The sequence below is a fragment of the Saccopteryx bilineata genome, chromosome 4 (assembly GCF_036850765.1).
Source record: "Saccopteryx bilineata isolate mSacBil1 chromosome 4, mSacBil1_pri_phased_curated, whole genome shotgun sequence".
NCBI lineage: Eukaryota > Metazoa > Chordata > Mammalia > Chiroptera > Emballonuridae > Saccopteryx > Saccopteryx bilineata.
In genome coordinates, this window is record NC_089493.1 from 175,364,585 (window position 1) to 175,505,045 (window position 140,461).

A 140,461-nucleotide genomic window follows, 5' to 3' on the forward strand; every position below is an offset into this window, starting at 1 on the left:
TGGAGACTGAGATTGGCATCCAGCTGCACCCTTAACCCAGCGCCCTTGGGCAAGGCCCCCCTAGCAGCTCACTCCTGGTCTTAAGTGTGTTTGTCTAGAACAGCCGTTCTCAACCTGTGGGTCGCGACCCCAGCGGGGGTCGAACAACCAAAACACAGGGGTCGCCTAAAGCCATCGGAAATGGTCTAGAACACGGGGGTGTCCTGTTGGCCTTCATTGAAATGGAAACTACACTGAATATCTTGATTGTGGCTTCCTCTTGAAAAATCAAGAAATTTGGCAACAGGGGCCTCTGCTCCCTCCTGGCAGCTCTGGCTGGGGTCCTGTGTTGTTGCCATCTGTCATCACGTTTGTCTCTGCAGCAGTGGGAATGGGGGTGTGGGAAAGGGGAAGCAGGACCAAGAACTCAGGTAAGAGCCCACTTCCTGTGGTGAAACGTGGAAACAAGTGTATCTGTGCCCAAAGACCACTACAGCCCTGCCCTGCCTGGCCACAGGGGCCCGTGCCCGGCCTCCCGGGCTGTGTCCTCCTGTCCCAACTGCCGGAGGCGAGACCTCCAGTCACCTCCTGGAGGGTAAGTGAACCAGATCCCAACAGAACAGCCGGGAGCCAAGTGTTCTACTTCCTACGTTTTATTCTCCCAGAAGCCGCGTCCCTCAGGGCTGACTGACAAGCTCGCTGTGCAGAGTGAGGAGGGCCTGTGGTGGGGGGCTGGTCCTTCCTAGGAGGGGTGTTGGGGCAAGGGAAAGGGTGGCTTGGCCCCTGTTGCATAGGCTGGGAAGCCAAGGCTAAAGCCAGAAGGGGGGGACAGCAAATGTGTCCTCCCTGGGACTTAGGGGAGCAGTGTCGCCTCTCCCTGCACCCGCCCCTCGCCCATGGGTCTAGCTCTTGGAGCTCCATGCTGAAGGCTGCTGTGGTGTCAGAAATGTGGGCCAGCCTAGCTCCTGGCCACCTCCGAGGGCATCAGAGCCCTCCAAGCCTAGGCTGTTCTGTGTGGCTCATGTCTGGGCTGATGGAGAGCCACGCGCCAGTCTCATGGGATGAGGTGCAGGGTGGGAGATGGCAGGGGGTGTATGGGGCTGGGGGACGAAGAGAGCAAGGAAGCTGTGGCCATGCAGGGCAGACTGGATGCTGCTGGTGTCTTCGGCTGTGGTTTTCACATGATGGCTACGGAAAGAGCTGCAGGTTAGGGTTGGAGTCACCGGTTTTCCTTGCCCCTTCCCAGCATCCCAGGCCTCAGAGCAGTCGAGCTCTCGACCCTCCAGCGCCCCCTGCTCAGAACAGGTGCTGACTTGGGTAGCCACCCAGAAACCTGTTCCTCATCTCTGAAATAGATGTCTCCGGGAGGTTGAGAATGGACCAGGTCATGCCATGCCGGGCATTCACCCGTGAGGGAGCTGGCCCTGCTGAGGACTGGGTCCCTCTTGAGGGGACCTTACCTTGGGTCAGATCTGGCTTAGTCACGCCCAGCCCAGATGACAGATCCTCCATGTCCAGTGGCTCTGCAAAGGAGCAACAAGGCCATTTGTTACTTGCAGTCCAGATTGAGACCCACTGGTGAGGGCCTGGGGTTATTTCTTCCCAGCCTGGCCACAGGCCAGTCCTGAGAGACCAGGCACCGTGTGCAAAGGATGTTTGCTGGGGCCTGAGAGAAAGGCCCGGGCGGGGTGATGGAATGAGACGGGTGGCTCTGTAGGACTTCTGGATGCAGTGAGTGGATCACGCACTGTGGGTAAAAGTCACAATGAGAGGATTCAAGGATGAATGAATGAGATGAGCGTGGATGTAAGGAGAGAACTGACGGACAAACGGGACGGATGCACAGGTCGGTAGACAAAGGGGTGGATGCATGGCTGAATGGCTGCCCCCAGCTTCCATCTTGAGTGTCCTCGCCACGTGGGCACCAGGAGGGACCTCTTGCCCCTCAGCCTTCCTGTTCCTTCCTGCTCCTTTGACACTCCCTGGCACAGTGGCCACTGCTTACCACTGCAGTTATGGCGCCCGCGGCTCCTGGTGTTGGGGACCTCGGTGCCGTTGGGGAAGACGCACCAGCAGTAGCCGATGCTTCCATAGCACTGGAGCGGCAAATAGTTGCCGTTCTCGTCGCACTGGGGCTTGAACCTGCCCGGGTGGATGGCGGGGATGCGGCTGGCCTCCTCCAGGCAATTGGTCAGTACTGAAGCGACAGGCATTGTGAAGACAGTGAGTGAGTGGACTCGGAGCCAGGGTCTCAGCAAAACCAGAGGTCCATGTGCCACTGCCGTAAGGCCTGATGCCTTCTGCACAAGTGGCTGTGCTCGCTCTAACCCACTGCACAGATGGGGAAACTGAGGACTGGACCAACAAGGTCCAAGATCAGAGGAAGTGTATTGCTGTGTGGCCAATTCATCCTAGAATTTGATGATTTCTTCCAGCACTCTGTACTTAACAAAGTTTAGAATTGCACGCATGATCCTGATTTCTAGGGAAAAGCAATGGACACCTTGTGAAGTCTGAGCTTCTGTCCCTGGAGGTATGCAAGGAGAAATGGGGGTTTGTTTGTGGGTGTTGTAGAAGGGATTCAAACATCAGCTGGGAGTTGGCTGGGATAGTATCTAAGATGCCTTCTGAGTCTATGGTGGGAACATCTGAGGCCCACACGGAGTAGCCACTGATTTTCTTCTGAAACAGAAGCCAGAGGGAAGAGGTGCCCAAAGTTGCATGGCAGATTATAGCCAGGATTAAAACAGCATTCTGAATGGCTGTGGAGCTGAAAATTCTGGTCTGCATTGTCTATGGGAAACCCCACGGCTCTTGTGGCAGGTCTCTCTGAGGGGTGGCGAAGGTCACTGCCATGACACCTGGCATGTTTTGGGTGGTTTCTGCTGCAGGCCACTTGCCCAGTGCCACCCTGCACAAGCCAGATCACGTCTAGACCTCTGTACCCTGTGGGGGCTCAGAGGGGATCGGGGCTGGGGGCAGCCAGGCCCAGAAGGAACAGACAGGAGAGACAGGAGTGAAAGTTGAGCGGCCGGCAGTCCGGCTGGCCCAGCAGCCCTAGTGCCCAAGGCTCCCAACTCCCTGTACCTTTTGGTGAACCTTCAGTGAGGCTCTCCTCCAGTGAGTTCTTGCTCAGTTCAAACAAGAGCCACTGATGCATCCAGTTCTCAAACACCTAATGGGGACAGAGGCAGGGGCTCAGACTCAGTAGCCCTCTCCAGCCCGGCCTGGCCTTGCCCCTGGAGGCAGAGACATGGAGGGCCAGGCAGGGCCCCTGCCCCCCGGTCCAGCTGCAGCCTCACTCCTTAGACACCCGCAGGACTTGGTCAGGTTGGTTCCTTAGCACCAAGCCGTTTTCCGTGTCTGTGGCTTTTAAGTTCTGGGAAGCCTCCAGCTTGCTGAGGGTGGCCTTGCTGGCCTGCCTCTCACCTCACCCCCCCCCCCAGCCCTTCCCTGGCCATCGGCAGAGGGCGCCAGGGCCGGGCAGCCTGCTGACCTTCCAGTCCAGGCCCTCCATGGTGCCCCTCAGGTGTTTCAGGTTCTCTGGGAAGCTCCCCTTCAGCTGTGGGTACACCTTCAGGGGGTCAGCTCTCTGCAGGGCAGGAAGGAAAGTTAAAAAGAGCTCCCTGGCAGGGACGGTGAAATGTGCGGCCCACGTTCCCCTGGCCTTCCATTCTGAGGGGTGAAGCCAGGCGTCAGCAAGCTTGGAGCCTAGCCCGCAGCCAGGACGGGGCCATGGCGAGGGGAGGCAGTAAGAGAAGACCAGCGGCACAGCTGCAAGCCCCCACGGCTGGGAGGCGGGAGGCCCAGGCTCCAGGTTGTAGACCAGTAACCCCAGTCCTCTACTCCTTGCAGAAGGCTACTCATCTTCCAAGTTGCACCTCGTCCAGGAAGACTCTGTGGACCTCCCCCCAGCTGGGTCGGGTCCTCTGCGTCTTTCCTCACAAAGCCCCCTGCACATCCCTCGTCACCTGGTCGCTTGCCTGTTTCCCATGCTGCCCTGGGGTCCCCATGGAATTGGGACCTGGGTCTGACTGCTCCCCTTTGGGGCCCAGAGCCATGCCCAGTGCTTGGCCCAGAGTAGATGTGCAGTAAAAACTTAGAAGGAAAAAGTGGGCACCTCAGTGTCTCCGTCTCAAACACTCAGAAAAGGGGGGAGCAGCGAGCCTGACATACGTACAACATGTAAGAGCCACTCCTGCTCTCCTTCACTAATGGGTGAGCCCGCCTGACGGGCAGTGGGGTAAGGCATCAGCCTGGAGTGCTCAGGTCACCGGCTCAAAACCAGACTTGCCCAGTCAAGGCACATAGAAGAAACAACTGAGATACCTGCCCTATCCTTTCTTTCTCTCCTCTCCTCTCTCAAAAATCAATAAATAAAAATAAGAAAACAACAAAACTAATCTGAAGAGCCTGTAAGGAACGTCCTGGTGAGCCAGGCATGCATCGGTCCCACTCACCAGGAGGTGGTGCATCACGTGGTCCGCTGTGGTGTTGCCATACTTGGTGACGTTCGGCATGGGCTGTGGGAGGAAGGAGTGGGGGTTCTCAGCACTGGCCCCAGAGGAGGGGCCCTGGCACAGAGATAGCAGCTGGGTTCTGGGTACAAGTCTAGAGCCCCAGGTGCTCCACAGGACCAGCTCTGCCACCTCCGAATGTGCGAACTTGAGCAAATCATTTTATATTTCTGCCTCAGTGTCCTTATTGGTCAAATTTGCGTACACGTTCCCACCCAGGGCTTTATGGACAATAGCAGCATCCATACATAAGGGCTTTGAGAATGAGGGAATGGTACGATGCTCTGGGACATGAGAAGCGCCTTGTAAATGAGAGGGCAGGGCCTTCCTGTCAGGGACGGCCCCAAGGGGCTCTCCCCCAGCTCCGGGACCCCTCTTCTTCCAGGGGTGGGCCTTGTCCTCCCCCAGTAGTCAGGATCCCCTCCCCAACTGGGCTTTTCCTGGGTCAGCTGTTCTCCTGTCCCCGGCACCTGCCCTCCATCCAGGCTAGAAACATTCCCTTTCCACCACCCTGGAGCTGTCCTTACCTCCTGGAGCAGGCCTTCCATGGGCAATGCCTGCATCAGCATGGGGGTGGCCATCCGCATCTTGCTCAGAGGCTTGGCAGCTGTGGGGTCAGGAGGTACAGCGTGAGTGTAGCCCCAACGCCCAGGGAGGATGGTTCTCGGATCCCGGACCAAGATCTCAGACCCAGATGAGGAGAGGCTGGATATCCAGGCCAGAAGGAGAGGACAGAGCCCAGCTAGGTGCAGGAATGGGGTCTCTGAGGAGAGGGGCGGGGGAGGCGGGCAGGATGGAGGTGGGGCACGCACACTTGGGAAGCTTCATGCGCAGGTTCTCCAGCTCCAGGTTCTGCGAGGTGACCGTCAGCTTGTCCAGCCGGCCCTGCTGCTGGTACAGGAAGTAGGCGGTGGTGGCCTGACCAGCCAGGAGCAGAGCCACCAGGACAGAAAAGCCTGTGTACACGGCTCCACGGCTGCACTTGCTGTTGGGGGGGAGGGAGAATAAGTCAGAGGAGACTCCATGGAGGTGGCTGCCCAAGGACTGGCTGGGAGGGGGGGAATGTGTCCCCCCATTTTCATCAGCTCACCCACTTCAGTGACTCCTGACAAACTTTAAAGCACAAATAAGTGCCTTTGGACACGCAACTGAAAGACACTGCCCAGCCCCTACTTCTAACCATTGCTGGCCCTACAGTCCTCTCAGGCCGAGTCCTGGAGCTGGAAGAGCCAGAGATAAACGCCTTGTCCTCTCTCGGCTTCAGTTCCACCTCAATGAGGTCGAGGGGGAGGGTCTCCCCAGATCCCCTCTGCCAAGGGGTCTCCTAAGGATCGGGCCTGCCCTTGAGGGGAAGGATTTTTGTGGGCTTTTCATTGCTTTTTTCTAAATGTTTATTGTCTTGATTTTAGAGAGAGGAAGGGAAAGAGGGAGACAGGAACATCAATCTGCTCCTGTTCATGCCCTGACCAGGGATGGAACCTGCAACCTCTGAGCTTCAGGACGATGCGTGAACCAATCGAGCTATCTGGCCAGCGCCAGGTGCAGGGGATTTTTACCCTCCTACTCGCCCAGCCTCTGCACTGAAGTCAGAAAAGGGAAGGAGGCACGCAGAGCTTACAGGCCCACCTGAAAAAAGAGAAGTGGGCCCTGACATTAGGGAAGGCTGTGCGCACTGGCCAGCGTCGGGCGGTAGCAGGTCAGCCGCCACCCCCGCTGGCCCCGACTCTCCGTGTGTCTCTGAGCAGGTCTCTGCCATTCTCTGGGCCTGTCGTGTGGGTACTTCTCACCTCGGCAATTCTAGAATTGGGTAGTTTTCTCTGAAGAGCTGAGTGTGGGTACAGTGTTTCCGGTAATGTCCACGCAGTAGGGCTTTCTGCCCGAGTCTGGTGCCTGGGCCTGTGTGACCTGGGAGAACTCCTTGTGTTCTCTGGGCTGGCTAGCTGCACAGGGAGGGGTGGGCAGACTCAGACCTCGGAGCCCTAGCAGCTGTTGGCCTTGGATGCAGTTTGGGGGGAAAAGGCACAAGTTACAGTATGGGGGACGTAAGGATCCTGCCCCAGGCCCATGACAGTTCCTGACCTGTTTTCTCCCACCTCACCCCTGGGGTGGGACTGCTAAAACCCCACTGGAAACTGTCAGATAAGACTGGGCCCTGTTTACTTCTACAACCCAGCAAGGAAGTTTGGGGCACTCCAGGACACCCTTCTGCCCAGTAACTAATGACGTCACAAACATTGCTCATTTCACTGGCTTCCTCCTTGCCAGCCCGCTGCACTTTCTGAGCCAAGGCCCAGCCCAAGGGGTTTTTATCCTAGAAGGAGAGAGCAAAAACCTTGTGTGGGGTAAAAGGAGGAGACCAGACAGGAAGGGATAACCCCACTTCTTAGAACAGGGGTTGCCTAGCCTCTAAAGGTGGTGAAAAAAAATCATTTTTCTAAATAAAAATTTTTTTAAGTGGCAAAAACCCACCCAAACCTGGGTCTTGCCTGGGCCCTGAGCCTCCAGCTCATCATCTACACGCTCACTCCTTCTACAACCCCACAGCCAGTCTAGTCCCAGCTCTGCCTCTCAGGCTGTGAGCCCGGGAAGTCCCTTCCCTTCCCCGACTCAGTTTCTCATACGGCCTCAGAGCCTAGAGAGCCACACTAAAGGGGAGACTACACAATCTGGATCTGAGCTGCTCTGCTGCTCCACTAGCACAGGGGCCCGGGCAGGTCAGCCTCTCTGGGTAAGCTGCAGTGAGAACATCTACTCAAAGCATTGCTATATGAAGTAAGATCAGGAGGGTAGCCCTGGCTGGATAGCTCCGTTGGTTGGAGTGTCACCCCAAAGCGCAGAGGTTGCCGGTTCGATCCCCAATCAGGGCACATACAGGAACAGATCTATGTTTCTTCCTCCCTCTCTCTCTCCCCCTTCCTCTTTCTCTAAAATTAATAAAAAAAATAAATAAAAAGATGAGGGTAAAGCTCTCACCTCCATTATTAGCACATAGCCCTCCACAGGTAACACTGACTGCTATTCTCAAGGGAGTTAATAGTTAATTTTAACATCTGGCTTCCTTCCTCTTTATACTTAAATGCCTGTCCCCTGGGTTCTGGACGGGGGCCAGCTCATCACCCCTCTCTTCATTTCCTCCTTTTCACTGTGTCCTTCAATAATAAAGTAACTGGCCAAAGTCAGGAGCCAACCAGAACTAACAGGAATGATGACACAGGTGTTGCCAGGCAGAAGTGTTCACAGAAGGGTCCGAAACAGGTTCAAGTCTGGAATGGCCTGAGCACACAGAGCTGAGCCAGTTTTAGAAGCAGTAACTGAATTAAAAGGAAAATCAGACAAAGATTTGACAAGGGGGCAACCTCTCTGTACACTGAGCCCACAGTGGGTCTGCAACTCACTACGTGGCCTCAGCTCAGAGGGGCCCCAGCTCCCCTCTCTGCAAATTGTAACTCTAGAAGGGGACCAGATGGTATTCAGCCCAATCTTTGAAACCACACTAGTCCTGGGTTCAAATTCTGACTTCAACATTCATTAGCTGTAATAAGTTAGGTAAGTCACCAAAATGAGCTTCAATTTTCTCATATAAAAATAGGGATAATACAAGTTACCTGACTCATAGGGTTACTGTGAGAATTAGGATTGAATTTAGCATTTAGTTTTGTGTACATAATTACTAACAGCGGCTGAGAACTGGTAACAAGTACACAGTGAATGGGACCTATTATAACTATTGTCATTATTAGTAGTGAGACCCAGAAAGAAGCAGTGATTTTTCTAAGTCATGTATGACAGTATAGAACCTGAGCCAGAACTGAGCCATCACAAGAGAGCTGGCCCTCCCAGCCATAGGTGTCCCCAGGATTTTCAAAGGCCATTGCTCTAATGGTCTGTATCTGGTTACCTATTCCCAAGAAGGGAAGTAAGTCCTCATGACATCTCTGAGTGTCTCTCTCAAACCCCTTCGGCCTGGCAACAGCTGACATCTAGCTGTGAGGCCCAATAATTCACAAATAACTTTTTGGAGACTGAGGAGAGCAGGGGACACTGGGGTAACTGTACTCTAGCCCCCCCCCTTTTCTTCAGGAAAACACATGAATGAGACCATTTTGAGGCTGAGAGACAGGTGTGGGGGTCCTCTAGCTGGCCCCTTGCTATAATGAATAGAGGCACAGCCAGAAAACATCCCACACCAACCCTCAGCCCCTTCTAGAAATTTATCAAGAGCCCCACTCCTTGCCCTATTTTGACCCCCTTCCAACATCTCTTGATCTCTCCTGTGAAAGCCTATGCCTCCCTCTACTCTACAGACACCTGCGACAGTAATTCCCTTGACACAAACATGTATACCCACCCTGGTTATTGGGAGGGAACTCCTCTGGGATGAGCTGCTCTAACATTCTTTCAGAAACTTTGTTTCTCCATCTAGGATCTATAACATTTTCAAAATCTGGCCCCCTGAGGCTCATGGTCCAGCTTCAGGGGGGTCTGTGAAGCCTCTAAAAATAGTGTGAAACTCTAGGGAGACAGTCCAAAGCTATCTCCAGATTTTCAGAAGCAAAGTACATGATTAAAGTTAAAATCCCTGCCCTAGAGGAGCTCCCTCATTTTATAGGAGGGAGAACCGAAGCCGAGGGTCGGCCAGAGATTGGTTCAAGACCCCCCAACGTTGCCAGAGCCAGAGCCTGAGGCCGTGCCTCTGTGACCCCAGTCCCTCTGCGTGTCTGTGTGGCCCAGGCTTTGTGTGCCCTCTCCTGCTGCCCACACATACCTCTCCGGGGCACCGGGGCGCTGGCCCAGCATGGGCAGCTGCTCGTGGTTGGAGATAAGGTCACGCTGGTCTTCCATGGTTCTGGCTTCTGGTCTAACCCACTTCCTTGCTGCCTCTCCTGTCACCGCCGCTGCTGCTGCCTGCGCGTCTGAGTCCCTGAACACGTTTCACCTTTTAAAGTTGGGGCTGAGGAGAAATCTGATTCGTCCTCATAAGTGGAAGTGAAAGCCACAAGGCTGGAAATACCCTGACTTGGTAAAGCTGCCTTTGATGGAGCAGGATAGGGAGGGGGAGCCCCCCAGGCAGGTAGAAAGGCCAGCACGCTTCCTTCCATTGGCTATCCAGGGCCCTCATCACTTGTTTCTGGGCAGACCTTTGGATTCATAAGGCTCTTTGGATGTTTCCAGAAACATCAGCCCCTAGACAGAAAATCGTTTTGAAGCAGAAAATGCCTATGTTTGTCTCCCCTTCTCACTCATAGATATGTGAGTTCAGAAAGGAGCTGCTCACCCTCTGTGAGCTTAGACAAGTCCCTCTCCACCTCTCTGGCCTCAGTGATATCATCTAAAAACAGGGGAAGGAAATTGGACTTGTGTTCCCTCTGTTCTCTTCCAACTCAAGCATTTCATGAACCTGAGGGCCATGGTTCTCAGGCTCTGGTACTAATATTTACCACCATGTACAAAGCCCACTTTGTGCCAGGCCCTGTGCGACTTGGTTTACTTACTTTGTTCCATTTAATCTGTATAGTGGCTCCTTGAGGACTGCTATCGTCTCCATTTCCAGGCAGAGCCCTGGAGTCTTTGCATGGCTAGTACTGCCCCAGGATCAGGCATCCAGGAACTGGTGAAGCCCATGTTTTCTACCACTCTTCCCTTCGCCTCCTAATGCTCAAATTGTGTGGCTCAAATTCAGAAGAGGTGGGGGAAGGAGGAGGGAGGGAAAGAGAAGGGACTGGGAAAGGGTACCCGAGGGAGAGTTCACCGTGTTGGCAAAGTTTTATTCTATTATCTGTGACTTGTATACCATGTTCATTTTATTAATCTCATGCCTTTGAGTTTTTCAATTTGCATTAATAAACTTTTTAAAATTTAAAGACTGTGGTTCTAAGATTCAGTGAATCTTAGATTTGAAGAGTCAAGGGAGACAGTGTATATATATATATATATACACACACACACACACACACACACACACACACACACACACACACAGTGTGTCCGTAAAGTCATGGTGCACTTTTGACCCGTCACAGGAAAGCAACAAAAGACCATAGAAATGTGAAATCTGCACCAAATAAAAGGAAAACCCTCCCAGTTTCTGTAGGATGATGTGGCAGCATGTGCACATGCGCAGATGATGACTTAACACCATGTATACAGCGGAGCAGCCCACGGCCATGCCAGTAGAGATATGGACGGTACAGAGGAAAGTTCAGTGTGTTCTGTGGCTCGCTAAATTCGAATCCATGACCAAAGTGCAACATGCATATCGGCGCATTTATAACGAAGCGCCACCACATAGGAATAACATTACTCGATGGGATAAGCAGTTGAAGGAAACCGGCAGTTTGGTGGAGAAACCCCGTTCTGGTAGGCCATCGGTCAGTGACGAGTCTGTAGAGGCTACACGGGATAGCTACCTAAGGAGCCCTAAAAACTCTGTGCGTGAGCCCACATTGAACTGCACTGAATAGGTATGAAACTGGGAGAGTTTCCCTTTTATTTGGTGCAGATTTCACATTTCTATCATCTTTTGTTGCTTTTCTGTGACCGGTCAAAAGTGCACCATGACTTTACAGACAAACTGTATATTGGGGGTGAGGGGGAAGCATGCATGGCATTTGATGCAGCCAGACCTGAGTTCAAATCCCATGTGGGAAACATCCTAGCTGTGTGACCCTTAGCCAGTCCCTCAGCCTTTATGTATTGTTTTTCTCCTTCGTAAAGTGAGAACAATAATACTAAACTTGCAGAGTTGTTAGATTAAGTAAGCACTTTAGCACAGAGCTTGGTACAATAGGAAATGCTCAAGAAATGAAACTGTTATTTTTCAAATATTTACTCATACATTTTCTGCCCTGATTCCAAACTATACTATGAATTTATAATAATCAAAAAGAGAATGGTACTAGCACAAAGACAGACACATAAATCAATGAAACAGAATAGAGAGCACAGAAATAAACCCTCATTTTATAGTCAATTAATCTGCAACAAAGGAGGCAAGAATATACAATAAATGACAGTCTCTTTCTTCAACAAGTGGTTTTTGAAAAAACTGCACCACTCTCTTACAGCATATACAAAAATAAACTCAAAATAGATTAAAAACTTAAGTGTAAGACCTAAAACCATAAAACTCCTAGAAGAAAACAGGTAAGCCCGACCAGGCAGTGGCGCAGTGGATAGAGCATCGGACTGGGATGCGGAGGACCCAGGTTTGAGACCCTGAGGTCGCCAGCTTGAGTGCAGGCTCATCTGGTTTGAGCAAAGCTCACCAGCTTGAGCCCAAGGTCACTGGCTTGAGCAAGGGGTTACTCGGTCTACTGTAGCCTCCCAGTCAAGGCACATATGAGAAAGCAATCAATGGACAACTAAGGAACCGCAATGAAGAATTGATGCTTCTCATCTCTCTCCCTTCCTGTCTGTCTGTCCCTATCTGTCCCTCTCCCTGACTCTCTGTCTCTGCCTCACACACACACAAAAAAAAGTAAAATAAAATAAAATTTAAAAAAGTTTATTCCATTGCACAGATACACCACCTTCTGTTTACCTACTCATCAGCTGGTGAGTAATAAACTATTTACATTGGTCTTCTACTATCTTTTTGGATCTGTCCCCTCAAGCAAGGGAAACAAGCAAAAATAAGCAAATGGAAATTCATCAAAGTAAAAAGCTACTACACAGCGAAGGAACCACCAACAAAATGAAAGACAATCTAGTGAATGGGAGGAGTTATTCACAAATGACATAACTGAATAGGGGTTGAACTCCAAAAAATATGAGGACCTCATACAATTCAATAAAAAATATATGCAATCTAATCAAAAATGGGCAGAGGACATAAAAAGACATTTCTCCAAAGAAGACCCACAGATAGCTGATAGACATGAAAGATGCTCATTATCACTAATCATCAGGAAAATGCAAATCAAAGCCATGATGAGATCTCACATCACACCCACTACGATGGCCAAAATATAAAAGAGATGTTGACAAGGATGTGGAGAAGTTGGAACCCTCATATATTGCTGATGGGAGTATAAAATGGTAACTCTACTTTGGAAAACAATTTGGCAATTACTCATAAAGTTAAACATAAAGCTACTATATGACCCAGTAATTTCACTCCTAGATATTTACACAAGAGAAATGAAAACATATATCCACACCCAAACTTGTATACACATAGTCACAGCACCAACATTCATAATATCCCTAATGTACAACATCACAAATATCCACCAAGTGATGAGTAGGTAAACAGAAGGTGGTATATCTGTACAATGGAATATTATTTAGCCATAAAGAGGAATTAATGTCTCACTAAAACTTATTCTTTTAAAAGAAATGGAGTACTGCTTCATGCCACAAAATATGAAGTGAAATAAGCCAGACACAAAAGGCTACATGCTGTGATTCCATCTCTGTGAATTATCTAGACTAGGCAAATCCACAGGGACAGAGAGCAGGTTAGTGGCTGCCAGGGGCTGGGATGAGACGGGGATGGAGAGCGACTGCTAATGAGCAGGGGGTTTCCTTTGGAGGGGATGAAAACATTCTAGATTAGTGGTGATGGCTGCACAACTTTGTAAATTTACAGAAAACCATATAATTAAAAGTTTTTTTAAATTTTATTTATTTCTTTTTAAAGAGACAGAGAGTGAGTCAGAGAGAGGGATAGACAGGGACAGACAGACAGGAACAGAGAGAGATAAGAAGCATCAATCATTAGTTTTTCATTGGGCGTTGCAACACCTTAGTTGTTCATTGATTGCTTTCTCATATGTGCCCTGACCGCGGGCCTTCAGCAGACCGAGTAACCCCTTGCTGGAGCCAGCGACCTTGGGGTCAAGCTAGTGGGCTTTTGCTCAAACCAGATGAGCCCACGCTTAAGCTGGCGACCTCAGGGTCTTGAACCTGGGTCCTCTGTATCCCAGTCTGACGCTCTATCCACTGCGCCACCGCCTGGTCAGGCTAAAAGTTTTTTTATTATGTGAATTATAGCTCAATTTTTAAAAAGATTTCTTGGTAATAATGGCTAGAACTCACATATACCTTTGTTTTCTCTCTCTTTGCTTCTGTCACTAAATAGCAAAGACTTGTGGGGGTTTTGTTTGTTTTTAAAGTGTAAATCGAGCTTGACCAGGCAGTGGATAGAGCTTCGGACTGGGATGCAGAAGACCCAGGTTCAAAACCCTGAGGTCGCCAGCTTGAGTGCGAGCTCATCTGGTTTGAACAAGGCTCACCAGCTTGAGCCCAAGGTCACTGACTTGAGCAAGGGGTCACTTGCTTTGCTGTAGCCCCCAGTCAAGGCACATATGAGAAAGCAATCAATGAGCAACTAAGGTGCCGCAACGAAGAATGGATGCTTCTCATCTCTCTCCCTTCCTGTCTGTCCCTGTCTATTTTATTTTATTTTATTTATTTTAGAGAGGAGAGAGAAAGGGAGAGAGAGAGACAGAGAGGGAGAGGGACAGAGAGAGAAGGTGGGGAGGAGCAGGAGGCATCAACTCCCACATATGCCTTGACCAGGCAAGCCCAGGGTTTCGAACCGGCGACCTCAGCATTTCCAGGTCGACGCTTTATCCACTGCGCCACCACAGGTCAGGCTGTCTATCCCTGTCTATACCTCCCTCTGACTCTCTCTCGATATCTGTCAAAATAAATAAATAAATAAATAATAAAAATAAATAAAATGTAAATTGGTAAGGACAAAGAGAACAGGAGATAAAAGAGCAACAGAATTGTGGAAGCTGGAAAATGGATGGTCTAAAGGTAACTCCCTTAGCAGACCCCAGAAAGTTGAACCCTAAACCTGTAGCTAGAAAAGCCAACAAGCCACTTATTTCTGTGGCAGAACAGGTTCAGGAACTGGGGTACCAGGCACCTGAATGGAAGTAAAGGTGAGGCTAAAATGAGGAGGATTGGTTGGAAGTCTGTTTATGAAATAGTTAGATATTTATGTCCTTTCCCTCCCCTAACACCTCTCCCTTCCCCTGAGAGGAGACGGGAAACTTATCCCCTGGTACAGTACAAGGCATGAGCCTGGTACTGAAGCTGAGAACCCCACCTGCTCCCCAACCCAGTTCCCAGAATGTTATAAACTAAGCCTCCTCCCTCAGGCAATAAATGGGAGGATTCTTCTCTGGGGAGCATGATCATCCCACAAGGAATGACCTAAAGACCTGACATTGGGGGTTCCCCATTGAAACAACCCAGCCAGATAACCCTATAGGGAAGCTTCAGTGGATACGTTCTACTCACAGGCCACATCTTTCACATGGCTTTTTTTGACAATCAAGGATCATGAATCATCCAAGGAAACCTCTAACATAAATGAGAATAAACAAAGCAGATAACCAAATCCCCTAAAAGCACCATGGAGGAAACAAATAGAGATATAGAGATAAAGGACCAACTACACTCATGAAACGAGAACAGGATGTTATGAAGATAGGGGTATTATTAGAACAAAACCACAACCATTTGTTTTATTTTATTTATTCATTTTAGAGAGGAGAGAGAGAGGGAGAGAGAGAGACAGAGAGAGAGAGAGAGAGAGAGAGAGGAGAGAAGTGGGGGAGGAGCAGGAAGCATCAACTCCCATATGTGCCTTGACCAGGTAAGCCCAGGGTTTCGAACCGGCGACCTCAGTATTTCCAGGTTGACGCTTTATCCACTGCGCCACCACAGGTCAGGCCACCACAACCATTTAAAATTAAAAATACAAGGACAGATATTAAAAAATCAGTAGTGGAAGATAAAGGTTTTCTTAATCTCCCAGAAGGTAGACCATAAAAATAAAAAAGGAGAAATCAGAGAAAAAAGAGAACTGAAGACCAGCCTGGTAACACAGTGGTTAGAACATGGACCTGGGATGCTGAGGTCCTGGTTTGAAACCCCCATGTCGCTGGCTTAACCATGGGTTCATAGGTTTGAGCACAGGGACTCTAGTTTGAACATGAGATCATTGACAGGACCCTGTGGCAGCTGGGTTTAGGTTCAAGGTCGCTGGTTTGAGCAAGGAGTTGCTGGCTCTCCTTGAGCCTCCCGGTCAAGGCACATACAAGAAGCAGTCAATGAACAACTAAAGTGAAGCAACTACAAAACCAGTCCAAGAGATCTAACCGCCAAATATCAGAGTTCCAGAAATAGAGAACAGAGAAAATCAGGGGAGGGGGAAGAAAACATCGGTGATGCAATTCAGCACAATTTCCAGAACTCAGACATAAATTTCCAAACTGAAAGGGCCCAGCGAATTCTGAGGGCAAGGTATGAAAATCACTTCTCACTAAGGCAAATCATCAGGAAGTTGCAGGGAAAAAATAAGGACAAAAAGAAGATTCCACAAATTTCTAGAGCAGAAAAAACAAAACAGATACAGAGTACCAGGAATCATAATGACTTTGACTTTTTAAAACTTTTATGTATTGATTGATTTCTCTTAGAGAGAAGGAGAAAGAGAACCATGATTTGTTGTTCCACTTATTTATGCATTCATTGGTTGATTCTAGTACGCGCCCTGACTAGGGATCAAACCTGCCACTTTGGTACATCAGTACGACACTCTAACCAACTTAGCTACCTGGCCAGGGCGACTTAGGACTTTTTAATGGCAACCCTGGAAACCAGAAAATAATGAAGTAATTAATGCCTTCAGAATTTCATAGGAAAATGATTTCCACCCTAGAATCTTTACTAAGCCAAAATATCAAATAAGTGAGGGTATTGTTAAGGTATTTTCGGATATGCAGTATTTCAAAATTTTTTGCTTTCTCAGAAAGCTTCAGGAAGGTATGCTCAACCAAAATGAAGGAATTAACTAAAAATAAAAACCTGTACATGGGAAACTGAAATTTAACTCACAAGAGGAATGGGGACCCCCAGGATAACAGAAGAGAAAACCCCAGAAGTAAAGCAGCATATCCATACTGCATCAGGCCTGAGGCTCTAAAAGACATGTCCTCAGCAAGTTAAACTGCTATCTGATATGCCTGCATGTACTGAGAGGTAAGTTAGATGATTTTTGGCGAGCCTGAGGTTGAATTATGAGATAATTTCATAGAAAATTAAGCAATTTAATTGTGCACTCATCGATTGTCCCTCATATGTGCCCTGACTAGGGGTCGAACCCACAACCGCTGGCAGCCAGGTTGATGCTTTATCCATCGAGCCATCCAGCAAGGGTTGTAAATTTATACTTTTGATACACAGTAAAACTTAATTGAAAATAAAGGAGAAAATGCATGCAAGTCCATTGATTCTAAGCTGACTACGATAACAAAATGGTAGTCTAAAGCCTTTTCCTCTGAGGCAACTTTAGGTCATCCTATCCTTACCTGCAGGAAAGTAGAAACAATTCCAGCCAGAAGGGTGGGCTCCATGACTGAATTTCTCAGGATGGGCTAAACAGTGGCTCCCTACACCTATTCTATCAGGGTAAGTTGTCAGTCTCCACTGCCCAATGGAGGAGCCCCATCCCGCCCAGCCTCCCTGCTTGGGGAAGGAGGCAGAGGAACAAGAAGGGAGGCTTGGTAACTGCCACACCCTTAGGTGGGAATACAGGGTTAAGGCAGAATCCAGCTCCCTCCATTGTTCATACAGAGAAAGCCCTGCTTAGACAGGGGAAAGGAACTGGCTCAAGGTCGCACCGAGCTGGGACTGGCCCCCACATAGTACTAGATGAGTGTTAAACAAAACAGCTCTGAGGCAAACTTCCTGGATTCACACCCTAGTTCCAAAACAGCAGATCCCCATGCTGAGGAAGGGAGAATACGGTGAGCCAGAGACATCATTTTTCTAGACAGCAAAAGGCTACTGGGATTTGTAAGGACCCCAGAGCTAACTTGAAGGGGGCACTTGCCAGTCAAACATAGGACCATTCCAGCATCAATTAGAATAATAATTTACCCAGCCTCTTTAAAAATAACTAGAATCCAATCCCAGTTGATAGGGAAAAACTCTTCTTTATGAAAGAATGCAAGCTAAATAATGCAAAAGAAAAGATAGAATCCCCAGTGTAATAAGTAATTCAGGCAAAGACCACCAATCAATGCCAAAACCATGGGACAGATGTTTGGGGAGGAACAGGATAATTACATGCCCAAGTGTCATCCCAAAGGTCCCTGCTGGCTGCGCTAAGGGAAAGGCACTTTAAAGCGGTGCAGTCCTGCTGTCACAGCGTGATCAAACTTAGCATCACCAGTAGGGCACAACTAGACATTACGTGTTTCCTGTTGGGAGAAAATACTCAGCATCTGTTAAAAAGTATCTTTGCTAAAGAATCATTAACCTGAATCTGCCCTTAGACCTCAAATTCCAGTTTACAATAAATACAGGGACAGAAGAGCAAGTTAAATAACACATATAAGGAAACAGACAAATCCAGGGGCAGTCCACAGACCACAGCTGCATCCATCAAAGAATCAATGTCATGAAGAAAGGTGAGTGTGCTTTGAACATATGTACCCTGATTTATGGATGTCACCCCATTAAAATTAATAATTTTTTTTAAAAAAGGTGAGTGTGTGTAGATAGGTTCTATATTTTAAAAGATTAAAGAAACTAAAATAATAATAATAATACATAAATGATTAAGGAAACATAACAACCAAATGCAATTTCTAAATCTTTTTTTTTTTTTTTTTGTATTTTTCCGAAGCTGGAAACGGGGAGAGACAGACAGACTCCCACATGCGCCCGACCGGGGCGAAGCTCTGCCCACCAGGGGGGATGCTCTGCCCCTCCGGGGCATCGCTCTGTCACAACCAGAGCCACTCTAGCGCCTGGGGCAGAGGCCAAGGAGCCATCCCCAGCGCCCAGGCCATCTTTGCTCCAATGGAGCCTTGGCTGCGGGAGGGGAAGAGAGAGACAGAGAGGAAGGAGAGGGGGAGGGGTGGAGAAGCAGATGGGCGCCTCTCCTGTGTGCCCTGGCCAGGAATCGAACCTGGGACTCCTGCACGCCAGGCCGACGCTCTACCACTGAGCCAACCGGCCAGGGCGCAATTTCTAAATCTTGATAAGATTCTGGTTGGAAAAAAAAAAACTCAAGATATTTTTGAGAAGCTGGGGAATTTTTAACATGATCTGAATATGAGATGATATTTGAGAATTACTATCGCTTTCCTTAAGTGTGATAATGAAATTTTAGTCTGGTAGGATAATTCTTTTTTAGTAGCTAGAGGCTAAATGAAGTAGTTGGAAGTTATATAACATGATGTTTGCAACTTATTCTCAAGTGGTTCAGAAAAAAAAGATAAAATTAAGAACAGTTGAATCTAGGTGATAGGTATATAAATGATCAAATTTTCTGTATGTTTAAACTTTTTCATAATAAAGGCTAGCAAAAATTAAAGACTATTGTGAACAAGTCCAATTTCCTCCCATACAGGAATTGTACATGCTGTTAAGCTGCTATATTCCCATTGTTTCTACCCGGACACTTGTGGGGACAGTGTACTCTTTCACAGCATAGGCATATCATGTGTCATCATCCTCAAAATGTCTCAGTAACTATTAAAAATTTTATTAGAAAAAAAATTTCCAGCTCCACCACTTACCAGATGTGTGATTTTGAGCAAATTACTTTACTCTCCTATGCATCAGTTTTCCCACCTGTAAAATGGGAATACTAATAGAAACTACATCATTGGGCTGTTGGGAGGATTGAATTAATTAATACACCTGCCTGACATAGAGACTAAGTTTGCAATAACTATTAATACTTCAGTGATGTAGCTTTTTCTGCAAACTTATTAATCTGAATCTGGGACCCTGCCTGTGTGCAGAGATTTGGAGCTGCTCAACAAAGCCAGAGCCAGAGGGAGTCTCATCCTTCCCTTCTGGACCTTCCTTTTGTCCTGTGCCCCCTCAAGCAGCCTAGGTTGGGACACCTGCCCTGCCTTGGTCTGGGCACTCACTCCAGGCCCCAGATGTGTGCGTTCCTACCAGTGTAGATGGGTGAACCAGGAGGTAAAGTCACCCAGGACCTCCAGCCCATCCTGTTCTCCTCTTTGATCCCCAAGAAGGAAAAGCCACCCCCAGTGGCAGACACCCACCCTGCCTGCCACCCCACATGACCCAACCATCATTTTTGTGTGGGGCCCCTTGGACCCTAGTACATTGCAGCCATGAACAAGGGGCCGGAAGGCCCTCTCTGTGCACAAGGAGCAGGCCAGGCTCCAGCGCCTTAACTGCTGCACTGGCCAAAGGCAAGCACTTACTTCACTTCTTTCTCTCCTTAGTTCACCATTTACTGCGCTTTGTGCCAGGCACTGTCCTAGGTGCTGGACCACATCAATGAACACAGCAGACAAGTAGACCCGCCCTTATGGAGTGTACAGGCTAGTGGGAGACAGACAGGTAAACCAGACTGTTTGCTAAAAAGCAGTGAGATAGGAAAAAGAAAAGGTATTACTGGGGCAGCAGAGTGGGGACAACTTGCAGTACTCTGTTAGGTGTACTATTATTATGTGTTTGTAAAGGAAAATTTGGTAATTTATATACCTATCACCTAGATTGGGATGGGCCTCACTGACGAGGTGAGATCTGAGCACAGGGTTGAGGGAGGTGGGGCAGTAACCAAGAGCCCGTGTCTGCAGAAAGTGAATCTGGGCGGGCAGAAGAGCCAGAGCAAAGGCCCACGGTAGAAATGTGCCTGGCGTGGTTGAGGGACAGCAAGGAGACCAATGTGGCTGCAGTGAAGTCACTGAGACAGAGTGAGTGGACAAGAGGTCAGCGAGGTATGGGACCGGATCCTGCAGCCATCCATCAACACAACTTAGGCTTTTATTCCGAGTGAAATCAGGAACCACGGGAAGGCTCTGAGCAGAGAAGTACCATTATCTGACTTAGGCTTTAAGAGTAGCCCAGACTACTACACTGAGAATCTACACAATGGGGACAGATTAGCCCCACTGCCTCATGGAACTGCTGTGAAGGTCCAAGAAGAACCTGGATGGGAAAACATTTTGTAACAAAAGGCCCTGAATATAATACTTGTTTCTGGGAGAAAGAGACTAGCTGCTCTGCTCTTTCCCATCTTATTGGAGGGGCAGTTGAGCAAGGAGAGAATATAACTTGCCAAGGTCAGATGTTTTACAATCAATTCAGGATCTGGGACTCCCCGACTCTTCTCCAGGGCATGGTGCCATCTGGCAGACAGGTAAACGGCATGGTCTTTGGACACGTGATCTCAGATAATGCAGCTGAGCAGGACTGACTGAGTCCTCCCCTATGACAAATATGTATTAAGCACCAGTTCCAGGACAGGTACCAGGATACAGGGGCATTTGGAGACACCTGGCAAGGGCTGAGCCCAGTCTCCAGTGGTGGAGGAGTCCGATCTCAGTCGGAGACCAGACTACCAATGACTGGGGTTGGGCTTAACGTAGAGGTCAGGGGACCGTCTGTGGCTGGGGTCAGGTCACAGCTGAGGCTAGAGGCAGGAAGACCAGTCAGGAGGCTGGCGCAGTGGATAGAGCGCCAACATAGAATGCTGAGGTTGCCGGTTTGAAATCCTCAGCTTGCCCGGTCAAGGCACATATAACAAGCAACCAATGAACAGCTAAAGTGAAGCAATTACTTCTCGTCCCCCCACCCCCACCCACCCTCTGTAAAATCAATAAATAAAATCTTTAGAAAGAAAGAAAGAGAGAGTGAGAGAAAGAAAGAAAGAGCCTGAACTGTGGTGGCGCAGTGGATAAAGCGTTGACCTGAATGCTGAGGTTGCCAGTTCAAAACCCTGGCTTGCCTGGTCAAGGCACATATGGGAGTTGAAGCTTCCTGCTCCTCCCTCCCTTCTCTCTCTCTCTCTCTCTCTCTCTCTCTCCTCTAAACTGAATAAATAAAAATAATTTTAAAAAAGAATGAAAGAAAGAAAGAAAGGAAGAAAGAAAGAAAGGAAGAAAGGAAGAAAGGAAGAAAGGAAGAAAGAAAGAAAGAAAGAAAGAAAGAAAGAAAGAAAGAAAGAAAGAAAGAGAGAGAAAGAAAGAAAAGCCAAGCTGGACAGGCAGGCCTGGTGGAGGCTGTGGCTAGGAGCACGGAAGAAAGGGGATGTGTCAGGACGAGTTACGGGAAGGAGCAGGGGGCAGGTGCTGCTGAGCTCTCCTACTGTGGTAACAGAGAAGATGATGTCATTCACGGAAACAGGCACATGGGGGGAACTGAGAGAAGTGCATCTTAGTGGAGTGAGCAAAGCAGAGTGTTTTGGACGTTGCTGCTGGGACAGGTCAGGGCCCAGCTGTGCAGGCCTCATAGCTGCTTGGGTGTTATACCAATAACAATGGGAAGAAAATGGAGGGTGTAAGGCAGGGAGGGGCTGGGTCTGCTTTCATGTTTTAAAACCATGTGAGGCATATAGATTTAAGGGGAGCAGGAGTGGGAGCCAGGAAACCTGTCAGAAGTTGATCACAGCACCAGTAGTTTGCCTGACCTGTGGTGGCGCAGTGGATAAAGGGTTGACCTGGAATGCTGAGGTCACTGGTTTGAAACCCTGGGCTTGCCCGGTCAAGGCACATGTGGGAGTTGATGCTTCCTGCTCCTCCCCTTCTCTCCCTCTCTCACTCTCCTCTCTAAAATCTTAAAAAAGAAAGAAAAAAAGAAGTTGAAGTAGTGGATTAAGTGTAGATAGCTGGTAGATGGTTGAAGGTATTGGACTGAAACTTAAACAAGCTAACATATTTGTGAATTACCAACTTGCAGATGGTATTGAAGACCATGGGACTAGGGCTGAGCTCTGGGGACTCTCAACAGTTGAGGTAGAATGGAGGAGCATCCCGGACCAGTGGGAGGCGTGGTCAGGGAGAAAGACACCAGTAAAGGAGTGAAGGAGGAGTGTCACCTGTGTCAGATTCTAAGAGGACAAGGCAGATGAGGACTGAGAAATGTCCATGAAATTGGCCACATGAGTCATGAGACCTTCACAAGAACAGGTCTGCAAATTGGGTTGGGAGGTGACCGGGAGGGGAAAAGGGAAGACATGACAGGGGGCGGGTCCTGCCCAGCTCCGCCAGGGGCCTCCACAGAGCTGCCCCTCCACAGCAAGGCTGCGGTCCTCCAGCTCGCCCCGCCCCTGCGCAGGACTGGCCTCTCCAGACAGCAGCAAAACCAGCTCCCTGCGCCCTCTCTTTCCCTGCTCCCCAGCACTCAGGCCTCCCTGCTCAGCCTCGCAGCTCACTGCCCAAATGCTGCCGCCAACAGCCCCACTCACTGGGTTTGAGGAAGACGTGACACTTTCCCTGGATGACACCATGGCTTTGGCTCCTGACTTTCAATCCCTCTTGGTGGAACTGTGTCATTTTTATTTTAATATTTAAAATTTTTTTTAATTGATTGTGTTGACATGGTTTCAAGTTTTAAATATTTAAGGTTTTATTTATCGATCTTAGAGAGAGGGGAGAGAGAAAGAGAACAGGGGTGGTCAGGAGCAGAAAGCATCAAGCATCAACTCATAGTTGTTGCTTCTCATATGTGCCTTTACCGGGCAAGCCCAGACTTTCACACCAGCTACGTCAGCATTCCATATCAATGCTTTCTCCACTGTGCCACCAGGCCAGGCTGTGTAATCTCTTTGATTAAATATAAATTATTGTGTGTGCTTTCTCATTTTAATGTCACAACGGCCCTGTGAGTCTAAAGGAGATGTACAAATAAGTGGTAAATCCAGGACTGAGCTATGCAGAGCCCATTCCTGTAGCTGTCATGCCACACTGCCTCCCACCGACCCTTTACTCACTTGTACCAGTCTCAGTAAAGGTCATGCCTCCTGTAGCCTCTAATCCAAGGGGACGGATGAGAAAGTGGGTGGGATTCCTCCCCAATCTTTGTTTCACGTGGGCAATTTCTACCTTCATTACTCTCCATACAAGCTTAATATCAGTTCACCAGGCTTTTGTCCTTCTCAAGAATGATCCCTCTTGTCTGACCAGGCAGTGGCACAGTGGATAGAGCATAGGACTGGGACATGGCTGACCCAAGTTCAAAACCGCGAGGTCACCGGCTTGATCCAGGCTGATAGACATGACCCCATGGTCGCTGGCTTGAGCCTAAATGTCACTGGCTTGAACCCAAGCTCACTGGCTTGAGCAAGGAAGGGGTCATTCGCTCTGATGTAGACCCTGGTCAAGGCACATATGAGAAAGCAATCGACAAACAACTAAGATGCCGCAATGAAGAATTGATGCTTCTTATCTCTCTCCCTTCCTGTCTGTCCCTATCTGTGCCTCTCTCTGACTCTGTCTCTGTCATAAAAAAAAAAAAAAAAAGATTCTTCTTGAGCATTTCCTAGTCATGCCAAGACAGAGAGCCTACTACCTACATGAGCAGCCCATTCTATGACAGCATGCCAATCCAGAGGGTGGACTCCAGGCCAAGTTGCTCTGGTTAAATCTGAACTCTGCTTCCCACTAGCATCCTGTGCCTCAGTTTCTTCATCTGTAAAATGGTAATAATAGCAGCCTGACCAGTGGTGGTACAGTGGATAGAGCATTGACCAGGGACGCTGAGGTTCTGGTTAAAACCCTGAGGTCACCAGCTTGACTGCGGACTCATCCAGCTTAAGCGTAGGCTCACCAGCTAGAGTGCAGGGCCCCTGGCTTGAGCATGGGGTCATCGACATGATCCCACGGTTGCTGGCCTGAGCCCAGAGGTTACTGGCTTGAAGCCCAAGGTTGCTGGCTTGAAGCCCAAGGTCGCTGACTTGAGCAAGGAGTCACTAGCTCAGCTGGAGCCCCCTGGTCAAGGCACGTATGAAAAAGCAATCAGTGAACAACTAACGTGCTGTAACTATGAGTTGATGCTTCCCATCTCTCTCCCTTCCTGTCTCTGTGTCTTGCTCCCTCAAAAAATAAATGGTAATATTAGCAGTATCTACTTCTTTGTTTGACTATGAGGAGTAAATAAGATGCTATTTTTTAGTTGCTTGGTAAATGCTTAATGCATTTTAGTTATTGATGAGTTTTTTTCCTGAGGCAGAGCTACAACTTGCCGCCCTATAACCCCACACTTTGGGCCTCACCTTGCCCCTTGGCATTCTGTCCTCTTCTGCACTCACCTGCAGATTATTCTTATTGTTCTGTGTTTCTCAACTTTCATTTTCGCCTGATGCTAGATTTATTATTTTTTTTGCATGCTCAGTTTACTTATGATACAAACATGATTTTCCTAAGATCGTGATTTCTCCTTGCCAGTCACTGGTTGTTTGCCAGGCAAGCTCGAGCTGCCAAACACGTACGGTACTGGGGGCGGGAGAATGGGAGCTTCGGGGCCTTGCCTTCTGCCCTCCCAGGCCTGCTTGCTGGCTCCCAGGCATTTGCATCCCCTGGATTTAGAATCGCCGTCAGTGGGCCCACTGACTGCATATCCTTACTAACTACCTTCAGGGCAGGACTACATCAAGATTAAGAGCCCAGACTCATGCCAGATGGAGCCAAGTTCAAATTCAAGACTATTTTGCTTACTTGCTTATGATCTTGGCCAAGATACAGTCTCCCTGAACCTCAGTATCCTCATCTGCCAAATCAGATTAATAATCTTGCCTACTTTGCAGGGTATAGTGAGGATTAAGATAATGAATAGGAAACACTCAGCACAGTGCCTATTCTCAATAAATGGTTAACATGAATCTAGAGCTACACTAACATGGGCAGCCAGTAGCTACCTGTGGAGGTGAAGCCTTAAAACGTGGTTAGTCCAGCCCTGGCCGGTTGGCTCAGCGGTAGAGCGTCGGCCTGGCGTGCAGGGGACCTGGGTTCAATTCCCGGCCAGGGCACATAGGAGAAGCGCCCATTTGCTTCTCCACCCCCCCCCCTTCCTCTCTGTCTCTCTCTTCCCCTCCCGCAGCCAAGGCTCCATTGGAGCAAAGATGGCCCGGGCGCTGGAGATGGCTCCTTGGCCTGTGCCCCAGGCGCTAGAGTGGCTCTGGTCGCGGCAGAGCGACACCCCGGAGGGGCAGAGCATCGCACCCTGGTGGGCAGAGCGTCACCCCTGGTGGGTGTGCCGGGTGGATCCCAGTCGGGCGCATGCGGGAGTCTGTCTGACTGTCTCTCCCCGTTTCCAGCTTCAGAAAAATAGAAAAAACAAAAACAAAAAAAACAAAAACAAAAAACGTGGTTAGTCCAAATTGAGATGTGCTGTAAGTATAAAATATACACTAGATTTCAAAGACTTAGCATAAAAAACGAATGTAAAATATCTTGATAATAATTTTGTATTGATTAACGTTGAAATGAAAATATTTTGCACCTGGCCTGTGGAGGCACAGTGGGTGGAGGGCCAACCTGGAACACTGAGGTCATCGGTTTACGACAAGCAACCAATGAACAGCTACAGTGAAGCATCTACTTCTAGTCCCCCTGCCCTCCTCTCTCTGTAAAATCAATAAATAAAACCTTTTTAAAATATTTTTTGGATATAGTAGGTTAGAAAACAAAATCAATTTCATTTTTGTATTTTATTAATATGGCTACTAGAAATTTTGAAATCACACATATGGCTCAGTTTTGTGATATCCATTATATTTACTTTAGATAGTGCTATCATAGTGGTGTTTGGGGGCAGGGGTTTGTTTTGTTTTTGGTAGTGGTGGTATTCTTGTTTTTCTACTGGGGGAGAAGAAAAATGGAATATTTGAGTTTGGGCCATTTGGATTTTAGTAGCTACTTGTCTCCTATAGATGGTATTTGAACTGCAAGGGCTCTTTGGAGATTATAGAGATCCAATTTCCTCTCTGTAAAGACAGGGAAACTGAGGCCCATAGCAAATGGGATATGCCTAGAGCCACAGAAGTAACGATAGCAGAACAGATGCCTCCCCCATCCCAGCAGCTTTGTAAGAACTATGCAGCCACCTGGTGGTCTGACTGCTGTAAGATCCTACAGCAGCTGGGCTCCCCTCAGGGGCACTCTGCTGCCATCTACTGCCCTAACCTCTACAGAGACACAAGGACAGGAAGCGTCCTCCCTCCCCCTCCTCCCCCTCAGCCTCCTTGCCAGCCTGGTTGCACCGAACCCCAACCTGTCAGGGCTATGACAGGGTAGTGATGTGTGTGTGTGTGTGTGTGTGTGTGTGTGTGTGTGTGTGTGTGTGTGTATATGATGTATATATATATATATTTGCATTTGTTGGTTGTTTTTTTTAAAGACTTTATTCATTTTAGAGAGGAGAGAGAAGAAGGGAGGAACAGCATTAACTCCCATATGTGCTTTGACTGGGCAAACCAAGGGTTTCAAACCAGCAACCTCAGCATTCCAGGTCGACGCTTTATCCACTGCGCCACCACAGGTCAGGCTGACAGAGTAGTGATTAAAGGCACAATCTGTGGTTACAGACAACCACAGATATGAATCTCAGCTCTGCCTTTTTCTAGCTACGTGTCCCTGGACAAGTCACTTAACTTTTCTGATGCTCAGTTTCCCCATATGTAAAATGTGGATAACAGTACTTACCTCAAAGCAACGAAGAGAAGACTGAAATTTGAGTCAACAAATATTTACAGAGCACTACCACTTATGCACTGTTACCAGGGCCAAGATACAGTGGTGACCTAAACAGACAAGTCTAGTGGTTCTCAAAGTGTGGTCTCCAGACCACAAACATCAGCACTACTTAGGAACTTGTTAGATATGCAAATCCTCAGGACTTCATGCCACATCTACTGAATCTGAGTCTGATGCATTCTCAACGCTGAGAACCACTGGACTCAGAGACAGACATATGAATCAGGTAGGGTTAAGTGCTATAAAAATTGCAGGGTAAATAGCTTGAGAATGATGGTCAGAAGTATGAGTGGGGAAGGGAAAAAATGTATGCATTTTCCCCTTCAAGACAATTTCTATATTTATAAGATAAATAAATCCCAAGAGTGTTATATACAGCAGTGTGACTACAGTTAATTAAAAAGTAATTATTAGCCTGATCAGGTGGTGGCGCAGTGGATAGAGCGTCGGACTATGATGCAGAGGACCCAGGTTCGAGACCCCGAGGTTGCCAGCTTGAGCGCAGGCTCATCTGGTTTGAGCAAAAACCCACCAGCTTGAACCCAAGGTCACTGGCTCCTGCAAGGGGTTACTCGGTCTGATGAAGGCCCGTGGTCAAGGCACATATGAGAAAGCAATCAATGAACAACTAAGGTGTTGCAACATGCAACGAAAAACTAATGATTGATGCTTCTCATCTCTCTCTGTTCCTGTCTGTCTGTCCCTGTCTATCCCTCTCTCTGACTGTCTCTGTAAAAAATAAATAAATAAATAAATAAAATTTAAAAAGTAATTATTAGAAAGACATTTCCTGCCTGACCTGTGGTGGCACAGTGGATAAACCGTAGACCTGGAACGCTGAGGTCGCCAGTTCAAAACCCTGGGTTTGCCCGGTCAAGGCACATGTGGGAGTTGATGCTTCCTGCTCCTCCCCATTATATCTCTTTCTCTCTCTAAAAATGAATAAATGAAATCTAAAAATAAATAAATAAATAAAAGAATGAAGGGGAAAAAAATTCCAACACTTAAAAAAAAAAAAAGACATTTCCTAGCCCTGGCCAGATGACTCCGTTGGTTAGAGCACCATCCCAACGAATAGAAGTTGCAGGTTCAATCTCTGGTCAGGGCACATACAGAAACAGATCGATGTTTCTGTCTCTCTCCCTTCCTTTCTCCCTAAAATCAAGAAATAAATTAAACTTAAAAAAACCCCACATTTCCCGCTTAACTCATTGGCCACAACTTAGTCATATGGGCCACACACCTAGTTGCCTGGGGAAGTGGGGGACAAGTTTCATCCAGCTAAAAACTGAGTCCCATTTACAATAGAAGATGAAGAAATAGTGTGTTAGGGAACAACTGTCTCTGTCACGCTGAGAGATTCTGATGTAATTAGCCTCTGAGGATTTATACTTGCATGCCTTCAACAATGGGGAGATCACTATCTCATGAAGCAGTTTTATTCCCTCTTTGACCAGCTCTCTTAGAAAACTTCTATGTTTGATACTCAAGTCTACTTCTCTACAACTCCTACCCACTGGGACTACCATTTTAGGACACACACAAGACAGCTTGCTCCCTTTCCCCAAGACAAAACTTTATCTATTTGAAGTCCCTTATAAAATTTCTCTCTGGATCACCCTGGAAGCCACATCATGGGAAAGGTTTTCTTGATCCTGCTCTGAGATTGAGAATGGCCTTGATAGGACCCTCCTGAATGACAGAAAGCCTCATCACCACCCAGATCCTTGATGCTTGAAGCAGAAACAGCTGGCAAGGCCTCAACTGTAGATGGTTTTCTTTTCTTTTTTTTAAGACTTTATTAATTTTAGAGAGAGGGGAGAAAGAAAGCGGAGGAGGGAGCAAGAAGCAGTTGCTCCTCATATGTGCCTTGACCAGGCAAGCCTGGGGCTTCGAACCAGAGACCTCAGGGCCTGACCAGGCGGTGGCGCAGTGGATAGAGTGTCGGACTGGGATGTGGAGGATCCAGGTTCGAGACCCCGAGGTCGCCAGCTTGAGCGCAGGTTCATCTGGTTTGAGCAAAGCTCACTAGCTTGGACCCAAGGTCACTGGCTCGAGCAAGGGGTTACTCGGTCTGCTGTAGCCCCATGGTCAAGGCACATATGACAAAGCAATCAATGAACAACTATGGTGTTACAACGAAAAACTGATGGTTGATGCTTCTCACCTCTCTTTGTTCCTCTTTCTGACCCCATCTATCTCTCTCTCTCTCTCTCTCTCTCTCTCTCTCTCTGTCTCTGTAAAAAAAAAAGAAAAAGAAAATAGCAGAGACCTCAGGATTCCAAGTCAATGCTTTAACCACTGTGCCACCACAGGTCTGGCTGTAGATGATTTTCTCCAGAGAAGATTTATTTATTTATTTTATTTATTTTTTGAGGATTTACTTTTGTTTCTGCCAAGACCCTAGGGACACTCCTACCTGGGACATGAGCCCAGAAATCTGAGGATTTTATTTACTGTAAAGGTCAAGTCCAGCTCCCTCACTTTAGGGCTGGGGACAGCTAACTTCCTGGCATCGATTCTGGTAATTGTCCTTATGGCTACCCCAGCTTCCTTTGACTACAGCTCTCTGCTCCCTAATCCACTTCATCTTGATGTCTTTTTCTTTCTCATTTCTTTAGTGCCCTTGGGGGATCTCCCTTACTTCTTGGGAGCCCAAGAACATGTCTGTTTTTATTTACCCAGGATCTAGAAAGGACCTTCAAACTTTCTAGTTGACTTAACTACCTAAGATGGAAACCCATTTCACCCATTGTTTCAATGATTCATCAAACCCAATTTTTGCCGAGATTGGGCTGGGTACTGGGGGTGGCAGACAATGAACAAGACATACTCCCTGTCCTCTCAAGAGCTCACAGATGACGAGAACAGGCTATTAGGACGGAGGGTGTTGTAGTACCATGCAGGCAGTATGGAACCTGCAGGAACTCAGCGGTGAAGCATCTTGAGGGGCAGCCAGGAAAATAACTTTGAAAGTAATGAAAAACTGATTCTAACAGATGAGCAGAAGATAGTGATGCCAGGTGGGGAGAGCAGATACTAAAAGCCACGCTGGGAGGAAGAAAGCATGGGCAAGACTGACACATGGAGAGCTGGCAAAGTGGAAGGACAGGGCCAGATAATACACTGGCTGTTCATGCAGGAGACTGGGTTCTAGGCTGAAGACACAGGATGGGGCAGTGATAAAATGGCAGCAGAGGGATATAACCCATTTAGTTTTAGACCACCCAGCTGCAGGGGGGGGGTCTAGGAATAGGCAAGGGACAGGGGAGATAGGGAGACTTGTTAGGGAACTGTTGCAGGAACTCGGGTAAGAAAAAGGAGCCAAAAGTGGGGGCCATCTCTAGTAACCTGGTTGGGTTGCAGTTACAGACAGAGGCATCAGGCTCACCTGCCAATGCTGGAGTTCCATGTTCTGCACTCTCAGCTCAGTACTGCCTTGTCCGCCTCAGTGGCCAATAGGTACAATCCAACTTGAGCTGCAGAAATTAGCTCTCCTTGTAAACAAAACCCTGAAAGAAACTGCTTTCAAAGACCATGCTGATTGCATCCCTGGTTACCAAGAAATAGCAGGCCAAGTTGCAATCCCATCACAGGAAATAAAAAGAATGCTCCAGCAATCACCAGCATTTTTCCACCAGGATTCCAGCCAGCTGTCATTCACACTGCTTGGCTAAGAACTGAACAAATACAAGAATAACAGCTTCTTCAGTGCTAGGCACTGTGACGAACACTTTAATCTTATTTAATTCTTGTGATACCCTATGAGGCAGCCGTTATCACGGGAATTTTCACTAAATGGCTGAGAGGTTAAGTAATTCGTCTCCAAGTCGAGTTCACAGCTGAGGAACAGGAATTTTCATCCAGGCATGTCCATCTCTTGAGGGTCTGTGAGCCACATCCTGCCTCAGAAACCAGGCTGACAGTAGGAAAGCACCCTCATTTTTTCCTATTTTGGAATAACTTTAGATTAACAAGTTTAAAAATATGGTTTCTGTATACCAATCACCAGTGTCCTCCGATGTTAACATCTTACATTACCATGTGCACTTGTTAAAACCAAAGAACTACCTAACTGGACCCCAGGCCTTACTTGGATTTTTTCACGAATGCCCTCCCTGGTCCAGGCCCTTGTGTTGTCAGGTCTCTGTAAACTCATCTGGTCTGCTCTGCTCTGTACAGAACTTGTTTTTCATGACTTTTGACAACTTAAGTAGTTATTCTGGAGAATATCCTCTGACTGGGTTATGGGTTTTCAGAAAGAATTTTGCAGAGATGCAATGTTCTCATCTCGCCCCATCAGAGTACATGGTATCAACAGGATTTATCACGAACAGTTAACCTTAATAGTTAAGAGCTCTCCAGAACAGTCAGCATTTTCCCCCCACGTTCCTTTCTTGGGAAAGGGAGTCACTAAGTGCAGACCACACTCAAGGGGAGGGAAAATAAGTTCCTTACTGGAAGGGGGATTATCTATTTGGAATTCTTTTAAATTCATATCTTCGTTTACTAAAATCATGTATCAGCATGAGTTCATTTCATTCTTTGGGTAGCAATCACATTCATTTTTAAGAGGAAAATCGAAACGGCTGACTTGTTCAAGTTTACAGGAGCCATGGCTAGACCTTGTTCTCCAGGGCTCTTCCAAGGGGGAAGTTATGAAGAACATGACCTGTGTATTCAGATAATGGAATGTTACTCAGCAAACAGGAATGAAGTACTGATTCAGTTATGATCCTTGAAAACATTGTTGCTGTCCTCTCTCTTCCAACAACTCCTTGGTCTAACAATCACCGTTAACAGGGCCCTATGCCAATCCCTTGCAGAACACTCAGTACCATGTGGTGCCACTGGGTCCTTGGAGCTGAATACAAGTTTCCGGAGAGAACTTTTTCATCGCTGATGAAAATAGGGCTTGGTGTATATTTGTGGTGTGACTGAATTTTTATGTATTTTATGTACTGATGTGGAACAATCTCCAAGATCTGCCAAGTGAGAAGCAGCAAGCTGCAATAGTGTGCTACCAATTCTGCACAGAAGGTATGGGGGGGCGAGTCTACACCCACACGTGTTTATATATAGTTCAGGTCTGGTAGGCTCTTCTGGAAGGCTACACTTGGCTCAACATTTTCCATCCTGCTCTGGCTCTTTAAGAATTGGATCATTTTTGGAAGCAAGATATCCACCCTTCAAAATAAGGTCTCCAAGGCCTTGGTCTGCTTTAGTTACTTGACTGAGTAACTCAATGCCACAAGTAATGTGCAAAAGACGCAACTGCAGCACCAGTATCTCCTCTTCTTAGAGGCTCCTCCCAGGAAGCCAGTTTGCAGGACACAGGCTCACCCACTGACCCGTGTCAGGGGCGGGGTCAAACTCTCCAGTGTTCCTCTCTGATAGGTTATATATGTCCTCTGAAGCAACACACCTATCGAATGTCTGCTGACTTAGCACTGCAGCTATGGCCCCAAGGCAGCCCCACACCCTGGTTGAACGCCGACAGAGAAAGGAATTAAATTTCCCTGAGTGGTGGCCCCTACATGAAGAAGAGACTGGAGTCGAAATGGTTGACACAAAAGCAGTTTATTAAAAGAAAACTGTAAGTTGAGGAGTCCTGTTCAGAGACGGCGACCACGGCGACCCCCCTTCCTGCGGGTACTGTCGGAGGGGATGGGGGTGACGTCCTCTGTGGGGAGGAAGAGAAACATCAATGCCTAGAGCTGGGTGGGAATGCAGGCCTGCTGAGCCACTGGTCATAATAATGAGCAGTGACCCTGCTTGCCCCCACACGAGTCCTCAGCAGGTAACAGATGGACGTGGAGCAGCCCCATCTGCTGCTTCAACCTTCCTGAGGTGGTGTGAACTCACTTTTCAGAAAGGGAGTCTGAGGCCCAGAGAGGGTACACACTTGCATAGGATGTCAGAAGCAGGCAACAAATCCAGGTTCCTGACACCTAGCCCAGACTCTAGTACAAAAGTCCTCTTAAACAGTGTAACTGAAGCCTCTCCTTTCCTTTTCAATAGGTAAAAGGTTGAAACTGTTCTGGAAAAATTTTTAGAGCCCTGGCCGGTTGGCTCAGCGGTAGAGCGTCGGCCTGGCGTGCGGGGAACCCGGGTTCGATTTCCGGACAGGGCACATAGGAGAAGCGCCCATTTGCTTCTCCACCCCAAACCCTTCCTTCTCTCTTCCCCTCCCACAGCCAAGGCTCCACTGGAGCAGGGATGGCCCGGGCGCTGGGGATGGCTCCTTGGCCTCTGCCCCAGGCGCTAGAGTGGCTCTGGTCGCAAAAGAGCGTCGCCCCTGGTGGGCGTGCCAGGTGGATCCTGGTCGGGCGCATGCAGGAGTCTGTCTGACTGTCTCTCCCCGTTTCCAGCTTCAGAAAAATACAAGAAAAAAAAGGAAAAAAAAGACTTTTTAGAGAAGGCTGACTTGAGGGATCAGTACACGCTGCCACCAAGTGCACAGAAACAGAGAAGGGCTCACGCCTGTGGCTACACAAACGGAGGGGACCTGCTGGGATTCTCAACCACGGAACTGCTTTACTGCCCCTGCATTCATTTTTGACACAAGTGGCATGCCTCCTGACAGTCACAGGTACACCCGGAGACACTGCAGACCACTCCAATAAAGCAGTCACACGTGTTTTTGCCTCCTCAGTGCCTGTTTACACTATACTGCAGTGTATCAACTGTGCACCAGCATTACATCTAAAAACAGCAATGCACACACCTCAATTTAGAAAAATGTCATTGCTAGAAAATGCTAACCATCAGATAAGACTGTTAGGAAAATGGGGCCAATATACTGTCTTAGCGCAGGGCTGTCACAAACCTTCAATTTGTAAATAACAAATCAGTGAAGCACAACAACACAAGGTCTGCCTGTCGCAGGCACAGACCACGCAGGAGGCAGCCTACTCAGAATGCCAGGAGTAACCCCTTGAGAACACCACAAAGGGAAGGACAATTCACCCTCTTTAGTTCCACCAGTCAGAGTCAGGCAGAGGTCCCCAGATTTGTATGTCATAGGGTGCCCCTCAGTCTGCATTAACAAAGCCAACTGCCAACAGTCACCAGACCAAGCCCTGCAGCCACTGAGCACGCCACACGCTCTCTGGGGTCAATACTTCGAAGCAAATCCAAGCATTAGCTGCAGGGGGCACTTACCAATCCGTCCGATCTTCATTCCCGAGCGGGCAAGAGCTCTGAGAGCTGACTGAGCCCCTGGTCCCGGGGTCTTGGTCCTAGGAAACGAAGGTCTAGTCATTTAAGGATCTGCAAACTTTTCCTTAAAGGGCCAGACAGTAAATATTTCAGGCTTAATGGGCCACTTACAATTTTATAACAAACTTTAAAAAAACCTTTTAAAAACATAAGTCGGGTTCTCAGTCCACAGACCAAACAGTAACCAGCAGCGGGCCAGATTCGCCCACTGGCTGTTTGCACCTTACTCTGCTGCAGCCCGTCCAAAGGACTGCCCCCTTCAGCCACCCACCCAAGAGCAAGACACTACCACCTCTCCATTGTACCAGCTTACCAACTTCCTATCTGGTCTGTTCCCCACAGAAGTCGTGTCTAACAACTGCAGCCCCATCTCCCCTCTGCATCCCAGTCTAAATCCTTACCAGGACCTTCATGACCCAGCAAGACCTCTCTAATCACCGTCATGCCACGTATTCCCACAGATGTGCCCAGTTCACTCCCATCTTAGGACCTTTTTCTAGTAGCTGTCTCTGGCTGAAATACTCCCATCTTTCCTTCACCAGACCGACTCCTGGCACATTTAGGTCTTAGCACCAAGCCCAGTGATCTTCCGACACAGCTGCAGCCTTACCTATTTCCTCCCGTGGCCCGGAGTTTGATGTGAAGAGCAGTGATGCCCAGCTCTTTGCACCGCTGGGCCACATCCTGGGCAGCCAACATGGCAGCATAGGGAGAGGACTCATCTCGGTCAGCCTTTACCTTCATGCCGCCAGTCACACGGCAGATGGTTTCCCTGGGGACAGAAAAAAGGCACAGGGTCATTTCTTTCTCATCCAGCAAGGACCCAGAAGGAGCATCATGTCCTAATGGGTAAGAGCGCCAAGTTGTGGTGTGACAGAGAATGACAGTCACCTTGAACATGCTTCCCTGTCTCTGGCAAGACTGCCACAGGCTCTGCCTTCACGGGGATCAGTTCAGTGGGGTTCAAAGACCCAAAATAGCCAAACTTTGAATTAACACTTTTTACATTTTTTTTTAATTTATTCATTTTAGAGAGGTGAGGAGGGGGAGGGGGAGGAGGGAGGGAGAGGGAGAGGGAGAGGGAGAGGGAGAGGGAGAGGGAGAGGGAGAGGGAGAGGGAGAGGGAGAGGGAGAGGGAGAGGGAGAGGGAGAGGGAGAGGGAGAGGGAGAGGGAGAGGGAGAGGGAGAGGGAGAGGGAGAGGGAGAGGGAGAGGGAGAGGGAGAGGGAGAGGGAGAGGGAGAGAAAGAGAAAGAGAAAGAGAAAGAGAAAGAGAAAGAGAAAGAGAAAGAGAAAGAGGGGAGGAGCAGGAAGCATCAACTCCCATATGTGCCTTGACCGGACAAGTGCAGGGCTTTGAACCAGAGACCTCAGCATTCCAGGTCAACGCTTTACCTACTGTGCCACCACAGGTGAGGCCTGTATTAACATTTTATATTTACTTCTGCATTTAATCCTCCCAATTATTCTATTAAGTATTAATCTCATTTTACATATGCAGAAACCAAACTTAGAATTTCAGAGACTTCATACAGATCATAAAAGCTTGTCAGCGGCAGCCAAAACCTGTGCGCAGGGCTAGCTATCAGTCCACCACCGTCACTACCAAGCACCAAGTGACCGAGGATTGCAGTGACCACCCCACTGTCAGGCCATCAACAAAACGCCTCCTCTCTTGTATGTCAGTGCCCGGGAATCTACTGAACAAGCAAGCATGTTTCCTTATCGGAACAGTCTTTTGAATTCTTTCAAGAAAAAACAAAACAAAACACCAAATCCTTAAACTGCCACCCAGTTCCAGGATCACATCTTCCCCCAGCCCCTTACTTAGTTGGATCCTGTCTCTTCTTCCTAGAAGATACTTACTTGCCCGAAAGATCAGTGACATGGACAAAAGTATCATTGAAGGAAGCAAAGATGTGGCAGACACCGAACACATTTTCCCCTTCAGCCACCTGAGGTCCAAGGCTGATGACCTGTTCTTCCTTCTTTTCCTTCCCCTTGCGCGGTGCCATTACTGAAAGAAAACCAAAGAACCCCACAGATCACAAATCCAAAAGTTAACTTTTCCCTGGCTATTAAAAGAAAACCCCAAGTTCTGCTCCTTTGGGGGCGTTTTCTCTTGAGAATCACCCAGCGAACATCTGGTCCCCTCACATCAAGTCTCTGGTTTCAAAGAGCCCCTAACATTTACTCACAGTTTTAGTTTACAAGATTAACACATAAAAGATACCACCGTGTTTTACTTGTCCAATTAATTTTGCTGTGAGTGGGTTGCCTCCTTATGTAGGTAGCCTGGGTGGTAGTGAACGGCACAGGACCCAGAACTTTTTAGTGTAGACCAAATGTCTCCAGGGAGGTTTGGAACCGGACCAAACGTCCTGGAGCAGGACAGACAGACACGGGCTCCTACAGCCGCAAACCGTCCGCCGCCAGGATCCCCAGGCGCACTGGAAACTAAGCGCTCAGCTCCTCCCCACCCCCATCTGCGCTTTCAGGGCCGACAGGCGCACGCAGGTGTTCAGCAGACACCGACGCGCGTTCCCGAACCGCGATTCCTGCCTTCGAGAAGCCTCGTCGCCGGCGCCCAGAACCTGCAACGTGCCGGACCTGGGAATCGCCCAGACTTAACAGGGCCATTTTCCTGCATCCCCTCCCCGAATTCTCACTACAACCCATGGGATCGGCGCGACAGTGACTCTTATTTTCCAGACGAGGAAACAAGTTAGACATTAGGCGCACGGCCTGCGACCGCCTAGGAAGAAGCGAGTGGAGTCGGGGTGGGCGTCCATGTCAGACTAGGCTTTCCGCTCCTTCCCAACCACGCCGTGCGGCCGCTTAAACGTAGCGGAGGTCGTAACGCGGGGCCAAGGCCTTCAAGGCTAGACCCGCGCTCACCCCCGCTTCACAGGCTCCTCTCTAAAGCGAGAAGGCCGCCTCCCGAGACAAGGCGAGAACCTGCGTCTGGGGTCGGCCAGCCGCGCTCTTGTCGCCCGGAACCTGATTCCACTTCGGCGGAAAGACCGCTGTCCCACGACCCCGGCCCCGCTGGACCCCCTTGCCACAGGATGCTACCAGATTGTCCTCACCCAGGGATCCTACCTTCGCGTCCCGTCCACACTCCTCCACCGGAAAGAGATTGGGAGAAGGCGGGGCGACAGGTCACCTTCGTGTCCCGGAACTGTACGTCTGAGGTCACGGGGCGAGGGCCTCCCGGAAAACGCTGCCTTTAACGATCCCAAGGAGATTAAGACTCGGCCTGGAAAGACGGCTTACTTAAAGGTAATGCCAAAGTTGGCTAGGGGCTGGGTGCAACAGGTCGGTGTCCAAAACCACCGCGCAGCTACATCTGCTGGGTGAGGCGGGCCTGTGTTTAAGATGGCGGTCGCCGCGTCTAGAAGACTTCCGCCCCGGCTCTGGTCAGCCTGGAGACGGCAGCGCACCTAGTGGTGCGGAGGGGAACAACAAAAACAAAACAGTCAATGAAAGGCGTTAAGCAAAAACAAACAAACAAAAGAACCCCTCACAAATACAGAAAACAGTGTGGTGATTGCTAGAAGAGGAAAGGGGGTGGGGGAGGTCGAAGAAGGCAAAGGGGGAATACATGGTGGCGGGAAGAGACTTGATTTTGTGTTGGTGAGCATCTGATGCAGTATTCTGATGGTGTGTTACAGAGTTATACACTTGAAACCTGCATGGTGTTATTGATCAATGTCACCCCAACAAATTCAATTAAAAAGAAAACAGGCGATCAGAGTTTGGCCTATTGTGTACTGAGCAAAATAAGGATAAATTATTTAGAGTCAAAGAGCTGGGAGAAACATCAGATGGCTGCCCACAGAGAACCACATGTTCAGTTCAGACTTGTATTTGGTTGGTGATAGTGGGATTAGAAAGACTACGTTTGTGAAACGTCATCTGACTGGTGAATTTAAGAAGCACCTTGGCTGCGGAGGTCCACCCCCTCCTGATCCACACCAACAGAAGACCTATTAAGTTTAATATATGAGACACAGCTGGTCAGGAGAAATGTGGTAGACTGAGCAATGGCTATTATATCCAAACCCAGTGTGTTTGATATACTGTAACTTTGAGAGTTACTTACAGGAATGTGTTTAATTAGCATGGAGATCTGATAAGAATGTGTGAAAAATCCCTATTGTGTTGTGTGGCAACAAAGTGGATATTAAGGATGGGAAAGTTAAGGCAAAATGAGTTGTCTTCCACCAACAGAAGAACCTTCAGTACTATGATATTTCTGCCAAAAGTAACTACAACTTTGAAAAGCCCCCTTCTTCTGGGGCCTGCTCTGTGGTGGTGCAGTGGATAAAGCATCGACCAGGAACACTGAGGTTGCCAGTTCAAAACCCAGGGCTGGCCTGCTCAAGGCACATAGGAGTTGATGCTTACTGCTCCTCCCCCCTTCTCTCTCTCTCTCTCTCTCTCTCTCTCTCTTCTCTCTCCCTAAAATGAATAAATTTTTTTTAAAAAGAAAAAAGAAAAGCCCTTCTTCTAGCTTGCTAGAAAACTAATCAGAGACCTTAACTTGGAGTTTGTTGCCGTGCCTATCCTTACTCCACCAGAAGTTGTCATGGACCCAACTTTGGCAGCACAATAATGAGCATGATCTAGACCAGGGGTCCCCAAACTACGGCCCGCGGGCCACATGTGGCCCCCTGAGGCCATTTATCCGGCCCTCACCGCACTTCTGGAAGGAGCACCTCTTTCATTGTTGGTCAGTGAGAGGAGCATAGTTCCCATTGAAATACTGGTCAGTTTGTTGATTTAAATTTACTTGTTCTTTATTTTAAATGTTATATTTGTTCCCGTTTTGTTTTTTTACTTTAAAATAAGATATGTGCAGTGTGCATAGGGATTTGTTCCTAGTTTTTTTTATAGTCCGGCCCTCCAATGGTCTGAGGGACAGTGAACTGGCCCCCTGTGTAAAAAGTTTGGGGACCCCTGATCTAGACTCTAGATTCTAGAGGTTGCTCAGACCACTGCTCTGCCGGATGAGGATGATGGCCTGTGAGAAAGGGAAGCTGGGGCCCAGCATCAGAATCTGGTTTTATGGGCAACAGTCCTGTAATGTCAGTGGTGCAGCGTGTTTGCACTTTCTTGTGTAGCTAAGCAGAGCATATACTAGGTCTTGGAATGCTGAAGAAGATGAATGGGCTTCAAGTGAATGGGAAGTTAAAAAAAAAAACAACCAAAAAAACCCCTTTCACCTGACCAAGCGGTGGCGCAGTGAATAGAGCATCGGACTGGGATGCAGAGGACCCAGGTTTGAGACCTCAAGGTCGCCAGCTTGAGCACAGGCTCATCTGGTTTAAGCAAAGCTCACCAGCTTGGACCCAAGGTCGCTGGCTCAAGCAAGGGGTTACTCGGTCTGCTGAAGGCCCACGGTCAAGGCACATATGAGAAAGCAATCAATGAACAACTAAGGTGTCACAACAAAAACTGATGATTGATGCTTCTCATCTCTCTCCATTCCTGTCTGTCTGTTTCTGTCTATCCCTGTCTCTGTCTCTGTAAAAAACAACCTTTCCTATTTTGGACCTGCATATTTAGCTGTTTTGGAACACAGGCGTTTCCTTCTTGAGTTTCAAATATGACTGCTGCAATCACATCGCAACATTCAGTGGTGAAACCTTGTTTGTTACTGTCATTCCCATTCCTTTTTGTTTAGAATCAGAATAAAGTTATATTTCAAATAGCTAAAAGAAAAAATAAATTATTCAGCACTTGTTATTATTATATATCAACCTGGGGTAAGTGATTCATATACTTTGCTTCATTAATCAAATAGATACTGTTTTGATTTTCTACACTGAGATTACACATTTGTGACCAATTTGGAATTCTAACTTCAATGCCTATGTTTAGTAGCTACTTCCATATATCCCACTGATAATATTGAAGGACTTTAAAAAGTTGGAAGAATGTGCCTGACCAGACGGTGGTGCAGTGGATAGAGCATTGGACTGGGATGTGGAGGATCCAGGTTTGAGACCCAGAGCTTGCCAGCTTGAGTGCGGGCTCATCTGGTTTGAGCAAGGCTCACCAGCTTGAGCCCAAGGTCGCTGGCTCGAGCAAGGGGTTGCTTGGTCTGCTGTAGCCCCCCGGTCAAGGCACATATGAGAAATCAATCAATGAACAACTAAGGAGCTGCCAAAAAAAATTGATTTTTCTCATCTCTCTCCCTTCCTGTCTGCCTGTCCCTCTCTCTGACTTTATCTGTCTCTGCCACAAAACAAACAAACAAAAAGTTGGAAGAATGTATAGATGGAGATATTGAGAAAGGTCAAGAAGTAGGTTATGAATATTTTTGTGTGTATGTACATATCTTATAGGTGTGTATGTATGTATGTATATATGTATGGATATTAAGCCTGTATAATTAATGGACTTTATTGAACAAAATGAGTGATTATTCAGAATAGCATATAGCCCTTTGTGCACGGGAATTGATGCTACTGAACAACTTCAGCTCAATTTAAGGAAGAGCTTTTAAAGAATGTAGTGTCCCCTTTCCCCCTTTACAAAAGTAATCTATTACAGAAAACCCATAACATACAAATATGCATAACAACAAAAAAAGAACAAAGAAATGACAGTCTTATCCATCATTGTTAACATCTTGGTGTATGTCCTTCCCAAACATCATCTACGCATACATGCACAGAAGGGCCACTTCCTTTTTTTTTTTAAAGACTTTATTTATTCATTTTGACAGAGAGTGAGAGAGAGAGAGAGAGAGAGAAGGGGGAGGAACAGGAAGCATCATCTCCTGTATGTACCTTGACCAGGCAAGCACAGGGTTTTGAACCAGTGACCTCAGGGTTCCAGGTCAATGTTTTATCCACTGCGCCACCACAGGCCAGGTGAGCCACTTTATTTTTTAAGTTAATAAAATAATCTTAACAATATTTTTCCTTGATGGTTTAAAAAAATCCATGCTCATTATAAACAAGCCACACTGTATAGAAAAGTATGTAAAAAAAAGTAAAAATCATCTCTAAATTTTTTCTTCTAGAGATACCACTATTATTAAACTGGAACATCATTCCAAAAATAACTTTTGATACTTATATTTATGCCTGTATCTTAGTATGTAATATACAATCTTCCGTAAATGTAATTGTATTTTATATGCCACTTGGTAACTTTCTTTTTCACTCAACATTGTGGACATCTTCCCACAACAATTAGTAGAGATCTGCAACATCTTACGCAAATATTTTAAATTTTACTTATTATTTTGAATATTAAATGCATTCACAAAAATAAAAAATTGCAATGTTATCAAAAAGCATTCAAACAAAAAACCCTACTCCTCTCACCTCTGTCCCCAGCAACCCAACCCTCTTCCTTGCCAGCAACCAGATCACCTGTACTGAATCATTTTTCACTACTACATAATATTCCTTTGAATGGCTGTACCACTAATTTTTTTAACCAGTTTCTTATTCTTAGACATTTTTTTTTTCCAGAATTTGAAAATATAAACAAAACTGTCAAGAACACACTTGTGTTATTCTTTCTTCGAGATAAATTGGAGAAGTCAAAAGAAATAGGTATTTTTTACATTGATTATTGCTAAACTGCCCTCTAGTTTTACATTGATTATTGCTAAACTGCCCTCTAGAAAGTTCTTTTTTTTTTTTTTTTTTTTTTTTTTTTTTTTTTTTTGAGACAGAGAGAGGGATAGACAGGGACAGACAGACAGGAATGGAGAGAGATGAGAAGCATCAATCATTAGTTTTTTGTTGCGCATTGCGACACTTTAGTTATTCATTGATTGCTTTCTCATATGTGCCTTGACCGCGGGCCTTCAGCAGACCGAGTAACCCCTTGCTTGAGCCAGCGACCTTGGGTCCAAGCTGGTGAGCTTTTGCTCAAACCAGATGAGCCCGCACTCAAGCTGGCGACCTCCGGGTCTCGAACCTGGGTCCTCGACATCCCAGTCCAACACTCTATCTACTGCGCCACTGCTTGGTCAGGCTAGAAAGTTCTTATCAGTTTTTATTTCTGCTAAACTGAGAAACTAAATATGTTTCCTTGTATTTCTTCCATGATTAGTAAGCTCAGATATCTCTTTATGAATTGTTTTGAGTATTTGCATCTCTTTTGTAAATTATCTGTTTCTATTCCTTGAAAAAGAGGGTTTTTTGTTCTCAAATAGTGAGTTCCCCAGAGACTGGAGTCTTGTGGGGTGGATTCCTGCTTTAGATAAGAGTCATAGTAAATGAACAGACCTCTAGACCTCAGCAAGGGGCTCTGGCTGTGTAGCTCAGTTGGTTAGAGCATCATCCAGATGGGCCAAGGTTGTGAGTTCCATCCCAGGTTAGGGCACATCCAAGAATCAACCAGTAAATGCATGAATGAGTGAAACAATGGCAACATAAAAATAAACCTCAGCAAGGGGAGGCTTGCTGAAATGAGCACGACTTGATCTTACGGCTGAAAGCAATGCACGCCATCACCCCAGAACACATTTCTCCACAAGACAGTCTTATCTTCATCCCAGAAACCATCAGAGCCATTGCTTTCAAACTCCAATTTAATTATTTCATCAACATGTTTAGTATTTCTACAAAGAGCTGTCAGTTGTGGGTCCTTGGGAAAAAATTGTCACCCCTCTGGTCCTTAGTTTTCTCATCTGTAAAATAGAATAGTAACAGTATTTTTAAAAATGTATATTGCCTGGGCCTGACCTATGGTGGTGCAATGGATAAAGCATCAACCTGGAATGCTAAGGTTGCTGATTTGAAACCCTGGGCTTGTCTGGTCAAGGCACATATGAGAGTTGATGCTTCCTGCTCCTCCCTCCCTTCTCTCTCTCTTTCTCTCTCTCTCTCCTCTCTAAAACGAATGAATAAAAATCTTTAAAATGTATATTGCATTCCAGGTCAACGCTTTATCCACTGCGCCACCACAGGTCAGGCCAACTGTATGTAGATGTTCTGTGGAGAACAGACTGGCAGTGGGGGTGGGGGAGTGGGAGGTAAACCTAGTTTCCGTCTTCTGCAGGCTCTGACCCGCCTGCAGTCTGCGTGTATGGGCACCAGACTCTCCAAGCATTGAGCGTGTGGAGTGGAGCATTGCCGGGCCTCCGTCAAGGTCTTGGTCTAAGGGGAATATGAGTAAGAAACACGGAGCTCATGGAGCAGGCTTAGCGATGGTGGGTCGGGGTGGGGGTCAGAGACTGGAGAGCAACAGAGGACAGCTCTAGCCTGGTCAGGGGCCTCTGGGAAGGGTTCTGGTTTTTTTCAGAAATTAAATTTAATGGGGTGACATTGACCAATAAGAGCGCATAGGTTTCAGGTAAACATTCTATAGCATATGAACTATTGATTGCGTTGTGTGCTCATCACGCACAGGGGCCCTTTAAGTCGAGGCTCCGCGTGAAAGTAGAGGTTAGCCAGGACAGGAGGAAGAGGGTGGAGGAGAATTCTCAGGCTGATCTTAAGTCAAAGGCAAACTTCACTCATTCAGGATCACTTACGGAGAAGGCCAGAGGGGAGGAAATGGTAGGAGATAAGCTCAAAGATTGGAAGGTGAACCAACAGGGGTTCGGGTCAGGATATTATGTTGGTGGGCAAGAGGCTAAGCACACCCCGCTATGCAGCGCCTCTGTTTGTCCTAGACCCAGCTCTGAGGAGTGAGAGCAGCCAAGGCCGGTCCCACCCTAAGTGAAAGCGAGGGGCTGAGAATGCCTGCTATCCCCTGTATGACCACTAGGTGGCGCCTGATCTCCACATTGCTGGGGAGGGCCGGCCTTGCTGAGGCCAGAGTGTGTGTAGTAGGGAGTGTTAAGGGCTTTGTAGCTTCTGAGCCCAAGAGTTGGTTTGGGTGTGCGAGTGTGTAAACTTCCACTTCAGTCAGGACATCCACCTGGGGCATGGCTGTGAGGTGGCTTTGGTGTACCTACTCCTCTTGTGCCTCATCACACCCCCAGGAGCTCAGATTTTTATCCACATTTTCCAGAATAGGATGCTGAGGCAGGTCAAGGATGTGCGTGAGGTCACTGGGCTGGTTCACAGTGGAATCAGTGGACACAGATGGCTACCAGGCCTCCAAGATCCCAGTACAGGCCCCTGTGCACTTTGCCACACCACAGGGCCGGATCAGGAAGAACCTACTCTCGGTCAACCCCACGGGAAGAACAGGACCCAATGGGTTGCTGGCTCCAGGATACAGATCCTGAGTCACTTATCCATTTAGCACATTTGTTGAGCACCTACTATGTGCCAGGCACTGTGCTAGGCTTCGGAAAGCGATAGGATAATGGGTAGCATAGACATGACGGAGCAGCCCAGCAGGGGAGACAGCCAGCTGTTACACAAGTAAACCAGCCAACAGTTTCATCATTACAGACTGTGGTAAGTGCTGCGAAGGAAACAGGTGGACAGGAGACGGTTGCAGGCGTGGGCTGACTCTCTCAGAGGCGGGAAGGACAGGACTTTAAGGAAGAGAGCAGAAGAGTGAGAAGGCGCAGCCAGGAGGAGGGCTAGAGAAACGGGCAGGGTTGGGGCAGAGAGAACAGCCGGTGCCAAACATGCCAAGGCTGAGAAGAGCGAGGGCCTAAATGGAGGTGGGCGTGGCGTGAAGAGGGAAAGAGGTGAGATCATCCCGGAGGCCAGGGTTCTGATGTGCCCTGTGAGGAGCGTGTGCCATGTTCTCCATGCCGTGGGAAGGCAGTGGCAAGCTTTAGGCAGGGTGCGACTCGTTCTGATTTGTGTAGTTCAGAGTCCACTCTGGCTTTGTTCGGAGAGTCGGGTCATGCTGCTTGTGCAGGTGAGAGAGGATGGTGGCTCAGAGCACGATGGCAGCGGTGAGGGTGGAGGACACCAGTCAGATTTGAGAGATACTTCAGAAGTGGAGTCTAGAGATTTACACATGGATTGGATGCAGGGGTGATGATGATTCCAGTTCCTGGGACTGAGCGATGGGTGGACCTTGGGGCCATTTAGCAAGGTGGGGAGCCTAGAATCCAAGTGAGGAGGTCATGACTGGACAGAGGGTGGGAATCGAGTTTAGGCCGTGTTGTTTTTGGAGCCATCCATGTGACAATCCTAGGTTAAAGATGGGGGAGATGGTTGGGGCCTGTGGGAAAGGTGGGGGCTACTAATGTAACTTCAGGGGCCTCTAGATTGTACTTAATGTCAAGGGATTGGGTGAGATCACAGCCCACAGTCCAGGTGGCTGGACAATGAATGGGAGGTAGTGAGGGCCCCATCTCTGCAGGTGTGCGGGGGAGCCCGGCTGACGTCAGTCCCTGCTGCTGCAGAGGGAAGGCCCCTTTGAGGGGGGTGGAACGGAACAGCCTCTGAGGATGCCAGAGACCTGGACCCGGCTCGTCCTGGGGCTGCGTGGAGGAGCTGGACATGCTGACTCTGTCTCTTTGTCTGCTTAGACCCTCCTTCCCAGTGGTCCAGCCCCCACCGCCATCTGGCAGGGCTCCGAGACACAGGCCCCAGGGTGGGGCGGGGGCAGCCTTAGAGATGGGCTGTAATTTCAGCTGAAGGCAGGGCTCCTCAGTTTCAGGGCCACCTGGTATGAGTTTCCCCTTCGGCACCTCCCCCAGGACTATGTCTGCTGACAGCCTCACCCCTCCAAGGGCAACTGCGCAGCATCTCTCAGGGGCGGGCCAGGCCCAGGGAGCAGCTAGCTGCTGCGTGCCCACCGGGAAAAGCGTTGAGTCAGGTGGCACGGTATCCTGGGGGTAGGGGGTAATTGGAGGGGGCTGCCACGTTTAATTAGTGGTTATGAAGCCCTGTTACCTGCTCCTGAGAGGCCCCTCAGACTTTCATCTTCAAAAATTCCCCACCAGCCGGGATGAAAGGGCCAGGGAGGGGCCAGGTATTAATAGTAATTATTAGTTTCGCTAATAAAGAGAAGGCACAGGATTATCCCCAAGCCCAACTCGCTCTCCCCTCTTTGTCTGACTTTTCTCTCCTTCCTCCAGTTCTGTCTCCTCTCTCCTCCCTTTCTCTTTCTCCTTTTCTGCAGGCTTTGCCACTTCTGTCCGGCCTTTCTTGGAGGCCTCAGGATCTGCCCACCCATCTGGGTCTCATCAGCTCTCTGTGTTGGAATGTCTGAGGCCCGGGGATATTTGGGGAGCACCCTGTGCTTGTCTGGGTTGCAGAGGAAAGGTGGGAAGTGATACAGGGGTGGAGGAAGGGTGTGTTAGGATGTCTGTGTCCACTCATTCATTTATTCATTCACTGTTTTACAAATAACACCTACTATGTGCCGAGCACTGGGTTGGATTCAGGTGAGGTCACACATTGTGATGCACACTAGGAAGGGACAAACAACAGATATGATAGACAGCTATGTGGGTGGCCACTTTAGACTGGGGCCAAGGGGGCCTCCCTAAGGAGGTGGCTTTTGGGCTGAGACCTGAATAATGAGAAAGACCCAGTTATGAGAGGAGATTGGGAAAAGGGTCTGCAGCAGGAAGAACAGCCTTTGCGAAAGCTTTGAGGTGGGAAAGAACTTGGAATGTGTGAGGCTATAAATGGAGGATAAGGTGGCAGGAGGGGGCGGTTAGAGGGACAAGAACGAGATGAGCGGAGCAGGGTGGCACATGGGCATATGGGCATGCCACCTCTGTGCTCACACCAGGTCCCACGCTTGGTTAAATGCTCTGCTGTTACTGTCTTAAAATTCTTAATGTTTAAACAAGAGGTTCTGTATTTTCACTTTGCACTGAGCCCCATCAATTATGTAGCTGTCCCTGGTTGGGGAAGTCAGCAAAAGAAGTGAATGTTTGTATAGAAATGTGAGAGTTACTTAGTTGGTGTTTGGTGAAGGAAGGAAGGAAGGAAGAAAGAAAAAAAGGAAGGAAGGAAGGGAAGGAATCTACACACATGTGTGAGCTCATCTGTAGAGATGTCACGGAGCCACACTGACCTAGACAAGGGGCTGCGGCTACATGTAGAGGGCTCACACGCAGACATGGCCCCCTTGTCCCCGAAGTCCTGCCGGGCCTGCTCTATTTCCCAGGGCCTGCTGCCTGAGGGACTCCCAGGAGCTGTGTGCATGGGCCTGAGGCACCTCCATGAATAGGGGCTAAGGCCAGCTCTACCCAGGCCCCACTATGGGAAATGGGGTGACTCCTCTACCTCAGGTGGAGGTGGCCCTGCCCTGCCTGTAAGACCGGAGACTTTGGAGCCAGGCAGACTGAGTTCAAATGTGGCTTTGACATTCTGTGAATATGAATACTGGACTTGCATAGGTGATTTGCTTCTCTGCCTCAATTTCTTTATCTGTAAAATGGGTTCACTACTGAGAGCTGCTGAAGGGATTAAATAAGGTAATAAGAGGAAAGCCGTTGGCAAAGTCAGAATTTGATAAATACTTTCAATACTTTTAATGATTATTATGATGTAATAAATCTTTGGAGACTGGGGTAAACATTTGCTTCTGCTTCCAAATATCTACAGAATCATGAACAAATCACTTAATCCTCCTGGGCCTCAGTTTCCTTTTCTGTGAAATTAGGTGATAACAATTGAAACGTCTCTAAGGAGGGTAGTTGGGATGACCCCACACCACCACTGTGGAGCTCCTTTGTAAACTGATGTCAGTTGTTGGCACATTCTCAACCCCCGTGGGGACAGGATTTCTCCAAATCTGCCCACCGGGAGAGGAAAATACCCCTTGGTTCCTGGCAGAGCACAGAACCATTTCCCTGGGTTTCCAGCTCTGAGCTGTTGCTGCCTTCGCACTGGGAAGTGTGCCTGAGAATGGACTTCAAGTTCAAGGTCAGCCGTTGGACAAGGAAGAGGAAGATGCAGGCGTCAGGGCAGGGGAGGGGGAGGATGAGCTGAAGGAGGACAAAGGACCTGGAGCCCTTGCTTCCTTCCTCCCTCTGGGCAGGAAACACCCACAAAATGGTGAGAATCAGTCTCTGACAAAGGGCGCAGGCAACACTCTTGAGTGGGTAGAGCCTCCACTTCATCTGACTTGCAGGAGGCTCCACAACCCCCGGGCACCCCTGAGCAGCACAGGGCCGGCAGGGGAGGGGAGCCCTCCCCCACAGGGATCCTGGCCCTTCCTGAGCGAAGTCCATGAGCTCTGGGGACCGAATGTCTGGTCCACATCCAGGCACGGCTGCCGACCAGCAACGTGACTGCGGGGCAGCTTAGCCTCTCCGTGACTCAGTTTCCTCATCTGGAACACAGGTTAATAATAGTCATACCTTCTCAGAGTGCTGCTGAGAGAATTCAGTGCTCGAAGGTTCTTAACAAAGCCTGGCACACAGTGAGTGCTTTAGAAAGGTTGGTAATTATTATACCCTTTCAAACACCAGGCCACCCAGTGAGTTGTGACAGTCTGTCAGATCTTCTGATAGACCAGATCAAAGCCTTCCCCCTATATTTCTCTGTGTTTGGGGCTGGCAACAATCATCCATTCATTTGTTTATTCAATAAATATTTATGGACCATATTTATGGCAGTAAATGGTGGCAGCTGAGGGGGAGGCAGGACCTGATTGGTTCATGCAAGGGCATTCAAGTGAGAACTAACATTTATTCAGCACTAAGTATGAGCTTAGCTTGTGTGCACTCAGACTCCCCCCACCCTGGAGGTGGGAATTAGCCAGTTAACAGAAGACGGAGCCCAGGTGAAGTCACGGACACAAGATCACACAGCTGCCAAGCAGCAGCCCTGGGACTTGAACCCAGGCCCGCCTCATACCTAAGTTAGTGCTTTTCTAAATCTGGATCCCAGATCTACCTTCCTCTGCCCACCGCCGCCCCATACTCCCCTCCGCTTGGGCAGAGCAGGGTTCTAGAAGCCAAAGTCAGGCTGTTTTCTGTTATCCCCTCTAGCAGGATCTTGGTCATTTCCTCCCTGATTCTCCTGACCATTCTGACGGACCTGGGGCTTCCCCAGAGGGGAAACCCAGCCTGGAAACAGCCAAGCTTGGAAACTGTGACTGCAAGTGACTCCTGATGTTTGTCTCCTCCGCTGCAGAATGTCTGGGGGCCTCGGAGCAGAGTGAGGTGGGGGGCTATCTGCACGGGGGCTGAGCCAGTGATACCCCAGGGCCTCCCTCTGCCTCGGCAGCCTGAGGCAGGTCAGAGCCCCACTTTGGCTCTCAGTTTCCCCACCTGCAGAAAACAGAACAAGAACAAAGCCCCAGCACCAGCCCTCTGTATGGCGTTTGGGCTGGGAGTGCAGGGGCTCCCGGCGAGTCCTTCACCCACGTTTCCTCCTGGTCTCTCACGAGGATAAGCTGGGGCTGGGGCTACAAAAGGACTTAAAATGGAGTGCAGGCTGGACGACGGAGCCATACAGGGGTTGGTCACGGTTGACTGACACACCCCCTTCCACCCAGCTCCGGCTTCTGCTTCACCCAGACTCCTGCTTCTGCCCAAGCTCCTATTTCCCAGGCCCTCTGCAGGCCCTGTGGGCTTGCGGCAACGGGGAGCCTGGGACGAGGTTGGAACCAGGAGGTCTCTGGGCCTGGAATGAGCATGTAAGTAATATAAATAAATGATTAACGAGGCATTTTCAATTCTTTCTTTTGTTCCAAGTCTTCAAAATCCCTGATGGTCCCTGCTGGGGGAGCTGTCCCTGAAGCCCACCTGTCAGAATAGGTGTCGGCTATTCCCAAAGCCAAGAAGTCACACACCCAAATGTAATACTCGGGGCCTTCCCACAGCCTCTCTGACATTCTGCCATGCTGGGTTTGCATCTTGACCTTCCCTGAAAATGGAGATGGCAGAGGGAGTTTAGGAGTAGGAGGAGGAGGACTCATGGTTAACATTCACCTTGTGCCTGGCTTAGGAAACCCCTGCTGCTCTTGGGCCTCAGTTTCCCCATCTGCACCATTCAGGGCATATGTCACATGATCTCAGAGAGCCCTTCTGGCTCTCCTAGCTCAGGACAACTGGGTCTCTGACTTCTGCCCTCCAGGCTGTAGCTTCCAGCCAATGGAGACCATTTCCATCCTCAGGGGATTGCATGTGGGACTTTAACCACACTCCCCAGCCCCATCTGCTGCAGTCATCCCCAGAGTGGACAGAAGCCAAGTGAGGCAGGCAGGAGCATGCCCCACCCCCGGGAGGACTCAGAGGCAGGAGTCTCACTTCCAGGCCCGTGCGCTTGGATGGAGATGACAGGCGGGAGAGATGGCTGGCCAGGCAGCTCCACATGGAGTGGCCAGCGCCCTGGGCACACAGGCACGCCCATCCCCTCTTCCACCGGCTGGGCCAGATGGTGGGGGCAGCTGAGGGGAGGGCTCCTTGCTCCCTCACCCCCCAGGGACTCTCCAGGGGCCTGGATTTCTTTCCACACAAAAGACAAAAGACAAAAGACGTGAGGGGAAAAAAATCTTATCCACAAGCAGACTCTGGGAAGCATTTCAATCTGCTGGAATCACAGTTGCTGCATTACAGAATGCTCGTATGCCGTAGCATTCTAGAATCTCAGGGGCACAGCGTCCCAGAATTTGAGAAAAGTGAGTCATAGATTTCAGGTTTCTAAACTGTGCGGTCCGACACTGTAACACTCGCCACATGTGGCTATTGAGCCTTTGAAATGTGACTAGTCTGAATTGAGATGCGCCATGAGTATAAAATACACGACTTTTATTATATTTTATATTCCTAAAACACAGGGATTTTGAGGACTTGGTACAAAAGAAAGAATTGAAAATGCCTCACTAATCATTTCTTTATATTAATTACATGTCAAAATGATCATATTTGGGGTATATTGGGTTACATATATTATTAAAATTAATTTTTCCTGTTTCTTTTAACTTCTTAAAACGTGTCTGGCTAAAAAAAAAAATCAAATTTCATGTGTGGTATTTCATAACTTTAAAATGACAGAGGTTTAGACCCAGATGTCCAGGTCTTGACATCATTGACTGTGTCTCTTAGACAGTCACGCTCAGAGTCAGGAAGACTCTGAGAAGAGTCCTGGTCCTGTTCCCCACCCAATGCAGGCTCCTCCAGCCCATCCTGGGCAGCACTACCAGCCTCTGCCTACTGCTGCCCTTCACCGGCTGCCGCCTGGTGGGGGTGGGGAACTCACTGCCCCTGGATCTGCTGGGCTTTCCAACAGTTAGCGTTTCCCCAAGATAGGTGAATTCTGCTTCCTGTGACTTCTTCCCACCTCACGGGTGGCTCCCAGGGCACCTTCCAGGGCACCCAAGAATGAATCTGCATCCTCCTTCCCATGAAAGGTGGGGAGTCTGGTCTTTCAGGGCGTGCCTTGACACCTATTCTCATTTGTTTGTTTTTTTTATTTTGAGAGAGAGAGAGAAAGAAACACCGATTTGTTATTTCACTTATTCATGCCATCATTAGTTGATTCTTGTATGTGCCCTGAACAGAGATGGAACCCACAATCTCAGCATGTCAAGATGATGCTCTAACCAACTGAGCTACCCTGCCAGGGCCGACACCTATTCTGACAGGTGGGCTTCAGGGACAGCTCCCCCAGCAGGGACCATCAGCTACAGCTGACCTTCTCTTCTTCTCCATCCCTCAGCAGAACTGTTTCAGGGACCCCAATAATGGCTTGATGGTCCTTCCAGCTTCTCCCAGTTTGTAATTTATTCTGTTTGTCCTTCTGGGTAGCTGGCCTGCACCTCGTGGCCTCTTGGTCCTGCCCTGCTTCCAGCTCCAGGAAGAGGTGTGATGGGTGGCTCTCGTTACGAGGACTTGCGGTGACACAGGAGCCAGGTGGTCCAAATCTGCCTGGGAAATGCTCTTTTCAGTTTTTTTTTTTCCATTTTTCTGAAGCTGGAAACAGGGAGAGACAGTCAGACAGACTCCCGCATGCGCCCGACCGGGATCCACCCGGCACGCCCACCAGGGGCGATGCTCTGCCCACCAGGGGGTGATGCTCTGCCCATCCTGGGCGTCGCCATATTGCGACCAGAGCCACTCTAGTGCCTGAGGCAGAGGCCACAGAGCCATCCCCAGCGCCCGGGCCATCTTTGCTCCAATGGAGCCTTGGCTGCGGGAGGGGAAGAGAGAGACAGAGAGGAAAGCGCGGCGGAGGGGTGGAGAAGCAAATGGGCGCTTCTCCTGTGTGCCCTGGCCGGGAATCGAACCCGGGTTCTTTTCAGTTTTAAGAGAGTGGGGAGGGAGTAGGAGAAGGAAGAGGCCTCCTCACTGACAGAAGTGACTCACTCAGAGGCCTAGCAATTCACAGAAGGAAGACCAGAGATCAGTCAGGGAAGGCTTCCTGGAAGAGATGGAGCTGGAACTGGGACTTAAAGGAAATGGGTGGTTAGACTTATGAGGAGGTAGAGGTGAGAGCATTCTGGGCAAAGGGGATGTGGGCACACATGGCACAGACCCAGACTTTGCGGGTCCTGGGCTGCCTAGAGGGGTCAGAGGGTGACAGGTCTGTGAGGGTGGTCATCTGGCTGAGGATCACTCGGGAGTTAGCCTCTGGGCTGTGTGTGTGTGTGTGTGTGTGTGTGTAAAATAGAGAACCCTAGTGAGCTATAGAGCAGAATGTTGGATAAAATGACAGCAACAACTACAGCAATGCCAGGCATGATGCTAAGTGGCTTCCTAATATCTCATTTAATCTTCTCAACAACCCTTTGACATAAGTACTATTATCTCCATTCTACAAACAAACAATTGAAGCCAAGTTAAGTGACAGTAAGTGAGGGCTGACCTTAGATCTCAACACAGGACAGTCTGACTCCAAAATTCTTAATCACTAAATGGAGGGAGGTGGGTGGGGGTGAGCGGTGTGCACAGTTTATGAATGAATGAATGATAGATACTGTGTTGTGTGTGTGTGTGTGTGTGTGTATGTGTGTGTGTGTGGTGAGGGGTATCCCTGCCACTTCCCTCACTCTTCCCTCCCCCAGCCCCAGCTCCATCTCAGGGTAGACCCAGCCCAGACTGGTAGGTGTGAATAGAGGTCCTTGGAATGATTAGAATTCCCAGGCCTGTTGGAGCAGATAGCCCTAGACAAGAGTCTGGCCACCAGGCCAATCTCGGAGCCAGTTTCCCAGGGGAGCCAACACTTTCCCCCATGCTGGCACATCTCCAAGGGCCCGGAATGGTGTCTAGACTTGACCCCAGTAGTCCTTGCCTTGCTGGTGCCATCTCCTTCTCAGCTTCTCATGCACACACACGGCCGGGCAGTGGGGAAGGGTGACAGGCCGGGACCTCCCCAGCTCATCCAGCTGTGTCACTGGGGCCCAGGAGAAACATACAAGTGAATAAAGCAGGCTGGGTGTGTGTGTATGAAGTGGTGGCCACGGAGAATTGGCAGCAACCCCCAGACCAAGTGGCCTCGACCACCCCTCCCTTCTTCACTCGGTGGGGGCCATTCTGGACCTCTGCTGTGGAGGCACCAGGACCCTGAGCCTCAGTTTAACTAAACAGTGGGACTTGTAATGCCTATGCCCCCATCCCATGGAGGTGGTGAGAACGAACTGAACTAATTGATGGGAGGCCCTGGCTGGGTAGCTCAGTGGGTAGAGCATTGTCCCGGTGCACCAGGTCATGGGTCTGTCCCCAGTCAGGGCACATATGAGAAGTAGCCAATGAATGCACAACTAAATGGAACAACTAAGTGGAACAATGAGTCGATGCTTTTCTCTCTTCTCTCTCTCCTCTCTTATCCCCTCCCTTCCTCTCTCTCTCTCTCTCTCTCTCTCTCTCAAATTAATGGAAAACATTTTTTAAAAATTTAAAAATTGATGGGAATCTTGTGGAGAAGTCCCGCCCCATTTTTCAGATTACTCTTTCGAGTTGAGTGCTGTTAAAAGTATTTTGCTCCAGGTAATCAAGTGGAAGAGAACTGAAGAATGAGGAAGAAAGAAGTGGAGGAGTGGGTGCGACATGGCCCGGGTTGAGAGCGAGGTCAGGGCAGAGCTCCTCTGGGCCTCCACTCTGAGGTTTGGAGAAGTCTGGCCCACTCTGGCCCTGGGCACCCTCTGCCCTGATTGCTGGGGCTGAACTTGGCCCAGCCCGGCCCAGCCCTGCTTCAGAGGACTTTGAGCTGATTGCTGTCACATCATTTAGAGACCACACGTGTTTCCAAGTGTTTTTCTTTGCCAGGTTGTAATTGGTGCATCACAATGGACACCGTAAAAAGGGAAATTAAGCGATTTACATTTGTTTGCAAAAGCCATTATCTCTTCCGTGTGAAGATTCTAAAGGTCTTTGACCCCCATCCCTGTTCCCCTGGTCAAGTTGAACCCTCCAGAGACTTGGAGGAATGTGGGCAGGTGGTCTGAAAACATGTTTAGCTCAGTTGGGCTCTTTTGCAAGCTGAAGGGACCCCACACACACACAGTTTGGCCGAACCTCCATTTTCTCATCTTTAAAATAGGGGTGAGCCTGACCTGTGGTGGTGCAGTGGATAAAGCGTCAAACTGGAACGCTAAGGTTGCCGGTTCAAAACCCTGGGCTTACTTGGTCAAGGCACATATGGGAGTTGATGCTTTCTGCTCCTCCCTGCCTTCTCTCTCTCTCCCTCCCCCTCTCTAAAATGAATATTAAAAATGGGGTGAAATTCTCCACTGTGTCTACCTCTAAGGACTGCTGGGGGTCCCCAGAAATTGGCATACAGAATGGGAGAACACTTTATAAAACAGGAAAAGTGCTGCGTGACGAAGGGATTGTGCCAGCAGACTCTCCTGGGAGTAAGGATGGTCTGGGAAGGTGGGACACATCCTTAGTTTCTGCCCAGAACAGGAAACCTGGCCCCAGAGATGCGACTGCTTTGGAGACCAGCTGCAAGTGCTCTTCGAACAACCCCAGCACTAATGACGGTGGACGTACAAGGGGGAAGGGTGGGAAGGAAACCCCGTGGGAACAAGGGGAGGGGACACAGACTCAGGTGGTCTTGCACAATTTGGGGACTCGTAACACCTGGGCCCTGGGAGGTAGAGTAAAACAAACAGTGACAAGGACTTCATCTTTTAGTTGACGGATCTGGATTTGAGACCACCTCTACCGCTCCTATCTGGGTGACCTGGGGCAGTCGTTTTATGAAATACCCCCCTGAGCTCCATGCTCTCTGGGTTGCTGAGTAACAAATGGAAAGTGCATGGTGTGCAGCAGAGTAAGTAATCAATTTTTATTAATTGCTTCTGTCCCCCACTTCAGACAGACTTGGGCTTGATTCCAGAACATTTTGTATTCACTGTTTATCGGAAACGTGAATAACCTTCTCATTCCATAGATTTTCTCCTTTGACAGATATCAAGGTCTGCCAGGAAGCATATAGTCCTGGTCCTTGAAGGATTTGGGGTGTGTGTGTGTGTCAAGGACAGAAAGAGAGACAGAGAGAGACAGAGAGAGAGGGAGAGAAGGAGAGAGAGAGAGAAGTTACACCATGTGGTCAATGTTGTAATTATGGTGACCATGTTCTCCAAACCACAAATCAGGTCACATGGCCCGACAGAGGCTATTTTCTACTTCCACCAAAGCCCAACATGAAATCACATGTAGTTACACATTCATTGAATCACCTTTTACTTTTTTAAAGAAGCAAATGAAATGAAATTTGGATTTGTCAAAGACAAATAAGTCCTGGAAAATCACTAGAGCTGTGGCTGGCCATATAGAGCCCTGGCAGGACCAGGAAGGCTTTTGGGAAGAAGTGCTGCTTCAGTGGGGCCTTGAAGACTGAATAGGAGGTCTCTAGGCAGAGACAGAGTGGGTGGCCTGAATGCCCTTAAGATAAGACCTACCCTTTTTGCTCTACAGACATTCCTGCTGGGAACTAGGGCCAATAGGCAGCTGTGCTTGTTTTTATTTTTCATTACTTTTTACTTCTTTTGTTCCAAAGACCTCTTGGGAAGCAAAATTGTTACAGGCCATTACAAACATAACATTGTATTGTATCTTCTCATTCTTTAACATGGCTATCTCTGCAGTAGCCTATACATTCCCAAGGACAGGGGCCACAGCTGTCTTGCTCATCTCTGTGTCCCTCTACTACCCTTCACCCCCAGGATGGTGTAAGGAAGACTACAGGAGAGGTGCTAATCAATATCAAATGAGTAAATAAATGAAGTACCACTGATGGGTACTCAGTTTTATGATGAATCAATTATTGACTTTCATTGCATCTGTCTAGTCAGTCGATAGGAGCGGGCTGCCTACACTGTGTGGCACTGTGATCAACACTGTCCTCCCCACACGGAGCTGACACTCTTCAGAGAGACAGGCCGCCTACAGGGATGAGGAAGAGGCAGATATGACGTCTAGACCAGGAAGTATGGTCTGGATTAGGGGTGTAAGGACAGCACTAAGAGGAAATGAAATTTAACTTGATTCCCAAAGGATCATAATTAATCATTAGCTTGTAAGTGGCAAAGCCAGCGTTCAAACCCAGGCCCTCTGGCTTGGGTCCACACTCTGAACCAGGAATTAGGTAAAGGTGAAGGGAGTGTGGACCATTGAGGACAAGAGATGAGACTTGACAAGGTAGGAAATTTACCTTAGAGCAATGGGAAGCTGTTTTTTTTTATTATTATTATTCATTTTAGAGAGGAGAGAGAGAGAGAGAAGGGGGGGAAGAGCAGGAAGCATCAACTCCTATATGTGCCTTGACCAGGCAAGCCCAGGGCCTCAAACCAGTGACCTCAGTGTTTCCAGGTCGACACTTTATCCATTGCACCACCACAGGTCAGGTAGAAGCTGTTTTTAAGTAAGAAATGGGCAGAAGGAGATTGCATTAGAATGGGCAAAGTGGGAGGTAGGGAGAGTATTAAAGAGGCCACTAAGACAAGTCATTATTAATACAAGGCCCTCCCAGTTTCTGTAGGATGATGTGGCAGCATGTGCACATGCGCAGATGATGACGTAACACCGTGCATACAGCGGAGCAGCCCACGGCCATGCCAGTCAAGATGTGGACGGTACAGAGGAAAGTTCAGTGTGTTCTGTGGCTCGCTAAATTCGAATCCGTGACCAAAGTGCAACGTGAATATCGGCACGTTTATAACAAAGCACCATCACATAGGAATAACATTACTCGGTGGGATAAGCCGTTGAAGGAAACCAGCAGTTTGGTGGAGACACCTTGTTCTGGTAGGCCATCAGTCAGTGACGAGTCTGTAGAGGCTACACGGGATAGCTACCTAAGGAGCCCTAAAAAATCTGTGCATGAGCCCACATTGAACTGCACTGAATAGGTATGAAACTGGGAGAGTTTTCCTTTTATTTGGTGCAGAGTTCACATTTCTATCGTCTTTTGTTGCTTTCCTGTGACCGGTCAAAAGTGCACCATGACTTTATGGACACACTGTAGGTGCCCTCAAGACAGTCAAGGGGAGTGCCAAGTGGGAAGTGGGGAAGCCATTTAGGGCAGAAGAGGGGGTCTGGGCAGGGAGAACTATCAGCACAAAGAAGGTCCTCAAAGCTCTGAGAGGTATGGGTGGGTCCCCAGGGGAAGGAGGAACAGGACAGTCTTCTGCAGAACCTCCCAGGATGTGGTTAGAAATGCAAGTCCTCAGCTTCACCTAGATCGATCCATGGAGGCCATTTCCCTGCATGGGGCCTTGGCCTCACCTCCTTATAGGCTTTCTGGGTGATAGTGAACTGGAGAGCCTTGAGTCCAGCTTGCTGAAAAGCAGTTCTGAAGATTTAAAAAGAATAGAAAAGGCCTGACCTGTGGTGAAGCAGGGGATAAAGCGTCGATCTGGAATGCTGAGGTTGCTGGTTTGAAACCCCAGGCTTGCCTGGTCAAGGCACATATGGGAGTTGATGCTTCCTGCTCCTCCTCCTTCTCTCTCTCTATCTTTTTCTCTCTCTCTAAAAATGAATAAATAAAATCTAAAAAAAAAAAAAAGACTAGGAAGAGCTGTTAGTGATGGGGAGTTATCCCAGCTCACAGATGTTCTCCAAAACCAGAGTACTTCTCCAGCTCCACTGGCAAAACAGCCTCTCACTCAGCTCAGGTGACCTCCCTGTCCCCCACCCTCCCACAGCATGGCTCCTACCACTTCCTGCACCTGCTACCAATCTTCTCACTCCCTTAGGTTCTCAGATAATGTCCAATCTGTGGAGCCCCTCACCCAAGGTCACTCGTAACCTGCTCCTAACCCCCTCTCCAGTTTTTTGTTGTTGTTCATTCTTTCCCTCCTGCTTTCTCTACACTTCTGCCCCTGCCCCCTGCCCCCTGCCTCCTGCTCATGAGACACTTAACTTTTCCTGAGTCCTTTGCATGTGGTCTTTGTGCAGGTTGTCACTTGTGCTGAGAATGTCCATCTCCCCATCCCAATCCCAGCCATTCTTCTATGTCCTGGTCAGAGCCTGCCTCCCTCAAAAGCTCCCTCATTCTGTTTCCCTCTTACTGTGGGCCATAGCACTTGTCCTGGGTGTCCCCAATATGTCTTCAGCTCCGATGGCCTTAGGATACAGGGAGGGGTATTCAGAGCATCTCCAAACCCATGTCTCTTCACACCCTGCATCTCCTTACCAGGAGCACGGTGCCTGGCAGAGAGAAGATGCTCACAGTGCCTCGTGTAGGTGGAGGCCTTCCAAAGCAGAGATATGCATGGATAAGACTTAGTCTAGGGGCTTATTTATCCTGCCTAAAATCCAGGCCATCTTCAAGGGCCTGAGGCTCCAGGCTACAGGAACATAGATTCTAAAGGACAACTTGCTAGTAAATGCTGATTTCCCGGGTCATCCTGGTGGGGTGGTGGGAGTATGTACTAGGCAGTCACAAACCTATCTTTGAACATGGCCTGAGTTTAGGCTTGTGGCTGCCACCCTTAGGCTTGGTCCTGTTGGACTGCACTCCATCCAAAGCTGTCACACATCTGTCTGGGAGTCAGAAGCCTAGTCTCATCCCCCAGCATCTTGACTCCCCTGAGACACAAGTGGGCTGGCTGAACACCCTTCCCCTCACCACGAAGTCAGCCTTCGGGGGAACTGGGATGAGTCTATCCCGCGTTCACGGTCAAACTTAGCATCCCTACCTCCCATTGCTCATATGTGTTTGGGCTTTACTCCTACAGTTAGATAATCTTGAAACCTCTGAAGGTCCTCAGGAAATCACCAATGTACTGTTTTCCAAATTTGTCCAGCCTCACCCCTGACTCACATGGAACCAGTATTTCTGGGGGAGGGGCCTGATGGTCTTCATATTAGCAAGTCTTTAAGGCTCACTAATCAAATCCCCCTGCCGCACCCCCATTTACAGGCTGGTTTATGTATGGCATAAAGCCCTGGCTAGGAGCAGTCAGATCTGAGTGCAGGCTGAGGCTCTCAGCTACATAGAGGATTCCCAGAAATCATCTCCTCGTCCTGGGCCTGGGCACCCCCATCTGTCTGATGAGGACTGGCGCTGTAACCTTGCCCTTGCCGGAAGGATGTTGAGATGGTTGAAATAACATGGGGGGTGGGAAACTGAGGCTCCGTGGGAGAAGAGATTTGCACAAGGTCATCCACCTCTTCATCTGCCTGTGTGTGCCAGGCTCTGGGGCTTCATCTGGGAACAACTTGTTGGGGGAGATGACATTTTAGTCAACAATGAAACCAGTATATGAACCAGATAATCATAATAAAGGAAATAAAGGGGTTTTCCAGAGTCAGGGCAAAGGTGGGGAGGCGGGCAGGAAGGTATGCCCAGGAAGGACCACTCCAGAAGAGACCTGGGTGTCAGGGAGCCCTGAGACTAGGCCCTGCAGGTTGTCATGAGCTCAGTGGCAGCAGAGCCAGGAGGCCCCCTGGGCCTGGCCAGGGCTCTCCCAGGGGCCCTTGGAGGCGCGGCGGTCGCGGGTCTTTGTCTCCCTGGTTCTCTCTGAAGCCTCTCCGACCCCCAAGCGCTCTTCCCTTTTTGACCTCGAATAACTTGTTGGTTTCATTCAGGCTTTGTTTCCTCGGGGTCACCACCTCCGGAACGGCTGGCAGCCGCCCCCAGCCCTCGTGGGTCCCGCATCTGACACCCCCTCGGGCCCCCGCCCCCTACCCGCTCCGAGACCGGGGTCAAAGGCAGCCCGAATCACGTGGTCGCCGAGCTGCACCGAATCAGCCGGGAGAGCCGAGGGAGAATCCGGGTGGAAGCCGAGAAATCCAGCCCCGATAACAGCGCGGGGTCCCGCCCCGGCCCCCGCCCCGGGGCGCTCTCCGCACGCCCGCCGACCGCCGGGACCTCCGGATCCGATTTCAGCCGGCACCCACGCTTCATCACGGGATCGAGTCCCGCTCCCACGGCCGCGATTCGGGGAGGTAGGCGCCGGGGACGGAGGGGGTAAGGGGACACGGGCTGGGGGTCCCTGGGCGCGCGGGTCCGCCGGTCTGTGCTCCGCGGGCCCGTGGGGTACGAGGGAGCGCGCCCCAACTCCCAGTCTTCTGGGAGACCCCCACCTCGCCACCGCGGGAGGAGGGGGCGGCTGCAGGCTGCCCCAGCGCTGTGCGGGGGGCCGGGACTGGGGGCTGGGCACCGGGAGGGGGGGTGGGGGAGGAGATCGAGCCGGAGGCGGGGCGGACCGCGGCAGCGGTGGCGGCGCGGAGAGCGAGTGGGAGCGGCGGAGGCGGCCGCGAAAGGGTTAACCCCGGCCCGGGCCAGAGCCCAGCAGCGCACGCACCGCTGGGGGACCCAGGCGTCCGGCGGCTCTCCCGGATCGCCCCCTTCCCTGGGTAGCGCCGCAGCTGTGGCAGGTAAGAGGCCGAGAGGGCCAGGACCGGTCGGTTCTTGTCGCCGTGCCGGCGGGGCTCGAGCCGGGTGTGCAGGCCGCGCGGGGCCCAAGCAGCCGCCGGCGCAAGTTTGGTGCGGGCGGGCGCCGGGCGGGCTGGTCGAGTCTGCCGGGCCCGGCGATCGGGGTGGGAGGACAAAGGGGTGGGGGACGCGCGGGGGCCGAGGGCAGGCCGGGTGGCACGAGGGCAGCGCAGCAGCTGTAGGTCATGGATAATGTCACTCACGAGGAATGCCCCCTCCCCCTTCCCTACTCCCGAACAGGGGAAACTTTTGTCTGGCGAGGGAGGGGGTTAGAGGCCGGGTCCCTGCTTTGGGAAGGGTAAGGCAGCCGGACCGGTTTTCCCCCGGCTGTGAGCGGCCTGTTCTATAGTTAGTTCCCTTCTTCCCTCAGGTTCTCTGGAGCAAGGAGCCTGGGCTTTGAACGCCGCCTTTAACACTCTGGGACCCGGTGAGGAGGGGGCTCCCGGGGACGCGCGGGCTCTGGGACAGGCGGGGGCTCTGGAGACTGGCCTCTGTCTTTTTCCCAGATGTGAGCACCTGGGTCAGCCAGGAACCATGCCAGGGCCACAGCCAGGGCCAGGGCAAAACCCCACCCCAGTCAGTCTCAGTGCTATTACACCCCCCCCCCCCACACACACACACACCAAAAAAAAGCATTCTGAATGGCCTGGTGCAGTATTGGCCCCTGGTCTGAGGTTCAGGCTGACCTGGGTGTCTGTCACTATCTAGTTGTGTGACCTTGGTCTGGTTCCTTACCTTCTCCTAGCCTTAGTGACACCCCCCGCCCCAGTGAAATGGGCACAATATATAGTATCTGTCAGAATAAGGATGCAACGAAAACCTGCTGTGGAACCTCAGTAAACAGTGGCATGTTTATATTCAACAAGTATTTATTGCATATTTGTTATGGGCCAGGCGCTGGGCTAACTGATCTCATTTAATTCTTTGACATTACTGTTAACCACATTTTACAGAAGGGGAAACCGAGGCGCAGAATGACAAAGGACACACAAAGTGGTGGAGCTTGGATTTGACTCTCCTCCCCCAGCCTGAGTCTCAACGAACAGGGCTCTGTAAGGTCCTGCTCTGACTGAGGTCACAGTTTCATTTTCAGTTGAAATTATGAGGACACCTGCATCCTGTCCCCACTATCCTTACCCCCAAGTGATGCTCCTTCTAGCTGGTACTGGTGTGGGTGAGGTCTTGTTGTTGTGGGCAGCTGGAGCAGGAGGGCAAGTCAATTGGAACCCAGGCCTAGAGCTCCGTGATGGTCCGATTTCTGTTGCTGGCTGGATCCCTGGCAGGAACGATCTCCCAGTTCGGGTGGTGCAGGGAGGAGCCCATCTCCCTGGCTTTGGCTGGGGACAGCTGGTGGCTTTGTCAACAGACCTCTCCCCAGTACCCAGGGGATGGCAGTGCCTTTCATCCCCATTAGAATTAGACCAGGTCACTTTCAGATCAGCAGAGGGCAGAGGTAGGGCCCAGAATCAAAGTCTTTAGAGTGATGAGAGAACTAAGGCCACAAGATTGATATCTCAGTGTCCTCTTGTGTGACTCATCAGCGGAGTCCTTAGGGCTAAGCTTATGGGCTGCGCTAGGTGCCCCAGCCCCAAAGTTCCTCGAGAACAGTAATGGGATAGTGGGTACTCCAAGCCCCAAAGGTCCTTGAAGACAGTAATGAGGAGTGACTTTGAGCCAGTGTCAGGACTGCAGAATCCTCCTGGGAAATGCATGTGTGTATGGGTTTCCGAGCCAGGGCCACTGTGGGTCCTCATTAAGTACCTGTGAGTGAATCAGTGGGGTGGCCCAGACTTCCACTGGCTTTAGTCCCCTGTGTTAGGGATACCATCTTATGACCGCTGATCAGGCTTTTCACTGAATAATTTCTTTAAAAATGGAAAGCAAACTGCTACTCCATAAATGACATCTTAAAGCAGTGGAGAGTGGTATAGATAATGAAAGAAGTTCTTGAGAAATGAAAGTTTGTGCGTTGCTGTTCTGACTACTATGAAGGCTGTTCCAGCACTGAGTCTTGAATTTGCAGGGTCCGGAGGCTTTTCCTGGACCCTGGAAATAGGGCCCCTCGTGGCGGACAGTTCACTTTCAGCTTGTGGAAATTCCATTTCTAGTTGGACTTTTGAGGGGCTAGAAGGCTGAAAAGAGTCCTGAGCAATGGGATGACTGTTGGCATGTGGTCAGACTCTCCTTGTCATCATGATCAGAGCAGAAGAGTGGCCTCTTGGACGATCAACTGGTGAAGGGGGAAGCCAGCAAGCAAGAAAAGATGGGAAAGCCAGCCTCCTGTCAACAAGGGGGCATGTAAGGAACATACCCCCTTGCATACACAAGTTGCAATCACAAGTTGAGGATGCTGTTGCAAGTCTAAAATCATAAGCTGGGTTGGCCGAGAGGCCAGCTGAGAAGCTCTGCATCTGAGAAACTTAGAAATGGGCTCCGGTCTCTCTCTGCCCTGGGCTATGGATCTGCTTGACACGTCTTCCATACTTTGGGACCAAAGCCAGACCTGAAAGTCCCTAGAGACTGGGCAGACTTCTACTGGGTTGGAATTTGCTTTGGGATATGGCTTGAAATATCAGGACTGTTTGGAAGATTTAGACATTCTTTACTTGGAATGGAACAGTAGGGTAATTTGTTAAATATGTATGGAAAATGTCTGTGGATGGGGTGATGGAGACAGGAGTTGGGCTAAAGGTGCTGCTGGTTTCTGACTGGAGAGGCTGCGGGCATGATGGGCGAGGGAAGGCAAGGATCAATTAATGGCGAATGTGATCAGTGATAGATGGACTTCGGAAGGCAGTGGAGGGGAAGCTCCTCGGGTGTTAGTGGTGAGGCTGCAGACTGAGAGCGGGGGCAGGGCGAGATAAGATCGGTGTTGGGAGCTTGCCGCGTCTGCTGGGGAGTTTGGTTTTATCCGGGAGCTGGTGGAGAGGACAGAGGGTTGTAAGCAGCTCGTTGAGCTGATGTCTGTTGCTGTGCCCCATGCCAGGCTTCTTACAGACGCTCCATTGAAATCTCACAATACCCCTGCAAAGTAGCTGCTGCCGCTGCTGCTGGTAACACCCACCCCTGCCCCATTTTCAGATGGGGAAATAGAGGCTCAGAGGGATCGAGTCGCTTCCAGAGCTGTATTGAATGCAGGCCTGAACTGTTCCTGCCCTGTTGTGCTGCTCCTCTTAGATCATTTGGCCAAAGATGGTGGCGAGACTGGCTGGGTTGAAACCAGTTCCGAGATGATGCTAACTGTAAGAGGCTAGCGGGAATCAGCTCCTTGGAAGGAGCGGGGTCCCCACTGCTGAAGGTATGCACAGAGACTGGAGAGCTGGAGAGGGTATAGGAAGGAGGGTACAGGAAGCGTGTACCAAGAGGGTCAAGCCTGGGTGACCTCTGTCAGTTCCTATTTTACCCTAGAATCTCAGAATTGGGGGTGGTGCTTGGCCCGCTTCCACCCTGTTTTTCTCATAGCTTTTCTGAACTGCCCTTCCTTGTACATCTCGGGAAGTTCCTCCTAAATGCCCTGCCTGGGAAAGTCTCTCCCCTGTAGAATATACTCAGCTTGGCTGACGTTCTGGGGCCTCTCAGGATGTATGGAGCAGCCTGTCCTGCCACAGAAGACTGAAAATTTTCCTTCCGTTTCCCAATCTGTGAAATGGGTTCCAGCAGAATCGGCAGGGGTTGGAGGAAAGTGAGGAGTAGGCGGGGTGGGGTGGGTGGGGTTGGGGGTAAGGTTATCCCACTCCTTCCCTGAAGTAGAGGTTAAAGCAGGATCGCCTGGTCTTGGGAGGTTTGGAGCTTAGTGAAGTGGGTAGACAAGGATGTCTTGGAACATGGAACATGTGGCCTCAAGGCTAGAGCCAGTCTGTCACCGAAGGAGTCACTTTGGGGACAAAGCTCTTTTCTGGGTGGAGAGTTTGTGTTAAGTTGCCTCCTGGTCCTTTTTTTTTTTTTTTTTTTTTTAACAGAGACAGAGAGTGAGTCAGAGAGAGGGATAGACAGGGACAGACAGACAGGAATGGAGAGAGATGAGAAGCATCAATCATTAGTTTTTCACTGCGCGTTGCAACACCTTAGTTGTTCATTGATTGCTTTCTCATATGTGCCTTGACCGTGGGCCTTCAGCAGACCGAGTAACCCCTTGCTGGAGCCAGCGACCGTGGGTCTAAACTGGTGAGCTTTTGCTCAAACCAGATGAGCCCGTGCTCAAGCTGGCAACCTCGGGGTCTCGAACCTGGGTCCTCTGCATCCCGGTCTGACGCTCTATCCACTGTGCCACCGCCTGGTCAGGCATCTCCTGGTCCTTTTTATTCCTACCTGCTTTATTTTTTGATACTGGTTGGAGTTACTGAATTTTAAGATGTGAGTCGCAAATGAACACTTATGTATTGGAAGGCAAGGTGGGGGGTGGCTGGCTGTGTGACTTCAGTGCCCCATGTCCCATTCTCTCTCACCCCTCAGCAGAGCCTGCTCTTCTCCCTGCCTGTGTGTGCTCCCTCCCTTCCTGCCTGCACACCTCGGCTGATGGCAAGGATCGGCACCCCGGTCACTCCCCCTCGCCCACCCCAAGCCCTCCCCACCCAGTGGGCACCAGAGCAGTGCCCAACTCCACGGTCACCTGTATGTGCAGTCATTCCCTTTCATTATTTATTTTTTATGCAGTCACTCCCGGTTCCACAGGGCTGGCATTACCCACTCCCTGCTCTATGTGTGCAGAGCTTGCTCTATGGCCGTCTCATGGGCCCTTCGCATCCCTGGCTCTGAATTTTGGTTCCTTAAGAAGATGTCTCATCTTCCCTAGACTCTGCTCTCTGGAAGCAGGGGCCGCGTGTGGCCCATTTGAACACCAGTGGAGGTGGCAGCATTTGCAGAGTGGAACCAAAAGGCTTGGGATCCAGAGAAAGTTACCTAAATCTCTCTGGGCCTCAGTTTCCTCAGTTGCAGGAGGAGAGTAAGAATCCTATTTTGCCAGGGAGGTCAAGCAGATCATAGAAAGAGCCCAGTAAGTAGAAGCCCTTCAAAGACAGCAGTGGTTGTTATTATTATTGTGTATTTACATCTAGGAAGCGATCTGTTCTTTCAGAGATGGAGGGAAGACTCTGGGCATTTGAGTTCTTGAACTTTCTGTCCCTTGGCTTGAGAACGCTTGTTCAGGTGATGAAACTGAGGCCCAGAGAGATAGGGAAATTGGCATGGGGTATGGGAGCTGCTGGTCTTATCCAGGGAGCCTGGCAGGATTTCTTCTCTTTGTCACACCTGTTTGTCCTCTTCTCTCCTTTCCTTAAGGTTAAGGTGCTCAAGTTCCGTAAGCCCAGACTGGAGGCCATGTTGAAGGGTATCTAAGATGGGTGCCAAATAAGATGGGCTGGTTGGCACACGCTGGGGCTGCCCTCAAGACTAGGGACCCGAGACCCAGACTGTGTGCATGAAGGCTGAGCCTCCAGCGGCCTCCTGGCCGGCATCCCTGTGCCCTGGGGAGGGGGCGAAGATGGTGCAGGGAGAGGTGACCTGGGCCAGGGCTTGGAGCCGGTGGCTGGGACACAGGCAGCGGAGGCTGGGAACTAGGCTCTGGAGCCAGACCGTCTGGGTTCAAATCCCTGCTGGGCCACTTCCTATTTAGGGGGCCTGGGATAAGCTGTTGAGTTTCTTCATCTGTACAAAGGGGACCATAATTGCCCCCATCTCACAGCATTTAGGAAGATGATGCAGGAAAGTGCTAACTACAAGCTCAGTCCATGTTAGTTACGGTGATTGTTATAGTTGACGATGTTGTTACTGACTAGGGAGCTCCTGGCCCCCTTCCTCCCAATAGCAGCAGGAGACAGGCACCGTGTCATCCCCTTTTAGCGGGTGTGATAACTAAGGCTTAGCGAGGTGCGCAGCTCAGCCTGGAGAGGTTCAGACTCAGGGGATGTCCGTAGGGTCTGCTGGTTTCTGAGGGGCTGCTCTGGCCAGATGAAGCACCGGAAATGAGGAAACAAACAATCAGAACTATTTCAAGATGGAGAGGTTGTTGTCGGGAGGTGTGGAGCAGAGCCCAGGCGCTCACGTGGCTGACATGTGGTGGGGACTCTGGCCTCATTCAGACCTGAGGCCTGGCTCCACGAGGCCGGGTGTGGATTCTCACCACCCCCAGGCCAGCCAAGGACCGGCCTGTCTGGGCAGGCCCAGGGTGGCGGCCGGTGGAGGTTTGCTGTAGTCATTGCATGACTGCAGCCACCTCTGGTTTGCCCTGCCTGCCCAGGCAGAGGCCAGGTGAGAAGAAATGAATGTTGTCATTGCAGGGCCTCGTTCACGCTGCACCCTCTGCTCGGATTCCCTTTCTCTCCTCACATCTGCCCAACTCCGGCTGTTGTCGCAGGAGGCACTCCCCGATTCACCTGCAGGTTAGGTTAGTGGTTCTCAAAGCTGATCTCTGGACCAGTAACATCAACATTACCTGGAAATTTGTTAGAAATGCAAATTATCCAGCCCCACCCCAGGGCTCCTTTCCTGGACCTGAAATGAGTGGCAGTACAGGGTGAGAGGTGGGGAGAGGGGACCAGCCTTCTGTTTTGAGAAGCCCTGCAGGTCATTCCCATGCATGCTAAAGTTTGAGAAACACTGGTTAGGTAATAATAACAATAATAAAATGACGCATCTCTCCTTGGACTGTTAGCATATTCAGACACCTAGCAATGTGGGTGACCCAGAGGAAAGCCCAGTTTCTCTCTACCCTGTCTCCACGGAGCCACCATCTCGTAACAGCTTTCTAACCCCAGCAAACAACCTTGTGACGTGGTGACGGGGTTCACCAGAATCCCAACAGGACTCCAGGTCACAGTGCTGGGGCCACGTGAGGAAGGTAGGACTAGGGGACTGGAAGGTGGGGTGGTTTGTGGGTGGCAAGGATGGGTGCCAGGAGCAAGCTAGCCATGTGCTGGGGCCAGGGCAGAGAGTATGGGTCCCGCTTCAGAGGCAGGTGTGTGTGTGTGTGTGGGGGGGTTTGAGCATGTGTGTGTGATTACAGCGGCCAGATGTGGTCTGAGAGGGCCAAGGGCCTTAGCTGTCACCAGTCCAGTGGTTTTAAGCATCTCAATAATTTTAATGATGATGATTGTGTAATTGCCACTCACATTTACTAGGAGCTTATCAATGCTTGTTAGGCACTTCCATGTAATCGTCTCGGGAGTAATCCCCCGAATAATCCTATAAAGTAGGCACTGTTATTGTCCCATTTGTAGCTGAAAATACTGAGGCCATATAGCCATAAGGTGTTAGGTCTAGGAATTCTATAGCATTCTATAGGGGTGCTTTTTTTTTTTAACTTTTGTTGATTTGAGAGAGAGAGAGGTCAGTTTGTTGTGCCACTTATTTATGCATTCACTGGTTGAGTCTTGTTTGCCCTGACCAGGGGTCAAACCTGCAACCTTGGCGTATTGAGATGATGCTCTAACCAACTGAGCTACCTGGCTGGGGCTATAGGGGTGCTTAGAAACATGCTCTCATTGGGAAAAGGGCAGTGGGGAGATTGATTGTCTTGGAATGTTTGTGTAGCAGGCACAACTTAGATTGATTTTCTAAAGCTACAAGAACATACGTTCTATCAAATGAGTAATCGGGCTTGGCAGGGGCGGGAAGGGATGGGATTGCACTGGGGTGGTTAGGGCCCGAGCCTCCAAGTTGGGGCCTCCACTGCAGACACTGTCACTCTTCCTGTCTTATGGATGGGCCGTTTGAGGCACAGAGAGACTTCGTGCTGAGTTCCAGGTCCCATAGTGAGGGCGAGAGGTAAAATCAGAGAGAGAAAAGAGGTTCTCCCCCGGTTCTAGCAGGAGTGTGGGGTCCAGGTCAGAGCCCACTGTCTACCCCGCTGTTCTTTTCTGCCTAAGTTTCTCAAAGGTACTGCCCAGGGCCCAAGGGCTCTCCCAACAGAAAGTTCCCCTTCATTTTTCAGTGGGAAACCGAGGCCCAGAGGGGAGCAAGGGTTCGCCCACACAGGCCCACACACAGTGTCACAATTGGGACCAGAACCCAGAGCTATCTGTTCTGACCAGGGAACAGCTTGTTTCCCGAGAACTTGCCCTGCCCCACCTACCCATCTTTGGCAGGCTGGGTGGGCGGAGCCCTCGGGGTGGCCCAGAGCAGCGCTGGGGGCAGAGATGGGTGTGCTGGGAGACAGCTGCCAAGGAGGGGCGGGGCAGCTTCCAAGAGGAGCAGTGCCAAGAAGCCCAAACCCCAGACGGAAACCAAATGTATTTTCATGGTCCTGAGAGGATATTTGGAACAATGGGAGTAGGAAGGGGGAAGCTGGACTATAAAAAGGGCTCCTTGATATCCTTAAAAAAAAGAAAAGTAGAGTCTATAAGTTTGACTTTTATTTCTCTGGAGGATGTTTATGTAACTTCCCGAAGCAGGATCCCAGGTCCCCGAGAAGTTTGTCAGGGGCTGCTGTTTCTAGATACAGGGCTTTGGAGCCGGAAGGACTTGGTAGGATCGTGTCCCCATTTCACAGTTGGTGGAACTGAGGCTCTCGAGGAGAGAGGGGCCTGCTTGATGTCAAACAGCGAGGCCGCAGCGGGACTAGAGCCTGGGTCTCCCGGTGTCTTGCAAGAGGCTACTGTCAACTTACTTTTCTCAGAACCTCGGCCTGGAGACTGGGCAGAAGCTGTGGATGGGTCCCCCTTGGAAACATTCAGAGCTGCTGGGTTCAGGGCAAGGCCAAGTCTGGTCTGCAGTGAGGCGGGACCTCTAGATGGTAGTTTGCATGGTGGGGAGGAGGTTAGGATGGTTTGCACGATGGTGCCACCCCCAGCCAGATGCTGGGGCCCCGCTGTGCACCTTCTGCCCAGCAGCTGGGAGCTGTGAGTCACACCCAGTGGGTGCAGGGGCAAGGGCTATTGTGTGTCGTGAATCATTCTGCAATCTTCCAGTCCTGAAGTGATGACTAGGCCCTGAGCTCTGATTCGTGCCCACGCCTGTGGACTTAAGCAGCTCAGCATTTGGGCTCTAAGTTTACAGATATGAGGGAGTCCAGAGGGCTTGGGGGAGTCCTTGTCCCTTCCCTCTGCCACCTTCTACCTATTGATCCTATGTATCTGATAATCTTGACCCATCCATTCTCACCAATGCGGTGAGATCCGTGAGCCCCTGAAGTCACATGCAACATTCTGGAGGCGTTTCTGTGCATTACTTTTCCTGCAGAGGGAGTCAGTTGGTTTCATCAGGTTGTTAGAGAACTTGGCCGCCCCCAGAGTGCTGACAGGAGGGCAGGGGGCCGCCTGCACCACGGGCATGAGAAAAGGTTGCTGCAGAGGCCGTGTGGTTAGTAGAAAGTAGCCTGGTGGCGGTGCAGTGCCATGGTTCCGAGCGTGACCATGGAGGCCACCATGGGTTCTAAGCTAGCACCTTCACTTTGCAAACTGTGTCATCTTGGATGAGTTACTGTGCCTGTGCTTCAGTTTCCCTATCTGTAAAATGGGAATAATAAAGAAAAGTTATGATGTGATAGACTTGAATAAGATAATGCACATAAATAACTTATCCCAGTGCCTTGGTAAAAGTTAGCTATTAGTTTTAGTTCCAACTCTTTGCTGATTTGCTGTGTGATTTGCTGTGTGTTAATTGCCGCATCCCCAGGTCTTAGTCTCCATCTCCAGCTCTGCACTTTGGGTTGGGCTTCCCAGGAGCTGCAGGGTAAGGTTGGAAAGTGGGGTGGACAGGGGAGGAGGGGGAACTCCCTCCGCATTCTGGGACTCCCTAGACTAGCCCCCCCCCCCCCCCCGCCTTGAACGTGCCTTTGTCCTGGGCAGGGTTATATAACCAGTGGGGGCTGGCCAGGCTGGACTCGGTTTTGTTTCCATTGTCTCTTCCTCCCCCTTCCCCCGATGAGCTGTTGCATTAGCTGACCTGTTCTTCAAGCTCCAGGGATGAAATCGAACCTGTGCTATTCTGCCACCAATTGATTTAGTCTGGAGGTTTGCTGGACAGGTGGCCCCCTCCTCCTGCCGCCTGGGGACAGAGAGAGCTGATGCCTTTGTGCCTGCTTTGGGAATGGAGACAGGGAGACAGGGACTCCTTTATAGGGGCAAAGGCAGGCAGTAGGATGAGGAGCCCTTGACCCATGGTCCCTGTGGTTGTAGCAGGTACACCCACGCCTTCCCATGACTTCTTCCCCAGGAGTGCCCTCCCCAGGCTTGCAGCTCAGCACTAATGCCTCTTCCCCCAGGAAGCCTTCCCTGATATCTCAGCTGCAGGGAAGCCAGCCCACTGAGCTCCACAGCATGTTCTCTGTCCCTTTTAAGAAAACAGAGGCCACAAACTGGCAGGCCACATCTGCCCCACTGGTAGATTTTGCTTGGCCAGTGCCAAAAATCGAGCTGGTTGCCAACAGGAGATTTTACAAAAAAATCCCAACTTCTGGCTTTACTCTAAAAACGGGATGATCAGAAAACTTGAAGCCTCCATTCTTCGGTGGCCACTACTGGAGATGAGGCACACACCACCTCGGCCCCACCGCCACTTCACAACCTGCATGAGCTTTCTGGCCCTCCAGGAAGCTGAGTTTGCAACCCTACCCTGCTGGTGCGGGCTGCTGTCTCTGCTGCCTTTTGGTGTGGTACCTCTTCTGTCTGCTCTGTGGGCTCGTTAAGGGTGGTGGAGGGTCCTGTGTCCCTTGAAGCACTGTGCTCAGGCTCGGGCTCGAGCTCAGGGTGGTGTACACAGCAGGAGCATAATAAGTGCTTCTTTTAGAACAAAGGCGTGGCGTGGTACTCCCCACTAGCAATGGAGGTTCCATTTCAGAGGCTCTGAATCCACCTGCCCCGTGGTCCTCAAATCCTCTCTCTCCACGTAAGCTGTGGCTGCTTAGTCACTGACCCAGACAGCTCCTTAAGCTGCGGATAAACAGTCACTGACAGTGTCCCCATGTTGTGATATATCCACGGAGGGGACTGTTGAACCTATAGCTGTCCCCATGGTTCACTCTCCCAGGGGGGCCTGGAGGAGTTTCAGGGAGATGGGAGGCTGGGGTCAGCAGCCTTCAGAGGGTACCAGTTTCAGACCTCTGTGTCCTGAGGGGACAGGGGACGGGGAAAGGTGAGGTCATCTCAGGTGCTGGCTGGACCGGGCTTCCCCTCCTTCGGGCCTTTCTCACTTTCACTCTCCTTCTGGAGCACTGCTTTATCCACCAGCTGCGTTATCTAGCTGTCTCTTCATCTAAGGTTTATTTAGTTTTTTTAATTGCAATTCTAAACATCCCCTGAGGCCAGCTAAGATGTCTCCTCCTAGTTGAGGCCTAAGCTGAGAGAGGTCACAATTGCTCTGCATACAAGAAGAACCTGGGAAGCTTATAAAAAAATACATGTAGATTTCTGACCCAGTCTTTGACTTCTTTAGTCCGGAGTACAGGAGATTCAGACTCCAGGGTCGGTAGATATACTTTAAGGATCTTGTCTTAACTCCTAGAGCAGTGGTCCCCAACCTTTTTTGAGCCACGGACCAGTTTAATGTCAGAAAATATTTTCACAGACTGGCCTTTAGGGTGGGACGGATAAATGTATCACGTGACCGAGACAAGCGTCAAGAGTGAGTCTTAGATGGATGTAACAGAGGGAATCTGGTCTTTTTTTTTTTTTTTTTTTTTTACAGAGGCAGAGATAGACAGGGACAGACAGGAACGGAGAGAGATGAGAAGCATCAATCATCAGTTTCTCGTTGCGCGTTGCGACTTCTTAGTTGTTCATTGATTGCTTTTTCACATGTGCCTTAACTGCGGGCCTTCAGCAGACCGAGTAACCCCCTGCTGGAGCCAGCGACCTTGGGTCTAAGCTGGTGAGCTCTTTGCTCAAGCCAGATGAGCTCGCGCTCAAGCTGGCGACCTCGGGGTCTCGAACCTGGGTCCTTCCGCATCTCAGTCCGACGCTCTATCCACTGCGCCACCACCTGGTCAGGCGAATCTGGTCATTTTTTAAAAATAAAACATTGTTCAGACTTAAATATAAATAAAACGGAAATAATGTAAGTTATTTATTCTTTCTTTGCGGACCGGTACCAAATGGGGGTTGGGGACCACTGTCCTAGAGTCCAGGGCTGAAAGGAAGGATGCCTGGGTGGCAGTTGTGCTGTGTGACATCGACATGCCCCTTTCCCTCTCTGGGCTTCGCTTTCGCCCTCTGTGCACCGACTCGCTGGGCTCCTCCTGGTGGTTGTGGCTGGAAGTGCTTTGTGAGCCACAAAAGGGGACTGGGACAACAGCTCTGGAGAGGAGTGCTCTGATGTCAGTGGAGGAGGTGGGCTGGGGGCTCAGGCTGGAGTAGGCAGGGGCTGTGTCTCTGATGTCAGCCCCACAGGGAGGGCGTAAGCCCAGGGAGGTTGGAAGACTGGCCAGGGCAACCCCACAACCTGGCTGCAGGTTGAGGGGCGCCCTGCTGTGTGGTCCTGTGGCAGGTAGTCTAAGGCTGCAGGTGCAGACCTGGACAGTTCATTTACAGGTGGGTAAATTGAGGTACATTAAGGGAGGGACCCTCCCAATGTTGCATATGAGAGCGTAGAAAGTCGGGCCTGGGTTCCCAGGCAAAGCCACACTCTAATGTCCCCACGTCCCTCTGCAGAGTAAGTGCCTCATCACTCAGCCGGGACAATTGTCTGATTGTGTGTGATCACCTCGGGGCTAGGGCCTGGAAAAGGGAAGCCACCATGATCACAGCCACTCCAGAGGCATGAAACTGGTTGGGTGTGCAAATTACCCCTCAAACATCCTTCATCCCATTTTTTTGTTTTTTTCTAAACTGTCGCCTATGGGCCTGTGCCCATTTCTGCCTGGCACTGGGCTTCACTCTCTTTATTCTGAGAACAAAGGTTCCTTCTGATGGTCTTCCTGCTGACAACAGGAAGAGGGCAGGCGTGGCACCGGCCTCCCTCCTCCGCCTCTTCTTGCTGGGAGCAGCTTTGTAGATGCTGGACCCCGGCAGCTCTGGGGGGCTGGGAGGGAGGGCTGCAGCAGCCTGGTCGGTGTTCCTGCTGGTGGCTGGAGCCACCCCATGGGCCCAGTTGTCAGACTTGGAAGTTCTCCTTCAGTGGCCAAAAGGTTGGGCGAAGGCGTTGGACAGGGACCAGTGTAATTGCCCTGTTCTGGTTCAAGCAGTCAATTGTCCCAAGACAGGGTGGGGATTTGACCAGGCACTGTTCATGTGACAACCCTCTGGGTGTCAGCTGGCACAGGTGTGGTATTCTATTGGCTTCCAAGTGATCCTGGACTTCTTGGAGGCTGCAGAAACTAAAAGGTGTGTTCAAATGAGGAAAGCAGTAGTCCCTTGCTCAACAATTCTTTTTAAACATCTAATTTGTCCCAGGCACTTTCTAGGCACCGGGATACAGCAGTGAACAAAACAGACCAAGACTGGGGGCTGGCATTGTAGCTGCCGGATAGAATCAACAAACCAACAGATTCTAGCTCAGCACTAGCCCTTAGTTAAGTAGGTAGGTTGTGAGGAGTTCCTGCAAGAGAGATGAGGCTGTGTTGGGGGTTAGGAAGTGTGACTTCAGGGAGTGGCACCGCTCTGTCAGATAGTCGTGGAAAGTCTGGTAAAGGGACCGTGGTCTCCAGGAGGGAGAGGGGGAGCCACAGGGCATCTGGGGAAGAGCATTTTAGGCAGAGGGAACAGTATAGCAAAGACTTTGTGGTAGGAGGGTGTGGGTGTGCTTGAGAAACAGCAAGGAGGCGGATGTGGCCGGGCCAGGAAGAATAAGAGCTATCCTGGTCCATCGAGGGGACTTTGCTGTTTAGTCTGAGTGGAGGCGGAGCTGGTGAGGGGCTGGGCTGAGGTCTGACTTGTTTGGTCATACATTTAAGAGGGATCCTGTGGGTTGTCGTGTGGGCTGTCGCATGGAGAAGAGACTGAAGGTGGAAGCGGGACTCCAGCCAGAAGGCTGCCGCAGTCACGTGAATGATGGAGGACCTCAGTGTGGGGATGGTTGGGGAGGCCACTAGGGGTCCAGTTCTAGATTGACTTTGCAGATGAGTCGATGGATCAGATGTGAGGTGTGAGAGGAAGACGGTGTCCATTGGCAAGGTTTCTGCCCTGAGGACACTGTTGGCGTTTACTGAGACGGAAGGCTGCAGGACAAGCAGGTTTGGGGACAGAAATGGAGAATTCAGGTCAGAGGTGTTAGGTTGGTGTTTACCGTGTGTTGGGGGAGATTGGTCTGGGCCTGCAAGGTCTTGTTAATGAAGGAGTGCTCTCCTCTGGGGATGTGAGGGTGTAGCACCCTCCTGCACCCTGAGAATCCTCTGTTAGAACAAAGATTTCCTGGGCCCTTTGCTCTTTTCTCTCCTTGCAGACCTCCTCCTGCTTTCCCCTTCCTTCTGAACAGAGGAGAAAGGCACATTCTGAGCACTCATCCTTACGGAGTTGGGCAGGGTCCTTCTGCGGGGCATTCCTCTTGGGTGGGAGGCGGAAGCCTTGGAGGGAGGCTGGGAGCCACAGGCCTTGCCCTGATTCTGTTCCCAACGCAGAGAGCTTTGACTTTCCCCTGCTGTAGCTGGACTCACTGAGCTGGCCCAGGGTTCTGAGGACGGCAGGGGGCCCTTGAGAATGCATAGCGCAATGGTTAAGAAAGAACCGGGCTTAGAGTCCAGGCACGGGTGTGAACCCTTCCTCTGCCAGTGACACGACCTCTCTAAGCCTCAATGTGCCTAGCAGTAACAGTGGGCCAACCCCGGCCCCTGGGTCACAGGGTTACGGTAGGATTAAGTGAGAAAATGCACACAAAGCATTTAGCAAAGGCCCTGGCACATACCATACCCAGTTAACAGTCTGCTAGCAACAGTGACCTGGGAGGTCGGTCAGGTTAAGGGGTTTTGCCCAGTGGGAGGTGGGAGCCATGGAAGGTTACTGAGTAGGAACGTGTCACACACGTGCTGTGAGGGGGCAGCCGTCAGTGTGGAGACTGACTGAGGGAGAACGGAGAGCTGGCCCTGAGGGACCTCCCGTCCTGCCCCGCCTGAGGGTCTTCATCGACGCGGTATGGGCAGCCTCTGCCTCGCACGGGTCCCTTCAGATGGGGGTGGTCGTTTCCCTAAGGTCTCCTACGGGACCCCTTGTCTCTACATCCCAGGGGCTGACCTTAGGGAATGTGAGTGGGGGCCAGTAGGGACGGGTGACAGTGAGGGGACTTGTGTTGCACGTAGGGCTCTGGGCAGAGCCAGGGTGGGCAGGGCGGGCCTGGAGCGGCATTCCACTGGGCACTTGGATGTGATGCGGTTCCTGGTGTAGGCCCGGGCGGGGTGGCACTTGCTGCTGTGGAGCTGTGGGGAGGTTGACAGCGGTGGAATGTGGCCCCCTCAGGACCCACACTTCAGTGGTGCCCAGGCACGCTGGCCCGGCCCTGTGCTTTTGCAAGCCTGTTTCTCAGCAGTTGAGCTGTGCCAGGATGGCCAAGGACATTTCAGAGTCCCCCAGGGCTTGCAGCCAGCCTGTCATCAAACAGTGCTTGTTTTCCCAGGGTCCAAGGGTTTGGGGGCTGGAGGGGGCTCTGGAGATATTCCAGGGACTTTTCTCAACAGCTGGGTAAATTGAGAGAGAGCAAGGCACTTGACCAAGGTCTCACAAGGCCGCCTTCCTCCTATCTGTCACCTCCCTCTGTTCCCATGTCCCTCGCTCAGACTCCTGGCCTCCTGCCCAGATGTTTGTAACAACCTCCATCTTGTGGGCTCTCCAAGAGCTTTGTTTGTCCTTCTATTATCATAATCTTGCCATAACCTGCCAGGCACACATGCTATTTGAGTGTGTCTGGTCTGCTGGCCTGTCTTGTCTCAGACAGATCAGTGCAGCACTGAGGCTCTGAGCTCAGGCTGCACAGCCAGATTGGCCTTGGTTCGAATCCCAGCTCTGCCCCTTCCTAGCTTGGTGACCCCGGGCCAGATGCTCCACGTTTCTGAGCCTCAGTGTCTCCACCTATGAAATGAAAACAGTAGCAGCACTTAATTTGCGAGGATGCCGTGATGGGTAAATGAGATACGAGATAGTACGTGAAGTGCTGGGCATAGTACCGGCCCAGAGTGAGCTCAGCAGTGGTCCTTGTTAATAAGCCGTCACTGCGGGTTGCACTGAAAAGTCAAGGATGTGGAGGGGAGACAGGGCCTTGGACCTGGAGGTGGGAGAGGCAGGCTCCAAATTCACTCTCCAGCACTTCCTCATTGTGTGCTTTTTGGGAAGTCACTCCTCCGCTGGGAATGCCACTTTCCTCCCTGGAGAAAGAGAGAAGAAATCCCTGCTCTGTTCCTATAAGGTTGTCATGTGATGCCAAAGTGACATCTGCTGAAAAGCTCTACATCTGTGTAATGACTTAAAAATGGCAGGATGGTGGCTGTGGTGCGCCCGTGGTGATGAGGACACTGTAGCCACAGCGGTGGACAGCTGGCACGGCTGGAGGCTGGGCAGGCTGCAGAGACTCAGCGCCCACGCAGGCTTCCATCCCCGCCTGCCCGGCCTCCGCCACCAGCCTGCCTTTCACATTAGCCTCAGCATTGCACACTCTATGTGGGTGGTACAAAGACCCGAGGGCATCCTCCAGGCCCTTGTGGGTTTGGGGTGATCTGTGGCTGATGCCACGGAATGCGGGGATTAAAACCAGACGTCGGTTTGAATCTCAGCTAAGAACTTTGCAGCTGGGAGCTTGAGCAGGTTGCTTCGCTGCCCCGAGCCTCAGTTTCCTTGTTTGGAAGAGGAGGCCCTGCCTGCGTGGAGCCAAGCAGTTAGCGGAGGGCACAGCACCCAGTCGCACAGTCGCAGTTGTATAATGCGTTTGGAGCGTGGTAACTTACAGATTTATGGATGGGGGGAGTGGGGGTCCTGTGCCCGTTTCTGGGAATGAGCTGTGGAGGTCAGTTATGCTCCCTACAGAATCGCCCAGCGTAGAGTTAGTGCCAAATGGAGCCACCTAGCTATTCCAGTTTACAGGTGAGCAAGGAGGCCCAGAAAGGTGTCGGGGCATGCCTGACGTCACTGAGGTCCCAGGCAAGGCTGGGAGTAGGTGAGACAAGTGAGGTGAGGCCCTTAGAGCCAACCTGAGGGAGTGTTTACTCTTAGGTGCCACTGTGAGGTGGCGCTCGCTCCCAGCATCACGCAAGTGCTCAACAGCACCTGGGAGGGACCTCCTCAACGTCTGTGCTGCTGCCTGGCTGGCCTCACTCGGAGGTCTGGGACCTGGAGCTGCAGGTCCTCTGGTCTCCTGACCGTATGAACTGTTTCCTGAGCCTTGGGAGTGTGGGGACACCTGTGAGGCACCTTCTAGAGTCTCACTGAGGCTCCCTGGGTCCCATTAAAAGGAGCCTGTGATATGTAGGTCACCTGGCGCTCTTTGCCATGTCTCTGCACTCTGGCTGTCAAAGATGCTGCAGAGAAAGCGAGGCCCTCCTGCTCAGCGCCTCCTCCTCCTGCTCAGCGCCCCCTCCTCCTGCTCAGAGCCCCCACCTCCTGCTCAGAGCCCCCACCTCCTGCTCGGCGCCCCCTCCTCCTGCTCGGCGCCCCCTCCTCCTGCTCGGCGCCCCCTCCTCCTGCTCAGAGCCCCCTCCTCCTGCTCGGCGCCCCCTCCTCCTGCTCGGCGCCCCCTCCTCCTGCTCGGCGCCCCCTCCTCCTGCTCGGCGCCCCCTCCTCCTGCTCGGCGCCCCCACCTCCTGCTCGGCGCCCCCTCCTCCTGCTCAGAGCCCCCACCTCCTGCTCGGCGCCCCCTCCTCCTGCTCAGAGCCCCCTCCTCCTGCTCGGTTCCCCCTCCTCCTGCTCGGCGCCCCCTCCTCCTGCTCAGAGCCCCCACCTCCTGCTCGGCGCCCCCTCCTCCTGCTCAGAGCCCCCACCTCCTGCTCGGCGCCCCCTCCTCCTGCTCGGCGCCCCCTCCTCCTGCTCAGAGCCCCCACCTCCTGCTCGGCGCCCCCTCCTCCTGCTCGGCGCCCCCTCCTCCTGCTCAGAGCCCCCACCTCCTGCTCGGCGCCCCCTCCTCCTGCTCAGAGCCCCCTCCTCCTGCTCAGCGCCCCCTCCTCCTGCTCGGCGCCCCCACCTCCTGCTCGGCGCCCCCTCCTCCTGCTCAGAGCCCCCACCTCCTGCTCAGCGCCCCCTCCTCCTGCTCGGCGCCCCCACCTCCTGCTCGGCGCCCCCTCCTCCTGCTCAGAGCCCCCACCTCCTGCTCAGCGCCCCCTCCTCCTGCTCGGAACCCCCCTCCTCCTGCTCGGCGCCCCCCTCCTCCTGCTCGGCGCCCCCTCCCCCTGCTCAGCGCCCCCACCTCCTGCTCGGCGCCCCCTCCTCCTGCTCGGCGCCCCCTCCTCCTGCTCAGAGCCCCCTCCTCCTGCTCAGAGCCCCCACCTCCTGCTCGGCGCCCCCTCCTCCTGCTCAGAGCCCCCTCCTCCTGCTCAGCGCCCCCTCCTCCTGCTCGGCGCCCCCACCTCCTGCTCGGCGCCCCCTCCTCCTGCTCAGAGCCCCCACCTCCTGCTCAGCGCCCCCTCCTCCTGCTCGGCGCCCCCACCTCCTGCTCGGCGCCCCCTCCTCCTGCTCAGAGCCCCCACCTCCTGCTCAGCGCCCCCTCCTCCTGCTCGGCACCCCCCTCCTCCTGCTCGGCGCCCCCCTCCTCCTGCTCAGCGCCCCCTCCCCCTGCTCAGCGCCCCCTCCTCCTGCTCGGCACCCCCCTCCTCCTGCTCAGAGCCCCCACCTCCTGCTCGGTGCCCCCTCCTCCTGCTCAGAGCCCCCTCCTCCTGCTCGGCGCCCCCTCCTCCTGCTCAGAGCCCCCTCCTCCTGCTCGGTGCCCCCTCCTCCTGCTCAGCGCCCCCCACCTCCTTGCTCAGCGCCCCCCACCTCCTGCTCAGTGCTCCCTTCTCCTGCTCAGCGCCCCCTCCTCCTGCTCACTGCCTCTACCTCCGCCTCCTGCTCCCCTCCCCGCCAGCTGCGCCTCTGTGTAAGCGTGTTGAGCCCCTCACTACTGAGCTGTGTTGGTGGCAAGCTCTTGTCACGGTGACAAGCCCCAGCAAGTCCGGAGGGACGAGGCCTCTTTCATGTGGGCCCTGGGTCTCAGCAAGCCCCTATGTTATGCCCACCAGGCCTCCAGAAGATTAGGGGGCTTCTGCAGCTCCAGGTGCCTCAAAGCCTTCCCTTCCTCTTCGTCGCCTCCAGAGTGCCTGGCTTCCCTCCGCTCTGGCCACGGGGCCTGGGGCCTTTCAGTTTCCCAAGGCTCGTATGTCTCCTGTGTAGCATGATCTTGGTGTATCCACCTGGGCCAGTCACCCCATCACTACTGCCGGGCCTGCTGGCTGGGCCTCAGGTGACTTAAGAGGTGGCCAAGACGGCTAATCCCTGCAGGGGTGCCTAGGATTTACCTGGGGCTGGCAGCGCCCTAGGCCACCCTGGTGGTGGGATGGGAGGGGTCTGCCCACGCGTATAAGAACCCGTCTCTTTTTGCTGTTGTTGCTCGTGGGGCCTGAAATTCTGTCATTAGCCTTGTGTTCTCCTGGGTGTCCTCTGAAAAGGCAAACGCCCGCGCAGGTGGACACTCCTACGTGTTTGCTGCTGAGAAGTGAACCCAGGACAGCCTGGCCCTTTTCCAGCTGCCTGATCAGCCACGGCCAGGTCGCTGCTCCTCTCTGGGCTTCCTACGGCCCTTCTCAGCTCGAGCACCTGATGCTCTGGCGTGGGTTTTTTCCGCGTCCACACTGGCAGCCACCCTTCTTCCTCCTCCACAGGGTGGGGCAATGGGAAGGGCCTAGCAGGTCACCTGGGGTGCTGCAGGGGCCAAAAGCCACTGTCACGGAAGCTTTGACCACCAGCTGGCCCCAGCAGGGGATATGAGGCTTTCTTCCTCTGCCTCTCAGGACAGGTGGGGAAACTGAGGCCTGGAGCCAGGGAAGGCCTTGTTTAAGATCACATGAGGTAGTGGAGAACTGCAGTCAGTAATGCTTGCTGCCAGCGAGGGCCCCTCCACTCCTGGCTGCCACCTTTCTTAGAGGGACTGGAGGACCCATCAGCGTACGGGTCAGGGCCATGCTTTTTCTTCTTCTGTAGAAGGCACCTCTGGGCAAGGGTCCTTGACTGTTGGGGAGATCCCTAGGCTGGGGGCTGAATTGGGCTGGGGTCCAGGAGGTAGGGGCTGGTGGCCTCTGCCAAGGGACATGGTGGGGCGCTGGAGGCATCCGGGAACATGGTTGGTGGCTCAGGGTTCCCTAGGGCCATCCCCCCTCCCGCTCCCCCTCCCTCTCAGGGAGGGGACTAGGCAGACTGTAATGCCATTTGTCCTGGCTCTGGGATTAGGTGCGGTCGGTCGTGTTAAGTGAGGAGCACGGAGCCATTGAGACAACGCAGGGAAGTGAAGCGTTGCTGAGCGCTGCTGCTGGTGGAGCTCTGGTGGGTCTTGTCATCCCCTCCCTGGCCTCCCCGTACCCTCTGACCACGGGCCCTGGTGCCTGCCCTCCTGTCCGGTCTTCCCAGGTTCGTCTGGACGTATGTGTGCATGCAGCGTGGGCATGTTCATGCCCACGCAGGAAGGGCCCTCAGGTGCAGAGGTTGTGGCAGGCTGGCCCCGGAGCCTAGTGCTGGGTCCTGTCTGCCTTCAGGGCCAGAAGTAGGTTCCCTCAGTGTCTCAGCCCCTGGGGCTGCTCCAGGGCTGACCTGGCAGCTCCCTGATGGCGGACAAGGCAGTGGCGGCTGCGGGATGAAAAGGAAGGGGTCGGTTTCTCTTTTGACTTTTCCTGGCAGCCTGGCAAACCCACAAATCCACCCGCAGCCAGCAGGTCCGAGAGTTAAAGATTTACCACAGGCTGTGCAGGGAGCTGGAGTGGTGAGGTGCCAGGGTGCTCAGATGTCACATTTGTGGCTTCAGTCCTGTCTGGACCTTGAGAAACATGGCTCATCAAAGCCAGCAGGGCTCCCAGAGGGTTTCCATGTTCTTGACCTGGGGGCCAGTCACAGGCACCCTGAATTTGTATGGAACATGGCGCCTGTCTGGGGAGAGTCCAGTAACAGCCTTCATTATGTTCGCAAAGCAGCCTGTAACCCCAGGAGGTCATCAGGTTCACTCCCCTCATTGTCCAGTTGAGGAAATAGAGGCTCAGAGAAGGGAAGGGTCAAGTCCAGAGGCATACGGTGAATGAGCTGAGGCGCTGGGATGCTGATGTGACTTCAGGCTCATATGGATTTTTGGCATCTGCGTCCATGAGATGGAGGCTCCCAAATGCGCCCGCTTCTTGGAATCTCTCAAGGGGCATCTGGCGACCTGTGGTGGGCATGTGGAAGGGGAGGGGCTAGGCTTGACTGGCTTTTTACCGCTCCTCTGCAGGGGTAGACGGGAGGAATTCAGGGCATGATAAACTTGTTTCTGCTTTGTTGGGACTACATGACAAATAAAAGAGGTCACAACTGGGGTGTGCTTGCTCTGGTGCCTGGCGTGCAGCGGGCCGGTGAGGCATGTTGGTCATCATCCTTGTCGGTGGTGGTGGCGTGAGAGCTCCTGCTTCTGACCTTCACTCTTGCCTTTCTCTCTTCTTCCTTGGCAGGAGGCCTCTGCTGGGGCATGGAGGCCGCCTCCTGTTCTCATGTGGGGTCCCTGCCTGCCTGGGATGACAGAGGGCCCTGGGGCAGGGAGAAGGAAGGACCCTCTGGCCGAGGTCCTGCCTTTCTGGGGACCTGTGATGCCCCTTCTGCAAGTGAAGTCTCTCATTGCAGAGTCTTCTGGGTTAACCTGCATTTAGGCGGCTGGGGCTGGTCACCTGCAGAAAGCCTCTCTCCAGGCATGCTTTGGGCTGGAGACCCAAGTCAGGAATGGTGTAGAGAGTGCTGGGCAGCAGGACTGTGTAGGGGTTACAAGCGGAGGCAATAAGTAGGCTGACTTGGAGTTGTCCTAGCTCCACCTCTGCCCAGCTGTGTGACAGTTGCTTCCCCTCTCTGAGCCTAGGTTTCCTCATCTATAAAGTGCCCATCTTGGTGACACTGCCTCTCAGGATGTGCGGATTTGGAGTGGTAATTCAGGGGAAGCTCTCAGCACAACTGGGTGTGGGGCTGGGGAGCTACCAGGAGCTCAGTCACTGCTCGCTGCTGTTAGCTGAGGAGATTATGATATTTTCAAAGAAATATCATTCCGGTGTTTTTGAGTGCCTATGATCTGAGCCTAGGAAAAGTAGTTAGGGATGGATATGACTGTGTCGTAAGTGGATTTGGGGTTGGGAGAAGGGAGCCCTGTTCTGGGAAGCTGAATGGGTGAATGAGGAGCGTGCCTATGATGACTAGAATTGGGAGCTTCAGGGGACTGGGAGGAGCCTGTCCTTGGGACAGGAGGGCACTGGTCCTGATCTGCCTGTCCCCCACCTCCACCCCTCCCACAAACTATCTTGTTTGTTTACTCCGTAAACCCTTTCTTCAGAGCTGGTGCAAAGGTAAACTCTCAACTCAGGCCCTGTTGGAAGAAAGACAAATTCACAACAAGCGGTCTAAGTTCTTGAGGTTTCTTGCTGGGAATTCCCTGCCGGAGAACCCACAGCAAATCCCGGCTGGGAACCTGGGAGTGAAGCAGGGTTTTGTGCTTTGTTTGCTTGTAGATTGATGGATGATTTGTGGGTGTTCTTCCAAGAAGGCTCATTACAGGCTGCTTTTAAGTTAAAACACACATAAAATGGTTGAAAACAAAAGCAGAAAGCACCATTCAAAGGGAGTGGAGATGGGACATCGTGGGTGAACAAAGGAAGGACCCACAGTTCCGAAAGGTGATGAATCCAGGCAGCTCTGTGCTAAGGATCCCTGTCTCCCGCTTATTAGCTCTGTCCTCTGGGGCAACTCACGGGTTCCCTCTGGGCCTCAGTTTCCTCATCTGTGAAATGGTGCTGTCATAAGAGTTAAATAATAGCACACTGTATAGATATATCCTGTCTAAGAAAGGGAAGTTCACATTAATGCATTCAGCAAGATTCAGAAAGGGAAGATAACTGGTAAGGGCACATGCTCTTGGGAGAGGAAGAGAGACATAGAGAGGAAGGAGAGGGAGAAGGGTGGAAAAGCAGATGGGCGCTTCTCCTGTGTACACATAGAAGTGATACACATGGACCACTTCTGCCTTGGAAAGCTCCCTGTGACATTGGGGGACCAGTGGTCTAGTTACTAGAGCAGCTGATGTCTGGCAGTGTAAATCCAGCATCACATGGAAGGATGAGGAGCAGAATTGCTCATCGAGGACTTTTGAAATCCACAGCTGGTGGAGTCCAACCTCCAGCTAAGGCTGGCCTTCAAGGGGGCTGGGCAAGGTTTTTTGTGGACAAAAAAATGGGCCAAGGTAAAGTCCTGGCTGATTAGCTCAGTGGTAAAGTGTCGACCCGGCATGTGGAAATCCTGGGTTCGATTCCCAGCCAGGGCACACAGGAGAAGCGCCCATCTGCTTTTCCACCCTTCTCCCTCTCCTTCCTCTCTATGTCTCTCTTCCTCTCCCACAGCCAAGGCTCTACTGGAGCAAAGTTGGCCCGGACGCTGAGGATGGCTCCATGGCCTCCGCCTCAGGTGCTAGAATGGCTCCAGTTGCCGCGGAGCAACGCCCCAGATGGGCAGAGCATCGCCCCCTGGTGGGCATGCTGGGTGGATCCCGGTCGGGCGCATGTGGAGTCTGTCTCTGCCTTCCTTCCCACTTCTCACTTTGGAAAAATACAAAAAAAAAAAAAAAAAAAAAAAGGGCTAAGTTAGGTGAGGGTGCAGGCCTGGCCAGTGCAACCCCAAGGGGTCCTTTTACTCTCTGGGCCTCAGTGTCCCTGTGTGCTCACTGGAGGTTGGACTGTACACTTTGGTCCTGAGGCTCTGAGCCAGACTGCCAACAGTCCACTGATGGTAGCCCTGGACTCCAGGGTGACTGATGAGCAACAGCTTGGCCCCGGGCCAGGCAGCACTGCAGGGCTGTGGGGGATGGGGCACACAGCAAATTCCAGCAGAGGAGGGATTTGCTTCTGGTCTGGGCCTCCCAGGGGTGTGATTGAGCTGGAGAAACCCCTGCACAGCTGGGAAGCAAATGGGGAGGATTTTCTAGACTGCGCTGTCTGTGGTGGGTGGGGCAGGCTGGGGCAGGGCGGCTGTGGGGTGTGGCTGGGTTGTGGGTGGTGGGATGACTGTGCTGGGGGTGTGACAGACTGGGAGGGGCTGGGTCAGCTGTGCTGCGTGTTTCTGGGATTGCATGTGGGACCATCAGAAGCTGGCCCAGAGCCACCCTCCGCCCCCAAGCCCAGCGTCCATTCACATCTTTGAGCCTGCTTATAAGGCTCCTCGTGCACCTCCTCTTGGCGCCTCTCCCCATTCTGGTGTCTGTAACCCAGATGCCGGTGATGACGCCATGTGAACATAGAGGCACGCTGTGAGTTCACCTGTGCATTTGTGTGTGTGTGAGTACAGGAGACGTAGGGGACATTGTCAGGAAGAGCCCAGGCAAGACGTCAAACCTGGGCTGGGTGAGCGTGTGGACCTGTGGGGACCTTCACTCACCCTGCAGCACAGAGACAAACCTCGGAGCCCAGCAGCCTGCGTTGCCAGTGCCCAGGGCCGTGCTTGTCCCTCGTGGTGCTCAGGAAGTACAGAGGGAGGAAGAGGAAGCGGTCATCTGCTTGTCCCTGACTCCCAGTGTGCTCCCTCACCTGACCTCTCTCCTCTCTTTCTGGATCTGCTACTAATTTGATATGTGGCCTTAGGCCAGTTCCTTCCTGAGCGTCAGTTTCCAAATCTGTTAAATGGTTAACACATAGTTTATTAATCTATATCTCCCTGTGCCAGGCACTGAACTGTTTTACACACATGATCTCTCGTAGTCTTGGCAGCATATGGATAAGTACTGGACTCTAAACCCTATTTTACACTTGGGGAAACTGAGGCTCAAAGAGTTTGAGAGATCTACTCAGAGGTCACAAGGCCAGTAAATAATGGAGCCCGGATTCAAGCCCAGGCAGGCTGGCTCCAGTCTGAGCCCTTAACGGCCACGCCAGCAGCCGCTGCACTGCTGCCTCTCAGACTGTTGGGGCAAAACAGCATGTGGCAGAAAGCCGTTCCCAGGAGGCCCGCTGCACATGGTAGGCACCAGGTATATGCAAGTTACATATTAGGTGCACTTCACCATTAAAGGCGCAAGAAGCTCAGTCAGTCTCAGGGAGCTCTTGGTTCCACTGCCGGAGCCCGCCTGTCAATCCAGGATGGAGCCGCACCCCCTCCCCTGTCCTGATCTCTAGACAGCTTGGTCTCTGGGAAGGCCTGTATACCTCTGCCTCCTTTCTCTCTGGGCCCTAGAGAAGATTATGGGGGAACCAGAGCATTTCAGAGTGTGGGGTAGAGTAGGGAGTGACTTTAAACTCGAGAGCAGTGGCCACAGTTACCGTGGTATTTCCCTGAAAGTGAGGCGTTGCCATGGCGTCTCCATGACGACCAGAGCATCTCATTCATTATCCCCAGCACCTTGGCAGGGAAAGCTGGGCCTAGGGCTGAGAGAGCACAGTGGGAGCCTGGCTGAGGCCTAGAGGCCTCTGTGGCTGGGCCCCGTCATGCTATCCCCCAGCCCAGCCAAGGTTCCCCTGCAGGCTCTGCACCCCCTCTCATCGGGTCTGGATTCAAATTTCACAGCTGTGCCACTGACTAGCTGTGTGATTTTGGGCAAGTGACTTAGTATCTCTGAGCCTCATTTTTCTCAGTTGTAAATGTGGATACTGTCAGTAGTAGTTGTAAGGATGAAATGAAAGATTAGGTTTGTAAAAGTGCTTAGCACAGGGCCAGCCAGGCTCATGGTAAGTGCTCAGTAATGGTAGCAGTAAAAATAACAATGATGACAATAATAGTGGTATTATTATTATAAAAATTCCTGGGTTTCATGAAGGAATGACAAGATTTTGAGTCAAGATTTAGTGGTTTTGTATGTGACTGTGGCAAGTCACTTCTCCTTGAAGCCTCAGTCTCTTCACCTGTAAATTGGGAATAATAACAGCTGCTCATTTATTCATATCCTGCATACTAATATTAATGACCTATGTCTGGGGAAAGTAATGGGAGCTTCTGGGACAAATCAGACTTGTTCCTGCCCTGCAGGGCACACACGCATGTGGGGGAGGGGAAGAGAGGAAATTGGTATTTCGGAAGGCCCTCAGTGCGCCAGCTGCCAGGCAGGGCCTGTCCATGCAGAGACCAATAAGACCTGGTCCAGCCCCGGGACCTGCAGGCTACAGAGTCAGAACCATGAGTAGGAATGCCTGGAGTCTACTGTGTATGTGTATGGACCACACACTCAGGTGCACCCGGGACTGGGTGGGAAGCCAGATGAGGGAGGCATGTTGACAGTGGGACTGTGTTACCTGGAGAATGCATGGCCAGCCTATCTGAGGCCGGTGCTATGAAGGCCTCAGCTGATGTGTGCCCTGTGTCCCCCGAATATGCTATTTTTAAAGACAGCTTAGAAATGCTGACTTTTATATGAAATCTCCTGGTTTTAAAATGTTGATAACTAATCTCAAATGAAAGAAAAATGTTGTGCAAGTCAAAAAGGACCGACATCTTTATCCTGTTCTGGCCTGAAGGTCCTGGTTTTCGGCCTCTGGCTGTGGAGTGGAGATGGGGCGGGAGCCTGGGGAATGGGAGCACTTGGGGAGGGCAGGCAGGGGTATGGTGCGTGGAGATGATTTCAGACAGGCAATGACATTGCAGCTGGGGTCTTGAAGGATGAGTAAGTGTCCCAAGGGGTAGGGGGAGGCATTCCAGGCACGGGGAACTTCATTAGAAAGGCCTAGATGCGTGACCAAGATTGGTGACTGGTTGGGCGAGGCTGGAGTTTGGCTGGTGATGTCGGCAAAGCCCAAGGTAGCAGAGTTTGTTGAGGCCTCAGCCCCCAGCTGTCCTTGAGGCCTCGGTGGCTCCAGGGAGATTAGAAAGCCTCTAGTTCTCCATCCCTGGAGCCAGGGGTTCTGGAACGGCTGGGGCCAGGCCTTTGAGGGGATTGCAGTGGGGCCCATGCTAGAGGCCAGCACGTTGGAGGCTGGGCTTTGTTTATGAAGCTACTGGCTCTCCCCCACCCTACGCCAGAGTACGAGGACTTCTCTGGGGACAGGGGCTGGTACACCCTCTCTCTCGCTCCCTTCACCCTGTCTCAAGCCCGGGCCTGGCTTTACCATGGCCTTCTCTATAGCCTCCTGGCCTGTAACCATCTGGCTCCTCCCTGCCCATCCATCCAGTTCCTGGGAAAGGCCGCCACCCCTGAAGATGGGGATTCAGAGAGCACGCAAAGGGCTTTACAGTGTTTCCTGGAAACACTGTACCCACATGATGAGTACATTAAATAAAAGCAGGAGAGCATGGTTCTAGCGGCTGACCCTCTGTGCTATGTATGCATCAGGCGTGGTTCTGAGCACTTTAGATAGATCAACTCTCTTAATCTGCACAACTTTGGGAAGCGGGTCAAGTTTTCCTCTTGAACAGATTAGGAAACTGGGGGCACTGGAATAGCTTCCCACAACCACTGGTGGCGGGGCTCAGGTCGAACAGAGCTGCCTGGCTCCAGTCTGCGCGATAACCATTAGGCTTTATTAGCCTAGGACTTTAGGTCCCTGGATGGGTTTGGGGTCATGGAATCTGGGCTTCTCAAAATCGTCACAGCGTTTTCCAGGGCTTGTGCACGGTTTTTGATGGGAAAATGTTAACTGATTCCCACAAGGGTCTGTGTCCCTCAGATGCCGGAGCTGCTGCTGGTTGCGTAATGACCACACACACACTGAAAGGCTGTTAATGCAGTAGACCGAGAGCCAGTGACCACGGCACCCAGGCCTGCCAGGGAAGTGGGGTTGGGTGGCTTCATGCCTCAGTGGCAAGCAGGGCACCATTGGAGAAGCTCTGCCTCCCCACCCACTGTACTCTTGTCCTGGCCCTGGACCAAGGGGCGGAGCTCACTGTGACCGCAGGGCAGAGGGCTACCCTTATCAGTGGGAAATAGGACGACAGTACACCTTGGGTATAAACAGGACCAGTCATCCCGGCCTTCCTGCCTCCGCCCAAGAAACGTGCCCTTTCTTGCCTGCTCTCAGCTAGAACTTCGAAGTCCCTGGAAAGCTGCCCACAATCCCTCAGCTCCATGGTGTGGTATGTGCCCCTCCTTCTTCCTACCCCTGGTCAACCCTTACTTGTTCTTCTGGTCAGTTCAGGTACCACTTCCTCCAGGAAGCCTTCCTTGGTCCTCCCTCCACATTAGGTGGCCCTCGGGTCTCTCAAACACCCTCCCTTCTCCACTGTCACATCACCCCCCTGCATTGTAGGTGTGTGTTTTCTTGGTGGCCTTGGGGCCCCCATGGTACTGGCACATAGTAGGGAATGAATTGTAGACTCAGAGGTGAAAGAGCCCCAGCGATCATGTGACCTGAGCCCCTCTCTAATAGGCAGGAAGCCCAGAGAGGAGCAGGGTGTGCTCAGGGTCACACAGCACATCACGGCAGAACTGCGAGCAGACTTGGCGGCTAAGACATGTCCTCACTTCACACCTTTGCCCCTTGCTTCTGAGCACGTCTTTTTCTTTCTAGTGTTTTTCTTTGGTTGAATGGCTTTTTCTTTTTAATTTATTCATTGGTTTTAGATAGAGAGGAAGGTAAAGAGAGAGATAGAAAGGAAGGTAAAGAGAGAGAAAGAGAGAAAGAGAGAGACAAGCATCAATCTGTTCCTGTGTGTGCCCCGAATGGGGATCGAACCAGCAACCTCTGCATATCAAGATGATGCTCTAACCAACCGACTTTTCCGGCCAGGGCTGAACACATCTTTTTTTTAGTTTTCACAAAATAATAAATGATTATTGTAGAAAATTTAGGAGACAAACAGAAAGAGGAAAAGAAAAACAACTGGGAGGTAATCATTGTTAACCTTTTATCTATCTATCTATCTATCTATCTATCTATTTTTTAGTACCAGTTTCTGGCCTAGGCATAAAAATTTTTACCCAAAATTCCACTTAAGCAATCCATATGGTAATTATATTTCCGTGTCAGTCAATGCTCTTCTCTGACGTTTTGTGAGTGGTTGCCTGGGATGCCGTCACATGTCTGCGTGTTATAATAGCCAAAGACTGTCCACTAATGCTGGGCATTTGCTATTGTAAACGACATCCTTTGCTATTATAAATAGCACTGAGGTTTGTGTTTTTGTGAGGAAATCTTTATACACTTCTGCAATTACTGCCTCTAGGATAAGTTCCTAGAAGTTCAGGGTCTCTGGTACGCTGTCCCCATGTTGAACACCCTGGGTAGCCTTGGGTAGGAAGGGACATTGAAGGTTTTCACCCCCTCCATGTTGGAGGCTTACACTCCCTCCCTGGCTGCTCTGGCCCTCACACCTGTCCCTGTCCCTGTCCCTTTCTCCATCCCCATCCCCATTGCCATTGCCCTGGGCAGTTCTGCTAGCTTTCAGCAGCCGATTCCCCTCATGTTGAAGGGAGACTCTAGGGCTGTGGTGGGGGGTGCTGTTTGGGGTGATGGAGTTGGGGCCTCAGACTACGGAGTATGTGGTCTTCACTAATTCACCGGGAAAACCAGTGCAGACGGCATGCCTGTCGAGGTTGGCTGAGGGGGAGGCTAGAACCCAGAGTTATGGCTGCCTGAGCAGACAGAGGCCCAGTAAAGAGATGCTTCTCTGCCTGCTGGCCCCTCAGGAAGCTCAGGAACCTGGTGTGTGCACCTGTGGACATGTGCCCTGAGATTGAGGAATCCCTGTTGCACTGGGGCAAATACTGACAGCTGTCGTTTCTTACACGTTGCTTGTGCTAAGTTCCTCAGACTGATTCACTCGGTTCTTCCTCGGCCGCACGTGCTGCAGGGCTGGTGAGTTCACAGAGGAGGTCTCTGATGCTTGAGAGGGGCCTTCTAACACAGCTAAGCCACTGATGGTGCGGCTGCTTTGCCTGAGCCTCAGTCTTTGCATCTGTCGGATGGGACTGCTGGGCCCCTTAAGAGAGAGAAATGGGGAGAAGCACTGAGCGTAACTGAAGGGAAGACGGTGAGGATGTGGTGTTCAAGTGTGATTTAGGATTCCACCTCTGACTCCCAGGCCTGGGAAATGTTTATTGTCTCACTTCTTCCTGCTTCTGGTGTTTTCTTGAGGTATTCTTGGACTCTGATAATTACAATAAATAGCAACTGCCTTTGTAGACAGCAGATGCTGGGTGCTGCCGTAAGCGATTTATACATATTGTTGGACTCCAGCCCGCAGCCATCTGTGAGGTGGGTACTAATGTCAGCCCCATTTCACAGGTGGGGGAACTGACACTCAGAGAGATGAAGGAACTTGCCCAAATCATTCAACCAGAATGAGCAGCAGTACTTGAACTTGGGCCTGCCAGGGTCAGGTCCTGTGCATCCACTATTAGTGGACCCCAAAGCCCACACTCTGACTCTTCGCCTTCTGACTTCTCTCCACAGCCTCGGCCCCGGGGGCCCCACCAAGCCAGCGGCATGCGGCACCCCCGGGCCTGCCCAGCACCCTCCGGCCTGCTGCCGGGCACCCCCAGGAGGCCCTGACGCCCTGGGGCACTTCTGCTGTGCACAGGACCACGTGGGGGTTTGCCATGGTGACATAAAGGGGTGCGGAGGAAGGAAGGAGCACAACCAGCCTGCAGACTGCGCCCCCGGCTGGGAGGAAGGGCCGGCGGCCCGATCCTCCACTCCCGCTGCCCACTGAGGGCCTTGCTTGCTGCGTGTCTGTGAATTTGTTGGTCAGTGGACAACTCCGGTGTCTCCTCCTGCGTGGGGCCTTGGGGGCCAGGGCAGGCTGGGCCTCCAGTGGCCGAGGTCTCGGGGACCAGGATGCCCGCCCTGGCGCGCCTACGCAGGCTGTGTCGGCACGTGTCCCCGCAGGCCGTCCTTTTCCTGCTGTTCGTCTTCTGCCTGTTCAGCGTTTTTGTCTCCGCCTACTACCTGTATGGCTGGAAGCGGGGCCTGGAGCCCTCGGCGGACGCCCCCGAGCCTGACTGTGGAGACCCACCGCCTGTGGCCCCCAGTCGCCTGCTGCCGCTCAAGCCCGTGCAGGCGGCCGCCCCTTCCCGCACGGACCCACTGGTGCTGGTGTTTGTGGAGAGCCTCTACTCCCAGCTGGGCCAGGAGGTGGTGGCCATCCTGGAGTCGAGCCGCTTTAAGTACCGCACAGAGATTGCACCGGGCAAGGGGGATATGCCCACGCTCACCGACAAGGGCCGTGGCCGCTTTGCCCTCATCATCTATGAGAACATCCTCAAATACGTCAACCTGGACGCCTGGAACCGGGAGCTGCTGGACAAGTACTGTGTGGCCTACGGCGTGGGCATCATCGGCTTCTTCAAGGTACGCAGGGAGCAGGGTCCCCAAGCAGTTATGAGCTCCAGCTGAGTTTGAATCCCATCTCCACACTCGTTAGCTGAGTGCCTGACTTTTCTCATCTATAAAATGGGTATAATGGTAGTGTTTGCCTCCCAGGGCTTTTGTGGAGGTTCAGTGGGCGAATGTATATTAAGCATTTGGAGCACACTGTGCCTGGTGCCTAGTAAGGGCTTTTTAAAGATTAGCTTTTATTAGGAGCACATGGCAGGGGGATTGCTTGCCATGCATGGGACTTGGCACCTAGCAGGTGCTCGCCTGAGGAGGGCCTGGGAATGGGTGCAAGGTAGGAGAGCTATGCTCTGCTTGATTCCTCAAAACCTGTCATGGCAGTCTTCCGAAGGGTGGGGTGTGTCGTCCCCCTATTTGGCAGGTGGGCAAACCAAGGCTCAGTAGGGTTAATTTATGTGTATGTGTCTGTGCAGCCTATTAGTGAGAGAGTCGAGATTTGAACCCAGACCTAGACAGTCTGGGCTCTGGATCACAGGATCTTTCCCCTTGGCTCTGGTGGCATGTGGAATGTATGCATCTCCTGAATCAAATTCATTTTGCACTGGGAGAAAGAGGAGAAAGAAATCCCAGTGGGCAAGTGAGCTGCTCTGGGCTCTGTGGGGCACCCAGAGTGACTGCTGGGATCAGAGTCCTTGCTGAAAGTGTCGTGGAAGCTGTCTTTGGGGAGAGGGAGGTTGGGGACAGCTGATGGGACATTCAGAGGCTCTGGCCAAAGAACTCTGACCTGCCAGGTGAAAGCAAGCACTGGTTGGGACTCTAGTTGGGTGCATGTGTTCCTTAATTCAGCAAATATTGACTGAGCACTTAGTATGTTCCAGGCCCTGTGCTAGGTGCTGGGGACACAGTGGTGATCAAAACGTGCCAAGTCCCTGCTGTCATGCAGCTGACATTTCAGCACCGTGGGGTAAGGTGGGTGACAGACAGTGAACCAATAAACATACCGTGTGGCATTTGGTGATAATTTCAAAAAGAAATAAAGCAGGGCAAGGGCATGGGGGCTATGGATGTGGTGGTTGAGGCTGTTTTTGAAAGAATGGCCAGGGGAGTCGTCCTCGATAAGGTGATTGGAAGGAAGGGGTGTGTGGCTCTATGTCTACGGCCTTCCAGGCAGAGGGGGCGGTAAGTGCATACGTCCTGAAGCAGGTTCTTGCTTGGTGTGAGCAGGGAAGGGAGCAGGAGGTGGGTCGGGAGTGGCCCATGTCCACTGGCAGATGACCGTTTGTCCCCAGGTTCTCGTGGGCAGCTCTGGGCACTGGCCCTGTGCTGGGCGGGTTTCCCACGGTGTGTTCTTTCATGCGTTAATGCCGCAGGACACTCTGCCACTAAGGAGGTTTCTGTGGGCCAGGGAAGTGGAGGCCCTTAGAAGTCCTGCTGCAGAGCACCCTGGTGAGATTTGCTCCCGACTGGCTTGATCACAAAACCCTTTACCTCGCAGAGCACCTTCTGGGAAACGCTGACCTGGTTTATGGCTTTATAATGGCAGAAAGTCAGGCTGTCTTCATTGTCTGTTTCTTCTTTCTTTGCTCCTGGACTCTGTTCCCTCTCCTGCCCTGAGCTTCATTAAGATTGAGTCGGAGCCCCAGGCCTGAAAAAGGCAGGAATGGCTGATGGTATTGAGTGCTCACCCAGAGCCACGCCCTGTCCTATATGCCTCATGTGACTAACTCATCGAACACTCACAAGCCACCTTCCAAGCCAGGTAGTTGCTATCCTGATTTAAGAAAGACGGAAATCAAGGCAAAGAGGGATAAAGAAATATGCCCACGCTCACACCTCCAACAAGTACAGATCTAGGGTTTGAACCCAGGCGTCTAGCTCTAAGGCCTGAGCCTTAACCATTGTGTGATGAGTCCAGGAACCTCAGACACTTTATACAGTAGAATTTGCATCAGAGGCCACATCCAGTGTGCAGAGCTCCCAGTCTCTGGAGAGCAGGCAGTGGGCTGCGGTCACTGGGCACAGTTGGTACAACTAAGAACTTTGATTCCATCTAGCCCCAATTCCTTGTTCTATAGGTAAACCCGGGGCCCTCAGGTTTACCTGAGGGGCAGGGACATCCTCAGTCCCACTGTGGGTGGGCTCAGTGGCAATTCCAAGTCTTCATGCTCTTCCTACCCTGTTGCATAAGATGAGACCCTGACTTAGTTTTGAGCAGAGGCTGGTGACTTTGGGGTTGGCCAAACAATGCTGGTTGTGGACCCCAGGGATCTGGAGACTCATTTTCCTGTTCCCACTTGTGCTAGATTCTTAGGTCAGTGTAAGAGCAGGGACAGAAACGCACAGACCCTGTTTAGATCTTTCTGTCCCTTAAAAGCAGAGTGACCCTAGACTGGGTACTACTCAAGCTATCTGTAAAGTGGGACCAATCACAGCTCCTGTCTCACTGGGTCATGTTGAAGATAAAGCAACACAAGGGATGGGAACCACTAGCACAGAACCTGGTACCCAGAGCCACCCAATAAGTGGCAGCTGTCACACTTTTGTCATCTCTATGTCCAGCAAACAACTGGTGGTAGCACTTAAGTCTTGTAGTTTATGTGAGGTCCTTAAGGGTGGGAACAGGTCTTCATCAGTAGCCCCCATTCCAGGGATTGATAAGGACTTCTTGACCTCTGTTTTGCACTTACTATGTGCCAGACAGTGAGCTCATTGCTTCTAAATCAGCCACAGGTGAGCATGTCAGAGTAAGCTGACTTGAGGCCCAGAGAGGACCCATGGGGTCCCAAAGTCATCATCTAGTCCAGGCGTCCCCAAACTATGGCCCGCGGACCGCATGAAGCACCCTGAAGCCGTTTATCCGGCCCCCCGCCGCACTTCCGGAAGGGGCACCTCTTTCACTGGTGGTCAGTGAGAGGAGCACTGTATGTGGTGGCCCTCCAATGGTCTAAGGAACAGTGAACTGGCCCCCTGTGTAAAGAGTTTGGGGACCCCTGTCACTAAGTCTGTCCTGGGCTCCCCAGCGCACCAATCAGGGCTTCCTTCCTCTCCCTGGATGACCCCACTGGAAGACTCGGTGTCTCCTGGGTGTCCTGAGTGCTGAGGAGCAGGGGGTTCTCCTCCTGCGGTGTGGGGCCTGCCTTGAGGCTCAGCGTCTGATGCTGTGGCTTACTCTCCACTCCCTTCCCCAGCTGGTTCCTTTCATTGCCGCCTGGAGTGGACAGTCAGCAACTTGGCTTTTTCCCTTCTTCAGTGTGTCCCAGCTGGGCAGCTGTCTGAGCTGCCAGCGCTTGGCAGTCAGCTCAGGGTCGGGGCTTTGAAATGGGATCCCCCAGTGCCTGTGGTTCAGCGTGACCTCCCAGGCCATAGCAGGTGATGGACAGGGCCTGAAATGTCGCTGGCTTTGCAGTTCTGTTCGACCAGTGCTGGCTTAGGGCTTGTGAGGAAGCCTGGGGCTGGGGGAGGTGGCCTCCCAGGACGGGCACGCTGCGTTGTGGCTGGCATGGGACAGAGAGGGGAGTTGGCAGGTACTCCTGGTAACTGATACCATCAAATGCGGCTCCTTATCTCGGTTTACAAGGCCAGAGCCCTGCGGAGCCTTTGTGGAAATTAGAAAAAAGCACTCCTGCCTGGAGGAGATAGTAAAAGGCACCCTCTGGGCAGGTGCGGCTCCACGCTGGGCACAGCTGAGTGCCCCTGTGCGGTGCTCACCTGGCCAGCTCCAGGCCACCCCCTGCACCACCCTACCACCCTCCCTAGCCTCTTTTGGTGCCCTTTGTCCACTGTTAATTTGCCCCACCCCACTCATTCTCCACCCAGCAGCCAGATGGGACTTTTTAAAATGCAAATTGAACCTGTCAGCCCTCTGTTCAAAATCCTTTGATGGAGTCTTTGATGGCTTCCCACAGCCACTTCCAGCCTGTAGGGCCTGCAGGTCTGGCCCCAGCTGACCTCTCTTTCTCATCTCTTCTCCTCTCTTGATCACGCTATTGGCCTTTTGCTATTCCTTGACTGTGCTGAGCCCTCTCTTACCCTCAGGGCCTTAGCACTTGCTATCCTTTGAACTTGGCCTCTCCATCTCCTCTACTTGATGCTTACTCATTCTTTAGTAAGTCCCTTTCTCCAGGAAGCCTTTCCTGAACTGGTTGACTATACCCAGTGATCTAGTGTTTTAGAACTATAAACCTCCTCTGGGTAACGTGTGCCTCATTGAAGTTTTATGTTTATCTCTGCGGTTTTCATTGCTGTCTCTCTTCCTTGTTCAACTTTAAGGTTCATGAGGGCAAGGACCCAGCCTAGGTAAAATGTGCTATAGCTGAGGCTTTAACATGATCCCAGGGAGGCCAGTGCAGAGAAAGGGTATATACGTTGGGTTTTGAAGGATGAGCAGAAGTTTGCCAGGCCAAGAAGACAGAGTGGAACTGACACAGGGACGAGGACAAATTGTACCATATCCAGAGGCAGGTGGCTGGGAGCCTAGGAAAGAGGAGAAGCAGGGCTGAGGGTGCTGGGTGCAGGTCTCCAGAGAGCTGGGCAGTGGGAGACCCCGGAAGGAGAAGGGAGGTTTGGGGAGCTGGCTTCCTGTGAAGGGTGCTGGGGGCAGTGGAGGTTGGCAATGCAGTAAGGTGGTGTCTTTGTTCCGGCACCCCGGTAGATACCTCCTCTTTGGTCTCGTCTACACTGGCATCACCTCAGATTTCTCCTGAAGAAAAGTTTAGTGGCAAAGCAGTTTAGAAACCCCAGGAAACAGAGCCAGGTGGTCAGGTGTGTGGGCTCCAGGACTAGACCGCCTGGCTGCAGACTCTGGCCCCTCCTGTCAGCCGTGTGACTGAGGGCCACACTCTCTGACCTGTGGTGGCGCAGTGGATAAAGCGTTGACCTGGAACGCTGAAGTCACCGGTTCAAAACCCTGGGCTTGCCTGGTCAAGGCACATATGGGAGTTGATGCTTCCTGCTCCTCCCCCCTTTCTCTCTCTCTCTCTCTCTCTCTCTCTAACGCTCCTCTCTAAAATGAATAAATAAATAAATAATTTAAAAAAAACCTCTCAGTTTCCTCACCTGGGAGATAGGGCAACAAAGGAGCCTTCCTGGCGAGGCAGGTGTGAGGGCTGCATGAGCAGTCGGTGATGCCGCTAGCCCTGTTCTGAGCACTTTGCCGACCTGACGCTCAGCCTTCTCCACCACCCCTGGAGGTGTTTAAAAAGTTCTCGGCCACATCATACAGCAGAGGGAACTGAGGTTACATAACTGGCCCAGGGCCAGGAAGTCTGGTGGCAGAGTCCATACTGCCAGTTGCTGGGCCTTTCTCTGTGTGGTCTTAGGCAAGTTACCTAGCCTCTCTGGGCCTCATTCTCCTCATCTCTAAAATGAGAGTGATAGCAATGCCTCCACCATGGGGTCACTGAGGATTACCAGCACCCCCGCATGCAAAGTGCTGGAACCGGTGCCTGGCTTTGGTAGGGACAGCATACGTGTTAGCTAGGATATTACTGTGACAGATGAAGCGGGGTTTGCATGGCCAGGTAGCACAGGGCCAGAGTGGTACAAGCCCTCGTGAAGGTTAGTGAACACTGTTGACATTACTGTGCTGCACACCTGAGATTCGTGGTACCTCGGGTTCTGGATCTGATGGCTCTGTTTTCCCCTCCTGCCTCGCCCCGGCTGCAGGCCAACGAGAACAGCCTGCTGAGTGCGCAGCTCAAAGGCTTCCCCCTGTTCCTGCACTCGAACCTGGGCCTGAAGGACTGCAGCATCAACCCCAGGTCGCCCCTGCTCTACGTGACGCGGCCCAGCGAGGTGGAGAAGGGCGTGCTGCCCGGCGAGGACTGGACCGTGTTCCAGTCCAACCACTCCACCTACGAGCCGGTGCTGCTGGCCAAGACACGCTCGTCCGAGTCCATCCCGCACCTGGGCGCCGACGCCGGCCTGCACGCCGCGCTGCACGCCACCGTGGTGCAGGACCTGGGCCTCCACGACGGCATCCAGCGCGTGCTGTTCGGCAACAACCTCAGCTTCTGGCTGCACAAGCTCGTCTTCGTGGACGCCGTGGCCTTCCTCACCGGCAAGCGCCTCTCGCTGCCCTTGGACCGCTACATCCTGGTGGACATCGATGACATCTTCGTGGGCAAGGAGGGCACGCGCATGAAGGTGGACGACGTGAAGGTAGGCCCAGGTCCCAGACCGGGGAGGGCGTGGTCGCCCCCCTTCAAACTGCCCTGTCCCCGGGCAGGACTCTGCTGTCCGCATCTCCCCCGTGCTCTTCTTAGTCCCTCTCTCTTGGGTGGTTTTATTAATTGCCTTATTTGAAGCCAGTGTCATTTAAAATTATATTGAAGTACTGACTAGAGGAATTTTGCATCTGGAGTATCTGTGGAGGAAGAGACCCAGTCACGGAGGCACAGACGGGAGCTGTGCAGAGTTGTTGACCCGCCTTTTAATCTAGACATGATTTTTAACGCTCAGAGATGTTTATGTCAGTACCAGAACTCCTACAATACTCTTAAAACAAGAACTAGAGCTTGAATTATACACAAGGCATATTTCAACCGAGGTCTGTGTAGATAGTGGAATGTGTGTGTTTAATTTGAAATGTGTTTACCAAACTAAGCTCTGCGCACAAGCATTTTGCAAACCCAGGAAGTTTTGCACGTGGCTCAGGACTACAGAGAAGCCTGCAAATTAAGACCATGAATAAGATAGTTTTCATCTCCTTGCTATTTTACTGTGTTATTTGCAAAGAGAAGGCCCTCACCAGGGCAAATGGGGAAATCAGTATCTGTTGCCATAAATAGAAGGCTACCATAACAATAGCTCCAGTGGAAACAAAGCCGGGGATTAAACTCTGCAGATACTGCTGCCTCCAGCAGCCTGTCCGCTCTTCTGCCGGATTAGCAAGTGTCAGAGACATATTAGCACCAGACCAAGACTTCCTTTTGATGTTAGGAGGCGGATTGGAAAAGAGACATCCAAGAGAAATGCTTTTCTCCCTGAGTGACCCAGATTATCTGTGCTGTCACCATCCTGAGATAACTGTTGGGATTGGCCCTGGGACCTGGGGGGGAAGGCTGGGGTGGGGTAGGGTGGGGTGAGCCTTGGTCAAGAGTCAATTCTCTACTGTTCTTCACACCTCCCTACAAGGGCAGGGTGGATGGTGTTGGGGAGCAGGCACTGTCTCGGGAGTTAAGATTTGGGTTCAAGATCCAATTTGACCTTAACTGGATGGCTTGGGCAAGTCCCTTCCCATTTCTGAGCCTCAGCTGTCAACTGACAAGTTGGAGTGGAGGGGAGGGTTTCAGGGTATTTTCTGCCATCCTAGGGTTTCACAGAGGTGCTGGGGTGAGGCGTGTGGGGGCGTGAGGGGGCATGTGCAGACCTCCGGCTCCAGTCTCTGGGGACAGGGCAGCGCTGCTTTGATCTTGACCAAGTGTGTTTCTTCCTGAGATGTCACCTAGGACAGGCTGCTGGTGGCTCAGCCTTGCTCTCGCCTGCTGTGACCTAGGTCGTCGTTGCCGGCCCGAGGTTGACCCCATGATGAAACCAGACAGGCTCACCATGTCCCCCATGAACCCTGAAGCTGCCCCTCTTGGTTCTTTCCTTGCTCCAGTTTTCAGAGTGGGAGGAATGCTAACAGTTTGGGGCTGTTTCTGTAAGAGAATCCTAACAGCAGCACCCTCTGCTGTACGCTGTGCTCAGCACAGGCTGCAAAGCACATGGCCAGCCGGGGTCCCCTTTGCCTTAAATGTCCTTGTGAGTGAAAAAGGACAGAGGTGGGGTTTTTTCTATAATTCCCAAGCACAGGCCACAACTGAGCCTTTCTTTCAGAGACATGACTGTCGCCTCATTAACTGGCACAGAACTGGCTGCACAGTGCGATTTAAATAGTGACCAACAGCAGCCGCGTATTCAGGACTGGGCCAGGGCAGGCTCTGGGCTCGGGCCTCTTTGTGCGTCGCCTCATCTGCTCCTCACAGAGCCCTGTGATGTGGACGTTGTTGTAAGTCCCATTTTACAGAGCAGGGCACTGAGGCCCAGCCGAGCACACATGTCCATCAGGCAGTGTGGTCGTGGTGAGATGCTGGCAGTGGTCCCAGGAGGGCCGGGACGTTGAGTCTGCAGTGTGTTCGAATAGGGGTTTCTTAGCCGCCTTAAGCGTCATGCAAGGATATTTTTGAGTCTTAACCCCAGAGTACAACTGTGCGTTTGTTTCACAAGTGTCAACAACCCTTCATTGACTTGCAAAGCACTGGGTGTGCCCTGCATGGGAACACTGCATTGCTGGGTGCCCAGTGCGTGTTTGGAAAGGTCGTGGTCCTGTGACATCAGCCTTGCATTCACCTATGAGGAGAAATCCTCCACATTAGACATGAGGCTTATAGTGGCGGTGACCAAAAACAGACATACCACACCACCATTTTTCATCATTTACCAAATGTCAGGCAGTTTAATGTGCAATATCTTATTTAGTTCTTAGAGCCCCATGAGGAAGGTGATGTTATCCCTGTTTCACTCTTGGGGAAAGTGAGGCCTAGAGAGGTTACGAAGCCTTCTCAAGGACACGCAGAGCCAGGCTGGAGTCTAGGACTTCTCTCGCCAGAAGCCCGGTGTAGGTTGTCACATAGGACTGGCTTCATGGGGATGGGACCCGTGCAGCCACTCAGGGCCCGTACCAGGTGTAACCCCTGCTGTTGGCTTTCTGGCATCCTTAACTTCCGAGTAGAGGCCCCATGATTTCCTCTTTCACCAGGCCCTGCACTCTTTTTAGCTGGGCCTGCAGCAGCAAGGCACTTCCAGGCCCCCGCGGGTGGAGCGGAGCTCCTGGCTCTGCCCTCATCCCTGCTCTTCTCCTCTGCCCGCCTCAGGCCCTGTTTGATACACAGAACGAACTACGCACACACATCCCAAACTTCACCTTCAACCTGGGCTACTCAGGGAAATTCTTCCACACAGGTAAGCGGGCCTGGCTGTACCCGATGAGCACCTTCCAGGTGGTCTGATGGGCCACGTTAGGGGCACATTTGGTCCCTGTTGCCCACCCCTCTGCCCTCCAACCAGCAGCTCACAGAACAGTCATAGCCCCAGGCAGAGGCCATTTCGGGGTGGCGACAGCACAGCGAGGCCCCCCCTGCCCCCCACGCCTTCAGACTGTGCTGTCCTGGCGAACCATCTTCTTGTCACTCCCTCACCCCACCTTTTAAGATGATTGGAACTATTTCTGTTTAAAAATATAATTGAACTTTAAAAATTATAGAAGTATATAACACAGAAAGTGAAAAAGTCCTATAATTGTACCCACTCTGGACGTGAGCACCGTTATGAGTTTATTTTCAAGCCCTAAGTGTTGAGGTTGAGGGCAGTGGGCTGTCTGGTTCATGCCTTCCTTCCTCTGTTGGGCTTATCAACAGTCCTCATGTTCTGCCCCTTCAGGGCCTGGGTCAGAGGTCAGGTGACACCACCTGAGTGTCACCTGCAGTGAGCCTTTCCTCTAGCAGCCTTCTGCTTGAGCCACAGTGAGGGCAGCTTCTCTTGAATTCTAAGCAAAACTCTATTAGCCTGCAGTTCTGGGGGAGAAGTATACAACGTAGCTCCAAAGCCAAATAAGAGCCACCCTGGGTCGTCTCTCTGCCTTTCTGATATTTTCAGCCCTTAGCATATCAGAGGTGGTTGTAGCAATACACACGAGACAGCATTAGACATCCTGTGTACATGCAGAGAGCTTCCACAGATCAATAAGTAAAAGATGAATGATCCAGTGAAAATAGGAATAGGATTGGAGCAGGCAGAAACCCTTGGGATCATTGCCTCTGAACCCTGCATTGCAGAGAGCAGAAGGTCTTGGCCAAGGTCATAAATTGCATCAAAGCCAGGGCTCTGGCCTGGGGCTCTGTCTGCTCCTGTGCTGTAGCTCAGGCAGCTGTCCCTCTTAGGGGAGGGGGCATGGCCATTGCTCCCTCCGGTCCCTGCGCACCAGCCCCGGTTGGAGGACCTTGTGACGGAGGGCCGGGCTGAGCTGCTTGTGCTTGGGCGGCAGGTACTGATGCCGAGGACGCTGGGGACGACCTGCTGCTGTCCTATGTGAAGGAGTTCTGGTGGTTCCCCCACATGTGGAGCCACATGCAGCCCCACCTGTTCCACAACCAGTCTGTGCTGGCTGAGCAGATGGCCCTGAACAAGAAGTTCGCTGTCGTGAGTAAGATTCCCTACGGGCCAGAGCCGGGCGGGCTAGGGCTGGGCTCGGGGTCCGACTGCGGACCTCTGGCTGCTTTCTCAGTTCAGTCTGATGGCTTTTTATCAACATCTTTATAGCCACTGTCTCATGGAAGCCTCACAGAGACCCCAAGAGGTATCGCTAGCCTCACTTTTAGACAAGAAACCAAAGCTCAGGGAGGCCACACCAGCTAATGAGAGCCAGGACTTAACCCAGGCCTGTTTGTGTCCTGACCCCAAGTTCCTCTCCTCCGGCTAGAATGGGAGGCTCGGGAAGGCTGGAGGGGTGCTCACCCGGAGGGAACGAGGTCTGGTGGTGGCTCAGCGTGGGCCCACCAACCAACCTGCGGCCAGGGAGGCAGGAAAAGCCCTGTCTTGTCCCTCACTCCTGGGGGCTGGAGGGCATGAACTGGTCTGAGAGTTAGTTCCTCACTTGGAGACTCTGAGCACATGCTCTTCCCTGCCGGGCCTCAGTTTCCCCATCTGTACCACGAAAGCTTGGGCCCACTGCCCTGCTGTTCTAGTCTCTGATTTCTCTCTCCCGTCCTGCAAAGGGGAAATAAGGCCCAGAGGGGATGGACCCCCACGCTCATTCTGCCCTGGCCCTCCTCTCCCCAGGAGCACGGAATTCCCACAGACATGGGGTACGCCGTGGCGCCCCACCACTCGGGCGTGTACCCTGTGCACGTGCAGCTGTACGAGGCCTGGAAGCAGGTGTGGAGCATCCGTGTGACCAGCACGGAGGAGTATCCCCACCTGAAGCCGGCCCGCTATCGCCGTGGCTTCATCCACAATGGCATCATGGTGAGCGGGCGCCTGGCAGCTGGGAGGCGGTGTGCACACACTGTTCTGGGAAACGTGGCCTTGGGGAGCCTGCTCGGGGTTTCAGGCCAGTTTCTGCTGCCCTCTCCGGTATCTGAGGCTCTCCACTCCCCAGGAGGGTGAGCTGCCAGTATGCCCCTCTTATGAACTCCTTCTTAGCCATCGCGACAAGGGATGAACATTCTTTAAAGGGGCCTCTAGTGAGACCGAGGGACAGGCCTCTGTCTCTCATTTTTTTGCTTACTTAAATTCTTTTCATGAGCTTTGACAGTGTGCCTGACCCAGTTCTAAGCACTGGGGATATAGGAGTGCACAAACCCAATGGGGACAGGGAGACGGGGTGCTCACAAATAAGGGATACGTTGGTCAGATGGTGATAAATGCCCTGGAGAAACATCAAGTAGGTCTGGGAGGTATGGAGTGTGTGGGAGGGGTGAGGAAAGCTAGTTTAAATAAGGGAGGACCTTCCTGGGAGTGAGCCTCGCTGCTGTATGAGGAAAAGCATTCAAGGCCGAGAAGACAGTGCACAGGCCCTAAGGCAGGCTTGTGCGGGGTGTGCAGGAGTCCGGTAGGGCTGGAGGAGATCTAACGAGGGGCAGGTGGTAGGGGAGGCCAGAGGGGTGATGGGCCAGATCATGCGTGAAGGGCAACGTAAGGTCAGTGGACGCACTTTAGCTTTTAGTTTGAGTTAGGAAGGATTTGAATGGAGTTATGTTAGCATCTTATTCATATTTTAAAGGGATTTCCATCATTTTAGCTGTTGTGTGGAGCAGAGACTGTTGGGGACAAAGTGCGAGGCAGGAGATCAGTTAGGAGGCGACTGCAACGTTTCAGACAAGAGGCGGTGGCGGCTTGGACCAGGGTGCGATGTTGCGACGTGGTCAGATTCCGGACTCTGAACATTTCAGAGCCAGCAGGATCTGCTGATGAGTTGGGTGTTGGGTGTGGGAAAGAGAGATTACTCAAAGATGAATCCGTGGTTTTTGGCCTGTGCCACTGGAAGGATGAGTGGTTAGCTCAGATGGGCAGCTGTGGGGAGGCCAGTTCATCCATTCATCCATCCGCCCACCCATCCACCTATCCACCCATCCACCCATCCACCCTCCCACCAACCCACCAACCTCCTTGGTACTAGGCATTCGAATTAACTCCAGGAGGAGGTGGTGACAACATAGGTGAGTTCTCTGCTCTCTTGGAGCCCATGAGAGGAGACAGATAATAAGAGTTAAACCAATGCATGACCAGGAGGACTACCAGACGGGTTCTCATGCTGACACAGGAGTTGCAGAGCATGACTAGGGAAACTGCTCCAGACAGGGTCAGTGATCCATGCTGTACAAACAGTCCAAGTATCCAGAAACATTACTAGCCCATCTACCTTACTTTTGGGTCTGCTCACCTCATACAAAGAATGGCTATGAAGTTTGCAAAATGGCCAGGCCTGTGGGCTCACCTGGGAGAATGTCGTGGGCTGTGGGCCTTTGTGGGAGAAGACCCCCAAGGGTGGGGGCTGTGCTGTCACCACAGGAGGAGACGCCCTGGCTGTTCTGAGGAAGGGTCCTCCCACCCCATCTGTTCCTGGAGACGCCATAGCTCCTCTCTGCCCCCACCCCCAGGTCCTCCCGCGGCAGACCTGCGGCCTCTTCACGCACACCATCTTCTACAATGAGTACCCTGGTGGCTCCGGCGAGCTGGACAAGATCATCAATGGGGGCGAGCTCTTCCTCACCGTGCTCCTCAATCCTGTGAGTGCTCCACAGCCTGGTCTGTGGTGAGGAGAGCTTCAGACAGCCTGTCGGCCCCGAGCAGGCCTCCCGGGCCCGGGAGGAGCCGGGGTAGAGCAGGTGTGAGGGCCGGGCACCAGGAAACCCCTTCTCCAGCCTTGGCTCTGTCCCTGCTGTGCAGCATCTCCTGGGCAGAGAATCTAAGCCATCTCCTTTCTCTGTTTGTAGTCTTGCCCTTCAATATAATAGTGTTAGCATTTTAGACCATCTTCTCTTGCCAATCTTGGTATGTGTGTAAAAATGTGTGTGTGTGTATATATACACACACACATATATATTATATTTACATACATATATATTAATATGCATAGTAAACTATTTATACATTAAACTATATATAATATCAATATATACAGTCTAAACTATTCACCTGAGCTTTCTGGGCCTGTTTCATTATCTGTAAAGTGGAAATAATCTTTTTTTTTTTTTTTGGAAATAATCATTTATGTTTTAATATAGATATCAAGGCCCTGGCCAGTTGGCTAATGGTAGAGCATCGGCCTGGCATGCAAGGGGTCCCGGGTTCGATTCCCGGCCAGGGCACACAGGAGAAGCGCCCATCTGCTTCTCCACCCCTCCCCCTCTCCTTCCTCTCTGTCTCTCTCTTCCCCTCCCGCAGCGAGGCTCCATTGGAGCAAAGATGGCCTGGGCGCTGGGGATGGCTCCTTGGCCTCTGCCCCAGGCGCTAGAGTGGCTCTGGTCGCAACAGAACGACGCCCCTGAGGGGCAGAGCATCGCCCCCTGGTGGGCAGAGCATCGCCCCCTGGTGGGTGTGCTGGGTGGATCCTGGTCGGGTGCATGCGGGAGTCTGTCTGACTGTCTCTCCCGGTTTCCAGCTTCGGAAAAATACAAATATATATATATATATCTATATATAGATATATAGATATCTATATATAGATATAGATAGATATAGATACAGATATAGATATAGATAGATAGATAGATATAGATATAGATATCAAGTATAGATGTTAAGTAGGTATCCAGTGGTGGTGGTATTTAGTTTTATGGGATAATTGAATATTCCTTATGCACCCCCTCAAAAAAAAAATAAAACAGAACACCCAAATAACTACACAGTAGGTCAGCTTCCCATTTCAGGGCTATAATAGTTAGTGGTCAGTCAGACCTGCATTCACCTGGCTATGTCCCGCCCAAGGTCACACAGCAAGTTTCTTGATGGCCCCGATGAACCTTGGACTGGTTATCGAGTGGCCCTTCAAGCTGAAGCAAGACCGAAAGGTCAGAAGTGGGGTAAAGGTGGCTCAGAGGCTGACCAGCCCCTGCCTCCCACCCCCTCCCTGGAGCAGATCAGCATCTTCATGACCCACCTGTCCAACTACGGGAATGACCGCCTGGGCCTGTACACCTTCAAGCACCTGGTGCGCTTCCTGCACTCCTGGACCAACCTCCGGCTGCAGACGCTGCCCCCTGTGCAGCTGGCCCAGAAGTACTTCCAGATCTTCTCCGAGGAGAAGGACCCGCTCTGGCAGGTGGGTGGGTCGGGGGGACTTTGTCGCAGGAAGGGAATGCCCACTGCTCACAGGCGCACACTCCAGACATGGGCTCGGGGGCTCAGCCCTCACACCCTCAGGCTCACTCTGGAGTGTAAACTCAGGTGCACATTTGCTCATCAGCATGGGCACACTCACTTGTTCTCATGCACAGGTGTGCACACCTCCCACACAGACCTCCAGGCTCATACACAGCCTCTAAAAAGAACAGCAGCACAAACCTTAAGTGAATATAATGCAAATGAAGTCTAGGAAGTGACTGCCCAGCCTGGCTTGACCTTTAGACTTTTCTGCCTCCTCCCTGCAGCAGGCCCCAAGCCATGGGAGAGGGGACTCAAGGGAGGGAGGGGAGCTGGGACCGTTCTGGGGGAAGTCTGTCCCTGGGGGCTGTCAAAAACTAGAAACAGAAGTTGGAATTAATGACGTGCTCAGAGTTCAGACTGTGGGTCCACAAACTTTGGCCCCTGGTCTATTTTTGTAAATAGAGTTTTCCTGGGACTCGGCCACGCCCATTCTTGTCTGTCTTGTCTGTGGCTGATTTCATGCCACAAGAGTGGAGACAAGTATTGCGACAGAGACCAGACAGTCCCCAAGTCTAAAATATTTACTAAACATTTCAGAAGATTAACTAAACTTTATAGTAAAAGTTTTTGACCCCTGGTTGAGACACATCTCAGGCATTTAACTTAAACAGGCGCTGTGAATTCCTGTTACATGCCAAACACTAGGCGGAGCGTTTTGCTAGGACTGACCAGAAATGGTTCCTGCCTGCCCCAGTGTCCCGAGGTGGGATGTGACAAGGACATATGTAGTAAAGCCTGTCAGGGCTGTAAGAGCCACAAATCCTTGTGTGACGGGAGTCAATTCATTGGATTCTTGGACCCCCTGACATCTTTTCCACTGTTGTTGTAGGACCCCTGCGAGGACAAACGTCACAAAGACATCTGGTCCAAGGAGAAGACCTGTGACCGCTTCCCCAAACTCCTCATCATTGGCCCCCAGAAAACAGGCAGGTCTTTGCAGCCTTGATCAGACTGCCCTACCATCTACTGTCTCAAGCACAGAATTTTAGGGGCTACCTTGCCCTGATCTCAGTCCCCAGTAACCTGCCCGCTCCTTCCCGGGAAGCAGGAGTAAAGTTGGGGTGAACGTGAATTGCCTGTCAGGGTGGAGGTGGGAACAGGGTGGAGGATGGGCATGGAGTTTTGAACCACAGCCTCAGGGAGTTCTCTCTGTGCTGGGAATCTCTGAATACCGGCAGAGAAGCCTAGATCAGCTGCTCAGCAAGTTCAAGCAGTGCCAGGCAAAACTGGTTCAGAGCAAAGAGGACTGCAATCAGTTAATCATGTGATCAGTTAGTCATGTCTGCCAGAGGTGCAGGAGGGAGAGGTGCTGATATGATAGCTAAATATTTGTCATCCATACTATAAAGCACAAACATGTACTGTCGTTTTACAGTAAAAAACTCAAGGCCCAGAGAAGTTAAGTCATTTCCTCTAACACATTCAGTTAGGAAATAGCAGATTGAGGTCTTGAACCCTGGTCTCTGTGACCCCAAAATGCACACTCTTAATCACCAAAGTCTAAAGTCTCCTTCCCTGCTGGGGTCTCTCATTATAGTATGTTAACCACAGGCTCACACACAAGAAAGGAATACACTCTCTGAAGGAGGGTAGGGTAGGTCCTGTGCTGTCACATAGGGGTGGGGGTTTGGGTGAGGGCACCTAGAAGAAAAGGCATCTGGGCCAGATTTCTTAGCCCTTCAAGAATTTCACATCAACAGACTGGAGGGTCTGGAGCTCCCTTTTCTCTGAGCTCCTGTTTGATTGCCAGAGAGAACAGAGGCCCTCAGCTGCAAGGGCTCAGCATAAACCGTCTAGTTTTGGGAATGAGGAGACTGTAATGAATTGGATGTGGCTGCTGGAGTACAGTGGTGAGAAGGATTTTGAGGCCAAGTCCTCGCATAGTGATGAAGAGTACTGTGGTGGATTAGTGATGTCTGCAATGGGTGTAGGAGTTGAGGTACTCACATGCATGCCATGTATTTGCCATCCTGGGTTTAATATAATTCCTTCATTGTATAGATGTGGAAACTAAGGCCCAGAGAAGGGAAGGGACTTTTCCAGGATCTCACAGTGAATAATGGAGAGCTAGAACCAGAATCCAGGATTCCAGACTTCTTCTGTGTGTTGGGGGCCGGGCCCTGGTCTCAGCCTCCCTCCATCCCTGCAGGCACCACGGCCCTCTACCTGTTCCTGGGCATGCACCCAGACCTCAGCAGCAACTACCCCAGCTCAGAGACCTTTGAGGAAATCCAGTTTTTTAACGGCCACAACTATCACAAAGGCATCGACTGGTGAGTGGGTCTTTCTGTCCACAGGGGGACAGGAAGGCCATCGAAGAACTTGCCCAGGAGGAGGTCTGCTGTGGTCACAGCAGGAAACAGCTGGTGTTTGCTCACACGCAGCTAAAGTTCCAGTAAACGGACAAAGAGCGGTGACCCTGGAGTCTTGGCGTTGGAGCATGTCAGATTGGACACTCAGTGAGGAAGCTATTCGCCCCTCTGCACCGTTGCTCGGGGTCAACGGTGGCTGGGAGTCTGATTCCAGCCGCTCCCTTGCTTGCACAGAAACATCCTGAGTCCCAGAGGAGGACGGGGACTTGTCCAAGGTCCCGAGAGCTGAGGACAGAGCAGGGACTAAAATCCAAGTGTTTCAACCCGAAAAATGGCCCTTCTCACTGTGTTTCTCGACCGCAGAACCACAGTGTTCTTGGGGGTCCTTCAGAGTCAGCTTGCTAGACTTCAGGGTGTCGGCTGGGGAGGGGGCTGACACTGCAGCTTCCCACCAGGAGTCACCAGAGGTTAAGTCAGGGCTGGGGAGGGGGCTGCGTGGGGATGGTTATATGTTCCAGCTTGTCAACTTGCATCTTTCTCTGTTATTTGTCTTTTCTTACATTATACATGTGTTGTTCTTGTTTATTATTTTTATGTCAGTGGTTTACCTGGCCATTCTTCTGGGTTTTTTGTTTGTATTTCTGTGTGTATTTCTCTTTCTTGTCCCTCATCTCTCTGTTTACTTTCCTACACCTACGTACCTGTCTCTCTGTCCATATCTCTAATATGTTTACAACCTCTTATCTAAAACCCGTTGTGGCCACATGTCTTATTGGAAGTCGGCATTTTTCCAGTCGCAGAGAGCTAATGTGCTGTGACACCATATATTTAGCAACACCGTCAGCAGGGTCTGGGGCAGCACCCCATTAGCAAATACATCAATATGTCTGCGGCAAAGCATGTGAATGGCTGTGCTAAGTAAGATGAATAAGTCAGGTTTTGCTGCCAAATGGCTTTGCTGCAAACGTAGGGGGGAAGAAGCTTCTGTTTCCAGCACTTTCTCGGTTCAGGTATTACAGTGGATTGTGGACAGAAAGATGCATTTTATGAATAAAGTGCAGAAAGAGAGGAGAGAGTGAAATTCCTCAACCTCATTCCCAAGATTTTTATTTTGTAGATATGTGTAGGGTGGGCGCAGGGACCTCCCAAGTCCGCAGGTGGCTCTAATGAAGGGGTCCCTGGGACCACCCTGGAGAACCCTGTCCCAGGATAGAGTGGGAACCCTACACCTTAACTAGGGTGGGCATCGTGGGCTTTGGTTCCACAAACCCCTGAAAATGTACCTCTATTTTGCATCCATAGGTGCCCCTGGTGGTGGGAGGGGGGTCTGGAGTGTCCATTTAGTTTTCTGAGGGGGCCTCAGAACCACTGTAGATGGTCTGAAAGTACTGGTGTGGACGGTCATTCTGGATAGGATACAGGAAGTTCATGGGGAAAGCTGTCAGGCCGCTCCGAGTCCCAGCTCGCCCCCCAGAGGCAGTGAGAGGTAGGGCCTGTCAGTTTTACTCGGAGGGTACGTACTGTATTTAGGATGCAGACAGAGCCCCTTCCCATGCTCGCACCCATATCCAACCCGTCAGTCTTCAGATCCCCCCAGTGGCCATTCCTCTAGAATCCCTGCCAGAAGCGAGTTCTCGCTTGGCTGGGAGCCACGTGCCCTGCTTGCTTGTAGAAGTTCAGCCCCTAGAGCCCTTAACCCTCTGTGCTGTATCCCTCAGGCCCCTCCCTCATGAATCTTGACTGTGAGCCCCATCTTTCGGCTTCCTGCAGGTACATGGAGTTCTTCCCCATCCCCTCCAACACCACCTCTGACTTCTACTTTGAGAAAAGCGCCAACTACTTTGATTCGGAAGTGGCGCCCCGGCGGGCGGCTGCCCTGTTGCCCAAAGCCAAGGTCCTGACCATCCTCATCAACCCAGCAGACCGGGCCTATTCCTGGTACCAGGTGAGCTGGGCTGGGGCAGGGCCTTGGGTGGGGACATGGGGCTCTGTCGGCCACTCAGCTGCTTATTCATTCAACAAATATATACTAATCACCTACGATGTGTCCTAGCTAGGCTCCTGGGGTGTGGCGGTAGGTTCGAATAGAATCCCATCTCCACAGTGCTTCTAGCCTGGTGGAGGAGACAGGCAGAAATCCTTGGTGAGTCCCAGCCAACAGTTACTGCCTGAGACCTCCTAGCTTTGTCTGGGGTCCGGCCTCTGATTCTGACACCAGTAAGAGGTGGCAGCTGGTTCTACTTTGATTTGGTGAATAGTGACCTGGGCTGATACTAAATGTGGCCGTCTGGACACTGGGTGGGGGCAGAGGCGGGATTCAGAGAAGGATGAGATACAGCACCTGCCATTCTTAGTGGAGGATACAAACTCCTGATCAGGTCAGGAAGTTGCCTGCACTGCATCCATGCTGAGAAAATATGACTCCTCATCCTTACTTGACTATGTAAGAACTAGAAATTTCTTGAATTTCCATAGCCTGACTTAATTTCTTCTGAGCACCATTCTGGGCTAACAGAAGAGCTTGGACTCAGGCCTACTCAGGGATGTCCTCCCCTGCCCGCCACCTGCTAGGGGTTGGAGATACCTGATCTGCCAGCCAGTCCAGAAAGGCTTCCTCAGGCCACTTTGGGCAGCTCCCTATCACCCTCTGAGCCTGCTAGCCTGGGTGCTGTAGGTGGCTTTCTCCTCTCTGCGGCCTCCCTGTGTCCACAGTCCTGGCAGGGGGCTGGCTACAGACCCCCTCTGCTCTCTGGTCCCACAGACTTCTCCCCTTCCTCTGAGCTGGGTGTGCGGTCCTCAGTGGGAGTGTGGGGACATGTGAGGGGTACCCTGCTCGGCAGGTCCCTGATCTCCGGCCTGGGAACTCTGCAGATTCTGATAGCCCGTGGCATGATTTCACGTGGTTCAAACCTGGCTTCTTCCCCTTTTCAGTTCTTTCCCGTCCCTCGTTCCTGGTCTGTTCATAAAAAAATATCATAGACGCGTGTGTAAAGCAATAGAAATGTATTCTCATAGTTTTGGAGGCTAGAAGTCCAAGATCAAGGTGCCACCAGTACAGTTCTTGGTGAGAGTGCTCTCCCTGGCTTTTAGACAACCGCCACTGTGTCCTCACATGGTAGAGAGAGAAGAGAGTGTACTCTCTGGCGTCTCTTCTTAATAGGATGCTAATCCCATCATAAGGGCCCCACCCTCATGACCTCATATAAACCTCATCATCTCCCAAAGGTCCCATCTTAAATATTATCTTATTGGGGGGTTGGGCTTCAACGCATAAATTTGGGGAAGGGGCTAACATTCAGTCCATAACACTTTCTGATTTCTATAAAGAAGAAATTCTAACACTGCCAGGCTGCGTCTTCAACAAAGAGTGCAAGCTTTGGGATCAGGGCCTATAGCAGACGTTTGTGTCTGGCTGGTGTTTGAGAATACTGCATTGTTCTTATCGTATTGGTGAACCTTCTATATGTGACTACTGTTCCAGTTTTCCATTTATGGAGGAGATAGCGGGTTTTATTTTGAAATCACTGTATGTGAATAAGAAAAATGAGTCGACGTAAAGAAAAGTATGTTGACATTGGCACACACAGGTGGTCTGTGGATATTGCAGAAATTATGGAGATGGTGTGCAAATTACCAACATTTGGAAACCCTGGTTTAGTCGAACTCACATCTTGCAAAGATGAGGAAACTGGGGCTCAGAAGGGCCGGTGACGTGCCAGAGGTCAGTTGATGTGAAGCAGAGGCAGGGCTTGAACCCAGGGCTCCTGGTTTTAGCCCAGGGTCTTCTGGCTACTTCGTGGCTGCTCTCCCACCAAAGCGTTTTCCTTTGTACCTTCCGAGTAACACACTGACGCTCTCCCCTTGCCTGCAGCACCAGCGAGCCCATGATGACCCAGTGGCCCTGAAGTACACCTTCCACGAGGTGATCACGGCTGGGCCCGACGCGTCCTCGAAGCTGCGCGCCCTCCAGAACCGCTGCCTGGTCCCCGGCTGGTACGCCACCCACATTGAGCGCTGGCTCAGCGCCTTTCATGCCAACCAGGTAGCTGCCTGTCCCTCCCCCTTGGGAGGGCGATCACAGCGCTGGCTTGCTCTGGTTAGCAGATAGCCTCGCCTTCCCTTTCCCCAGTCACGGGGCCAGAGGAGCCATCTCGGGCGAGTTAGACCTTTGGGGTCTTCAGAGGTTTCAGTCTTGTTTATCCCAAGGTGAATGTGTATCCCCTAAGGGGACACAGGTGGAGGGAGAGCCTGGTTGGAGAGGTAGGCAGGGCCAGATCACACGACATGTTTTAGGAAAACTTGGAGGACTTAGGCAGGAGAGTGACCTATGGGCCAGAAGCTTGGGGAGAGGCCAGAGAGGGACATTACAGAGATAGGAGGGGTAGGCAAGGTTTGGTGATAGCTTATACTCTAGGACATCAGTCAGGGGACGCTGGCAGGGAACAGGGACTGAGACCGCAGAGGACTGAGGTTTGGGGGCACCTGCCATTCAAAGGAGAAAACGTGCTCCAGAGCACAGGGACCCTGGTTGTCACCACGGCTACTGACCCAGAAAACAGGGGCCCTTTGCCACTGGAGTGGAAGCAGGTTCAGATCACCCTTTTCCCTTTCCTGTTTTTCTAGATTCTGGTCTTGGATGGCAAACTGCTGCGAACAGAACCTGCCAAAGTGATGGACACAGTGCAGAAGTTCCTCGGGGTGACCAGCACCATCGACTACCACAAAACCTTGGCGTGAGTGTTGCCTTGGCCTTTAAACAGGGATTTCCTGAGCAGGCACCTGGGTCCAAACACAAAAGGCTTGAATGATTATGGGAGAGACACAGGTCAGTTAGCATCAAGTGTGAGAAAGGATGAATGTCCTTGATGGTAGTTTTTGAGAAAAGCTAATGTTAATATAACTTGAGTCATATTTTTAAAGGTAGTGATTCAAGAAAAAGGAGGTGATAAATCTGTTCTACTCTGGTTGGTCCCACTCCTGAGGTGTTCTTTTCAGTCTGGGTTGAACATTTTCAGAGTGTTTTATCTAAGTCAGAACAATAGTGAGCAGCCCCATTTCCCTCAAGGGCTTCTTAGTATTAGATTATGACTTAAATATAATTTCAGGAAAAGGAAACTACAAATATTGTTAATGGCTAATAATCCCCGTCATTCAGAACCCAGTGCGAGTTCTGAAGAACTTGCTGACAGCGCCCTTCCCAGCTGAGTCAGTGGCAGCTCGTGCTGCAGGGCTCGTGGCTGCGTCACAGACGAGTGGCACACTCAGCTGGGTGATGGGGTCTCGAGAAGGAGGAAGAAAGCCGCCCCTCCTAGCTACCTTCTTAGGGAAGTCTCACAAGACAGAACGTTCCCTTCTGTCTCGGAAGTGGAACGTGGGTAAGTGCAGTCCTTCGCTTTGAGGCAGAAAGGAGAGGCGGCTAAGGGTGTGAGCTGGGACATCGGAGATGCTGGGACCCCAGATCCATGGCTTCCTTAGCTGTGTGACCTTGAAAACATGTCTTAGCTCCTTCAAGCCTCACTTTTCTCACCTGCAAGCTGGGGATAAGGTAATAAATTATATGTCCCTGAGGTTCACTGTGTTGAATGAAAGCATGCACGTGGCGTTCTAAGCTCAGTGCCTGGCATAGAGTGAGGCTGAATAAATATAGCTGCTATCATCACCATCATCACCACTATCATCACCATCATCATCATCATCGCCATCACCATCGCCATCACCATCACCATTATCTATGCTGACCCTGGCGCCCATTCACAACTCCCTATTTCCATCACCTGCCAAATGTGACTTGTGTCCCTGCTGTCCTCGTGCCCACGAATCTTCTAATGGTTCCTTATCTGGGTCTGAATTCTGATGCCAGTTTGCCTCCCCTCCTCGGGACAGCTTTAGATATCACCTCCCAAAAAAATGCCCTTGAAGCCCAGCATGACTTCAGATCCTGAAGGCAGCCTTGAGCTGTCATTTCTGAAATTTCCTCCGAAAAATGAAATGTGCCAGATGGCGGCTCGCACGCTGTGAGCCTCCCCTTCTCTCGGCCGCCAGCTCCAGTCCCACCGGTGATCCATAACATGAACACACCCCGCCTTCACTCAGGAAATCTCTCCTGAGCGTTCTCCAACCCGGGGGTGAGCAGCACTTTTATGAAGCATTGCGTCATCTGCCATTGTATTTCAGCATATCCATCACTGGAAGAAGAGGCAGGCGGGCTTAGTGGAGTCAGGAACAAAACATGGGCTGAAGGATGCAAGTATCAGCCCCCCACAATCTGTGGGTTCCAGAGTGCGCACAGGGGAGTGGAGTCTGTAGTCTCCTGGGCTCTGCCCTTCCTGGGTTCTGTGAACGTCGCCTTACAGCGGGAAGGATGTGGGCCAGGCCAGCTCCCACCCACAGGCTTTCCTACCTCCACAGGTTCGATCCAAAGAAAGGATTTTGGTGTCAACTGCTCGAAGGAGGAAAAACCAAGTGTCTGGGCAAAAGCAAGGGCCGGAAATACCCAGAGATGGACTTGGATGTAAGTGGACACACTTTCTGCAGCAGCTGGGTAATGGATGGGGTCGCTGTAACTGGAAGGAGCCTTCTCCCCTGCTCTCTACACCCAGCACATTACATTAATGGCCTTAGCACTTTTTGGATGGCCGTTTATTCTTTTTTTTTTTCTTTTCCTGAAGTTGGAAACAGGGAGGCAGCCAGACAGACTCCTGCATGCGCCCGACCGGGATCCACCCAGCATGCCCACCAGAGGGCGATGCTCTGCCCATCTGGGGCTTTGCTCTGCTGCAACCAGAGCCATTCTAGCGCCTGAGGCAGAGGCCATAGAGCCATCTCCAGCGCCTGGGCCAACGTTGCTCCAATGGAGCCTTGGCTGCGGGAGGGGGAGAGAGAGACAGAGAGGAAGGAGAGGGGGAGGGGCAGAGAAGCAGATGGGCGCCTCTCCTGTGTGCCCTGGCCAGGAATCGAACCTGGGACTCCTGCACGCCAGGCTGACACTCTACCACTGAGCAAACCGGCCAGGGCCTTGTTTATTCTTTTTTTTTTTTTTTTTTTTTTTAAATTGATTTGAGAGAGAGAGGAAGGGGGAGAGAGAAAGAAACATCGATTTGTTGTTCTACTTATTTATGCATTCATTGGTTGATTCCTGTCTGTGCCCTGGCCATACAAGGGAATCATACCTGTAATCTTGGCATATTGGGACACCACTCTAACCATTGGGACTTTTCTCTCTATCACAAGCATCTTGACCTTGTGTGCTATATTTTGGTACTCCTACTATGTAGGGGCTTCCTTTTGGAGGGTACAATTTTGAAAAAGATTGTGAATAGGAAGGCGCAGGACTGTAACGGGAAGGGAAGCTCAGATCCACTGACGTGCTGGCCCCTTCCCGTTACAGTCCCGCGCCTTCCTGAAGGACTATTTCCGGGACCACAATGTCGAGCTTTCCAAGCTGCTGTACAAGATGGGCCAGACCCTGCCCACCTGGCTGCGGGAGGATCTGCAGAACACCAGGTAGCTGTGGCAGCACAGCCGGACTGCACGTCCGTGACGGCAGGGACGCCCCGCCGCACGCTGAGCCAGACGGACCTGCAGAGAGGGGAGCTGGCCCGGGCTGGCCGCGCCCTCGTGAGCAATACTCTGCCAAGGACCAGGCGGAGCCGGGAGAAGAGCCCAGGCAGGTCCGCAAGCGCCTCCGAGCACCCAGTGCTGGGTCTGTGGCCTCCAGGACCTCCTTAGCCACCAGAGGTCCGTTCCGTTCACAGCCTTTCATGGGGAGGCCACTTCCTTGTAGAAGGGGGTCCGTGAGACTCTCTTTTCTGTCCCTCACTGTGTTCCACCAACCATCACCTCTCCATCCCGTCTGCCCCAGTGGGGTCCCCCCTCAGTATTAGCTGCCATATTTTCTCTGTCCTCCAAACAATAAGGGAGAAGAGCCCAGCTGGGCCTTTTGCCAAACCAGAGAGAGAGACTGGACGTTTCCGTGTCGAGCCAGGCCCTCCAGAGGGGTCAGCTGGGCTCCCAGAGTCGGTCACCAGGCTGGATGCGAGGGTGGTACCCCGAGAGAACTCTGAACTTCCACACACATTCTGGTTCATGCCTCCACATCTCACCTTCCCTTTTGGGGGGAACGTCTCTGATTCCTACAGTATCCACCCAGTCCTCAAGGCCTCCTTCAGGGCCCTGGGGCACTGCCATGCCATTTGGACCCAGAGACCCAGGCCTCGATCCCACCCCCCTTTTCCACCCTGGGATATGACATGTGTGGTGTTTCCTGTGGTAAAAGACTAAGGTGGTTCAGGAGCCTGCCAGTATACATGTTCCAGTGTACACACGTCCCCAGCCTTGGCCCCGGGCCGACACCGGGCAGAGCTGGTGAGACCGCCATCCACGGCTTTGCCCCAGCGCCCTGTGGCCGAGGGTTCCTCGAGCCCCCCTAACCTCCCCAATACTAAGAAGCTAAAGTATTTTAATATTTTTTTTTCTTGGTGCCAGAGTTTATACTTTGGGTGCTGGGGTCGCACTGTGTTATATATATATACATATATATATATAATTTGTATATATATATTATATTTTTTTTGGTTGGGTTTGTTTTTAATTCAATCATACAAAATGGTGGCAAGCCCCAGTCCCAAATGGTGTCATGTCTCCGTGCACGAATGAGACGGAAGGTAGGAGGCAGGCGTGTCTTCCTGTGTCCAGGGCCTCGGGGAGACAGCTCGGAGGTGACTCAGGAGAGAGCTCCCTGTTCCCGCTCCCAAGTGCCGTGGCTGTCCTGGGCTGCCCCCGCCGAACAGGGGTGGCCAGCTGCACGGGCCAGGCCTCCTCTCTCCAGGAAATCGGGCTCCATGGAGCGCAGTGCCCCGGGGGAATTCTTGCCGAAGGACCCCGCCGGGCTGGGGTGGGTGAGCTGGGCTGAAGGCTGGCCGGCCCCCTCCCCTCACGTGGTGCTAGGTGGGGCGCTGCCCTGGGAGCTGTCTCCAGGCCCCCTGCGGACAGTGGGTCTCTGGGCTATTTTCTGGCTGGGATCTGCTCCTACCCTCCTTTTGAACAATGTGAAGTGACTGAACTGGGGTGCTCTCCCCAGCCCCTCCCACTGCCAGTTCAGCTTCGAACTGACACCCAGGAAGTCCTTCTGGAGAGCCTTGTCTTGTTCAGAAGACTCTAGCGTCTTGGGGTTGGAGAGTCCTCTGGGTATGGAAACACGGGAGGTGGCCTCCTTGGCCGATGTCGCAGAGTGGGTGGGGAGCAGGGCCGAGGGTTGAGTTTGCAGCTCCCGATTCTGAGTCCCGTGCTCTTCTTCCAATGCCACACTGCCTCTGAGCCCACCCTGGGGACCCACCTCTGTGCCAGGTTCCTGTCCTTCCCTCAGTCATACCCTTGGTCACTCCAGGACATGGGGACAAACCACTCCTTCCCAGCCAGGGTGCCTTCTCAGACCTGCATTTGCTCTGTCTTGCCCCTGTCTTCCTCTCCCCACCTCGGAAGGCCCTTCCCAGCCTGTGAGGCCTGGGTCTGTCTGAGCTCTGAACCAGTCCCCTTCTCCCGACTTCTCCACTGGGATCCGTGGCGAGGCCAGCTGCACCTGGCTTCGTGGTCGAGCCGGAGAAGCGTGCCCATTGTGCTTCTCGTCAGGGCCTTTGAGCCGGGAGCCCTGAGCGTTGTCAGCCCCACACGGGGTGAGGAGCGGGTGTCTCAGGACAGGTTGGTGTGCCGGCTGTGTGCTCATGACAACTTGCCCGCACCGTGAACCAGCCTCCCAAAGTAGGCAGTAAATTCTATAGTGCAAGTTTTGGGCCTCACTTCCCATCTGCCAGCGAGGAGCTTGGGTTTGTGACCTGTGAGGACCTTACCTTCTGAAGTCTACCCTCTGGCCATGGGCGCCTGCTCCCATCTCTGAATGCCTGCGGGGCCAGCAGCTCCATTTCTCCTTGCCTCTGGCCTTGGGGAGGAGCAGGCAGGTTTGCGGTCCTATGGCAGCAGAGAAGGTATCAGGGAGTTCTGTCCTGGCCCTTCTGGGACGCTGGAAAGTGGACCTGCCACATATAAATCTGGTCACTGCTGTTACTTCCCTACCCACTAATGAATCTTTCTCAAGGACCCACTGCCAGGACCTACAGAGGGGAGAGAGACAAGTCCCCCAGGGGCTCTGAGCTCTGAGCACACAAGTCCCTGTCATGTAAAGCGAGAGCCAGAGGTCAGTGGCTATAGCAGCATCAGTTTGTTCAATGTTTGCTGATTCACTGTAAGTGTGTGGCCAGAAGACAGAGTTTAAATCATGTAGCTGACTTCGCCACTCGCCACTCATTCTGCTGACCCTCCACGAGCCCTTGCCCCACACGGTGGGCACGGGTGGGGGGCCAGCTAATGCTGCCTCAGTCACTCGGGTTCTAGAGCCACCCACAGGGCAGGCATCTTGTGATGGATGGATGAGTCTGAAATGTAAAGATGGGCCTCTTCTGAGCCCCTAACTAGAAGGAGCCAGTACCTCTAGGTCTCGGGTGAGGGGCAGCGGTCTGTCCCCAGCAGCAGAAAACTGCTGGGCTGACCCACGCAGAGTGGTGGTCCCGGTGTGAAGCTGGCCTCACAGGTTTGTCAACCCACCATCTAAATTTAAAATGAGCATTTTGGTACATTTATTTTCTCCACATAGAATTTTTTCTGAACTCTCTTAAAAGTAAAAATTGTGAGACCTCACCCCAAAATGCTGCAGCCTGCATCGTTACAGGTGAAGATACCCTTCTGTGTAGTGGTCCAGTATCACCCCTGAGACAATAATATCCTCATACCTGCTCTCCAATCCGCGTCCCTGGTTTCCCCAAATAACTTATACCTGGTTTGGGGATTTGGATCCAATCGAGGGGCACACAGTGCATTTTGTAACTTTTTAAATCTCGTCGAACGTTGAGAAGTCCTCCCGCTCACATTGATTTTTTTAAATGACACTGTTTCTGAGGCCAGCAGGCCCGCTGTCTTGGAGAAGTGTGGCCTTCTTCATTTGTCTGGTTGTTTCCTCCCGGTGTCAGAACAAGCTCTCCTAGCCCCTGTATTGTCAAGAATAATTTAGGCTGTGTGGATTTCTGCCTTTGTGCTGACTTGACAACTTCCCTCCAGCCTCAGGTGCCCCTCTCCTGTCACCTGCACCAAGTGCCAAACCAGCAGGGGAGCTGGCTGGAGCTTCAGGAGCTCAGGGCAGAGAGGCCTGGGAGGAAAGCCTGGGGGTCTTCTAGGAGGAGGAGGCTGCATGCATGGAGGCTGAACCAAGCAGCGTTGGGCCTTTTGGAAATGAGACGCCTCTGGCTCAGAAGAGCCTGGGCTACCCCCTTCGATCCTGGTGATGGACCACAGGGCACCAAACAGCCTCCCCCCTTCCTTTGTTATGGTCTCTGGGCCTTCACCTCCTGGAGGCCTGCAGTCTGTGTGCACTGGAGTAGAGCCAGGCCCCTGGGATGTACCAGGGAAGGGTCTAGCTCAGGAATCGAACCACCTCCCCCAAGCTGTGGTGTGAAGAGAAGAGCACTGGGCTGGAGGCAGGAGACGGGAAATTTCATCCCAACTGGGTACATTTAGTAGCTGCGTGACAGTTGTCCTCCCTGGGCCTCAGTTTACCCATTTATAGAACGATTAGGTGGAGCTACAGCAGGGGTTTTCAAATGCCAGAAAAGGATTCAGGTCTGCTCCAGCTGAAGTGAGGATGGAGGGCCCAGGCACGCCCCCGTCCCCGCCTCAGCTCCCAGCCTCGCCAACTCGGACTGCGGAGATGGTTTCAGTCCCGTGGGCAGAGACTTTGTATGGGGTCAATGTCAAGGGCTTGGGGAGACTGGCTGTGTTTTATCCGATAAGTTCATCCCTCCCTCCCTCCTTCCTCTCTGCGGCCCTTGGGAGAACGAGGGAGGTGAGGGTTTTCTATGACTGCTAGCTTTTATTATCAGCAAGAGGGCTCCTTTTGTAACTCGTGCATGAAATTCATGTCATTTCCTGGGGAGAGGAGAGGGCTGACTGGAGAGGGTGGGGGGCACTCTGGGGCACAGGTTTCCTTCTCTTGTGGGGGTGGGGAGAGGCATGGAGAGGGGGCGCTACCCAGCTCACCTGATCAGGGCTCTCGAACCAGCCGTTTTGGGTTGTGTTAAAAGCGGGAACCTTCCTCCATTAATGTACAATCTCGAACTAACTGCTAATAAAGTGGGGTTCCATTTGTACGTACTGGTCACGTCTGTGTGTCGGGCCTTTTCGCAAGCAGGGCGGAGATCCAGATGTTTGCATACCTGGCCGCTCCGCCCGCCTCCTTCCCATACACATCCGCACTGTGACCTGGCCAGATCAAAGGTCGTTTCCATGGGGTTGTGAGCTGACGCTTTTCCGGATGGTGGTGCCTGTCCCAGGGCAGCCAGCGGGTGGGGTGTCTCAGGTGGCGAAGACCCTGTGGGCCCTCCCGATTGTTGAGCCAAGTGCTGGGGGTGAGCACTGCCCTAGGATTGAGGTTCAGGGTCTAGAACCAGTTCTGTCTCAAATATGTCTTGTCCCTGAGGACATGTCACTTTTACCTTTTTTTTTTTTTTTTTCTGAAGCTGGAAACGGGGAGAAACAGACAGACTCCCACATGCGCCCGACCGGGATCCACCCGGCATGCCCACCAGGGGCGACGCTCTGCCCACCAGGGGACGATGCTCTGCCCCTCTGGGGCATCGCTCTGTTGCCACCAGAGCCACTCTAGCGCCTGGGGCAGAGGCCGAGGAGCCATCCCCAGCGCCCGGGCCATCTTTGCTCCAGTGGAGCCTTGGCTGCGGGAGGGGAAGAGAGAGACAGAGAGGAAGGAGAGGGGGAGGGGTGGAGAAGCAGATGGGTGCTTCTCCTGTGTGCCCTGGCCGGGAATCGAACCCGGGACTTCTGCACGCCAGGCCGACACTCTACCACTGAGCCAACCGGCCAGGGCCACTTTTACCTTTTGACTCTCCATTTCCCTCATCTTTTCAGAGTGTGGAGGGACTTGGACCTCGTGGCTGTCCCTGGAGAACTTGTTTAAAATACCAGATTCCTGGGCCACACTCTCAGAGTTCTCTCTGGTAGGTGGGGGATGGGGCCCCATCACCTGCATTTTAACAACCTCTCCAGCATGCAGAGGCACCCCGCTTTGGGAAGCTGGCTCAGATCGATGGTTCCCTACAGGCTCTAATTAATTGAGAGTCCCTCTGTCCAAGGAACAAACACCTTTTTTTTTTTTTTTTTTTTAAAGGTTTTATTTATTCATTTTAGAGAAGGGGGAGGGGGAGAGGAGCAGGAAGCATCAACTCCCATATGTGCCTTGACTGGGCAAGCCCAGGGTTTTGAACCGGCGACCTCAGCGTCTCAGGTCGATGCTTTATCCACTGCGCCACCACAGGTCAGGCGGAACAAACACCTTGGACAACGTAAATGGCTTTCCCTCTCAGTGTGATTGAGGTTTGCCGGGGAAAGGCCCTGGCCAGCTGTCTGCAGTGCCAGTATCTAGACCTGCTCCCTCAGAGCCCCTGAAAGCTGTAAAAATGCACATTTCTGGGCTCCAAAAACCCATTCTTTCAGAACCTTTGGGAATGGGATCCAGCAACATGCATCTTAACATAGCCCCTGATGCCCACGAAGGTCTGGGAACACTGAACCAGGCCACTGAACATGAGCCAAGGGTCACAGAACTGCGGACCGCTGCTGAGGGGCATGCTGACACCCAGCTGGGAACACACCAAAATGCCGCCCCCAACAGCACAAGAGCCACACCTGCAGGGACTGCTCTGGTGTATGTCATCGGGGAGCTTGGTACAGGTCACGTGGCCTCACAAGCAAGAGCACAGCCAGAGGCTGCACTGATGGGAGCAGACCCAGAAGGTGGCACATGGCAGGGACTCCTGTGCCAGGTAAGGGGCTGGGCCACATCGGAACATGTTTACTTTTTTGTGGCAGAGACAGAGACAGAGGGACAGAGAGTTACGGAGAGACAGGAAGGGAGATGAGAAGCATCCATTCTTCATTGCGGCACCTTAGTTGTTCATTGATTGCTTTCTCTTATGTGCCTTGACCGAGGGGCTACAGCAGACTGAGTGACCCCTTGCTCAAGCTGGCGACCTTGGGCTCAAGCTGGTGAGCCTTGCTCAAACCAGATGAGCCTGTGCTCAAGCCAATGACCTTGGAGTCTCAAACCTGGGTCCTCTGCGTCCCAGTCCAATGCTCTATCTACTGCGCCACCTCCTGGTCAGGCAGAACATTTTAACTTTTAAAACAGCAAAGATTCTCCTTTAAAAGAGAAACTTAATGGGAAACCAGGTAAAGATAGGGTGCTCTGGTTGGAGTGGGGCTGAGTCTGGTGGACTCTCACCAGCTCCACTCCCTCCTCCCTGTCCCCCATCCTATCTGGAACCCTAAGATTCCGAGAAACACACTGGAAAGGCAGCCAAGCTGCTATCTGAGGTCCCAAGAGTCCTGCAAGTATAACAGGTTGAGTGAACAAAAACGTATTAGACCTCCCTCATCCCCTACAGTGAGGGGTCCGCTCTGGGCATCTGGTACCCTAGGAGCAGTCCCGGCTTTGCAGGTGGGCATGTCCCACAGCAGGCTTGGGTCGCATGCCCTGGGCGCTGTGTTTCCTAGTAGCAAAGCACAGGAAACAACCTTGCTGCCCATCCATGGGGCATCAGCTGAATAGCCTCCAGAGTAGCCCCATGCTGGAACATGACAATGGCAGTTGAAAACAGTCCTGCCAGGGAGTTTGTACAAGATTGACCTATACAGTGTGACCATTTGTAAAGAGAGAATGCTACGTTGTCTGTATTTTTTCTGGGAGTATAGATAAATCTCTCTCACACCAAACTGGTAACAAGAGGGGGAGGAGACAGGGAAGAGGGGTTAACTTTGGATGAATTTTTTTTTTCTTTACAGAGACAGAGCAGAGAGAGGGATAGATAGGGACAGACAGGAAGAGAGATGAGAAGCATCAATCAGTTTTTCATTGTGACACCTTAGTTGTTCATTGATTGCTTTCTCATATGTGTCTTGACCACAGGCCTTCAGCAGACTGAGTAACCCCTTGCTCAAGCCAGTGACCTTGGGTCCAAGTTGGTGAGTTTTTGCTCAAGCCAGATGAGCCCACGCTCAAGCTGGCGACCTCGGGGTCTCGAGCCTGGGTCCTCCGCATCCCAGTCCAACGCTCTATCCACTGCACCACCGCCTGGTCAGGCTGAAATATTTTTTTAAGATTAACATAGCTTGACCTGTGGTGGCGCAGTGGCTAAAGCATCAACCTGGAACGCTGAGTTTGCCGGTTCAAAACCCCAGGCTTGCCTGGTCAAGGCACATATGGGAGTTGACGCTTCCTGCTCTTCCCCCACTTCTCTCTCTCATTCTCTCTCTCAAAATGAATAAATAAAGATTTCTTAAGATTAACAGAATGTACTTATCTGTGGAATGAAAAAATCCTAATAAAAATAGGGAGAGGTGAAGCAGAAAGGAGGGGCTCCGGGCAGCTGGACCGTTGTGAGGTGTCCCCGCAAAGGTGGTAATACTGCTGTCTTGCACCAGCCCGCAGGCTCCCAGCAGAGTTCAGGGCCTCCGGAGGCCTGGTGCAGTGGGAAGCTCTTGCCTGGCTGAAGCTTTCCTGAGCACTTGCCAACACCCTGAGCTGAGGATCCTGACTTGCTGTGTGACTACAGACAAGTCTCTACACCCCTCTAGCCCTCAGAGCTCAGCTCCCACGTGCTCATAGACAGAGACCTTGGGGTTCATTCACACCATCAGTACTGGGACAAGCCAACACTGTATGAGAAGGACACAGCCTGTGACATTCCTGACAAGACCTGGTAATGTGAATCTAGCCAAGAAGAACCAGCAGATAAAACCACGGGGAGTGAGGGACATTTTGCAAAATAATTGGCCCGGACTCCAAAAGTGTCAAGGTCATGAAAGATAAAGAAAAGCTGAGAAATGGTTCAAGATTGAAGTCTACTAAGGAGACCTGGCAATCAAATGTCACGTGTTACCCTGGGGGGTATTCTGGAGGGGTCCTGGTCTAGGAACTAGCTATAAAGGACACTGTAGGGACAACTGGCAAAATGTGAATACAGCCTGTGTCGGTTGGATAGTAGTATTGTATCAATGTTAAATTTCCTGATACTGATAACTATACACTGAGCTGCTCTGCCTGTCAAGTAGCCCATTCTCTGCCTCACTATTTTACCAATAAACTATCTTTCACTTTAAACTCTAAAAAAATAATAAGTACACGCTGAAATATTTACAGGTAAAAAGGGAAGAAATGGAGCTGAATTTTGACCCATGCTCTTTTTGGGGGTCAGACTTATCTGATGCAGTTCAGAATATGTCCACCAGGGGTCAATATCACCCCAGCATCTCAAGGCTAGGATTAGTGTGAACCTCTCGCCAAAAGACTGGGCTGGCCCTGGCCGGTTGGCTCAGCGGTAGAGCGTCGGCCTAGCGTGCGGAGAACCCGGGTTCAATTCCCGGCCAGGGCACACAGGAGAAGCGCTCATTTGCTTCTCCACCCCTCCGCCGCGCTTTCCTCTCTGTCTCTCCCTTCCCCTCCCGCAGCCAAGGCTCCATTGGAGCAAAGATGGCCCGGGCGCTGGGGATGGCTCTGTGGCCTCTGCCTCAGGCGCTAGAGTGGCTCTGGTCGCAACATGGCCACGCCCAGGATGGGCAGAGCATCGCCCCCTGGTGGGCAGAGCATCGCCCCTGGTGGGCGTGCCGGGTGGATCCCGGTCGGGCGCATGCGGGAGTCTGTCTGACTGTCTCTCCCTGTTTCCAGCTTCAGAAAAATGGAAAAAAAAAAAAAAAAAAGACTGGGCTGGGTGCACGATTTGGGCCTGCAAATACCCTGTGTCAGCCATATGCAGCTGGCATATTTAATAAATCTCCTCCTTTAATAAAACCTTTCAAAATTAAAAAAAAAAAGAGACTGGGCTGGTCGTTAATGGTGGTGGGGTAATAATACTATAAATAAGAATACCAATAAATTAAATAATACAAATAATAAAAAGTATTTCTCATTCTGAGTCAGGCAGGTCCTCTGCTAGTCAAGTAATATGTCTTAGTCTTCATAACAACTCTCTGAGGTAGGTATTGTCATTTCTGTGGTAGGCAAACCTGACTATTACATGCAGAAGTTTGAAGTTGGACCCTTACCTCACACCATATATAAAAATTAACTCAAGCCTGACTTGTGGTGGTGCAGTTGATGGAGCGCGGACCTGGAACGCTGAGGTGGCTGGTTCAGGGCCCTGGGCTTGCCTGGTCAAGGCACGTGTGGAAGGTGATGCTTCCTGCTCCTCCCCCTTCTCTCTCTCGTTCTCTCTCCTCTAAAATGAATAAATAAAATCTTTTAAAAAATTAACTCAAAATTGATCAAAGACCTAAATTTAAGAGCTAAACTACAAAACTGTTAGAAGAAAACATAAGTGCATGTCTCCGTGACCTTGGATTTGGTCATGGTTTCTTAATTATGAAACCAAAAGTATAGGCAGAAAGTAGAAATAGGTTATTCTTCATTAAAGTTAAAAACTTTTGAGCATGAAAGGACACTATCAAGAGAGTGAAAAGACAATCTACAGAATGGGAGAAAATATTTGCAATGGTTTAATATCTAGAATATATAAATAACTCAATTTAAAAATGGGTAAAGAAAAATGGGCAGAGAATTTGAATAGACTTTTGTCAAAAGAAGATATACAAATAGCCAACACGAACAAATGCCCAACATCACTAGTCATCAGGGAAATGCTAATCAAAATCACTTCATATCTATTAGGATGGCTATAATCTTTTCAAAGGAAAATTAATTTGGGCAATGAGAAAGAAAAATTGGAACCTTCATACATTGCTGGTGGGACTTTAAAATGGTGCAGCCTCTGTGGGAAACAGTTTCTCAAAAAGTTAAACATTATTCGCAATAGCCAAAGCTGGGAACAACCTAAGTGTCTATCAACAGGTGAATGGATAAACAAAACAGTGGAATACTATTCAGTCACAAAAAGGAATGAGCCTGACCAGGTGGTGGCGCAGTGGATAGAGTGTCGGACTGGGATGCAGAGGACCCAGGTTCGAGACCCCGAGGTCGCCAGCTTGAGCGCGGGCTCATCTGGTTTGAGCAAAAACCTACCAGCTTGAACCCAAGGTCGCTGGGTCCAACAAGGGGTTACTTGGTCTGCTGAAGGCCTGCGGTCAAGGCACATATGAGAAAGCAATCAATGAACAACTAAGGTGTTGCAATGCGCAATGAAAAACTAATGATTGATGCTTCTCATCTCTCTCCGTTCCTGTCTGTCTGTCCCTGTCTATCCCTCTCTCTGAGTCACTCTCAGTCTCTGTAAAAAATAAATAAATAAAACAAAAAGGAATGAAATTCTGATAAATGGTACAACATGAATTAGACTTGGAAACATTATACTAAGTAAAATAAGCCAGACACAAGAGGACACATATTGTATGATCCCACTTATATGAACTATGAAGAATAGGCAAATTCAGAGAGACAGAAGGTAGATTGGAGGTTACCAAGAGCTTAGGAGAGAGAGAATGAGGAGTTATTTTCACTTTTGTTTTGTTTTGTTTTGTTTTAATTGACTTTAGTGAGAAAGGAAGGGAGAGAGAGAGAGAGACAGGAACATCGATCTGTTCCCTGTATGTGCCCTGACTGGGGATAGAACAAGCAACCTCTGTGCTTCGGGAGGATGCTCTAACCAACCGAGCTATCCGGCCAGGGCCAGAATGGGGAGTTATTGCTGAATGGGGCCAGGGTTTCTGCTGGGGGTGGTGGGAAATGTTGGAAATAGATAGTAGCGAGGGTGGCACAACACTGTAACTGTAATTAATGCCACTGAATTGCACATTTAAAAATAATTAAAATGGCCCTGGACAGTTGGTTCAGCAATAGAGCATTGGCCCAGCATGTGGAAGTCCCAGGTTTGATTCCTGGCCAGGGCATACAGAAGAGGCACCCATCTGCTTTTCCCCCCTCCCCCCTCTCCTTCTTCTTCATCTCTCTCTTCCCCTCCCGCAGCCAAGGTTCTATTAGAGCAAAGTTGGCCAGGGTGCTGAGGATGGCTCCATGGCCTCCACCTCAGGCACTAAAAAGGCTCCAGTTGCAGTGGAGCAACGCCCCAAATGGGCAGAGCATCGCCCCCTGGTGGGCATGCTGGGTGGATCCCAGTCGGGTGCATGCGGGAGTCTGTCTGACTGCCTCCCTGCTTCTAATTTTGGAAAAATACAAAATAATAATAATAATAATAATAATAGAAATGACAAGTTTTATGCTACATAAATTTTATCACAATAAAAGACATATAGAGCACAAAGGGCAGCTCTTATTTTTAAAAATTGAGATGTAATTCACATATGATAAAATAATGCTTTGAAGTACACAATTAGTTCAGTGCTATTTTAATACATTCATAAAGTTGTGCAACTATCACCACTATGTAATTCCAGAACATTTTATCTCCTCAAAAAGAAAGCTCATATCCGTTAGCAGTCATTCCCCATTCCTTCTTCCCAGCCTCTGGCAAACACATAACCACTTTCTGTTTCTATGGATTGCTTATTCTGGACAAGTCACATAAATGGAATTCTACCATATGTCGTCTTTTGTATCTGCTTTCTTTCACTTACCATAATATTTTCAAGGTTCATCCATGCCGTGGTATGTATTAGTACTTCAAGCTGGTTTCCACAGTGGCCAAACCACTTTTCAATCCCACCAGCAATGTAGGAGGATTCCAATTCCTCCACATCCTCATCGAAACTTGACAATTTTTTCACTTTTTCTCATTATATCTATCCTAGTGGGTGTGAAGTATCTCATGGTTTTTGACTTGCATTTTCCTGATAGTTAATGATGATGAGCATCTTTTCATGTGTTTGTTGGCCATTTGTAGATCTTCTTTGGGGGAATATCTATTCAAGTTCTTTGTCCGTTTTGAATTGGGTTGTTTGTCTTTTTGTTGTTGAATTGTATAAATTCTTCATGTATTCTGGATATTAGACCCTTATCAGATAGGTCATTTAGGTCTTTGGTCCATTTTTGGTTAATTTTTATATGTCATTTGGGGTTAGGGTCTGATTTCATTCTTTTAGATGTGGATAGCCAGTTGTCTCAGCACCATTTTTTGAGAAGACTCTTAATTGTCCATGGCACCCTTGTCAAAAGTCAATTGACCATAAATATAAGTATATACTTATATCTTTAATTCTATTCCAATGAGCTACAGCCAGTTCCACACAATCTTGATTACTGTAACTTTGTAGTAATTATTGACATCAGGAATGACTCTTTTAGGTTTGTTCTTTCTTTTCCAAATTGTTTTCGGCTATTTTGGGTTCCTTGCATTTACACGTGAATTTTAAGATCAGCTTATCAATTACTGTAAAAAAGGTAGCTGGAATTTTAATAGAGATTGTATTGAATTTGTAGATCATTGGGGAGTTTGCTATCTTAACAATATTAGTTGTTTATGTGGTATAAGATGAGCACAGATTTCTTCTTTGAGTAAAGCCCAAACAGCCCCATAAGTCTTCTCTCCCTCCAGCCTCTCCCTTTTCCTCCATGGTGACATTTTTGGAGGGTCATTTCCCCTGCCTTGATATTTGTAGCCCTTAAATCTCACTTCTTACAAGAAGTCTTCCTAGCTTGCCTCTGTATACTCTGTGATCACAGATATCCATAGATAGTCATTTAAAATATAAAAATATAATATTAAAGAATATGATGCAATAATATAGAATATGATATATGGGTAATAGTAAAATAGATCATTTTACTACAGCATATACTTCTATTATCACATGGTATATATTTTTATAATATTACAAATAAGTATATAATAGGCATCATGTTAGATTTATGAGTTAAGCATAATGTGGCCCATCTATGTAGTTTCTTAGTCCCTCTTTAACTCATTTTACAGATAGGTAAACTGAGGCCCAAGGACATAGGTAATGGAGTTCAGGTGACTTTGAGGAGCCATGGTCCCTATACCCTCTACTCACTTGAATGTAAAACCACTTAAGATTGACTCACCCAATTTTCTAACTGCCCAGCTCATGGCAGCTTATGGTTAAAGATGGGAGGCAGAGGCAAGTCCTTAGTGGCCATTCCCCCACACACACATCTCCCAGCATGGAGGAGGGGTGAGCCATCTGCACAGCTGGAGTTAGTTACCCAGCTGTTTATGGGTCTTTGCCTCTGGTGTTTATAGTTCCGTCTTTGGGTCTGCTTTGCATCCCCACTAATTAGAACAATACTCCAGAAGGAGGTGTGGGGTGGTGGGGAACCACTGGATGGGGACCTGTGGGCTGGACCTACGCCCTGGTTTCAGCCTTCCCTCATTCCAACAGGGTTTTAGGCCTTTTACAAGGACATAGGAAGAAAAGCAAGATGGCGCCAATTAAAAGTGGGTGAGAAAGCAGGCACATGGTGGTGGGGAGAAAGTGGAGGCAGGAGAGAGGCTAAAATAGAAGTCTGCCGTGACTCACAGTCAAATGAGAAGAAAATGAGAATGTCTGTGTCCCTCCTTACTCTGGGGTAACTATTGTTCATAGTTTAGATCATCTCTCTTCTGTTTGATGTATAGTCTTTTTTTTTTTTTTACAGAGATAGAGAGAGAGTCAGAGATAAGGACAGACAGGAACGAAGAGAGATAAGAAGCATCAATCATCAGTTTATTGTTGCAACATCTTAGTTGTCATTGATTGCCCTCCCATGTGTGCCTTGACCATGGGGCTACAGCAGACTGAGTAACCCCTTGCTCGAGCCAGCGACCTTGGGTCCAAGCTGGTGAGCCTTGCTCAAACCAGATGAGCCCACGCTCAAGCTGGCGACCTCAGGGTCTCGAACCTGGGTCCTCTGCGTCCCAGTCCGATGCTCTATCCACTGCGCCACCACTTGGTCAGGCTGTATAGTCATTCTTGTAGAAATAAAATTCTGTCTTGCAAATCTCCTTTAGAAAATTTTTATTTATAGGTTGATTTTTAGAAAGAGAGATAGGAAAGAAACATTGATTTGTTCTTCCACTTATTTATGCATTCATTAGTTGATACTTGTATGTGCCCTGACCGGGGAGGGGGAATCCTTGGCATATAGGGACGATGCTCTAACCAACTGAGCTACCTGGCCAGGCTGCAAATCTCTTTTTAACTGTAATAAATTATCCACATCTTTATGTGCTGTTAAATATTTTTCTACTACATCAAATTATGCCATTTTCATTTTATTGTGACACAAGGTTATTGTGAAATAATTGCAGTCATCAGTGAAATGCACAAAATCTAATGCCCAAGTGTCCCTCTTGCCCTCATCCCTGGGGTAAAACTTCTAACTCTTTGGTGAAACTCCTTCACACATCTCCTACGCATTGTCTAGCTGGGTCGTAGTTTACTTAAATGATCCCCTCACAATGGACATTGAGGTTAGGTACACAGCTGTGGCTTCAGGCCCATGGGCAGTCAATATGATCAGAGAACCCTCCTGGTACCAAGAGAAGATTGGTTTCTTTCTTATCCTGACCAGGAGGTGGCGCCGTGGATAGAGCGTCGGACTGGGACCCAGGGGACCCAGGCTCGAAACCCCAAGGTTGCTGGCTTGAGTGCAGGTTCACCAGCTTGACCACAGGGTCGCTGGCTTGAAGCCCAAGGTCGCCGGCTTGAGTGCAGGTTCACCAGCTTGACCACAGGGTCGCTGGCTTGAAGCCCAAGGTCTCTGGCTTGAGCCCAAGGCCACTGGCTTGAGCAAGGGGTCACTTGCTCTGATGAAGCCCCCCCCCATCAAGGCATATATGAGAAAGCAATCCATGAACAAGGTGCCTCACGAAGAATGGATGCTTCTCATCTCTCTCCATTCCTGTCTGTCTGTCCCTATCTGTCTCTTTCTTTGACTCTCTTTCTGTCTCTGTCAAAATAAACCAAACCAAAGCAAAACAAAAAAGCCCCTCATAAATGCATCATAATAAGCTATGTTCTCAAGAACATGCTGGCAGGGATGAGTCCCATTGGGCTGCCTCCTTAGAAAGTCTTGTTTGTTTTTATTTTTTAAATTAAGACAAGTAATGCACTTTCACTGCAGAAAATTAAAAACAAAACAAAACAAGTGAATCTAAGAAAATAAGCATCACTCATAGCTCTGTGATCAGCAATGCCCAACACTTTGGTGCATATGCTCATAAAAGCTAATGTTTACCGGGTGCTTGGTCTATGCCAGTCACATGGTGCTAAACGCCTGGCACACAGCACAGGGTCAGGGTCCTCCCTACTTCACAGATGACGCAACACGGGCTTCTCAGTGCGGTGACTTATTCCCTGTCTCCTGGCTACAGGGTGGCAGTCTGCCTCTGAACGTGGGCCATCTGGCTTCTATGTCTACCCTCTTAATGCTGCACCTCCTGCTTCTTTTACCTGTCTGCCTCGAGCCTCTCTCCTTGAACCTAATGTTTTCTATTCTGCTTCTTCCCTCCTAGAGATAAGCTGCAGCCATCTCCTGGTGTCATTCATTCTTCTTCTTGGGATTCAGTTTTGTGATGTACTGACCTTCATTTAACTGTTGAACATGTGGGTTATTTTAACTTTTTAGTATCATAAACAAAGCCACACCAAACATTTTTGCGGCATGCCCATAGTTATATTCACAGGGATGCTTTAGAATTTTTTTAAAATTTATTTATTGGTTTTAGAGAAAGAGAGAGAGAGAGATCGATTTGTTGTTCCACTTATTTATGCATTTATTGGATGATTCTTGTTTGTGCCTGACCAGGGATTGAACCTGCAACCTTGGTGCATTAGAACAATGTTCCAACCAAATGAACTACCTGGCTAGGGCAGAATGTTTTTTTAAATGCCCTTACTGACCTGTTACACCAAAAGAGACCAGGATGTCTGGGTGACAGAGGGCACCCAGTGACATGTGCAAACCCAGGTCTTGACTGAGCTGTGTCAACCTGAGAAGACACCAGTCTGTGCGGAAGACGGCAGGGGTGGCGTGTTCTTTAAACCGTCCTCTAGAAATAGTCTCTCAGCGAAGCTCAGACAACCAGTGAAGCCTAGGAGCCAGAAGTAACCTGCTCGGCAAATGACCTCCATGTAGCCAGGTGGGTGCAGCCCCCTCGACTCCACAGATGGTTGAGTTAAAAGAGAAAGAAGAGAAAACCAGTCTGAAAAGGTGGGGTCCCATCTCCAACAGAGGGGACAGGAAGCATCTCTTTCCTCCCCAGAGATAGATTCTGATTTGGGGTCAGCCCCAGAGAAAGGCCCACGAGGCCCCAGGGCTCCTTCCTGGACTCTCCAGTGGTGGCGCATGGAAGCCCAGTGGGCCAGGCTGAGCATCCTGGAGCACGGGGTGCTTGGGGGAGTCTTGGAGGACTGGTTAGCCACGGTAGAAAAGGACAGCGTTTCAGGCAGGATAAAGTGCAAGCAAAGCCTGGAGGTGAGGGACAGAGGGCCAAGGGCTACCAAGAAACTGGAGGCCTTAATCCGGAGAGTGAAGGTCGGGGTGGGAAGGAAGGAGAAGGGGTGGAGACTTTCACTGGGTCCTTGGGGCCTTGAGCAGGGGTAAGTAGTCTGCACTTTATCGCCATGGCGACAGGACAGCCACACTGGAGACCCGGACACTTTCTCCCTCCTTCCCTCCTTCCCTCCTTCCCTCTTTCCCTCCCATCTGTTCTCAAATGCCCAGGAGCCTGTTCTCTGTGCCAGGCTGTGCCAGGTGCTGGGAGGGAGGCGGGGAGGAGAAGGTGGGTCCTCAGGTACTTTGGACAGGGCCTTAGGAAGCTCTTGGTGTGGGAAAGACAGCCAAGCAGGGATGTGGGGCACACTGCCCCCCAACCGTCCCGTGCACTGGAGACCCTCAGAGTAGGAGCTCTCAGTTCCCTCTGGCAGCCGCCTGTGCTGGTCACTCACGGAGCATACAGTGTGGGGAAAGGGCCCGGCCGTAGTGTGTCGCGCGGCCTCACACCCCAGCTCTGTCACCCCCAGCCGTGTGGCTGGCGGCCTGGTTGCCTACCCTCTCTGAGTCATAGTTTTGTTATATGCAAAATGGAAATATTGATAGAAGAGGCGGGGCCCTCTCCAGGCAGTTCAGCTGGTTAGAGCATAGGCCCAATATGCCAAGTTTGTGGGTTCAATCCCCCGATCAGGGCACAAACAAGGACCAAGCACTGAATGCATAAATAAGTGAAACAACAAATCAAGGTCTTTCTCTCTTTCTCAAATCAATCAATCAATAATTTTTTTTTGTTTTTAAAGGATAAGGAGGAAGATTAAATGAGACGGTGCTTGTAATGCCAAGTACAACACCCAGTGGTGCTCAGCAGACATTTGTTAGTCCCGCTCCGTCTAACCTGAATCTCTCCTGCTGCAATGGAGGTGGGTGGCAGGCCAGGCCCTCCTGGCTTACCCCCTTCATGGAGCTGAAGTCAGTTCTAAAGCTCCCTTTGTGAAGACTCTTTGAAGTACAAACCACAGAGTCCATTTAACCTCCCTCCTTTACAAACCATGAAGGCCAGCCCCCTTTCTTCAAGCCTGGGTCCTTTCTCTTCCCCATTAAATGGCGTTTTGAAGCCCCTGGCCCTGGCCTGCTGACAGGTTGGGCTGGACTCTAGGTCTGAGGTGCATACTGTGTGCCAGGCCCTCCCTATGAGCTGAGCATCACATCCCTGAATCCTCACAGCCCCCTCCCCAGGGGCTCTGTGACTCCCCTCCACACAGAGAGCCAAGGCCCGGAGGGGTTCTGTGCATGGCCTAGCCTGGACCACGCACAGCAGGGTCAGGACCCCACTCTTTTCTGTCCAGCCCATCCCCCACCAGAAGCCCCCCCACACTGCCGGTGGCGGCCCACCTGGCCCGTCCTGTGCGGAGGTGAGCCCGGCCGTGCTCTCACAAGGCGCCGTTCATCCAGGCCGGCTGCTGATTGAAACCATGTGTGCTGCTGCCGGCCAAGGTGGCGGCAGCTCCGGAAGCCAGGCCTGGCCCAGGGGCCTGTGGGTGCTGGGAGGACCCGGGGAGGAGGACCAGCTGACCCACAAGCCTGCCGGGCTGGGGAGACCTCGGGGACAGGACTGACCACCTCCCACCGCACGCAAACACCAACAGGACCCTGAGCTGGGGACGCGGGAGGCGGAGGCCCTCTCCAGGTAAGGGTGGGGAACTGGGCCTGGGACATCGCAGGGCCCGTTCCAAGGCTGTTCATGGCACGGTTTGGCTGCTAGGAAGGTGTACATGTGTGCGTGCGGGTCTGTGTGTGTACTGAGCCGTATGCAGTGTGCCCTGAGCCCTTGGACTGGAGAGTTTCCGAAGGGCGGTTTGGTGCGATGGTTACGACCATGGGCTCTGGAGGCTCGCAGACCTGGGTGTGAGTTCCACCTCTGCTGCTTCCCGGCTGTGTGACCAGAGGCGAGCTGCCCAGCCTCCTCCCCTCGCTCACCAACTGAAGACTGAGGCCCAGTCAAAGGGCCCAAGCAAAGGTGGAGCCAGTTTAGGTGCTCATGGCTGGTCCTGCTGGAGAGCCATCTCTACCCACATTCCCAGGCTCCCTGACTCCTGATCTCAGAGTTGTGGCCTGTCTGGGAGAGTTTGGGGGTGCTAGGCATGAGATGGGTTTCTTCTGATGCCTAAAGGTGCCGGTTAGTGGCGGTGAGCAGGGGAGTGTCAGATCCTGGCTGGTGTGAGGTGTGGCTGAATTAGCTGTCCCTCCCGGGCCAAGAACAGAGCAGGGCTTTGTTCACAGGGCCGCCTCCCTGGCACTGGGGCCCCCACAGGAAGGGGTGGGCGGACCAGGCCACGGCCAACACCGACCGCAGTCTTGGCTGAGCCGGGACCCTTCAGGGGTCTGGTATCTCAGCAGGCGCCCTGGTTTCCCGAGGAATGTACGTTCTGCTGGGCAGCTCAGGCCTTGTCCAGGCCGAGCCTGGGGAGAGAGACACATTGAAAGTACTTGGTCCTGGCTGGGTGTCTCCTACGTAATGCCCTTGAGACATCCCCAAGGGTGAGACTAACCTTAGAATAGGAGCCCCCTGGAGGCAGGACTCCCCATTCTCCATCCTGTGCTCCAAGGCCAGAGCTTCCAATGTCTAAACCTAGAAGAGTCCTGCACCTCCTGACACAGGACAGCGCTGGGGCCAGGAGGAAGGGGGTGCCCGTGTCACACAGAGTGTCGAGGGGCAGAAGTTCAGTGTTTTCCTTTGGGGGTGGGCCACCGAGGTGGCGGGGAGCAAGCAGATGGCTGTTGTGAGGAGGGAAGCCCAAGCTGACAATGGAACAGCCCTTTACTGCCTGGCAGAGTGACTAGGGCGGCCGCTTACCCTCCCTGAGCCTCCACCTGCTTCTAAAGCAGAGAAGAGAACCCACCACAGAGGCTACGTGAGGGCTGAGAAAGATCGGGTTATGAAGCAGACCTGAGAATGGGGAAGAACATGAACTGGGCTCAAACCCTGGCTCCTTCTCTCTCAGCTACGTGACTTTGGACAAGTCACTTTCTTCTAGGAAAAAAAAAGAATTTTAAAAAACTTTCTCATGGAGGCCCTGGCTGGTTGGCTCAGTGGTAGAGCGTGGGCCCGGCGTGTGGAAGTCTGGGTTCGATTCCCGGCCAGGGCACACAGGAGAAGCACCCATCTTCTTCTCCACCCCTCCCCCTCTCCTTCCTCTCTGTCTCTCTCTTCCCCTCCCGCAGCCAAGGCTCCATTGGAGCAAAGTTGGCCTGGGCGCTGGGGATGGCTCCTTGGCCTCTGCCTCAGGCGCTAGAATGGCTCCGATTGCAATGGAGCAATGCCCCAGATGGGCAGAGCATCACCTCCTGATGGGCATGCCAGGTGGATCCCAGTCTGGCACATGCAGGAGTCTGTCTGACTGCCTCCCTGCTTCTAACTTCAGGAAAGTACAAAACAAAACCCCCCAAAACAAAAGAACTTTCTCATGGAGTCATTGGAGAAACAAATTAGCTGCTACAGAGTCATGGACCTGACATCTCATTTGGGTCAAGTTGGGGTGACCAGTTTTATGTGCCAATTTGGTTGGGCTACAGCGCCCAATATTCCCTCAAGCACTTATCTAAGTGTCTTGTAGATGTGATTAAAGTCCATAATCGGTTGACTTTAAGTAAGGAAGATTATCCTAGCTAATCTGGGTGGCCCTGATCGAATCAGTTAGAAGGCCTTAAGACCAGAGCTGAGGTTTCCCTGAAAAAAAAAAGAGATTCTTTTGTGCCCAAGAATTCCAAACTGCCCGTCCTGACAGCTGTCCTACTGCATTAGACAGGGCTCTCCAGAGAAATGGACAAACAGAACCAATGGAATGTATACAGTGCACCTTGCTTCTTTATACACACATACACACACATGCACACGTACACATACACACATGTACACACACAGGGTGAGTGGCCACCTGGATACCTAGGAGAGCGGGTCGTGTATTTCTGGTTTGAGTGCAAAAGCCTGAGAACGAGGAGAGCCAATGCTTCAGTTTGAGTTCAAAGGCAGGAAAAAACCCCAGTGTCTCAGTTTAAAGATCGGCAGAAAGAATTCTCCTAACTTGCAGAATGGCCGGTCTTTTGAGTTTATTCAGACCTTTACCTGATTGAATGAGGTCCACCCACATGGGAGAGCAATCTGCTTTACTTGATCTACTCATTCAGGTGTTAATCTAATCCAAAAACCTCCTCATAGAAATACCCAGAATAATGTTTGACCAAATATCTTAGCACTTCACAGCCTAGTCAAGTTGACACGTAAAAATTAACCATAACCTATAGATTTTAGACTTGCCTGGTTAGCCCTTACAGTTGAGTAAGCCAATTCCCAATAATAAATACATATTTTTATTTTTATTTATTGATTTTGGTGAGAGAGGAAGAGAGAGAGACAGGAACATCGATCTGCTCCTGTCTGTGCCCTGACCGGGGATCAAACCAGCAGCCTCTGTGCTTCGGGATCAGCCAAGCTATCCAGCCAAGGCTCATAAATATTTTAACATGTATCTCCTACTGGTTTTGTTTCTTTGGATGAACCATGACTGATATACATAGTAAGTTAAAATCTAAGAATAATAATCATTATTATTATCATCTTCTCTGGGAAGTCCCCAGCAGCAGGCCTGCCCATAATAGGTCCATGGCAAATACCATGGAGCTCTGGCCTAGAAGAGAACAGAAGTTGTGTCATTTCCTCCATGACTCCATCAGGGTCCAAGCAACATGGACAAGTTTCTTCCCACGCCCCCAGCATGGGTAACCTCACAGCCACATACCGGGATCAGGCTGCTACGTACAGATGCTAAAACTGCAGAAGAGAAACCACTTTCATCACGCCACTGCATGCCAAACCCTCAGCTAAACACCTCCCATGTTAACTATTCTAATCCTCACAACAGCCCTCCTCTGATGTGGCTACCATAATTCTCCCCATTCTACAGAAGGGAAAACTAAGTCACAGGCAAGCTCATTGACAGGTCTTGGTACTCTGGTCGAAAATCGGTTGAGCAAAGATGTAAAAATTATTTCCGGGCTCTCAGTTCTATTTCACTGATACGAATGTCTAGCCTTGTGCTGGTACCACACTGCCTTAATGATCGTGGCTCTACAGTAAGTCTTTTTAAATGTTTGTTTCTATTGATTTTAGAGAGAGGGGAAGGGAGAGAGAGAAACAGGAACATCAACCTATTCTTGTATGAGCCCTGACCAGGAATCAGAACCGGCAACCTCTGCGCTTTGGGACGATGATCTCACCAACCGAGCTATTGGCCAGGACTGTGGTAAGTTTTGAAATTGAGAAGTCTGAGCCATCCTATTGACCCTTCTTTTTCAGGGTTGTTTGACTATTTCAGATCCCTTGAAATTCAATCTGAACTTTAGGATCAGCTTGTCAATTTGTACAAAGTAGTCAGCTGGAATTGTGATAGGAATTGTATTGAATCTGTACACTGGTTTGCCATCTTAATGTTCACGTAGTCTTCTAATCCATCGATATATGATGTTTTTCCATTTATTTAGATCTTCTTTAATTTATTTCAACAATGTTTTATAGTTTTCACAGATAAGTTTTGCATTTCTTTTGTTAAATATATTCTTATGTTTTTTTTTGGATGGTATTGTGAATGAAATTGTTTTGTTAAGCTTATTTTCAGATCGTTCATTGCAAAAGTATAGAATTACAATTGATTTTTGTCTCTTGATCCTGTATCCTAAAAACGTGCTGAACTCATTTCTTAGTTTTATGTGTATTTTTAGTGGATTCCTTGGGATATTCTGTATACAAGACCATGTCATCTGCAAACAGAGATTAGTTGTACTCCTTCCTTTCCAATCTGGATGACTTTTATTTCTTTTTCTTGCCTAATTTTCTTGACTGGAGTCTCCAGTTCCATGTGGAGAGAATAGGCAAGGGCAGATATATTTGTCTTGGCCCTTTTCTTCAACAATAAAAGAAGAGTGAGGAAAGAGCTTGGGTTTAGGGATCAGGCAGATTCTGCTCTCGTTGTGCTTTGTGACTCTGAGCAAGTGACTTAACCTCTCTGAGCCTGAGTTTTCTCATCTGTTAACGTGAGGATAATGAAAGTGCTCATCTCACAGGTATGGGCACATGAGCTCTCTAATGTGAAGTGCTTTGCTTAGATCTGGCCCCTTGAGCAAACCCTTGGACGGGGTAGAGAAACAGGGTAAGACATGCTAGTGAGGGTTAAGGTCTGGTGCTCCTCCCCAGTCCTCCCTGGACAATCTTTTTCCCTAGGAAAAGACAGGGCTGGTGGGGTTTGAATATGCAGACCGGGCTTGGTAGAGCTCTGTGAGTTGGTAATAAATGGACAGGAAAAAAGATTCCATTATGAAGGAATGTCTGGGGAGGGGGGAGGGAAGGAGCCGACTCCCCTCCCAGCACCAGCCAGCCCTGCAGCCTTGATTGATGTGCCTTGCACCACTGCAGCGTCTGGGCCTGGCGGAAGGAGGCCCCTCCACCACGCACCCCTCCTGGAGCCAGGCCAGCAGCCAGATGTTCCTGGCCTTCGGGGAGCTGGGGTGGAGGCAGGGAAGGCCGGCCCTGGGCCAGGGGGCAGCCGCCCAGATGTCAAGCCTCTGCCTCCTTCTTTTTGGCAGTTGGGCCCAGGTGGCATTGGTTCTGCTGTTGACCTTTGGCCAGTGGCCCGTCTCTCTGGGCCTTAGTTCTGTTCAGAATTGGGGATGGTGGTCCTCACCCACCTGGTCATGATGGGAGAAGCACCTACCTACCCAGGGAAAGGCTTTAAGTTCCAAACAGGAAAATGTCTCACCCGCCCAAGACTCTTGTGTTATTCTGGCCAGAGCCACAGGGTCAGGTGTGACTGGGGCCTGAGCCCCCCATGGGGTGCGGAGACCCAGGGGAGGTCTCTGGATCTGTGGTTGGGAGAGTGGCTCTGAGGGCAGATTCCGGGTTAGAAGGCGATGCTCCACCAGCAGGTGCTAAGACAGACTTATTGCTTCAGATGCTCCTGTCAGGCACCACGGCTGTGCAGAGTTACCTAGAGTCATCTCTGGGCCTCCTAATGACCTTTAGTACTGAGCACTTAATAATTAGAAGAGAGTAGGACATATACGTGTATTTATACATGGAA

At 51.2% G+C, this 140,461-nt stretch overlaps 3 protein-coding genes and 1 pseudogene across 9 annotated transcripts; 2 read left to right on the top strand and 2 right to left on the bottom strand.

The window, feature by feature from the left end:
• Positions 1 to 616: 616 nt before the first annotated feature.
• CD74 (CD74 molecule) lies at positions 617 to 9,507 on the bottom strand. Its single transcript, XM_066273009.1, has 9 exons — positions 9,262 to 9,507; positions 5,309 to 5,481; positions 5,024 to 5,103; positions 4,440 to 4,502; positions 3,476 to 3,571; positions 3,067 to 3,154; positions 1,985 to 2,176; positions 1,440 to 1,502; positions 617 to 1,167 (listed from the first exon to the last, which is right to left on the bottom strand). Exons 1-9 carry the CDS (start codon positions 9,336 to 9,338, stop codon positions 1,157 to 1,159), a joined length of 843 nt encoding a protein of 280 aa, XP_066129106.1. The 5' UTR covers positions 9,339 to 9,507; the 3' UTR covers positions 617 to 1,156.
• Positions 9,508 to 32,541: 23,034 nt separating this feature from the next.
• RPS14 (ribosomal protein S14) lies at positions 32,542 to 37,441 on the bottom strand. 2 transcript variants are annotated; one of them, XM_066273023.1, is made up of 5 exons: positions 37,302 to 37,441; positions 36,066 to 36,216; positions 34,812 to 34,973; positions 34,145 to 34,221; positions 32,542 to 32,663 (listed from the first exon to the last, which is right to left on the bottom strand). In XM_066273023.1, the coding sequence occupies exons 2-5, from the start codon at positions 36,212 to 36,214 to the stop codon at positions 32,596 to 32,598; spliced, it is 456 nt and encodes a 151-aa protein (XP_066129120.1). In that variant the 5' UTR covers positions 36,215 to 36,216; positions 37,302 to 37,441; the 3' UTR covers positions 32,542 to 32,595. The 2 variants fall into 2 exon arrangements, with proteins under 2 accessions (XP_066129120.1, XP_066129121.1); XM_066273024.1 differs by lacking the exon at positions 37,302 to 37,441 and adding an exon at positions 37,158 to 37,266.
• NDST1 (N-deacetylase and N-sulfotransferase 1) lies at positions 37,399 to 121,065 on the top strand. 6 transcript variants are annotated; one of them, XM_066273020.1, is made up of 17 exons: positions 37,399 to 37,481; positions 60,037 to 60,396; positions 61,257 to 61,313; positions 91,275 to 92,171; positions 97,821 to 98,315; positions 101,012 to 101,099; positions 102,181 to 102,335; positions 102,975 to 103,160; positions 104,795 to 104,923; positions 106,276 to 106,458; positions 107,392 to 107,488; positions 108,712 to 108,835; positions 110,645 to 110,819; positions 112,746 to 112,916; positions 113,498 to 113,607; positions 115,283 to 115,385; positions 116,262 to 121,065. In XM_066273020.1, exons 4-17 carry the CDS (start codon positions 91,659 to 91,661, stop codon positions 116,379 to 116,381), a joined length of 2,649 nt encoding a protein of 882 aa, XP_066129117.1. In that variant the 5' UTR covers positions 37,399 to 37,481; positions 60,037 to 60,396; positions 61,257 to 61,313; positions 91,275 to 91,658; the 3' UTR covers positions 116,382 to 121,065. The 6 variants fall into 6 exon arrangements, with proteins under 6 accessions (XP_066129117.1, XP_066129113.1, XP_066129116.1 ...); XM_066273016.1 differs by lacking the exon at positions 61,257 to 61,313; XM_066273019.1 differs by lacking the exons at positions 37,399 to 37,481; positions 60,037 to 60,396 and adding an exon at positions 60,657 to 60,828.
• On the top strand, positions 38,027 to 38,817 carry LOC136336045 (GTP-binding nuclear protein Ran-like; annotated as a pseudogene).
• Positions 121,066 to 140,461: the final 19,396 nt, after the last annotated feature.

Bases quoted from the DNA above. Each gene is read 5' to 3' on its own strand.
- NDST1 (XM_066273020.1), top strand. From the start codon at position 91,659: ATGCCCGCCCTGGCGCGCCTACGCAGGCTGTGTCGGCACGTGTCCCCG. The intron at 92,172-97,820 runs GTACGCAGGGAG...CCCCGGCTGCAG, and splicing joins GCATCATCGGCTTCTTCAAG to GCCAACGAGAACAGCCTGCT. The intron at 104,924-106,275 runs GTGAGTGCTCCA...TCCCTGGAGCAG, and splicing joins TCACCGTGCTCCTCAATCCT to ATCAGCATCTTCATGACCCA.
- RPS14 (XM_066273023.1), bottom strand. From the start codon at position 36,214: ATGGCACCGCGCAAGGGGAAGGAAAAGAAGGAAGAACAGGTCATCAGC. The intron at 34,222-34,811 runs GTAAGGCTGCAG...TTCGTTTCCTAG, and splicing joins CGGGCCACGGGAGGAAATAG to GACCAAGACCCCGGGACCAG. The intron at 32,664-34,144 runs GTAAGTGCCCCC...TCCTCCCCACAG, and splicing joins AATGAAGATCGGACGGATTG to AGGACGTCACCCCCATCCCC.
- CD74 (XM_066273009.1), bottom strand. From the start codon at position 9,338: ATGGAAGACCAGCGTGACCTTATCTCCAACCACGAGCAGCTGCCCATG. The intron at 5,104-5,308 runs GTGCGTGCCCCA...CTGACCCCACAG, and splicing joins GCGCATGAAGCTTCCCAAGT to CTGCCAAGCCTCTGAGCAAG. The intron at 1,503-1,984 runs GTAAGCAGTGGC...GCTCCTTTGCAG, and splicing joins CGGGCGCCATAACTGCAGTG to AGCCACTGGACATGGAGGAT.